We start from the raw sequence: 144,179 nt of genomic DNA, 5'->3' as shown, positions 1-144,179 counted from the left end.
GCTGCAAGGCCGCCAGGCTGAATGTTTTGCACGAGGTCACGTAGTTAGTGGGACAGCTGGCGTTCAAATCCATGTCTGCCTGTCCCTAAAACCTGGATTTTTTCCATTATTATTCTTTCTGCTGAGGGTATTTAGGCATCTCAAAGGTGACTCACACTTGCAGCCTATCGGATATCTGGTATTTTTATTGCTAATACTATTTAAAGGACAGATCCCTGTCCTACCCCATTCCTCCCAAACTCTAGTAAAAGTACGTTGCAACCAATGGGACTTCTTTTTTCTCTCTGATCCCCAAGTGAAGTCTGTGGTCTCTGATTGTCATCACATCACACTGGCTGATCAGATAGACCAAAAGGGTGCCCTTAGTCAGACCTGCGCCAGCACAGTAGGGTAGCCCAGTGAATCTGATGTGACCCTGGACCTTCCGCCTCTGTGCACTGACAGGTCCAATGGGGGAACTTGTCCAATCTCTTCTTTGGAGGATGTCCATCTCACTGTGGGGCGGATGGGCAAAATGTGCTGGGTCTTGCCAAGAAACCAAGACCCAGCAGAGACGAAGGGTCATAAACTATCAGAGCTAAATGAGTCCCAGCCAGGCGCTTGGATCGCTCAATCCACTGTACAGGTTAAAAGACTGGGGCTTGCGGAGGGGAGATGATTTCCTGTGGCCACACAGAGGTGTTGATGGAGCTGGGATTAGAACAAAGAGATGACATGTATCATAGACCTTCTTTGATTCAGCATCACTCTCTCCAGTTATTGTCTTTTAAAGATATTATCACTGAAAAGTACATAGGGTACAAATTAATTTTACTAACTTGTGAATAAAGTGCTGGGCCCCAGGTAGGTGAAATGTCCTGATCAGGGTCACTTGGCTGGTAGTGGAGCCAGAAATGGGATTCAGATCTTGTAACAGGGAGGTGTTCATTCCTGTTGCTTCTCCTGGCCGGGAGTGAAGCACTAAGAAGGTCGTTAACCTTGCAGGTGAGGCTGCTTTCCAACTCTTTCTTTGTGGAGGGAAAAGAGTGATATTTTAGTACCATTTCAAAGGAGACAAGACTTCTGGGAACAGGCTCAGCAAGAACCCACTTTCCCCACTGCCCTTACCCACTTGCCTTTGACTATAGATTGCGGCAGAGGGGGAAGGGACTCAGGGTTGGAGTCATAAAAACTGAAATGAAAATCCCGACTCTATTTCTTACCATTCGAGTGATCTTAGCCACCATTCTTCGAACCAGAGTGTCATTTCCGGTTCCCAGAAGCTAACAAATGTCTTTGTTTCTTGACCTTTGCTGCTTGATGCTAGTTGCATTGTTCACGTCTGTGTGCTGAAATTTCAGTATCTGTATCTAGGCCCGGGGTTTGTTCCGAAGCCCCAAGGGGCCTTCCTCTGGAAGCTTTGGTGTAAAGCTTTGGGCCCAGCGGGCACAGAACCCCAGTTGCCATTGTTCTGTCTGAGTTTCACTGAACATAGGAGTCTCTCAGTCCTGGTTGCCAATGAGTGGACCAGGCCTTTGTTAACTTCCAGATCAAAAGAGGCCTATTAGTTGTTCCCTGTAAGGCAACCCTTTTGGTCCAGACTTAAGATGGCTGCTCAGCAATAAAAGCTACCACCTTGTCCATGGCTGCAGTTGTTGCCATTGACCTTTGGGGCCTTCTAGACTCTGACCTACCTGGAGACTATACCCAGGTGGGGTTGAGGGCGACCACAGGTTGCTCACTCAGTGCTAGGTCACCCATCCCTCCAAACATCTTTTTTAAAATTTGTTTCGCAGACCTTCGTCAGTACAAGAGTTGAGCTTATGCATTAGCCAGAAGATAAAGAGATTTAAGGCAAATTAGAAGGAAGAACTATACTTTAGCTTGCAGAAAGTAGAGTGAACCAAAGAATCTAATGAGAACTAATGATTATTCATAAATGAACTGTATTGGACACAAGTTTTTTAACCTTGCACTTTAAGGTATCTTCAAACATGAGGCTTTCAAAATGTTATATGTAGCTAACTAAAAATATTCCACAAAGGAAAGACAAGTGTAAATTCTTTTTTTTTTTAACATCTTTATTGGAGTATAATTGCTTTAAAATGGTGTGTTAGTTTCTACTTTACAATAAAGTGAATCAGCTCTATGTATACATATATCCTCGTATCTCTTCCCTCTTGCGTCTCCCTCCCTCCCACCCTGCCTATCCCACCCCTCTAGGTGGTCACAGAGCACCAACCTGACCTCCCTGTGCTATGCAGCTGCTTCCCACTAGCTATCTATTTTACGTTTGGTAGTGTATATATGTCCACGCCACTCTCTCACTTCATCCCAGCTTACCCTTCCCCTTCCCCGTGTCCTCAAGTCCATTCTCTACATTTGTCTGCGTCTTTATTGCTGTCCTGCCCCTAGGTTCTTCAGAACCATTTTTTTTTTATTCCATATATATGTGTTAACATACGGTATTTGTTTTTCTCTTTCTGACTTACTTCTTGTTCTGATCTAAATCTCAAATTAAAGCACGAACCTTGTGGTTTATAAGGTACATCAGGCAATTAAGTTTCGTGGTTGCTTCTTTATATCGAGGCTGCAAAGATAAGCACCTAAGTTAATTACAGAAATGTCACTAGTTTGTTTATTAAACATCTTCAAATATGATTTTTTAATGGGGATGAAAGGCAGATTCAACTGTATATGAAATACACTAGACAGGGCCTGTCCCAGGCTGGGTGTCAGGAATCAGAGAAGAATACTTGGCAATTCATTTATTGAGCCTATATTCATGTTTCCTTGGGGAAGGGTCATCCTTCCTTAATTCAGGTAGAAAGTTTGATGTCTTGATCCTAGGTTGTTAGTATGACAACCTAACATACTAACTGAGCCCTGGTCCCTCTTGGGCGAGGCAGGATGTATGAGCCACAGATGGACATGTGCCCATCATCTTAGTCCCTCTATTGATTGTCCAGAAGTGAGTTTAATGAAGACAGAATGTCTCCTGTAAACACATCATTATCCCTGATCAAGGAAGTGTAAACAGAACCTGGCCTGGGAAGCAGGCTCTTGGTCTCTCCCTACCACAGACATGAAAATGCCCAGGCTCCAGGGATTTGCCAAGAGTCTGGAGTCAGTAAGGAAACTTCCTGGAGCATAGGGGGAGGACCCAGAAACCGGACATGCCGAGAGCTCCGACAGTGTCTTCAACATCAGATCTTATTCCAAAAGTTGGAAAGATGGAATTAAAACATGAATAGGTGAACCTTATCAAAAAAATTCAAATAATCTTAAATGCTTAAAATGATGATCTAGAAGGAATGGAAATATATCACAGAAGCATTTGCTATAAGAATACTTTGAATGATAGGGACTAGAGTGGGATTCTGTTTACCTGATCTTACTAAAAGCAACATTTATCTCTCAATGTCCTCAAAAAAATCATTAGAACTTCTTGATTCTTCATTTATAGTATGTAATCCATCTACTTTGTATTTGTAATATATACTCTATAAACTTTGGTTAATTTGCTTTTTTTTTTGATGAAGGTAAAGCTGCTTAGACAACTATAAAGTGTCAGGTAGATACAAGGGGTTATATTTATACAACGTCTAGCTCATCAGCCCTTAATAGGTGGTTGCTCTTATAATTGTTATTATAATTATCATGATCTCCATCATTCGCACCATTTAATTACCTCTGTATAAAGTGAAGGGTGTAAGTATGTTTTAATTAATAATGTAATAATGGATACCTCTTATTGATTGTAAACTATGTGCCAAGTCCTACACTAGGTGCTTTGCATACAAATTAACATTTTAGTTATTGCAGAGACCCGGAGACAACGACATTATGAGCATCATTTTACTGAGGCTTGGGGAAGCCAGGCATCTTGTAGACAGTCCACAGGGTCTATTTGGAGGAGCACTGGTTCAAAGCCAGATCTGTCTGACTCCACACACCTTGCTTTTCCTGCCATCTCGTGCTCCCTGTTTTGAAGAGACGGATAACGCATTTTAGAATTATTTCAGGTTGGTATGTTTTCCCCTCTAGATATATGTCAACTGTAAGACCACCTGAAAGACAGGCTGATCCTCCTTTCTGAAAGACAATGCAAGCCTAGAGAAGTCCCTTGGAAGGTGACGATCACCCTCCCCATTTCATCACCCTCGTCCTGATTGTTGCTATTCTCATAGGCACGGACTCCAGCTTCATTCCATTAGCGTCTCCTGCGCACCATCCCTGCTCCAGCTATTTGTGAGCATTTTACATTGTAAACCTGCCTTCCCACCCTAGATCAGCCCACCAATTGCCTGAAAGCGGTCCTGTGGCTCTAGTATCTCCCTGCGGTCATAATTAGCTAGGACCACAGGCGGGATAGAGCAGAGATGCTTTCTGTGTCCTGCACTTTCTCCCCAAAGCCACAGAGTGGCTGCATATCAGTTACGCTCAGCAAAGTGCTCTTTAGATACACTTGATTGCCTCCAGTAACAGGAAGCTCACTACCTTTAAAGGAAGCCCATTCAATTATTGAAAAGCTCTGGTGATTTGGAGATTGGATATAGGCATTTCTTCTTCTTTTTTAAATTGATATATAATGGACATACAACATTGTGTTAGTTTTTGGTGTGCAAGATAATGATTCGACACAGGACATAGGCATTTGTATAAAAAAATAAAGGAACACAAGTTGGTACACACTTTCTAAGTACAATTTATCAATAGGTATCAAGAACTTTAAAATTGTTCTTTCTTTTCAATCTGCTGATTCTAATTCAATCAGCTAATTTTCTTCCTCGAAATTCACGTTACCAAAAGAAACCAAGATGGTGGAAGAACTGTTGTAGTTTTAGATGTCAGCATTATATTATTTATAATAGTTTAATGAATACATGCAATAATTAAGGATCTCAGTGATCTTAACTCTTACTCAAACAGCATGGCGTGTAGATCCTGAAAGATGACTTATGAGAGGAATGGTTCTTCACCATAATTCCTCACTAGAATGTCCCAGACCAATTAAATGAGAAACTTTAGGAATAAATCCAGACATTAGTCTTTTTTTTTTTTTTTTTTTTTTTTTTTTTGCGGTATGCTGGCCTCTCACTGCTGTGTGGCCTCTCCCGTTGTGGAGCACAGGCTCCAGACTCCGCGGCAGGTGGGATCTTCCCGGACCAGGGCACGAACCCGTGTCCCCTGCATCGGCAGGCGGACTCCCAAACACTGCGCCACCAGGGAAGCCCTAGTCTTTTTTTCTTAAGTTGCCCTAGTGATTCTCATTGTGTAGCCAAGGTTAAGAGCCATTCTTCTAGAAGTTATATAGTCATCAAAATGGCTTGTTTAAGTCGCTAAAGCTCTAGTCTTCAGAAAGGGAAGCAGGTGAGAAAGCAGGCCACCCGCTTTCTACTGCTGTGGTAGGGAATCACTGTTTGGCCCTGGTACCCCAGGGGCTAAGGGGTTCAGCACTTGGACCTTCCCATTGCATCGTACTCATATCCAACCATCCAAGGGCCCTCATGAGCCCCTCATCCAGATGAGTCTGCAGCCCTGCTGGGAGGTCCAGACAATTTTGAAGAGGGAAGGCTCCGAGGTGACAGGCAGGCTGGGGTCTCTTTACTTCGAAACTCTGGGTTTCCATTTCTTTTGTAAAATGAAGATAATGACTCCTGCCTGACAGGGAGCTGTGAGGTTTGAAGCAGAGAGTGGGGATGGAGACTTTCTATGCTCTGGACCAGATGAAGTACCCACACCACCAGAAGTCAGCTTCGTGGAGGAGGAAAGAGAGCGCTTCACATGCACCCGAGTGTGGGAAGCGGACAGGACAGACTGAGCTCACCTGGGGACTGTACTGAGATCAGCTCCTCCCCGCCTACCCCTCCGCCTGTGAGACCCCTGTGCCTGTCCATTTCCTCCAGGAAACTGACCAGTGGTGGTTTTTGTGCTAGTCAGCCAGCCTTCCTGGTCCTTCACTGCCATCTGCATTCCTTAGAGGTACTGGCGTCTCTTTTAAATGCCATCCAGGAGGACCAACATTCCCACTTTTATCCCCTCTGGTGATTTCTTTTGCACAAATTGGAAAAGGCATCAAAAAAAAAGAAAGAAAAGAAAAAGAAATCCACCAGTCAAACAGCTCTTCCTTTCTCTTCAAAAATAGCGCTTCTGGGGCTTCCCTGGTGGCGCAGTGGTTGGGAGTCCACCTGCCGATGCAGGGGACACGGGTTCGTGCCCTGGTCCGGGAAGATCCCGCGTGCCGCGGAGCGGCTGGGCCCGTGAGCCATGGCCGCTGAGCCTGCGTGTCCGGAGCCTGTGCTCCGCAATGGGAGAGGCCACAACAGTGAGAGGCCCGCGTACCGCAAAAAAAAAATAAAAAATAAAAAGCTCTTCCGGTCCCATACCACAGGTAGGGGTGTAATTCACAGCTTCTGTTCTTTGAGCGTCTATGTCCCTCACAGTGGCGGGTTAAGGCCACTGTGAGATATCTGGAAGGATTTCTCTGAGAACCGGTATTTAGATCCTCCAGATCTGGTTCATTTGTTTGTTGCTTGTTTACTCATTCATTCATTTATTGAGAATAAGCAAATGTTACCATACCTTGCAGAGGGCAGCTTTCTTGGACAGACACTTGCCTGAAGTCAGAGGCCAGGCAGTTGGGAAGTAGACAGCAACATACAGCCGGAATCTGCCCATCCCTCGGCACCACCACCACACTTCCCCTGGTCCCAGCCACTGCCACCTCTTCTCTGGTTGACCGCGGTAGCCCGCTAACTCCTCTCTCCATTCTCTCCTTTCCTCCTGCCCACCTCGTGGGCCAGTCTCAAAAAAAGTCAGAGCGCCCTTTTTTTGTAACCATTTTTAAAAATTGAAGTATAGTTAACTTAAAATGTTGTTAGTTTCAGAATGCTCTTTTTGAAATGCAATTTAAAGTATGTCGCTTCCCTGCTCAGAATTCTACAGCGACTCATCATTTCGCTCAGGGTGGAAGCCCCAATCCTTATGATGACCTGGCAGGTCACTGGATCTTGCCCTGCCCCAGGACGGCTCTTAGCTCTCTGGTCACTATCCGCACGCACACCCACTCCAGCTACGTGGCCCTTCGCTCACCCTCCATCACCTCGGGTGTACGTCTGGGGGTGCTGTGCACTGCCACCCCTTCACTCTTTTCTTGCAATCCCAATTCAGTGCCCTTGATGTGCAGTCTATTTCAGAATGCTGCGTTCCCTGCAGCCTCAGCACAGGAGACAGCAGGGCGGTCTGGAGTTTGGACATGTTCAGAAACACTAGTCTCTTCATTAAGGATTTCCTCGTCTGCTTCTACCTGAAGCCAAACATCTGGATGGAATACGCAGAAGCCAGACCACATGTCTGGGGGTTCTTCACATGCTAACAGAACACAGACCATCTGGGGACTGTTGCTGTTTCACTCTTCATCCTTGTTAAGGTTCAGTTACTTTAAGTTCAACAAACGTTTGTTTACTCCAGCTTTTTGCCTTTTTTTTTTTTAATCTTTTCAATAGAGAAATGAACAAGTCCCACCACGAAGGAACTGACAGGCTAGAGGAATGGGTGACACGTCACAGGTAATTCTACCCAATTCCACCCAGTGCCACGTGAAGGTCCCAGGTCTGCATCCAGCGGCTGCTTCATGGAGGGACGCCCGAAAGACAAATCAGAGGCCATCAGTGAGCTGGAACCTCGGAAGCTGTAGTCTTTCAAGGTAATGAAACTGAGCCCAGAGCTCAGTTGTTGCCTCTGTACAATGAGGGGAACACCTTTGGGGTGTCCAAGGCTGGAGTGGACAGTAAGGAAAAGAATTTGAGGTCATGGTATAGGGGCACTGCTGTCCTTATCAGGCAACAGGGGAGAGGTGCATGCAATTTACAAATCCTCTGACTTTAAAAGTACAGTTTAACCCATGGGCTAATCAAATGGAAGGGTGTTAGCACTTTTGAAAGTAGATCCTCCCTTGCTGTATTTACCGGGTAAACATTTCCTCATCGCTTAAGACGCAGCGTAATTGCCCTCACCCTCCTGGAGAAGTCTTCTCAACTGTGAGTACACTGGCCATTTCTGTCTGTCTGCAGCCACCTTTCACCAGGCTAAGTTCTGCCATACTTTCGACCCCACCACGTTCTCACTCAGCATGGCTGAGATGGGAGATATAGGAAGACAGGGACAGTGCCCGGGGGCACACATCGTCAAGCCCTCGGGCTTTCTCTCAGCACAGAGGACGTTTTTGGACATGCACCGCTCTGCCATGGGTAGATATGGGGCATCTTGGGGGCACCTTCCTTTGTTTTCCAAGCCTTCCATGATACATGCGCTATTTTTTTAACTGTTTATTTTCTATTGGAGTATAGTTGATTAACAATGCACTATTTATGATGATAGCTTTAAAAGACACTAGGCAAAATTCTGATGCTCCCAGACACATAGATTATTGTTCTTTGGTCTTGCAGGAAACCCTTCTCCCTAGTATCTATCAGAGTCTCTGTTCCTGAGAAAGCAGTAGAATAATCAATTGCCTGCAAGGCTGCACAGGAAAAAGAACTTGATTGAAAACCAGAGCAGATGATTCCATCTCCCATCTGCTCTGAGCAGGCTTTTCTTCCCGGTCCTTTGGAATCTTTGGCCAGGATGGCTTCTTGGTAGCAAGGGTCCATCTCCACGCTGGGAATGGCGAAAGGCAAGTTCCTATGCTGATGCCAGACCTTCTCCTACCCCAAATGCTGCCACATAACATCTCAGAAAGTTGTTCCTCTTGTTCTGTCTAGATTTAGAGACTGGTTTCAGCTGCTGACATGGCGCTTCTACTGTCTGTCCAATCTGAATGTTGAGCGTGGTCAAACCCAGCTGTGTTGATGGGTCAAGTCTGCTCAGCCACAGGGAAGGGGGTGATTGGACCAATCTGTCACTTCAGTGCTTTTCCCTGAGCGCATTCTATGCACTGAGGCTTGTGCCAGGAGCCTGAGGGGAACAGAGAGGGACGCGACTGAGTCCCCCCACACGGGAGCTGGGGGTGACAGAAATAACATAACTCAGGCTGAACATGTTCAAAAGCAAGATGCATTTGTTTTGCCTACAAACTCACTCCTATTTTGTAAATGATCCCGCCCCCTGACCCAGTCACTCACTCATACCAGAAACCTGACGTTCATCCTGGATTTTTTCCTCTCTCTTCCCCCCCAAAAATGATCCTAAATTCTCTAGATTCTTTTTCTGTTCCTCCTTTTCCATCTTATGAGCTCTGCCTCCGTCCAGCCATTTCTTTGATCTCCCTGAATCTCCCATGCCATCCCTTCTACATGACAGCTCATGACAAATTTCCTTTAAAAAACTTGCCAGTGACTTTCCATATCTTTCTGGGTCAAGCATGTCCAGGCATCTGAAAACCAGGTGACCTCCATGATGCAGCCCCATGGGACATTTCCCATCTCATTTCTCCCTCTTCTCTTTTGGGCGTCAAAGCAGGTTCTTTACACCCTCCAGGATTCAGTTCGCTTTCCCAATGCCTCCCGCTTTCTTTGGTGACTTTCATCCTGTCTAGAATGTATCTCTTTTTGCCCAAATACTACCTGTCACACCTAGCTCAAATGCCACTTCCTACAGGAAGGCTTCCCTGATCTTCCAATACGAGGGCATCTTTCTCTCCTCCAAATCTCTTGAAGACTTTGAAACCGACCAGGACCCTGTGAGGCCCTCCCGGGTACGAAAGCCTTTCCGTGTCCCCTGTTTCTTAATTATACGATAAAGGCTTCAGCCTGCTAGACCTTCCCTGAGTTCCAAAGAGCAGAGTCAAACAGTTGCTAATCAGGGAAGGGAGGGAACACAGAAACAAAGGAGGGATAATTAAGAAACTATAGTGCAGCGATTAAAGCAGGATCCTGGTTTCTTCTCAGGGTATATACATAATACCTTTGAGTTCTTCTGCAGGAACTAAGGCCCCCCACCCAGGTGGAGGATGGCAACTTCAAGTTGAGCACAAGATCCTTGGAGCACAACCCTGTTACCTCACCGCCAACCAGTCAGAAGAAAGTCACACATCCTGCAGCCCTCACCCCAAATTTTGCCTACAAAAACTTCTCCCTGAAAACCTTCAGGGAGTTGGGTTTTTTTCCGAACATGAGCCACCCCTTCTCCTTGCTTGGTCCTGCAATAACCCTTTCTCTGCTCCAGACTCTGCCATTTCATTTTGTTGGCCTCACTGTGTGTCAGGTACACAAACCTATGTTTGGTGACAACTGTTTGCAGAAGCTTTGTAACTAGAGCAGAAGCTTGAGATAAAACGAGCTTGGGCTGGAAATTTGATTAAGCCACGGAATAAGCAGGTGCTCTTAGGGGGTTAACCTCTCTAAGCCTCAGTTTTTTCATCCATGAAATGGAGAAGCCTCATGCTTCCTACATTTGTTGTGAGGGTGAGAGATGACATATGCAAAACACTTAGTGCGACGTCCATTAGTAGGGGTTTGATAAAGGGTGGGTATTATTATTATTCGAGGCCATAATTATGCACTCGCTCTCTTTAAGTTATGGGGGTATTGGCCAAGGCTCCTGCCTGAGACCTGAGTGCTTCTCAAGGGGTGAGGGGTGGCTGTCCCAGGGCCCGCCTGGTGGGTGATGAACTGCTGGGGACATGGCGGGGGGGGGGGGGCGGCGGTGTCTGCTCTGGGGCTGCTGAGGGTACAGAGCCGTCGCAGAGAACAGCAGGCTCAGGGCTCACGCTATCAAAGGCCTGAGGCCCCAGAAGGACCAGCTTGTTTCATTAAAACAAAGAGAAGGGTTTCCTTGAAAATCCCACCTCTTCCCAGATTTCCCTCTCGGCTGCTTCTGTGGTCACACATGTTTCCGATGAATCCACATTCAAGTGAATTTCGGTCGACAAATAACTCGATACAGCTCTTTGGTGGGAGAGAATTCCTTCGGGATGAGGTCATGGTTTGGCTACAGTAAAATTAAAAATAACCCAGAACCCCCCGCCGCCCGGGCTGGCTTCAACCCAGGACAGTGCATTTGGGAACCATTATCGGGTTTATCGGGGTAACGTATCGCAGAAAACCTGCTTCTGTTTATAGACCATTTTATTATTCCGTTTTGACATTTCCCTTTTTTCTTCAACCTTTTTCCCCCTTAAGCAAATATCTATTAGACCGAGTTGAAACGTGAGCCATCCAAACATACTCTTTTTCAACTTCAGGCTAAAGCAGGTCTGACTAGAAGCAGAAATGCTTAAATGAAAAGTTATGATTTACTTTCTTTCTAAAGGGAAACAGTGTCAGAAAGAGAATTTTATGTGACAAGGGAACATTCGGAGCACAGAATGACAGCTGGCAGCTGACACAGGCCTTGCCTGGGAAAGGAGTGATACTTAGAAGGCTGGGCATGATCCCACCCGGCACCTCCCACCCCCAGGCGCACCGGGAACCATGCACAGGCAGAACCTCAGTTACTTCCAAAACGGCGAAGCTCCCGGATTGGATTGTAGGCATAACGATGGTCAGATCAGGAAGACAACTTCGCAATAACACAGCAGTCTTTGTGCCCATTATCTTACTGTTGGATAAACTGAGGCCCACAAGGTGGCAGTGACTTGCCCAAGGTAACTCCACTGAGGTATGGTATTAACGGGGTTGGGTCTTAGGCCAGAGCTCAGATGGCATGAGCTTGAGGGCCAGCTCTGCCCCGTGATCTTAGGCAAGAGACTTGGCTTTATTGTGCCTCCAGTCTACTGACTGACTGTAAAATGGGATAATAATTTCTGTCTGGTTTGTATCATACCGCTGAGGACGATCCAAAGAAGACCCAGCTAGTATAGCAAATATTTACCGAGTGCTTTCTACGTGCTCTGCACTGTTCTAAGCCTTCACAGAACCCACTTACCACTCACAGCAAGCCCACCAGTTAGATACCAGAATGATGCCCATCCTGGGGATGAGGGAGCTGAGTGAGACTCAGAGAAGTTCAGTTACATGAGCAAGGTTACGTCGCCGGAGGATGATAGAGGCTTGATTTGAGCCTAGAGCGTCCCACACCAGAGCCTGTGCTCTTGACTCCAACCAGTGGGTCTCTGGGACCTATTAACTCCGAGCCAAGATGCAAAGGTGAAACACCAGGATTCCTGCTTCCTGCTCCATGGCCTTTACAGGACCCTGAACTGCCCCAGCTTCTGGAGGGGGAGGTGGTCAGCCTACTTTCCTACCCTTTCTCTCAGGCCTGGGGCAACAGATTAAATGATGACATGGAAAGACGGTTTGAATTCTCTTTGCATGCATCTGAGTACAGACCTGAAAGGCATGTGTGCTGGTGAGGGCTGGGAGTTCGAGAGGCGGGCCTTTCCTGAAGGAGGGCTCCCCCCCGCCACACACACACACACACACACACACACACACACACACACACACACCGTGGTTGCCGAATCGCGCTCTGCCCTTGCGTTTGCTCCCCTCCCCTCTTCCTCTTTCATTTCGATTTATTGCTCCCAGGCCTGACTACCTCCTGGCTTGCCTCTTCACAAGCCCCTGGATTCTGGGATGATCTGATGACCTGGCCCCCAACTTCCTCTTTAATCTCCACCTTCCTCTCCCTTTCGCCCTCTGGGGGTCTGTGTGTGTGTGTGTGACCAGTTCTTGAATGCATCAAGTTCTCCCCCTACCTAGGGGCTGTTACGTCTGCCCAGAATGTCCCACACCCCACACTTCACCCTTCTGATCCTGGTCCAAACAGCTTTCCTCAGACACAACTTCCATGCCCCTCAGTCTTATCTCCCCCAGCATCTCCGTGCTGCTCTCATAGAACCATTTCTTTCCCTATGTGCCCTTCTTACCCTTTGCACTCAGACATGTATTTTTTAAATCCATCTCTTTATTTAGACCAGGGATCTACAAACTCTCTATTACTGTCATAAACTTTTAATTACAACCCACATGGCCTACGAATTAAAAAAAAGAGTTTTACATTGTAAATGGCTATGTGAGCACCTGCGGAGTATCTTTGATTTTGCTTCTTCACCTTGCAAAACCTGAAATATTTTTATTTATATTTATCTTTTAAGATGAAGTTTGCTAACCTGTTCTAGACCGTGAGCCCATTACAGCAGAGACTGGATGTCTACTCTGCATATCCAGTACCTGACCCAGTGCCTGGCGTGTAGTCGATGTTCAATAAATATCGGTGTCCTGAAGTGATCAATGGATTCTTTCTTCCTTCTAGCTCCCCCCAGGGGGAGGCAAGAAGTTTAGTAGGAAGACTTCACGCTGCATCCAAAATCTCATTTGAACTCCAAATTTGAACTCTGCTGTTTACTAGCTGTGGGACTCTGGATAAGTCATTGTCTTTGAACCTCAAACCTATTATCCTTTAAGTGAAATTAGTAATTGGAAGGATGCAATAAGGTGATAAATACAAAGATGACTTAGCAAAATGTAAAGACCGTATAAAATATTAATTACTGTCATAATAATTTACGTTATTGTGCCAAATGTCAACTTATCACCTCTCAGCTCCCAAGCACCTTTCATTGCTTGCTCTGTGATAATGGAGAAGGACTCTGTACATATTTTCTCTTTGCCAGTTCACACAGCATTTAGCGCTCTCGGTACAGGGCGCTCAGGAGACACCTCAGAAGGAAGGGGCTCCTCCTCTTGCTGCTGTGCTGCTTCTTGCTCCTGTCATTCTGCTGCCAGCATCACATTCGGGGACATTCACCAGTGCTTACTCCCGGCAAGTTTCGGTTGTACCTCTACGGACAATTTCCCTTTGATTTTCAGTGGTAGCTCCGTGGGCAGATCCCCACTGAGTCCCCCAGGCAGTCCAGTGGCCAGCTTCCCAGCCTGGCCCGCACACAGTAGGTTCCCAGCTTGCCATTCATGGCTGTGGGTCCCCACCCATCTGTCTCAACCTACCTGTTCCTAGTCGGGGTATTTCCTTTTGGCCACTTTCAGCTGAAGTTCCCTACTCACCAGCCTCAGCCTAGTGTCTGTGGACCAGCGTTGACTTGGGGTAACACAGTGAACTTCCCTGCCATCCAGCAGAGGATAAACGGCACCTTCCCCAGCGAGGTGACGCCCATCCTTGGAGAGGGCCTCTGCCTTCCAAGTTTATTTCTTCCGTAGGTGCTCTCCGTCAACCTTAGGGAATTCTTTAGAGTACTCTTTACTCCTTTATAGATTACTTATAACTGTTATAGTTAATAATTCCTTATATTTTTTTCTGTTCAAATAACTGTATGCCATCTCTCTCCTGATTCAACCTTGACTGAGACAGAATTGTTATCGGGAATGGTCTCAGGAGATAGACACACAAAGTTGGGATTCAGGGATTGGCTTGGTTGTGTCTCTGAACTCGAGTGTAGTGCTACTTTTTGCCAGTAGGAAATGAGGTGCTAGCAATCCATGGCATGCAATGGCATCGCCATTAGTCCAGCTGTCGCCTGTGGTTGAAGATGATAAAGTGCCAACGGAAGACATGCCTTGGAAGCCCGTGGCCTTTGCGGCAGTAATGATGACAATGGGACTGTGGTGTGGGAGGGGGTCTTCAAAGTGCACTTGAGCCATTACTGAAAGAAAGTGACAAACGCTAGTCCTTTCACTGTCAGCTCAAATCACAGATTGAGGAGCAGAGAGCTTCCAAGACGGTCCTAAAATATGTTCTCATTTCTTACAGCTTCAGGGCTGATATGGTGGAAAAAATCAACAAAAAATTTATTCCGCAAGTTACTGAGTTACAATAACAGTTGAATTCAGAGTCTTGCCAAGTTTCTCATGCGAAAGCGAGGACACTTATTAGGAAAGATTAGGAGATTAAAACTAGGATTGAGAACATCTGGTTGGCCACAGATGAAACTGACAATCTTAAGCTTCCAAATCACTCTGGATTTCCCTTGGCACCGAAATTAGCTTGTTCTCCTGTACACTGGAGTTAGACCCACATTCCTGTACCTGAAAACCTTATTATTTAATTTTACCTGGGGTAGATGACTTAATAGTGGACAATCAATCTCTTTAAGATCTACCACAATCGCCCTCTGTTGCCAACAGACCCACAGTTAGAGTCACATCATTTTATGCTCCAGAGATAAGTACCTATTAAGGCCCAGGTGGAAATAGCTTACACCCAGAAGAATGGAAATTGTGCTACTATATTGGCAGAAACTTGGGGAACGTGAGTAAGAATGGATTTTATGGGCGTTCAGCCAGGGAGGGTAGACTATAACAATAGATTGGACCAAATTCATTAGTATTACTAGAAGTTCCACATAACATGTTAACTCATGCATCCAGGGGTGGCTCTAACAGCTCACTTGGGAGCTGTGAGCCGGCAGGAGAGGTGGGGTTTGTACAGTGCAGAGATACAGAGAATTTCTGGTCTCATCTCCACCCTGCAAAAGTCCATGACTCTGCTTGGGAAAAAAACCACATAGATCCATGTGAAAACGAATCAAAAATAACCTCTCAGGAAGGCAGCCACCTTGAAACAGCAGGAAAATAAGCAGCATAAACAGTCAGAACTGTGGCGCTCAGGGAAGAGAAACTCTTACAGGCTGGAGGACTGTTCCGTGGAAGGAAGGAAAGGGCTTTTCTGGGAGCTGGAGATGCCTAGGTTTGAGGAACCCAGGAGAATAGTGGTAAGTGAGAGCGAGAGGCAGGTTTTTAGATCAAGACTGAAAGTGTGGCCACAGACCAGGGCTCATGAGATCTGTGGAGCTCAACAATTATCCCACAGATGCTTAGGGCAACTCAAGGCCCCAACAGGGCACTGACTCCTAATGTGTAAAGCACACCCCCTGAGCTCAGCATCTTCAACCTGTGCCCAGGGCTGTAATGCCTCCTTTCCAGATCCTAACACGTTAGGCATGAACTTTACACTTTCCTCCCGGAGCCCATACATCCAGGCATTTACTGTCATCACTGTCTGATCCAAGAGCATCCGGGCTCTGAAGAGTAGGAATCACCACAGCTGCGTGTTAACCTCCTTGTTGATTCTAGTTTCTTGTCTGAGGAATAGACCTCTTTCCTGAGGTGGCTGGATGGAAAGTCTGCTCTTTTTAGGAGAGATGCTGCTCCTACCCTAGAAGTGTGGCCGACACTCATACCAATGGCTGACAATCACAGTAACTGGATTTTGACAAGATACAGTAGACCTCTCAGAAGAGGTTACCCACGTATCATCAGCACGGAAAAAAAAAATCAGTGGACTTTCTTCGTTCTGCCTTTTGGACGTTGATGTCCACGGTATTGTCTTACTTTAGCCTTCTGACCATTTGTCATGGTTGGTTAGTCAAAAGTGCTGCTAAAGGAACTATAACCCTCCCAGGGCAAGGTGCATGGCCAAGAGGAGGATATGCATTGTATCTGGCTCCAGATTGGGGTGTGTTTAAAACCTGTTACGGTCGGATGCTGGATCTTCTCTCCGGAAGCTGAGCTGCTCTCCAGCTGGAGACAGTCGAATCAGCGCAATGGGAGAGTCACTCAGTGGGCCAGGTGGGGTCAGAAAGTCTAGCTGACCTTCCCCACAAGGAGATTCTCCTACCATTCTTGTCTGGGATGATCTGATTTATATCTTTGATATTGAAGGCAGTTCCTGATATAGGCATGTTGCGTTGGAGACAGCAGAGAGCAGGCAGGGATCTAGCCTTCACCAGTAGGTTGGTCACCATCAGAAACTGAAGGAGAAGGACCGGGAAGTGAAGGAGCTGGACAACACGGCGCATGAAGGAGAGCCGAAGAAATGGGGGGAAGAAGAGAAATGTAGATAGGGCTTAGTCAGTGTCTCCGGACCTCTGGGAACTGGGGGTAAACACACTTTGCTTGGTTTCAGTTTCTACCCATTCCCTTCCTTCCAAAGGACTGTAATGGAGAGTAAATAAATGTTTGAATAATGAAGGAAGATCCAAAAAGTAGATCCAGAATCAAGTGAATGTAAGGTAAAACCAAGATATATTTTAGTTGAATATAAAGAATGCATTAAAAATCAATGTCAAAGAGCTAATTGAGCAGTGTTCCTTTGGAGGGATAAGCTCCCCACCACTGGGGTGTGTAGGCATCAGCAGAATGGCCCATTCCTAGGAGTGCCATGAAAAGGCGTTCTGAACGGCATAGCACCCAGGGACACAGGCCAAGCTGTCGCCCTCTGGATTTATGCTGGTCAAGCTGTGAGATACACAGGTGAGGCAGTCACTTGGGATTGCCAGACTCCACAGACCACAGCAGGGAAAGGAGGGCTTCCCTTGTTCACGATCCATTGCTAAATTCATGAATGTTAACAACCCTGATTGGTCAGTATCTCAAGCTTTTCTCTTAAGTAAAGCACAGACCTGTAGAAAGAAACAAGAGAAGACACAGAGAGCTGGGTGACTGCCACAAGGCTAAATTGGATATGCCATGAGTAATAAAATAAAGATGAAATATGCCTTATTATTTGAAAATTTTCACTAAATCTATTAGAAATATTTAATTGCAGCTATAAACGTTGTCATCAAAATGGCCTACCCTAATGTGAACATAAAAAGAGTAGACAATGAAATCTTCATTAGTTAAATAAAATTTCTTAATTTAATGGAGTGTCATCCTGATAAAGTTAAATAAATATGGTTTGCTCTGTAGTTTACAAATGAAACCCTGAAAATAAAAACGGTTCAAAAGAATAACACTCTGTCTGTGTTTCGCTCATTCATTCATTCACACAACATTCATTCATTCCATGCCCTCACTATAGTTACTGCAACACACGAGCTGTCCAATGTCAGAGCCGGAAGGACCCACGGCAATACGTGAGACTCAGTAAACATTCCTACATGCACAGATGATTGTCAATGCTCAACCAGGGCTCATTCAGAGGAAGAAACACTGGGGACCAAAAGCGCTTGCACTTTATTAGGGATAAAACATTTCATCTGCAAGGATCTTGCTTTAATGGCAGCATTACAGTCATTATCTGTCCTCACTGGGGCAACTGCTCAGTGTAGATGCCAGTGACTGTGTTAAATTGAACATGGGGTGAAAGAATGAAGACGATTGGATGCCTGTCTCTCCCACGACTGCATGGCACTCATTCCTCACAGATCTCAAAGTGAGTTTAGAAACTCCATTAACTGATAAAAGTCCCAGCACAGGACTTGCTGTAGGCAAATGCAATAACATCGGCCCCGGTGAAAAGGTGGACCAACTCCAAGGACCCAGCAGGTGGCATTATTCCGACCTTAGGACATGGGCTGTGTTAACCAGCTGGTGTGTCCAGATCCACTTGGTAAAGGATTCCCTTTCCCCTCCCATCACACCTCTACTTTGATTGAGTGATAGTCATGCACACCACCTGAGCTGAAATCGATCCTGGATCTAGATCTAGTCTTCAGAGATTGACTGACATCATCATTTCTCAACCCTCCATTCATATCCCCTCACCACCTCATGAAGCTCTGTCTTCCCTAGCTCTGAAACATATCAGTCCCTAGACTGTGGAGTCCCCAAGGCCCAAGATCCAACTTTGACTTTACTTAGGGCCATAGCAACTGGCAAAAGCTAGCATGTAGAGAAGAACCCCACAAGATGATGAGAGCCACGCACGCTGATGGAGAAGCAGTGTGACCCAATCTCTCACTTCTCATCTACACCGTGGCGATTTATCACTGAGCCTGGCGTCCTGCAGGACGCTTCAACCTTTAAACCTTCACACATACTAGCTGTGCAGACATCCATGTTCAAAATATTGCCCACGTTTCCAGGCCCAGTTTATGGATCACAGGCGCTAGGGAGATGGCCCTGATAAAACTCCATCTTCACAACCTATATCCCCATTCTTTAGGGAGTCAGAACCATAGAGCTCCTGGGAAGCTTCCATAACCTCTGAACCAGCAGTTTTCAAAGTGTGAAGTTCAGTGTCTTTGTTCTATAGTGCTTCACAGAGATCAGGCAGAGATCACACCTGCTCAGGTAGGTGTCCCGACCCATCACCTCCACCGTGTCAACAAGCGCGACGTATGCTTGTTTACCGGCTGGGATTCTAGTTAAGTTTTTATTTGAACAAAGGGGTTTTTAGGCAAAAATATGGAAATCCAAAGGTCTAAATCAGTGTTTCTTAAAATAAATCACATCGATGCATATGGAAAATGAGGGTTTCTTGGCTTCTTGCAAAGAAATTCTGATTCAGTAGGTCTGAAATAGAAGCCAGAAAAGTGCTTTGCAGAAAATTGTCCAGGAGGTTTTGACACTGACGTTTCAAGGACTGGGGAGCTTGCAAGCCCTCTTCCATAGAACTTTCAGCCATGTAATTCCTCTTCAATAGAACTTTCTGCCATGATGGAAATGCTCTCTCTCTCTGTGTCACTACAGTAGTCATCATATGTGGCTACCGAGCATTTGAAATGTGGCTAGTAAGACTGAGGAACTAAATTTTAAAATTTACTTAATTTTACCTAATTTAAATTTAAGTAGTTACATGTGGTTAGTAGCTACCACATGGATGGTACAATACTGATGTTCTCCCTGTGAAAAAGTCTGCCCTGTAACATCCTTAACGGTTAGACATACATTTTTTTTTTTCAAAGACCTCTTTGCCTACGACGAAACATTTTCGGGTTGGGTTGCATTAATTAATTTGCTTATCTCCTATTTAATATGTATCTGGAATATATGGATAAACAAATTAGGGTCCCTTTCTTCAAAAAGCTCAGTATCTAGTGAGGAAGATTTTAGTCAGGGAAATCAGCAAGTCCAGTCACGTCAAAAGAAGTAAAGAGATTCCGATCTTGGCAGACTGATTTTAATTCATTCTGAGTCCTTCAGTTTCTAACATCCACGAGCGCTTTATATCAGGTAAGTTTCTGCTTCAATAGTTAGAGCCGCTATGGAACTCCAGCAATCACCTGCTGATGGGGAGGACCACGGCAATTAAAGGCACAGGCTCTGGAATGAGACAGCTTGGGTCCTAATCTTCCATCTGATCTTTATTAGCTGTGTGCCCTTGGGAAACTTATCCAACCTCCCTGTGCCTCAGTTTTCTCATCTGTAAAATGGGGATAGTACTATCACCTACCCTCAGCTATTGCTGTGAAGAGTAATTGGGATAAAGTATGCTAAGTGCTGAACCCACTGCCTATACATACACACAGTGAGAGCCCATAATCGGGCAAGTTTCTGTAGCACAGTGATTGACAGCGTGAACTCTGGAACTCGGCTGCCTGGTTTAGAATCCCAGACCTGCCACTTACAGCTCTGAGAACCTGGAGCATTTACTTTACTTCTTTGTGCCTCAATTTTCTCCTCTGTAAAAATGGGATTTATTAAATGGTAGGGATCGTGTAGAGAGGTTAATATGCATAATTAACTTACGGTCTAGCTCCTGGTACAATGCATAAGCATTTATATTTATTTGTACCCTTACTGCTAATTGCTGGTTTTCTCTCTTCAGTCTATATTTTCCAAGCCATCCTCCCACACATCAGTCAGAATAATCTCTGAAAGGCAGAAATTTGACCGTGTCATGTTTCAGTTTAAAGTCTTTCCATATCTTCCTATCACCCTCATAGCCTTTCACTTTCTTGTTTGGCCTCACCTCTCGTTGGGTTTCCATCTTTTATCTCCCACCTCCAGGAAAAACAGAACCCATATGCCCCATCCATATAAAGCCCCTGATGGTGTTATGGCCTCTTGCCTTTGCACGTGGTGCTTTTTCTATCTGAAACAGTTGCCCTCTATCCCTTGCCCCTCTGGGGGGTATCAAAGCCCTTTGAGTCTTCAAAGCTCAGCTGCCTTTGCCAAGATAACCTCCTTGACTTCCCCGCAACCAGGCTAGGTTAGGTTTCCCATGTCCTTCCTGTCACGTGACTTTCTGTTTATCTGTATCATAATACTTATCGAATTGAATCATATTTATGTCCCCCCAGTAGAATGTGAATTTTCTGACTTTCATAACCATATCATTGGCAATTAGCACATGGGTTTTATACTCAATGTAACTAAGTCAGTAAGTGAGAAATAAAAAAAAAAAGGGGGACCGAGTTCTGGGCAATAAATAAAGGATATTTTCATAGAGAACTTCCTCCCTTTTATCCCTGGGTCAATGATCTTCACTTATCACCACAAGAATTCAGAGATGCTAATTTGACACCCCTTTGAAAAAACTGTACATGTGAAACTATAATTCCACAGGTACAGTTTAGTTATCTTGAGGTTACAAAATGAGCTAATAACAGGTAGTTTAAATCAACATAGCATGCATGGCTGCTTCTCAAACAGCCCAACTCTGTCTAAGGCTAGAAGGGGACATTTATTAAAAACACTGGCAAAGTCTGTCAGAGGGAGACCTTTCATATCCATAATTCCTACCATCTGTAACATCTTATGTTACATAAGATCCCAAATTACCAGTAGCAGTGTTAATCCAGCATCTGTCCTAAATATTTTTAGATGTTCCTTATATACTCTACTTAGCTCCCCTTTCTGCTTTTATAAATGTATGTGCTTTACTTGCCACAATTAATTTTATGCTGACTTTATCATATCATGGGACAATCCAAAATCCTTTGGGATGATTTTTCAGAAGTAGTATAAGGTATAAAAACAAGTTATATTGAAACCAAAGAAAAAATTCCAAGTCTCTTAATTAAAAAGAGGCATTCAAGTTTTCTCCTCCCACCATAAAGTATTACACATATAATTTCCTACAGGGTTATTATTTCTATCTAGATAAGAAGTTACTCTATAAAATTTGTGTTATTATTTGTAATAAAAGGAAAAAATACACTTCCAGTAAACTATTAATGCTAACGATTTCAGATTGCATCTATTCTGTTCTTCATCTGCATGAGAGAGTTATTTACTCTTCAAGTTACACTTTGACATAAAGAAACTCTTAGTCAAATAAATATGAGCTATTATTTACCGTCTGATAAATAAGAAGGTTCTACACCTCTGCATCTCTGTGTCTTTTGTAATGGTAACATGATCTCATATTCCTGAATAGCATTGTCTGCCTTGTGAAGTACTGAGCTACTCTTTGATACAAATTTAGAAGCAAAGGCTGGAAATTATACCCCAAAGAGCCTTAAAAAAATAAAACCTTATCATTGGCACACTTTACAAATGGATGGAGATGATTTTGTGTGTAACGTACAAGATGGGCTCCCACACCAGACCCCCGAGGCCTATCCAAGATGCCAGGGGCGGCTTCAGTAGGCAGTTCCCATACGCACTGTCAGTGGCCTGCCGGAGGCTGGACTTTCTCTCTCCACTTGTCTGTTTCCCGGCTTTCTCTGAAATGAAGGAAGGTTGCTCAGTCCATTCACAAGTGCAGCCCAGGGGGCTGGCAAACTGTGCATGGGTGCTCCAGCATCCAGCCTTCAAGGAGATGATATTTAGGAGTTTCTGTACAGCTCCTTAGAGAGTTTTCAGAAGGACTGGGCCCTTCTTGCCCTCAGAAGTAACTTGCTTAACGGCGCATCTGTTATTAGGTCCTCCTCCTGCCCTGTCTCTTTCTCTCTGTTCTCCTGCCCCTGCTCCCTGGGTTCATCTCCTAAATAAACTACTTGTGACTAAGTCCTAGCATTAGGCTCTGCTTCTGGGGGGAATTCAAACTAAGATATCAGGCTACAAAGAAAACCTTGATTAATTCCAAAATGATAGCAATGGTATAGGTCACACATTCTGATCATGATACAATACTACTAACATAAATGACAAAAACTGGAGTACAAAGCCCAAGAAAATCCTTAACTCTTTAGATATTTAAAATTACGCCTAAATTATGCATAAATGGAAGAAAAATTACACTCAGAGTATAAAATAACCTAGTAAAAATGATAATGATGTGAAGCTAAAGGTGTTATCATAGAAAAATGCATTTCCTAAAAGAGTGTTTTCATGAACAGAGGAAAAAAAACCACTAAATATTCCACATAAGACATCATAAAAATAAGAAATAAGAAAGGTAAAAAATACAATAAGGAAATTTAACAAAGTGGGAAATAATGAAGATAAAAAATTACTACAATAGACAATAAATATGACTAACGATTGGTCACTAGGTGCAAGGCCCTTTGTCACATTTTTATAATTAACATAATTTCACAGATGATAAAATTGAGGCACAAATAAAGTTGCCCAAGATTACACATTTAGTAAGTTAGGTGACCTGAATGAAAACCTAGGCTGCTGTTTGGACTTTGAGTACCTTCCCTCTCTTAAATCATGAACTGCTCTTCGATAGCTACTTCTTACAACATACACACACATGCACGTGTGCATACGTGTATATACAAACACGAACAGATAAATTATGTTTTTGTCTGGTCAAGGTAAAAAAAAAAGAAACACAAATTCAAAAATGTTAATTCTAAGGAAGTAGATGTAACCACAGGTAAAAAGAAAATAATAAAATAATCAATAATTTCTAAAAGGTTTTGCTATTTTTAAATGTGGCTAAAATGTACCATTTTCTATGAAAATGTAAACTACTTAAATCAAAAGAAATGTATAGGGCTTCCCAGGTGGCGCAGTGGTTGAGAGTCCGCCTGCCGATGCAGGGGACACGGGCTCGTGCCCTGGTCCGGGAAGATCCCACATGCCGCAGAGCGGCTGGGCCCGTGAGCCATAGCCGCTGAGCCTGCGCGTCTGGAGCCTGTGCTCCGCAACGGGAGAGGCCACAACAGTGAGAGGCCCACATACCGAAAAAAAAAAAAAGAAAAAAGAAATGTATAGACTACATGAACAAACCTCACAAATATGGAAAAATTCAACACTACTTACTGAGAATACCTGCCTAAAAATGTCAGTTGAGATGGTTTCTTAAGTGACTAGTGTTAGATCTTCAAATGGTACATAATTATTATTTTTTAAATTACAGAGTTGATTGAAAAACAAAGATTCTTTTAAAGAAGTCTCAGATGTGGATTACTATTTCTATGACATATTTGGGCAAGAAAAAAAATGAGACCTAAGCACAGCTGTTCACCACTAATCTCTCTGGTACCACCTAAATCTGAGAATGGTATAATGGAGATGGGAACATGGTAACATGCAGGAAAGAGTAACTAACTTCGTTTGGGTAAAGCATGGAAAGAGTCAAAGAAGAAGAGCCATTTGAGCAATGTCTTAAAGGATGAACAGGATTTCACAAGACAAGTTAGGGGAAGTAGAATTTCAGGCAGAAGGAACAATGTTATTAGCAATGTTATAAATATGAAGAAAATAGATGTTATATCAGAAAACTGTGAATGTTTTTTATAGCATGGAAAAATGGGATGCACGCTTGATAGAAGGTAAGTGAGATGGGAAAATTAAGTTGTTAGGTTTGATTAAGCAGCGTTTCTGCAGAATGCTAATGTCCATGAGAAATCATAGATGTTCTGTGAAATATGAATTCTGTAGACAAATACATTTAAGAATTGCTACATATCATATGCTCTAGCCTCCTGTGGAGATTTACAATGAATAAAAAATTCTAGTAGAAAAAAGAATAAGTAAATAAAATAATCTGTTTAACCTGTTTCACAGGTACTTGAAAATTGATTTTCTTTTCATGGAACACCAATTAACATCTCCGAGACTATAGTTCAGGGAACTTGCTAAAGGCAATAGTACGGCACAACATTGTCAAACATATGTCACAGAAAGATGTGTTAGCTGTATGCAGAATGGACTAGAGGAGGGAGAAAGGAGAGGCTGAGTGACCTTCTAAAGAAGAGATGGTAAAGCTTGGAGTAAATAAAGCAAAATGAACTGAGGAGAATTTGACAGATTTTGAGAGCTCTTTAAAAAGGATATTTGTTAGGTCTTAATAATCAGCTGGAGGAATAGGGGTAAAGAAGAGGAGAGATTTATTTTTATGAGTTTGAATTTTAAAATATTGTGAATATGAAAACGCAAGATGATATATGGGCCTTTCCAAAACTACTTCCTGCCCATCTTATGTGATATTCAGAAGTCCCAATACAAAGAAAAATGCTTTTCCAGCTACCGTGAAACTTTAATTTTATAAGGAACATATTGTCTTGATAACCAGCGTTCTAGAGACAAAGTTGAACCAACGAATAGGACTTATGGATTCCAGGGTACGTGGCGGTGGACGGTCAGGGCGACAGGCCTAGATTGCTGTCCAAGGTGCTGAATTGATTGGTCAAGTTATTGGAAATTGCTTCACTTGCGTTTCTGCCTCTGCCTCAAGGTCAACTCTCTGATGGAGTAGCAGCCTAGCACCAGACCAAGCAAAACTTCATCCAGCTAGCATGTCTGCCCTTGCCGGAACTAGCTGACTCTGACTTGTGGTCAAGACAACAGCTTGATTTCTCAGTTGGACTCCTGGCAGATCTGCTGCAAGCTGCAAACTCTCTGTGTCCACAGAGGCTAAAAATACCCTGACAGGTAGGTAAACATTTCCTCCACGAATGAAGTCGACCAGTCAGAGGAGCTGGTAGTTTGTGGCTGCGGATGGCTGTGAGCTGTAGAAATTAATTATCAGGGTCTCATTTCAGCACACTCAAGTGTCAGGACCCTGAAATTTTCTCTCTGCAAGCAGCTCCTATTGGCCACTGGCCTATGTTGATCTTGACACTCTGTAGGTCACATTTTCTGCCCACAGGAACTTACAACTCTAATGGACAAACCAAACACATGACTTAAAGTACTGTGCAGTGGCCTATATTTAACATCAAATACATTAAATGCATTAGGAGGCAAAAGTAGAGGATTAGCATGGACTGGGTTAGTTAGGTAAAGCTTCATGGAGGAAGTGGATCATCAAGTTTACTTGAAGCCCAAGTAAACTTCAGATAGACAGTGAGGAAGAGGGTGTGCGTTAAAGACAGCATCACGGGAGTGGAAATGCCCATGCAACATTTTGGAGACAGTAAATACTCACCTGGTTCAGCCTAGAGCTCCCTATCCTTTCATCCTCCCCACCCGTATTCACATGTAACACCACCACCTTTATAACTTCTCCCCATAGTGATAGCATTATTTCTATCACACAAAAGGAATAAAAAAATCCTTTCAAATCTATTGAAATTTGGAGGGAGATAATTTTATAGCCTCCTCCAAGTACTTTTGATATTTTCTAGAGACAAGCTTCTTCAAGGTGTAAGAAGCCTTTTAGAACTACCAGTCCTCGAGTCACATCATTGACAACTATAGCTCTTGGGTGGCTTAGGAATGTTAATAAAATATAGCTTCTGACTTGAGAAAAAGCCTGTTATGGGGCAAACAAGGACAATTTAAAATGAACAGAAAGTGCAGGCAGAGAGAAAGAGGAATCTGGAAATATGCAATTTGATAGTGAAAACTGGAAGATCTTGGAGAGAAAAGACTATTTTGAGAGTACAAGAACTTTCAGTCTAAAAGGCACTTTCTAAACTAAATTCTGGGACATCAGGCAAGGGAAGAGCTAGAGTAATAAAAACGCAGTCCCAGGAACCTGATGTGACCAGGGCAGAAAAATTCCCTTCTTTGGAGTTTGACCTGTGAGCTGGAGCAGACAGAATGGCCAAGACCTTTCTGTTTACTGCGTAAGAGGTACGTGTAGGATGTACTCAGTCAGGGGGGAGGTTACTAGTAGCAACCAGGATTTTGGTGTTGGATAGATTAATGTGCTTAATGAATATGACTAGTTTAAATCAATTAATCAACATTATACAGTATTATTTAATTGGTCATTTACATTGTGATGACTAATTATCCTACAGACCTTTCAAAGAGCAAACATCTAGAAATTGTCTGCTTGCTGCTAACTTAAAGCACGAAATCAGGGCTGACTACAGATTGCAAATATTCACCCGGTTTCAGGAATGTGCCATCTGAGCTCCTCTTCACCATCCTTCCAAGAGAACTCTGATTACAACCAAATTTCTGGTTGGTGTGAAGGATATTCAGTTCCTCACCAGCTGTGCTCCTCTTGACACACTTATGCTTACTCATTTCTTTTTCATGTCTTTTGACTCTCATCACTTATTTAATTAGGGTCTCTCTCTCCCCTTCTTCTCTCTCTCTCCTCTCTCTCTCAAAGGCCCCATTCATTTTCTTTCTTTCCAGCTTTTGTCCGTTTATACTTTGTGTCAATTTACAGAAAATTTACCATTCCTATTCATTTCCCTTTGTGTTTTGTATATGGTCTCATGGAAGGTCTCTACCGGGGACTCTAACCCACTGAGAGCACACACAATTAGGTCTCAGGTGATTAGCTTGAAAGGTTCAGGGATTAAAAGTAATGCTCTAGAAAAGTTTCAGTGTTTAATAGTTAAGAGAATAGCTTTAGAGTTTACGTTGCCTGAAAAATGAACTTTTGTGGAATAGGCTATTGCTAATTTTGCCAAATCCATAAAGTGCTACTGTACTCACGAGAAAAAATAAAAGAGCAAATAAATGCTCTTGTATTTCTTGGCATCCTTGAATAAGTAGGTCTCATGCAACTCTAGATATCAGTCACGTATCTCCGTATTTTATGCCTTTTTAAAAAAAATAATGGGGGTCTTTGCTGAAATGAATAAATACAGCTGGTACCAAGACTAGTTCATTTTGGGTATTTCAGATTTTGGGTATATGAAATAATTGAGGTATAGAGAGGTGAAGGGCAGCTGGTGTGATTTCCTGGTCCACAGAGCAGGTGTTCAGCAAACATCTATGTTTAGTAAGTATCTGTGATCATGTGCTTCCTACCCACTTAACCTTGAACATCATATAAAAGAGATGTATTTTTAAATATATGTACCAAACTTTAATTTTCATTTCACACTCAAAACTTCTGTACAAAAAGAGGCAAAGCAGGCAAAAAAAATTACAGGGACTTCAGCAAACAATATACAACAACTTTTAAACAGCTTTGTGTATGCAGCAGCCTTTATAGATGTAGTGGGGAAATTGGGTTCCAAAGTTTTTGTTTCTTGAAGATAAAATTCCAATGTTTATTATTAACATCTAGAAAAATTTGTATCTGTCTGGGATACAAGACTGAATGAGAAGTTTCTGATGTCTACTGCACCATTAGATTCCAAGATTGAGAGAGCTTCATTTTTCTTTTGAGAAAGCATGAAATTACTGTTATTTAAACGTGATGATGTATTAAAAACCTCAGTTTACCATTAATAACTGGATACAATGGTGACGGCTAGGAGCAAACACCGATGAAGCATGATATTAACTAATAGTTAAAGGATAGTATCCAGGATTCCCTTTCTGGTTGTTAATTAATACTCCAGCCCCAATGGGCCACCACAATTCAAAACATTCATTGTCACTTTGTTTTCCTAATGCCTAGTGGCACATAAAAGGTTTCCAAGAACAAAGTTATAATGCCAAAGTAGCAGTGCATCTGAGAAATGTAATTTTCACCTTGTTGCTTGCCCCAAAATAAATATCTGAGTAATGGAAAACACTTTTATTTGAAAACGACGAGACATGAAATATGAAATATAGTTAACATGGACATGGATACTGTGGCTAGCACTTTCCCCTGAACCACTCACAGGCTGTGGACACATGTGCATGCAGCACAAAAAGCTGTGATTTTTCAAAGATGTCTGATGCCTGGTGGACGGTCTGTTAAAAGAATTTGTCTCCCACAATAGCTCCGGAGTGGACCCAAGGCCCATCACCTGTTAGTGATCACAGACATTCAGTTAACCGTCCCCCTGATAGTCAGAGGCAATAGTTCAGGTCCTGGGCGTTTGCGAATCCACGTACTAGTGAATCTTGGCTTTGAAACAAGGTAGCTTGGCTAAATCGGGGCAGACCGGCAGCCTCTCCCCTATGTTTGGTCCCATTTGATAGAAAGTCTAATTAAAAATTATAAACGTGCTCAACTATTTACTCTGCAAGTCCTTTCCCCTCTCCAAGACTTCACCTCCTTCCCTGATATGGGAGGAAAGTAAACCCAGTGACGATAAACATTGAGTGCATCTATACCTCTAGTCTTGACAGTTGTTCCCCAAAGATAACATGCGCCTGCCAAGTAAAAGAACGTTTCTTAAGCTGAATATTTAATGAATTTGTTTACCCAGTGTTATCCTAATTGCTGGCTTCCTCTAGGGTTTTAGAATGCCTAGGTTTGGAAAGGTCTTGAAAGCCATCTAGTGCATTTCTGTTCTGATGAGAGGACCCTCATCCAAGCAGCTGTACTTGTTCACCTGGAAAAGCTCCAAGGAAAAGGGCCTTTCCTCTCCTTGTTGACTGACATTTAGATACAGGCTGGGTAATCTGTTCTGTCACTTGAATGGATTTCTTTGTGAAACATAAACAAAACCAAAGTGTGTCTCTCCTCTTCTTGGAGGACTCAAGGGAATGCCAGCTGGCCACCAAAGTCAGGAAAGTAATGGTGTGACAGCTCATTCCTTGGGACATTGTGAATGACACCAAACCCTGATATAACCAGACCCAACTTTGGGAGTTACCATTCCCTGGGCAACTCTTTCCTTCCATCAGAAATAGGCAAGCAATTATATGGTTCAGGCCGAGGGGTTATTTAAAAGCGTCCAGTACCACCCCCATAGTATGTATGCATAGGCCACGTGGTGAAAAAGAAAGGGCGTGGAGTCAGGAACGAGGCATCCTGGGTTCTAGTCCTACATGGGGGTGATCCTGTTAGACTTCATCCTCTGTCTCGTTTTTCCACTTGGAGACCAGAATAGAAGATCTCCAAGATTCCATTCTAAGCTCTGTCTGCAGACACAATGACCCTTGTCATACTGCTAAGCATCAAGACAAGGTGGGGTGATGCTTACTGGACTCTACTTACAAAGGAAGGATGTGAGAGTCAGTCTTTTTAGTGGCTCATAGTCTTGTAGGACTACTGGAGATTATCTGTTTTATTTGCCCATTTTATAGAGGAGGAAAGTGAGACACAGAGACCTTAAGTGAATTTCCCAAGATCACTCTGTGAATCAACAGGGCGAGGACTTAACCCAGGTACTCAAGCCAGAGTTTATACATTGCAACAAGCTAGCAGTTGGGTCATAAAGGAGCTGCCATTTAAATATTAGATAACCAGAAAACGAAAATCTCCCCTCTAAGTTCCTCTAGTTTTCTGGTAACTAATTAAGTGTCTAGGTCTCTGCTGCCACATGGATGGTCCCCAGAGGACGGGGCTCCTATTAGGAGGGGGTGTGTACGCAGTGCTCCACAGACAACAGGAATGTTAGCAACCTTACCCACAATTTTAGCCAGAGCTCCATTTCCCTGTCCCTGGAGACAGAAGGTTGAAGCAGAGAGATGACTGTCCTGTCGCCTGGGTGCCCTTCCTCCCCACCTGTGCCCCACTTCCACGACAGCCACCAACCCATCCACAACAGCACATCTATCTATCCTTGCTTCCCTCCCATGAACTGATGCAAACACACTGATTTTTCCTCTTGCAAAATGGAAAGGGAACATTAGGGGGTATAAATCAAAACAGGAAGAGAGTATGCTGATAAATAAAATACATGCAACAAAAAAGTTGCACGTGTGCTGCGCTGTCTGAGGAAAGAGAGGGGGTGCGCTGAATTCCAAACACTTGGCTTTGTGTCTCCACGTGCATTTGTCTTTTCTGGGATCCCTCTCTCTCTGTCAGGATAACAGCTGTGTTTCTTGTAGTTGAGCTGACCCAGGAAATCAAATACTTTGTGTTTCTATAACTATACTTCCCAGAGAGATTACACATCTAGAATTAAAACATGACCACAAGCTATTAGGAATTTCTGATTGTTAAAGGTGTAAGGAACTCCAGTAGCAAAGATCAATGTCTCCAAAATTTTCCTTTTGGAGAAGCGGTTTTCCTTTCAGCCATCGAAGATAAGGCTCTCCAGTCAATTTATGCTCTGCTGGGTTGAGTCCGTCGGGATACAAATTAAGGTCCATATATTTCAGGGACAAGAAGGAAACGGTTATGTAAATACACGAGTATTAACATCAATCTGTATTAAATTATGTAAACATATACATCTTCTGAGGTCAGTTCAAAGATCCTCTTCACTGAGCAAAGCTTTACTGAAGCATGGCTCGAATCTGTTTGGAAGTCGATTCATCATTCAAGTGTTTTGTAGTGAACCTGGATGGAGAGAAAATGATGGCCGTCAGTGTGTAAACAGCACTCTGAGAAAGCTTCGATCGTGACTCTCCAGCTCATCTTTACCTTGGGAGACTTAACTGATATTTAGAAATCAAACTTGGCATTGGTTCTTTAGACAAAGAGCCACACTTCAATGCCCAGAGCAGTCTCAGATTTAATATATATATATTTTTTGCGGTATGCGGGCCTCTCACTGTTGAGACCTCTCCCGTTGCGGAGCACAGGCTCCAGACGCGCAGGCTCAGCGGCCACGGCTCAACGGGCCCAGCCGCTCCGCGGCATGTGGGATCTTCCCGGACCGGGGCACGAACCTGTATCCCCTGCATCGGCAGGCGGACTCCCAACCACTGCGCCACCAGGGAAGCCCCAGATTTAACATTTGATCCTTCCTTCCAAAGGAGTTTTATGTTATGGTTATTAAACAAGTAGATCTTCCACCTAATCAAATAATTTCACGGAGGAGACACAAGCGATCTCATTTTCCAGGGAGGCAGACTTCACGTGCTTGAGCGCAGGATCTTGGCCATCTAGGCCACCCCCGCTGAGACACAAATATTAAAATATGGGTTTGCATATAACAACATTACCCAACACTTAAACTGTTAGGGTTTTCTACTTTTATGGGAATACTTGTCCTCCTTGCCACCACAAGGGGGCACGATGGCAGGTCCATATACTGAAGAAAAGTGGTGTAGTTTGTCTCCTCACATTAACTGGTGTAGATAGTTCATGAAAAGAAAGGAAAAGAGAAGTAACGTAATAAAATCCTGACCGCGTCCCAAGCACTCCATGGAAGTTTTCCACTCACACTAACTCTTTGTAGGACAGGTTATTGCCTCCATTTTACAGATGTGCAAACTGAGATTTGGAGACGTTAAAAGACCCATTCCAGATGACAAATACAACGATGTATGATTTGTAAACAGTTTGTGATTTCTGATTTGGATCCAGGTCTGCCTGCCTCAAAAACCTGTGTTCTTTGACTTCCTCACAGTGTCTACAAGAGACACCAAATGCCGAGGTTCAGATGGAACTCACAGCCTACCGCAGTGCCCTGCTCTCGAAGCTCTGCTTGACTGAATGATGCTGGAAAGCAAAACAAACAAACAGACAACAGAAGCCAAAGTCTTCTTACTGAGTGTGGAAAGCCAGCCTTTTGTGAAATGGGCACCAATGGAGAAAACCTCGGTTTACCCACAGAATCTGGAAGGCTCTTGGGTTAAAGCTACATCTCTTCTGAAATGATGACTTAGCAACTTCATGAAAAAGGATTAGCCTCAGTGTGTAATTATGCATTTCATGTGCATCTCAGTTTCTTCATTTATTAGATGGGGTAACAGATCTTATCACTCTGACTTGTGATGATTCAATGAGAGCAGGAAACATGTGTGTTGTACGTGCATAGAGGATCACTGCTCCATCTCACTTATACTTATTGAACATTGACTACACGCATGAAGTTGAGAGGAACTGAGGGAAATCAGTTGAATGGTGATGATGAATCATTCAGATGAATGAGACAGCAGGGACCATAAACTTTCCAGATTACAATCCCGAACTGTCATGATTCAGCAAACTCCTGTGGATACGTCACAGCTAAGAAACGAGAATACCTCCCCTGAAGTGGATTAAGCGCACGTGTCCTCGGGAAGAGAGCAGGTGCGCGGGCATGACGCGTTAGCAGCGAGGAGATGTCAGGAACACTCGCCAGCTACAAGGGCATCCAGACAGGGGACAGCAGGGTTCTCAGCTTTGGAGCTGCACGTACGACTCACCCAGGGACGTTCAGAGCAAACCGACACACACAAAATGGACGCCTGAGGCCCTAGCCCAGTGATTCGAACTCATTTGGCCTGGATTGGACCCTGAGCGTCAGTGTTTTCAAAAGCTACCCACATAATTCTCCTGTGCAGCCAGGGAACCACAGGTGCAGGGGGAAGTGAGACCGGGGAAGCTTCTTCTTCTGCAAGTCCCCACCAACCACAAAGCACTGTGGCTGGGAGTTAGGCCTTTGACCTGCGGGGTCACCCAGGCCTGGGTTTAGATCCTGGCTCAGCCATCTGCTGTGTGACTTTGGCCAAGTGAGTTGACTTCTCTAAATTTCAGTTTCTTCCATCTGTAAAAAGGGGATGATAAAAATGGGGCTGGCCTCAACAGGCAGTTGGGAAGATGACATGTATTAACAGATGCAAAGGGGTTAAGCCTGGCATTCTAGCCCTCGGACCCAAACAGCACCTACATTTGCAATGGTTCGGAAGGGTTGGCTGCCCCACAGGGCTGAGGCTCACCTGAGGGCGTTCAGCAGCCCCTCCACACTGTCTGGGGCCTGTTCCTTCAACACCTTTATACAGCCTTTCATCTAGAAGAAAGCACGAGAGTTTGTTAATACCCCAGTAATTCCATCGTAGTACCTGTCCATCACAACATCTGTTCATAATAATATCACATTATTTCTTCCCATAGAAATCAAACTCAGAAATGTCCAACACACCTTCCTACCCCCTCAGGCCAGTGAGGTGTTTCTCTGGGCTTCTAGAAGGTTCTGTGCCAGTTTTCTTATGATACTGCAATCGAACATTCTATGTGTCTGACTTCTGGGGACAGCGACCTGATTTTGATTTTCTTGTCTTGGACTCCACAGCCAAGGGGAGAGCTCCTCCTCTAGCCTGTGCTCAGTTGAGACTGACTGAATGAATTGCAAACCTGATCGTTTTATGTCATCTCTCTGCCCAGAATGCTTTTCCTCCTTCAGCTGTGTGACTGGTAAACTCAAGAACAAATTTTTTTTTTCTTTTTTTTTTTTTTCGAAGGAAGAATCTGGAAAGAACACCATCACTCATTTTAAGCTCAGACGTTCATGCACTGATTTGGGTATACTGTACTAAGGGCCTCTTTTATAAAGGTCACTTATAAAAATGTTCTTGTATGTTGCAAGTTTTTTCCTAAAGCCCTGATAAACGCTGTTGGATTGATGGGGGCAGCCAGAAGCCCAGGGTTGAGAATCATTTGGGGCCATGTTTAGGCTCATCCAGAAAGAATGTCGTGGTCGATCAGAGATGCTTGTCATAGGTGCAGGATGGGGTCAAGCTCAGAATGAAGAGATTTGGTCCCTCTCCCGAAAGAGCTCATAGTCTAGTGGGAGAAGAGAGACAAACAGCTCATTATCATCCTGTGATATGTGTTCTTGTAAAAAGTGCCCAAGGAGGAACGGGGCCATAGATGAGAGAAGAGGCAGAAGAGCAGTGGATACTCTTTGGGAATTTCGAGGTCTATTTCAGGCTGATGAAAGCCTTGAGTGTGAATAACAGGATGCAGCCAGAGGTGTAGTCAGGGCCAGATTCAATGTGGGTTTAACAGCATGTTCGGGAGTTGGGGGCCTTTACCTGTGGAAAACACCCGTGATAGGTGTTAAACAATCTAGTAATGTGATTCATACTGAAAGGGATCGGAGGAAGCACGACTGGAGATGCGAGGGCCAGTGGGAGCCCCTGAGGGGGAGGGTGTGAGAGCAGCAGTGGGTCAGGGCAAGACGGGAGGATGCATCTGAGGTCCAGGTCACAGGACGCGGTGATGGAGAAGGCGTGAAGGTGAAGAGGGAAGAAGACAGTTCCTAGGTTCTGAGGGACAGTTCCAGGTTTCTGGCTTTGAGACTGAGTTGGAGGAAGGTGAAATACCTGAGACAGGAACCCGGGAGGAGGAGAAGCAGGTCTGTGGGGGAAAGGATAACCTTTGATTTGAGGCCGGCCATGCCTCAGGTGTCCAAAGGAGGGGGTGTCTGGAATTCTGGGTGAGGCTTGGGCTGGGGACCACGGTTTAGGGGTGATTCTGTATTGGATCATTCCATACAAGTTTAAGGAAATCAGTTGAAAATGTCATGTCACTCCAGCCTGCTTTCCTGACACCCACGATTAGCATCAGTTCTCTAAATGATGCATAACCCTCTGGGCCTCGATGACTTTGCGCTGATGATTCCCTCCGCCTGGAGTACTCTTCCTTCTCCCTGTCCATTTGGTAAAAATCCTCAAGACCCACCTGAAACGTCACCCTCTGCCTCTGCCTCTATGCAGAATGAGTTTCTCTCTCACCTGGGTTTCTAGAACTCAGGACCTCCATTTTGGACTATAGAACACATTCTTTGTAAGTGCAGGTAACAGGATCTATTTCAATATTTGCTTTTTCACAGTTGATGCGGATACCCTAAGGATTTATAAAACAGTGCAAGTAGCTGCTGGCTTAGAAGCAGACTGGTATCTGGAAAGAAACCCTTATGTCATCAAAGAAAAATGGCCCATCACGTACACGTTGTGCTCCGTAAACCTGAAACTTTCCTAGAGACACATACAATCTTCTACGAAAAAACCTTCTTAGTGAGACATACGTGAACAAATGGATGTCATCAAGACTGGGTAGGGATAGATCTAATATTATATAACGTTTATAGCCTCAGCAGAAAGACTTAGTAAATAACAAGCAAGGACAAGCTTTTTAAAGGCTAGGGCTACAGGACATAATGGTACCCAGTGTATTTTTAATTACTGACTCTGTGACAAGTTAACAAAAGACTGTGGTAAATGAGAATGTCCTATGAGTACTAGGTAATCAATTCAATCCATATTCAAATGATATTCACGGGTTATTAACAGAGCTATTTATACTTAATCTATAGCATAAAAACGTTAAAGCCTCACATAGAATACAGTAAAAATATTTATTGGTATGAAAAGACTTCCATAATATACTGTTATGCAAATTAAATATGTTTTAAAATAGAAATTAAGGCAGGGGGCTAATCTGTTAAGTACACACACAAACATCTATATAAGATGAAGGGACATATATATGTGACACACATATTGACGGTGGTCATCTGTCCATGGTGAGGTTACCACTGATAAATGTAATTTTCTGTGTTTTGGGTTCGTTTGTTTTTTCTGGCTGCCCCGTGCAGCGTGCGGGGTCTTAGTTCCCTGACCAGGGATCGAACCCGCTCCCCCTGCAGTAGAAGCATGGAGTCTTAACCACTGGGGCACCAGGGAAGTCCCAATTTTCTGTATTTTGATTTCCTGTATTTTCCCAATATATAAGTTATATAAGTATTTATTTTCTTGATAAATAGAAATAATTACGTTAAAAATAATGAAGACTCTCTGAAGAACCATGGCTAGCTATGCTAGGGAGCCAGAACCTCAAAATGAGTACTCCAAGTTGCATTATTAATGGATACATTTTCTTGCAATCTTTAGATTCACGGCCCCTCTGGGCACACGGACCTTTGTCTGCACAGAACTAGAGCATCAGAGATGCTGTTCTGTATGGATGAACGAGCATAGAGTGCGCACGCCCCGACTGAGCCGCGTCAGAATCAGTCGGTACCAAGAGGTCCTATTCCGTACTGAAAAGGCTTTAAATTAATACAGGGATACGCTACTGGGTGTCACTGCAGGCAAACACTGGGCTGAGAGGAGCCTGTTTTATCCCACAATCAACAGGAAATCACCTGCACACCACAATCATTTGTTTTCCAATCATATCCATTCATTCAGCAAAAGCTATATGGAGTATCTATTGAGCGCCGTGCTGTATGTACCGAGGACACCGGCATTGAAGCAGACATTAGGTATACAGATCTTGGTCTCTGCCCTTGTCAACAAACTCAGAGTCCATGAGGGAGTCAGAAAACCCAAAATGGTAGGCGCTCTGGGCCCGGAGGAGAAGCAAGGCTCTGCTCCATGCGGGGCACAGGAGATGTGCTCCAAACGAGGTGACATGTGAGGAGTGTCTTAAAAGAATCCCCCCATCAGAGAAGAGGGAGGGCACTCTGGGCAGAGAAAAGGGCTCAAGCATATTCCAAGGACAAGAAAAGGCATGGGAATCAGGCAGAGCCACCTGCAGGGATGGTGGGAGAGGAAGCTGGAACGTTGAGTGGGATTTGACCGCGGTGCCTTGTAATCTAGGATGAGACACATATAACATATAATATATGTTTCTATGGCACACTGGGTAAGCTGAAGGGGCAGCCTGCAGCTAGGGGACTGTTTGCCTCTCAGCTCCTCTACAGCCTGAGGGAATCAGCACCTCCACATTCCCCTGTGTCTCTGAGGTTGGATGTGTTTGCTGCACACATATGAACAGGACTGGACTTCTTGCTACGAGGAGAGCTGCCACGATGGGGCCTGCATCTGGGAGAGTCCACTCCCGCGGCGGGGGGTAGGGAGTGTGGAGGGGAGGGAGAGAGGGAAGCAAGGTCTGTTTGACAACATTTATGAGCTCTTATTGGGAAATCACAGTTCGTAACTATTCTTACATCGATCTTGGATGTCTTGCAGAAAGCTCCCACGGGGTGGACGTGGTCGTAGAGGATGATGACCCCCACCATCACCCTCATGCAGAACATCAGCGTTTCTTCGCTTGTAAACCTACTCCTGTACTCCCTGGAAGAGAGGACAAGTGGCAGAGATATTACCTCCGTGACAGAGCACGTTCATCTCTGGCTCCACAAATGGCTACTTCAGTCTCCTCCTATCCTCCCTGGAGAACAATTCCAGACCTGCAGAACCAGGTTAATAAGCTCTTAAAGAAACCAGCGATGGTAATTCTCCTTGAGTCTATCTGACCATTGTGAAAACAAGGTAAATTAGAGGGCAGTAAATTCTCTTCTGCCCTCAGCGAGCCAGCTCATCACGTACATAAGTCCCCCGCCCATCAATCTTGAATATTTTATAGCAGGTCTCTCTGGCTGTCCTAGATTATAGAGAATAATGGCTTCATTATGGAGAAAACGGATCAAGTTCGTTTCTATAGAGCAGCTACCGTGTCTCCAGTCTGGGTAACTTCCTTTGTAAAGATACAGGCTGCAGACTGAATTACATTGGCAAAGGTACCTACCAGAAATTACATACCATTCATTGGTCTGAGAGTATTTGTGGAGTTTGAATTTTGTTCACCTACCTTGACAGGGTCACTGATGATTCAGGTAATTCAAGCCAATTCTAGAGGCTTTCTTAACATCTACTTCATTACGGTTTGTCCCCACAGTGATGATGATTACTATTTCCATCTTGGAATAAATCTTAAATATAAGTGAACTATCTGAAATTAACACCACCTTACATTTGAACAGAGCACCAAATTTTATAAGGCACTCTTGATGCCTTTGGGCCTCCCAAACTCTCTGCATCATAGATGGTATTATGGGAACCTCATCAGATGAGGAAACCAAGGTCCAGGCAGGTCAGACCACTTGTTTATGGGCACAAAAGGGGCTACAGACATACGTGGAATAAGTGGAACCCTGACATTGGAGTGTAGGTTTTCTCATTACCATACTGCCTCAACCTCAACAAACTCAACCATTTTTTAAATCTAGCAAGTAATTTAAGTGCAAGGAAACTGTTGCATGCACGAGAGAGAGAGAGAGAGAAAGAGAGATCTTCATTCTCATTTTTGCAATAGCCTTACCACTTCCACTCTTGGTTCGACATCTTCTCTCAAATCCTTTCTCCAATATATTTATAACACACCCAGGCATTTAACCCAATCTTCCATCTGATCCTTATACAACTTCTCCTGCATCTTTGATTTGACGTTTGATTCTGCCATCTAACAAGCTATGCAATCTTTGGGAAGAAGTCAGTTAATCAATTTACGCCTCATCTTCCTCAGCTCTAAAATGGCGATACTACACCTCGCACCCAGAATTCTTTATGAAATTAATTCAGTTAATATAGAAGTAGATGTTAATATGCTGACCCACATGTGAGATGTTGTCACCACCGTCACCATCATCACAGAGACAGGTGAACTCTTGACCACGAATACACCTCTGATTTAACTTACGGAGTTTCCAGCATGACTTTACAAACGCTCGTCATCGTACTGAGGCAGTCTGTGGTATTCTCTATTGGCAGCGTTTTGTTCTAAACGGGAGACACAAATGGGTATTAGCCCTGTTAGTAGCTTTTACATGCAATCGGGCAAAAGGCACCTCGTTGCTCGACGTCGCTTACTTCGGAGACAAAGTGCATGGTGGCGTTGCTGAGGGTTTTCAGCATGGGCGTGGCTTCTGCATAGAAGAGGGACATTCGGTTGGCCATCTCATTGTTGACTTCGTTCTCAATGTCTAGCTGATGAAAAGAAGACGAGAGGATGCGGTTGATAAAGAGATGGTCAACATCTCAAAACAGTGTCCTCTGGAAATGGAATTACAGACAAAGGCTCTGTCTTCTCCCTGTGCCCCTCCCGATGCCTGGAGCATGCGTGCGTCAACCTGGGAGTTCCAGGGACTCACATGCATGTTGTTGATGCGGTTACGACTGATGGTCCTTCTGTAGTAGCTGAAGTCATTCTGAATAGCCGGGTTCCTCATCTGAAATTCAGAAGGGAGGAAAGCAGGTCATCTCTCAGCATCAGGTGCAGGACATGCATCAGAAGCCTGGACACCAGATTCCGCACAGATACCAGGACTTCTCTTTGTTACCCAAGAGTCAAAGCAACTTCCGGTTAAAAATAAATACTCGGGGCTTCCCTGGTGACGCAGTGGTTGAGAGTCCGCCTGCCGATGCAGGGGACATGGGTTCGTGCCCCGGTCCGGGAAGATCCCACATGCCGCGGAGTGGCTGGGCCCGTGAGCCATGGCCACTGAGCCTGCGCGTCCGGAGCCCGTGCTCCGCAACGGGAGAGGCCACAATAGTGAGAGGCCCGCGTACCGCAAAAAAAAAAAAAAAAATAATAATAATAATAATAAAAAAATATGCCCTGGTTTTACCCTAGGCTAGATTTCAGGGAAAGTATACTTGTTCCCAAAGAGGAAGAGACATTTGAAATGGTTTTTTCTGGTTGCATTGGGCAGATTTTGAATTTCCATGTAGAAACCACCATCTTCAATCACTTTGACCACAAGGAGTTCAAATTCTCACCACATGACACGCCTCTCTAGGGAAGGAGCTACAGCTCACTCATCTCTCTTGCCCCACAGCACTGCAGGGCACCTGGACACCTAGGTGCTCAGAAAGAATTTGTTAAATTGTCCAAGCGCACGCGGCCTAACCTTCAGTTCATCAAATCGAAGGGTGAAATGCAGAATTTCCGCAAACTCCTTTGCCAGGGCCTGCTGCCGCTCCAGGTGTTGCGTTGGTGTGTAGGGTGGACAGGTCAGAGATTCCAATAAACTCTGAAGAGCTTTTTCTGGAAGTCAAAGGGATACAGACATATTTGAGGTGGCCCGCAGAGATCTTTTCAAAAAGCACAATTTGAAGCCCCAGTTGACATTCTCAGAGATAACCTGCTTGAGTCTTTCCACTCCACCTTTCCCCCCAGAACTGTGTGAGATGTGACATGGGTAGGTAAGGAGGAAAAGGAACCCCCCATGCTCCGCCTCCACTGGAGAAGAGCCCCGGGGCCACACAGTCTTGTAAATGTCTCCCAGAGCTCAGCCGGACCCTCACATGTTCTGTCATCCCAATTCCTCACACTGTTAGAAAACCACAAAGAGGTGACTTTGGAGCATGTGCACGAGATAGCCATTCAGAAGCCAGGATGAGATGAGGTGGCCCTGATTGCGTGGGGTAAATAACCTGCTTTGCAGGGAGAGGCTTCTGGGTCATTCCAGCTCTTCTCTGCATTTACACTCTCATCAAATCCCAGGAATATTTTTCTACAAACCCACTGCCATATCTACCTCGATTACTGTCCTGAAAAGAGTCTCATTGCTCCCACTTCTCTGTTTCTAAAACTTCCTTCCAGTTTTTCCTTCCACGTATTTCTCCTAGTACCAAGTCACTTAACCAATCCTCTAGAGCAGGGGTAGGAAAACTATGGCCCACAGGCTAAATCTGGCCCACAGTCAATTTTTGCAAATAAAGTTTTATCAAAACACAGCCATGCTTTATTTTCATTCCCCTAGGGATTGACTGTGGCTACTTTTGTGCTGCAATGGCAGGGTTGAGTGGTTGCAAATAACATAGGATGGCCCACAAGCCTAAAATATTTATTAGCTGGCTCTTTACAGAAGAGTTCACTGCACCTGCTCTATCATCCCTAGAGTCCTTTTACAGTTTCTTTCCAAGGACACCACTAGCATTTTCTGTCTGTGGGAACAAACTGTCTTCTGAGGCAGCTCGCTTGACCTTGGAATGCTCTGATGGGTGGATTTTTCCTGTCTGCTGAGCTGAGTGTTGGCTCCTTAGGATTTCAGTTCATTGGGTCTAGACACACACTTGGAAGAAACAGAGAAATCGATTCCTCTTCAACCTGAGTGTCTTCAGAAGCTCCCTCTTCTTGAAAAACTGGTTCAGTTCATTGAACTATTTCCTTTGAGTCTTAGCTTCAAGTTCTCTCAACATCATGGCTATTATTCCCCCAGCGTACTTCAGTTTCTCTGTTTAACTCTTAAAATGTGGCGCTCACTTATGGCAGAAGTAGAGTAAAACATGACCACACGCTTCCTCGTTCTAGATGTATTATATTAACCAGGGAAACCTCAGACAGCTTTACTGTTCGGGGAGGGGTTGTATCATATCGGTGGTCACGTAGAGCCTACTGTCAACCAGACTTGATTTTCTTCTTGCTCCTGCAAAGCCATCCTGTGCCTGCACAGATTCTTTTAAGCTTAAGGATAGAATGTTATGTTTGTCTTTCTTGTATTTTACTATATTAAACTTAACACATGATTCCAGCCAACCAACTTCTTTTTGGGTTAGCAGGTAACCTGTATTTTCTCTGTCCTTCGGAAATGTGATCAGACATGGTAAACTTGTTAAGAGTCAGACGTAGCTGAGAACAAAACCAAAGGGACACCCACTAGTAAAGACACTCTAAATGCACCAATAAATGCAGGGGAAGAAACTCTGAAGTGGATTGACAGAAATAGACATGGCAGGTGTTTTTGTACAAGTGGCCTCTGACGATGCACAGTGACGGACCTGGGGTAGTTTCCAACGCCCGGAACCTTTCCTGCTGCTTTCTCAAACGCCGTAACAGAATTTCACATGTAAGACATGAAAACCGTAAACGCATACTCACCTAGCCTGATAGAAAACTCATAAAATCTCTTTAGCCTCACGACCAAAGGACACACTGCATTCCACGCTTTTTCTTGAAGCTGAATGTCATTGGGATTTTGAATGGCCTGCCAAAACATTATGGAATTGTCTGTTTAAAAACAAGCAGTAAGCTCCCCATCAAAACGACTTAAGATTGAGAAAGAATTTGAGTTTAAAAGATACGATTCCTGCTGTACTTTGCTAATGTGTATTTCCTCAATGGACATCAGTTCATCGGAGTGTCGTCCAAGATGCTCAATTAGGATGGCGATCTTAGCCCTTGAACATAATGTAAATGGCTCGGCAATTAGACACCACGTCATCTTGTTTCTCTTATCTTCAATGCAAAACAAATGCATGTTTAATTGGAAGCAATTCAGTCCTCCTCCATCACCGTTTGATTCTTTTAAAGTAGAGCTAGTGCTCATTGGGAAATGCAGATTCTGCGGTACTTTCCTTTCTTTATAATATGTATTACATTCCTGCCGGTCTGTGATGGTACCTAAATTACCTAAATTAAACGGTGACCCCTAAGTAGAAAAATAACCTCTTAATAGGCTAGTTTCTTCGAAATGCTGTTTTGTCTGGGTTTCAGCAGCTGGAGGATTATGACGCTAGCAGTGTTTTTGTTGTTTTTGTCGTCATGGTTTGTTTTGTTTTTAGAAAATGGTGGTGGCAGTATGTGTGTGTGTGCTGATACTTCCACAAAATTAATTATTTCAAACAAAAGGAGTGTGAAGTTTCTTGCCTTGAAGGCATTATGGAGTCTCAGAAGTCACACTGACAATTTTCCTTTTTTGTTTTGTTTGTTGTTTTGTTTTCCCTGCATTTATTTTTAAAATCTCACATGTCATTCCAAGATGACAGACGAGCAGACTACTTCAAACGAGATCTTTTATGACTCTTGTTTATGATACTAGCAGAACCTGCCAAAATTATTACAAATTTTTGTAAAGTTCATATAAACCCAGACTACGAATCCTATTTCAATTGTTGTTCGTAGATTTCATATGTATGTTTCCCTTACATGAAGTAACACAGGGACAAATTATTGTTTAAATGTGAGTCCTGCAATATCAAATGTATGCTGGAGAAGAGAATGGCTGACACTTTACACAGTCTACAGCACTGTGTGCTCAGATCAGCGTACTAGAATCAAAAGGACCATTCATACATTTTTTAAGGACACATTAACCTCCTTGTTCTTCCTAGTACGCTAGGAAACACTAGGGCTATTACTTAATCTTGCTGTGTGTGTGCGTGCATGGGTTTCCTTTCTCCACCAAGGGTGCTGTCAGCTCAGTATTATTATTGGCATACGTCTCGGATCTCTGGCCCCGCGCCCTTGTAAGCCTGCAGGTCTGCGAGGATGCTCTCGGAATCCTGGAGGACGGCGCTGATCTGGTTCCATATTTCCCTCTCTCCTTCTGTGGGCTGGGCATCTAAGCAGATGGGAAACCAAAAGACACAGAGGGCTTGTGTTTATAAACAGCCCGAGAAGAGGCTCGGCATTCAGTTCTACCTGCTAGACAATCCTATTTTAACTCCTGCAGGCTTAGTATTTACTCTTTAACATAACAAGGTGCTAAGAAAGGAAAACGAACAGAAATTCTGCCCATTACTCAGTTCAAAATAGTCATCAACATTTCACACACATTAAGCAAAGCGTGTTGGAATCATTGCAGGCACTCCTTTATTTGTATGGGTCACGTTTTTTGCATACCTACTACGTGCCAAGCGGTACAGTGGGTGATAGGAAGAATCAACATTATCTTTTGGGATCCACTTTTAACAGAAGCTATTGAATATTTCTGTTATGATTGAAAGTCTGTGAATCTGAGTATAGATAGGAAAATAGTCTCCCTTATATTTCCATACTACAAAAGCTTAAAATATTAGATAATGAATCCTTCAGAGCCATGACAGAGATGTATCTTTCTGGAACACAATGATCTGTAGAAAGCTTTGGGGTTTCTCTTTGAACATGAACTCAAGGAGTGCCAGGAGTTTTAAAGGCTCCTGTACTGTTCATCTTTGGTATTAACCGTGAAATTTATCCACAAAAATAAGTAGCACATTTAAGCTTAAATAATGAAGAACGCATTCAAACAGCCACAGAAACGTCCCCTTAGCCCCTCAGTGAATTCCTACTTGCTTACATTCCTGGAGCCAGTGTTTGCTCTTGTCTGCAGGAGTATTTTGTGGGGGGCTAGTGGGTGGAAGTTGAATGGTGGTAAAGATTGGGTGTTATTTATCTCACGATGCCTACAAAATAGGTTTCTTGCCCAGGCTAGTTAGGAAGTTAATCTGCATCTAAAACGAAGGCACTGCTAACAGAGAAAGGGGATAGATGTCATCTCCTAAAAATCTGTTTTCAAAAATCCAAGTCCTAAGGCTCTGAATTCTCCCAGCGGACCTCACTAATGAAAGGTGGGATGGAGTCATACCTGGTCGAACATTGCCCAGATCAAATCCCAGTTTTGACTAATCTTGGTGGGGGTCAGAAAAAACAGAATTCATAAAATAGGTAATTTTTAAGTGAGGCATTGACCATGCCAACTGGGTCTTCAGAAAGGCTGAGTATCAGAGTAGACGTGGGCCAGATGTGGTTGCTCCTGCTTCAGTCACCATCTGCTGGACCTATACTAATGCAAGGCCAGACCTCCGAGAAGTGATGCCCATGGAGATTTTTAGATCATTTTATTTCTCAGGTCCTGTTAAGGCCTAAGAAATTGGTGGAGTTACCTGGGAAATGAAGGGTGAAATTCACCAGTGCATAGTAATTCTCTTTAAAAGAAAAGAAATCATAGGCCCTCAGAGATTACTCAGAAACCCTGCAACCTGTTCCTTCTACAAATGAGACGGATTTCAACTAGCGGATGAGGAGGGCCTAAAGTACACGTGCACCGGGGTGCAGAGAAGGGAGAGATGAGTGTGGTCTGGGAGAAGCGGAAACTGCTCCATGTAAGGGCTGGGACTGGAGCTGGCTGGCTGGAAGCCCCAAGGGAGGGCGCCCATGAAAAGCAGGAGGAAGACTTGGCAGGTGGCCCAAGAATGGCTGGACTTGAAAGAGGAAAGGGACCTGCCAGGTTACATTGTTGAATCCAGCCTGGGAAGCAGAGGAGAGAAAGAAACATGTTTCCCCTTTATCCTTTGCTATCCTTCTCCTGCTTCCCCCAAACACCTGGTAAGTTGTCTCAGGTAAAATGTTTGTCACAATATACTATATATTTCATCTTTTCCTGTTTTCCCAAACTTTTCTAAAAGCAATATGGCGTCTTAAACAGAAACCTAAAACCCACAAGCTAGGAAGCCTGTAACTGAGGGACACATTTCAATGAACAGAATTCCAGGGTAAGGCTGGCAATTCCCAAGTAAGAAGAAAGTCAGGGAAGAAAACATATGACAAAAATGCAAAGATCCTAGAGAACAAAAAATCAAATACTCTTGACTCAAATCCTTTCGCCTTTGGATGAAAGTATCGAAAACTCACAAGCTAAACACAAAGACAATTTCCTATAGAGATTTATATTTGAGAAGGAAAAGGAAAAGAGAGTCTGGGACCAAGATTCTGAGAGGTAAGTCTATTTGAATATCAATACAAAGAAGTATGGGAGAGGAAGGCACTTGGAGAACAGAAAAGGCTCCTAATCTTGGCTGTCATATGACTCCGTCTTAGCAAGTCACCACTTGATCAGTTTTAAACAAAACAGAATTAAAGCCAAGTGGTCTAGAAGAGGAGCATTGGAAAAACAAAAACAAAAAGCCCCCATTCTTTTGATGCTTACTGAAACACCAAAGGAGAAAGATTTCAAACTCAGTTTTTAAAAACAGAGGCCTTTCTTAAGTGCTTCAAAAGTAAGACAGTTTCCAGGAGAGTGGCCTAAAAGTGGTACTGGCCACAGACAGGCAAGCATCTCTCCATCCCAGGCGAAGTGACACTTTCTAATACAAATTCACATTGACGTTGATGTGACCACAAAGAGCTGGACGAGTGACATGGAGGACGACACCACTTCTCTCCCAGAGGTGGCAGAGTTGGGGGCTATGGTGAATCACTTCCGGCCTGCAGTAACTCCCTCCTGCTAGCCAGAGTGATCTGTGAAACAGGACCCTCAGTCCCCAGCCTCCCTCTCTGGGAAAACATTTCTTTTGGCAGATATCCTAGTGTCCTATTGGAAATGTTTCTCATGTGGACCTGTTCGACAGGGATGGGGTAGGGAGGGGTGGGAGAAATCCAAGCCATCATTCCTTCTTTGGGAATGATTCTGACTTAGAAATGCACTGGCTCATTTTCTTCCATAATTTGCTAGGCTTATTGCAAGCCCTAGTTTTTTCCGCTCTCCTCTGTCAAGGAACTTAAGTCACCTTTTCTTCCAGCTAATAATTAAGCCCTTGGGGCCAGCAGCACAGTCCCTGTCTTCTGGGCCAGGCAGCTCTAAGAGTCTCAGGGGACTCAAATCACAAGTGGCATCAACTTCTGAGGCAGAGAGTCCCAACTGGAAGAAGCCCTAATCTGTCTGTCTTCTTCTTTTTTCAAATGGGAAAAGGACTGTGTAACCCTAAGTGACATTTGGTATTGGCCCAAATCCCTAAGTTCATGATTCATCCCACTTTGATCCCCCAGCTACATGATCAGACACTTAGGACTCATTAGTGAGAATCTGATCTCTGAGCCTGTAAGACTCAGGCCTTATTTGTTCCATTTGATATCGTATCTCCAGGACCTAACACAGTGCCTGGCACGCAGTAGATGCTGGTAGAAAAATGTGCTGAATAGTTGAAACATATGATTTAAATATACTTCTCACATTGTTTTGTGATGGTTTTTCTGCTTGGCTTTGAATTCTGAGATCTCTGGAGACAGGGTCTGTATTCTTGTCCTTAGTGCTCCCATATGCCCTACCCACTGGAGACACTCACTAAACATGTCATGACTCAATGAATAAATGAGGAAATTGACCAGGTGACAGAGAACGTGGGCTGTGGGAAGCAGCAAAAGAAATGAAGATCCTATTACTTCCAGATCCTCTCTTCTGTCTTGTCTAACAGTGCTGCCTGTCTCTCTATTACCATGAAGATAATATGCACTCACCTACAATCAGATTGGCTGTTCACATCTTCATTAACATTGTGTTTTTAAATCTTCCATCATTTATTTACAGCGTCAACGTTTCCTCAGTGTGGTTAACACATTAATAGAATATTTGATGAGTGAAAAACTGCGTTTAATGTTTGTTCTCCCAATTCTAAGGCTGTTATCATTTTGGAGTAGTCCTTTGAGAGGCTCTGGGGTCTATACTTTTGGCATTCTCCAGATTCAGATTCAGTTGGTCACCATGTTTTTAAAATGTACTGTCTCTTCGGATGTCAAGGAGAGACATCTTGGAAAAGACCTTGAAGAATTAGTGATTGAAAAGGTTACTATATTTAACCTGTCAGCAACCTCCTAAAGCATTTGCTGAGTGAACAGGAACTCTGAATTATGGGTTTTGTTTTTCTATTTTTAACACAGAGATTGACCTTTAGTCAAAGGTATACACACACACAGGCACACACAAATGCCCCCCAATAATATTAATGATGGAAATGGGTCATTATTCCCAGTTGCAGTCAGTGAATTATTTGGTGATATTTTTTCTAAGAATCACATTCTAAATTTCTAATCATCAGTTATTTCATCAAAATTAAGGAGGATGGTTACAGAAAGCTGGGCTGTTCCTGTCTCACGATGAAGCTGTTAAAAACCCCTGTGATTTACACAGGCAATTTCAGAAACCAACAATTCTAGGAGCCCTGGAACGAGCCTATCCAGGCTTTTCCCCGGGTTAAACCCCCTCTTCCGGACGTGCTATTGTAGAAAGTATGAAAATGTATCATGTGCACTGTGACCTTGAACACATATATTTATTGTTAAGAACTTGCTGAATTCCAAGTGCCTAGAATTTTTAATGGAAAAGTACCATCTTATCAATTAAGAAAGTTAAACAGTATTCATTCTGTTTACAGGGGATCTATTTATCCTCCTTTAGCTCAATTTGCTAGTGACAGTGGATATTCCCTGCCAGCATTTTGGAGTCACCAGGGTCAGGTAGAGGTTTCACAGTGGAGGATTGTGGTATTTACTGAAAGCAGAATGCTTGGCATTCCACTGTGCTGATGGAGAGGAAGGTGGCCATGGGCTTTGTTTGTCAGGAATGGACATCTTTGGCGAACATACCCCAGGGCAAGGCAGCAGGGTTCAACCCAGAGCAGGGCTGTCAAATCAAAGGGTTCTTATCTCTGCAAATCAGCCAAGGACGCGCCCTGTCTCTACAAGCACCGGGAACCCACACACCTTTTCCCAACAACCTATTCAGTACTGTGTGGAAAAGCTGACAGAGAATCAAACAAATTAACCAAAGATAATGTGAGAAGAAGACACCATTTATTTGGAGATGTCTTTGGCTTGGAAGGAAGCCCTGGTATTTCATCAATAGGATACATCCCTATCTCTGTACCCCACTGGTTGTTGTATAAACACAGAAGAAAGGTACAGCAGAAAGAATCTGCCAAAGCCATAAATTAAATCTATGGCCCTTCCTCCCCACCCACTTCCTCACTTCTCCACACCTCGCCCCTTCAGGATAAACTAAGAAACATAACTATCTAATATTAAAATTTGGGCATGCAAAATGGAAATGATTTATAGCACAATACTAACCGCTTACAGAAACAACGTAAAATGGTGAAGGTCCATTGGAAGATGTAAGTAAGTGTGACTGGTTGACGTATTTATTTGTACAGGAGCATTAGCCATCACATGCCAGAGCCCCTTCCCAAGGAACAATCAGATGAGGGACTGCAAAGAACAGGGAGGGTTAAGATACTCGAGGGCCTGTTTATTTCATTCACGTGCTGTGAGATCCCTGTGATGTCATGGGGGAAGGGGGAGTTCCAAGGATGTAGTTTTGGAGACCCAGATCCTACCATCAGTTTTACCACTCACTAAACATGAGACCTCAGGGAAACCCTATTAATCTCTCTGGGTCTCATATTAATTCTCGGTAAAGGGAGGGAAGCTAACAAGAGCCCCGTCTCCTCCCTGTATGTTCCTGTGGGGTCTATGACATGTAGGAGCGTAATGAGGATGTTGACAGATGAAAAGCGCTTAAAAAGCAAAAGTGCTAGAAACTGCAAGAATCTTTGTGAATGAATCCCTACGATGGCATAAACAAATTCCTTCCCCAGTCTGTTCTGTTCCTTTGCTCTTTGTTTGTGTTGTTTCATTTGTAAAGTGACCAAAAACATTCTTTATTTTCCTCCTTTACTCTTCTAAGATTATCTAGCCTCCTGTGAACAACCTCAGCAGATGTGAGGGTACCGGAGAGGGAGAGATGAAAGAAGAGATCAGTAGCAGCAGGAAGTGGCCTGAGTCAACAAAGAAAGCCCAGATGATCGCCTACTCTGACAGCGCCCCCTCCCTTGCTTTAAAGAGTAGGAGACTGTAGTCCTAACAGGTCAAAATATTCAGACCCTTCCTGAGAGGACAGTGGTTTGGAAGCTTTAGAATTTCCCTCTTAACCCCACCTCCTTCCCCATCAACTACCATTATTGTTTTTGGCATTCCTATTATGCTCATAAAGGTTGGTTTTTCTTATAAGAAAATCATTTTTCAGTTGCTATGTTCTAAGAAACACATCTTCGGCCCAGCCTAGAACCTGTACTTCTTTTGGCCAGCCCATCACTTGCTCTCTCTATTACAGACTTCTCTGCTACCTGCCCTACTGTCTCTTCAATGTGTTTGCATCTGATCTCCCCAATAAAGTTATATACTCCTTGAAAAAAAGTTCATGTTCTTCTAATGTTCCTATATTTATGTGCTCTATGTCTTTCCCCCCATGCTTCTCTGCTCCACTAAGACACCACCCCCACTTCTGCTGGTCCTTCCTAATGCTAGGATGCAGGAGATGTTCTGCAGATAGTTACTGAATTAGCATCAGTGAAGAAATCAAAATTCCTAAGCTTATACTTCATGCCCAGGTCTATGCCAGATACTGAATAAGTCATGTACGATATAAGCACAAGATGCCATCCAAATCCTTTCCACAGGGAAGTGGAATAATACCAAAGAGACCTACTTATGTCAGAAGGAATGGAGAACACTGGAATAAGAAAATGTGTGAGAAAATATAAAAGATCTATTAAGATTACAAATACAAACATATACACGTTTAAGAGACTATTGCAAGTTTAAAGTTAAAAAAAGATATTGTAATGAGGAGTTTATAACATATGTACATAGAAGCAAAACATATAGCAAGAGCACAAAGGGTGGAAGGGTGGTGATTGGATGTGTACCGTGATAAGTTTCTTAAATTCTTCATGACGTAAAGAATACATTTTGAAGACAGATGGCAATAAGTTAAAGATGTATATAATAATCTCTAAAGTAAGCACCAAGAAGCATAACTAAAACGTCAACATAAAAGACAAAAGAGAATACTAAAAATTATTTGATTTAATCGAAAGGCAGGAAAACATTGAGACACCAAGAGCAGAAATGGAACAAATGGAAACAACACCAAGATACACTCAAATACGAACAGTAATTAAATGTACATGGGCTGAACATGCCAATAAAAAGGTAGATATTATCAGCTTGGATGAAAAAAATTGGGCCAACTATGTGTTGTTTATGAGAAACATGCTATAAAGATAAAGGCAGACAGAATGGGGAAATATATACCATTGCAAACAGTAAGCACAAGAAAGCTGTTATGGTCAAAATATGGCAGGCTTGAAGGTACATTTAACAGAAGTTATGTGGGACCTCGAAAAACTATAAAACACTGCTGAATGAAATTAAAGAATATCTAAACAAATGAAAACATAGACCATATTCATAGGTGGGAGGAATCAATACTACCTAGATGTCAATTCTCTCCAAATCGATCCCTAGATTTTATGTAATTATAATCAATATCCCAGCAAGATTTTCTGTAGACATTAAAGGCTTATAAAAGATAAATAAAATTATTTAGAAAAGTAAAGGAGCTAGAATACTCAAAACATCTTGAGAAAGAACAAAGTTGAAGGACTTACTCTTCCTGACTTTAAGATTTATTAGTTGTTACGTTTTGGTATTCATTGGTGAAAGGGATCAATCAAGCAATGAGAGAGAATAAAAGGTCCAGAAGTAGCCCGATACATATTATAGTTGACTAAATTATGATAAGGGCACTAAAGCAATCTCCCTGCGCTAGAATAATTTTATATCACATGAAAAAAAAATAAACCCAACACCTCTCTCATAACACACACAAAAATTAGTTAAGGATTGACCATTGACCTAATGTAAAGCTTAAGATTCTAAAACTTTCATAAGGAAATGTAGTAGGATATCTTTATGACCGTGGAATAGGCATGATTTCTTAAAGAAGATACAGCATGAACTTAGTAAAAAAGGAAAAAAATAACACTTCATCAAAATGTAAAACTTCTGTTCATGAAAAGAAAACAGTAGTGGGATGAAAAAACAACAATAAAAAGACGTTAAGTGATCGTGTAGAAATGTGACCATAAACTGTAAAACCCTCTGCAAAGGGCAAAAAATTTAAATCAGATCCACACAACTGGAAAACCTAAGGACAGATGTGTCTAATTTTGTATTATATTTTGACCCAACCTAATTATATCTATTTGACCCAGTTCAATTATATTCCATCAGTGACTTCAAAAAGAATATTCAACACTCAAAGTAGAGGTGCCAAAGGCCTTTGAGTTGTTGCTGTATATTGTTCAGCCTTCCTTCCTCCTTCTACTTCTTCCTCCTTAACTCTTTTGTAATCCAGCCTCTGTACTCAAAGTGATAAATCCTGAATCTGTTGGGCAGTTAACTGCCCAATCTGTCATCCCCTTTTCAAGCTTTTTCCTTCTTGACCACTCTTAGCATTTGAATCCATTTACACTCCCTCCTACTTGAATGTCCGTGTCTCCTGGCTGCCTGATCTAGCCTGTTCTATTCTGTTTCTTCACATGGCCAGCATCTGTTACTCAGGCTCATTCACTGTCCAACAGTCCAGGCTCAATGCGGGCTGAGTGCTGGGTCGCCAAACTGGGTGGGGTCCAAGCCCTGCCATCAGGAATCTCAACTGAGTAAGATGAGGTTCCTCCTCAGTGTGGCCTTTCTCTCCTGGATCCTCTAACTACTCAACCTCCCTTTAAGTATAAGCACACCTGAAGTTCCCATCCCCTCAAGCTCTTGCCTGCTCTAGTTTTCCTTTAGGGATTTCAACTATTCTCTTTGGAAAAGTCTTCTAGATCTGTAGAAAAAACACTCATTGTTTTAAGTCCATTCCAAATGCCACCTTTGCAAGAAGACTTCCCCAATCCCTTCTGTAGTCATCCATTTCCTGAAACTTGATGTATGCTTTCTCCCTCTACTCCCAGGCCACACCGTGCCTCTCCTAAGCCCCTTACTTTACTTTGTCTTGAACTGTGTGCCTGTATTGTCCTCCACACCTGCCTGGGGCTTCATTAGGCAAAGGCTGCTCTTGTCTAGCTCTGTCTCCCTGATGGCACTGTGGCTTACACGAAGGCTCATAACCATTCTCAGTATACTGCTACTGTACTGAGCTGAAATCTATATACTCAAGGAAAAATCATGACCACAGCCCATCTTCCCCACCCTTCCAGTCCATCACCCTTTTTTCTTGAAAGCCAACTTTAGGAAATACGATTTGCAGGATCAAGAAACCAATTTTTTTTTTTCATGAGACATCTTAGTTTGTAGATGATTAAGACTTCTCTCTCTAATCAGGAACAGAATGATGGCTGTAGCACTTCCTGGAAGCTGTCTGTGATGAGCACTTAAGGGAATCAAAGCAGAGGGAGGAAGAAAGCCAAAGACATCTGTGTTCCCATCTCAGTTCCCCAATCATTCCCTGTGAGACTTCAGCCCAGTGATTTATCTTCTCAGTCTCAGTGAAATAATGTTACTCTTCTTGGTCTTGAGGGGGAAATAAACAAGATTTTATATATTTCTATAAATTTATAGTTTTATATTTTCCTTAAATACTATAGTTCTAGTCCTAGTAGTGAGCCACCAGACATGGAAATCCATTCCACACTTCCCCCTCTTAGAGAAATTATAGTATATCTACAAATGGAATTTTGGGACCATAAGCTGTTATCAAAATTCAAGATATTTAAATGTTCTCTTCAGCCACCATGACCTTCCCGTAAATAACATATTAAGAAAATGTCCAAGGTACAAGACTGAGCAGATCAGAGTCCTTGGGTTGTAGCAGAGAGGAAGTGAAGCCCCTTTGCTATGGTGGTGGGGAAGGGGATCCCCTGAGATGTCGCCTCAGAACACTGCTGCTCCAGAGAACATCAGTTGAAAACTACTGCTTTAAATTCCTATAGATTTTACTTTTATCACTTTAAAGGATTTTGATATTAGACTTGACAAAGGACTCAACCCTATTCTATGTGGAAGCATGGAAAGCCAAAATTCAAGAACAGCGAAATAGGCAAATGGGGTCACTCTGGTAGTCGTTGTGAGAAGCACACACACATGCATGTGGAATTTAGGGCTTCCAAAAAAGAACAGGCATGTAACTCCCCTAGGTGTTTATATGTCCCTGAAGTTGTGAGTGAATGGGGTGTTTTACCCCCATTTGGGCCTCTGTGCATGCTGAATGAAACAGTGTAAAGTGCATTTGACAAGAAGTGGAAGGGGTCAATTAAAAATGCAAGTAGTAAAATTAGGGTGTTGGAATAATGGGTAATTTATTTTGTAACAATTCTTTAAAGTTATTAATAAATCTTCCTGTAACAACAACAACAAAGATATATGTATATTACAGAAGAGTAGCAAAAGTCACACAAGTAAAAAAAGCCCATTCTTTTTGAAGTATCAAATCAATCTGGCTCTTGAGTTCCCAGCTGTACTTCTTACCAAACCCAACCAAACCCAGCCAAACCCAACCAAATCCAACCAAACCCAGCCAAACCCAACCAAACCCAACCAAACCCAACCAATCCCAACTAAAATCCTACCAAACCCAACCAAGCCCAACCAAAACCCTACCAAACCCAACCAAGCCCAACCAAAACCAACCACACCCAATCAAATCCAGTCAAGCCCAGTCAAATATCAAGAAAAACAGCAAACCGAGTTAAATCAGAAGTGAGATCTCTTTCGTTGAATATAATCTACAGTAAAAATCTTTTTCAGAATGCAAGAGCTTTGGGGACACTTTTCCTTTTCAAGTAGGTATTTTAGACATAGCAAAGATTTTAAAAAGATACATCCAAGGAGCTTTCATCATTTGGTTTGCTTATCTTAAAAGGGTCTTCTAGCATTTACTTAGAAAATCTCTGTTAGAAGGTTTAATGTATACGCAAGGAAGTTCCAACTTATTTTTAATATAAATAAAATACTTGAAATATTACAGTTTAAAGCAGATTAAAGTTTGGAACAGATGACTACTGGACAAAGGACATTTAACTATGCTTAGCATTGCGGAACTGCAATTCAAAAAGAGGAGAACACAAGAGTGAGTGTAGAAATGTGAGGCTAGTTGATTAAACATGAATGTGTCTTTCATTTATAAATATAGTCAATCAAAAAATAACAAGGTAAGAAAGAATCTCTGTATGTATTTAGTCATGATTCATAAGCCATTTTGCCTTAGGAAAAAATTTAAAGTTTTTGACAAAAGAAAAATAAACTTTCAAATGAAAGTTATATCTTAAACTCCTGAAACAGTTTTGAATTATCAAATAATATAAAAGAATAGAGATGACTCAAAAATACAAAATCTGTAAGCCTCATTTCTTGTATATATCACTTTTTCTTTCACGTCTAGTGATATTTGTTCTATATTAATCTGTGTCAATTACTATGTATACTATTTTTCTTTGGAATATGACATAAAAAACCTTGAAAATTATTAGGAAAATACATGTTGATGATTTATGTTAGGCCTACAATAACTGTTTGCTTCTAAAATCAAAGAAAAGCCTGGGCGTATTAAAAAGATATTCTTTGGGGGTGTTTTGAAAATGTATGAAAAGGAAGAAGGAAATGATCTTTGAAGACTCAGAGAAATGCAGAGTGACATTTGGATGTGGTTTAAGTATCACACACAATCTTTATCTTATAGCTTCCCTATCAACAAGCTATAAAGAAAGTGAAAAGTTTTCATCATAATCTTTTAAGTTTTGGAACTTACTTTCAAAATCCAGGAAAAAATGTGGGTAGTTTTCAATTTCCCTGGTAAGGACTTTGAGCAGGTTTCCCATCCCAGCAAACCTAGGAGAGGCAACACAAAACCAAATACCATTAGCAGTATAAAAAACAAGCTTCTTAAAAGATTGGACATTTTTTAATAACTTGCATAAATACCACTGAACCCCTATAACTACATCAGAAGGCCCAATAGAAAGTATCTTTATACCAGGTGATGAGTGATAACTTAGCAACTATTTTTTATTCAAAGAATTAGGTATTTTAGTCATAGGAGGCAGAGTTTACGTATATTCTACAAATTTCTTCCCTTTCCCCTTCACTAATCCCCTGAATCCTTACGGTTAATATTTCAGCTTCGCTTTGTTTCTGTTCCATTGATGTGGGAACATACCATGTCAATGGACAAGCAGAACAGAGAGGGCATTATTAAAATACCTATCCAAAAAGGTAAGTTTCTTAAAGTTCCTGAGGAAAAGAGTTTAGAAAACAGATTTATACTCCCAGGAACCCCTCTTAGCCTGTACGGGAGGTCATGTTTCCCAGGCAAGTCAGAGGCTCTTGCAATTTGACATTTCAATGGTAACGAAATTAGGTACTTCATGAAGTGTAGAAATGGAAAGGTATAATAACCAAAAAGTTTTCTCAATGAAACTGCAGCCTGAGGCATTTGCAAGGGTGAATCAAGTCTATAGAGAAATACAAATTTGTTACATATCTGCAATCCCAACCTGAAAAAATAGGGGAAATGTAGTTATTATTTAAGTAAATAGCACAATTTCTACTGCTCTCAGCTCTAGACATTAAACCGTCTTCTTCAGGAGGCCGTTGTCCATTCATTTATTCTACACATATTTACGGAGCCGTGATTTGATGCTGGGTACTGTGCTCTTTGGAAGGCATTTTTCTAACTCATGATTCAGACACCTCAGCTTGTGAAGGATCAACTTGAAAAATCACTGGTCCAGTAAAAGGGAACTGCAGGGATGTAATTTTCTATCCACATGGCTTCTGACAGTATTTATGTTGCTACAGGCATTTAAAAAGATAAGCCACTCTAAGAAAGATGTGGTGAAAGAGGAATATACGAAAAGGATGATGTTGTGCATGAAAATACATAGCAAGCAGTTCCCTTAAGTGCAGAAAGTGGTATAATCTAGGCTCCATAACACCCCCTTCTGAGAAAATAACTCATACACTTGCAGACATCATTCATGGTATAAGTCACTAACGTGAAGGTAGAAAAGAGTCTGCTTAGGGAGGGCTGTTTGCAATCCTAGCTCTGTTTCCTGTTAGCTCTGTTATCCGAGGCAAGGTCCTTTACTCTCTAAGCCTCAGTTTTCTCATCTGTAAAAAGAATTTTTGAAATGTATCTATTTCATCCATCACAAATATTAATAAAAATAGAAAGTGTTTAGCACCGTACTTATAGGAAGTGCTCAAGGCACATTACATGATAATTACCACCATCATCATCATGATAATTATCTTAACAGCCTTCAAATACTTACTTAGAATTCTCTTATGGAAAACGAATGAGGTCGGTTATATGTGGCTCTAGGGAAGAGAACCAGAACCAATGAGGAAATAATGAGGAAGACCTTCATTCAGTGCTGTGAAAAAATTTCTAACCATTAGGGTTGTCCGCATATTGGGTGATTTGCCCTGTGAAATAGTGTTTCCTGTCACTGGTGGTGTTTAAGTGGAAATATGGTATATTACTCCTGAAAAATATTATAAAAATGAGTTGGGCAGAAGGTTGGAATAGATACCTCTTAGACCTTGCCTATCTTGGAATATATGAATGTGTGGGCATGTATGACATGTACACACACACAGACACACACACACACACACAACAGGAGGCAAACACCATGCTTCTCTCTTCCAAAAGGATCGTCCCTATTCTTTCTGTCATTTTCTTCCTCCCTTGCCTTTATGCACATTTTCTTTTACGGTATTTTTGAGCAAAGCCCTGCATAAGACAGGTTCTGCCAGATTAACACTCAGAACTGGTCTAGCCCATCCCTGCCACTGGGCAACATTCGCAAATCCTCCTGGGTCTCTAGGAAATAACCTGTTTCCAATTTAATGAACAATTCCAACTCAGACCCCGAGGCACTTCGTGTAGGAAGATGATTCTACTGTTTAGTAGCAGCCCTGACTTTCATATAAAATGCCTTAATGGAAGTTAAATATTCTTAATTTCCCTAGCTTTGTGCTATTAACATGTCACAAGAGACCTGAATGGATTTAGCTTCCTGCTAAAAGTCTGACTTGTGTAGGATTTTACTGTCAGAGTGCCTGGGTGGGAAATACATTAAGCTTTTAAAATTAGTAACAGACTGAAATAAACACACGTGGAAATACATCCAGATACTAGCTGGCTGCAGAGTTCTGTTCAAAACGTGACTTAAGCTGGTTGGCTGATGCAGCCCAATATTTTGAAGCATGATTCTAACAACAACCCAGGTCAACTAACTGGAAATATTCTAGATGTACTCTAGATGTCTCACATCCCAAACAGGAACTGTCTGCAACAATAATTGATAATTATGGGATATTATGTAGTATTAGGGGTCAAGTCCAGTCCCATGGAACCTAGAAGACATGCATTTCAATACAAGCTCCTTGAATAAACACAGAAATAGTTCATCTCCTTCATGGAAAAAAAAAATGATGCTTATTGCTCCCCTCCAATGGGACAAGAATTCATGGAAGTATATTCTGGTTCAAGGTCTGCAATGTGAGTTAGCATTACACAGATGAGCACTGGGTAGAGACCATGGTTGTTTTTTATTAGACCTCGGGCTCCACTTGGGAAGACCCTCACCCAAAGAGCTTTTACTACACCCCCAGCTACATTCTTCACGACAGAGCCTCTCCAATCTTTTCAAACAGCTCCTAAGTGCGTACAAAACACATTTCTATGAACCATGTTACTAATGAGATGGCTTAGTTAATCACTGTGAGGATTATTTTTTAATATTTGATCTTGTTCAATAAAAGAATTTAAGATAGGGCTTCCCTGGTGGCGCAGTGGTTGGGAGTCCGACTGCCGATGCAGGGGACACGGGTTCGTGCCCCGGTCCGGGAGGATCCCACATGCCACGGAATGGCTGGGCCCATGAGCCATGGCCACTAAGCCTGCGCGTCCGGAGCCTGTGCTCCACAGCGAGACAGGCCACAACAGTGAGAGGCCCACGTACAGCAAAAAAAAAAAAAAAAAAAAGAATTTCCGGTAAGTTATTATACACTATCAGAAAATGCAAATGCTTACATAATGAAAGTGAGGGGAAGAGGAAAATAAAAGGAGAATCGTAAGATGAAGGTAGAGAGGCAGGTAGTACATGAACTATAGGTCGTCCAGGCAATAAGATCTTCACATCTGCTGGAGATCAATTAGGATCTAAGCTTCTGAGTGCCAAAGCAAAGGGAAAAAAAGTCTCTTTCAAGATTTGGTGTTCAGAAAATAAAGACAAACTGGTGACACTGGAGAAGTACAGCTTTTTTTTTTTTTTAAATGAAATAGTGATCTGGCTAAGAGAGAGTTGAGACAAAGAGAAATCTCCTCTTAGAGCTCCCATGGGCACAGCAGTGTTTTCACAGCTAAAAGGCGGGGAGAGAAGCCTGGCTGGCAGTCCAGGACTGTATTTAGGGAAGCCGGGGACTCTGGTTTCCATGTTCTGTCTGGTAACTCCATGCCTACACTCCTAATGTGACCTGCTGCTGGGTCAGCCCCAAGGAACTTGCCAGATCCTTGCCACTCTCCACTATGGATTGGGAGCTCATATCAGAGAGAATACGGCAATCCAGCAGGTGATGATTCTAGGCAGTTTCTACAGGTAAAGAAGCTGCTTATTAAGTTCAAGGGATAGGAAAGGTCTCCCCAATAATAAAGGAGGAGATGGAGAACCAATGTGAAGGAAGAGGGAAGTACAGCAAAAAATACAGATGTGAAAGTACTAAAATACTAGGAATAGAATTCATAAAGGAGGGTGCTAAGAAGGATTCCAGGCCTAAGGGAGCTCCAGCAATAATTTACAAAGCATGTTTATTATTTAAAACTAGTATGCTGTCTATATTATAAAGTTTAGGCTTATTTTAACACTCACACACACACACAAACACACAATGTCTCCCTTGACAACTTCAGAGATCATCTCAAAGTGAAACCTCCCCGGGACACGTGATAGTTTGCAGTGGTGCCTGTGAGTGTTGTGAGATCTGAATTCACCCCCTCCAGGAGGGTCTGGTAGGGGCAGAGCAAGGGAAGATTACAAGATTTGGTCTCTCAGATGAAGACAGAGGGGAGATGCCAGTTGGATAAGTACTCATGAGGCGATGGGCCTTGCAAACTTTCTTTCTGGCTCTTACTTGGGATGTTTCCTGCATTGGAGACTGGCATTGGAAGGTGGTCCTCTTTCCGTCTGTGGCCACTCTGGATGGCCTTTTGCTCTTAGAGACACCTGTCTTCCTCCATGACGGGGTTCTCCAGGACCGTCTCTTCTCTACCAAAGTGAAGGTGTGTGGGCGTCTGCCACCACGGCTTTGGCTATGTGCTGGGGTTGTTCTCCCAGAGCATTGCAGGTTGGGACTTACTGATAAAGATTAAGACACAGTCTGGAGGATCTGTAGCACAGAGGAGGCTAAGATAAAAATGTGGCCTACTGATATTATCAGAAGATGCACAGTGTAAGTGGTAAATGATGAGCTCCTAGAGAAGAGTTTGAAAGAGCTGCACAAATATGAAGCCCTGTCTCACTCCCCCATTATGCTAGAGCAAGTAATCGTAGCTCTGAGTCTCGGTTCTTCACCTACAACAACAATAGTATAATAATCTCTCCTACATGAGATTCTCGCAAAGACTATTGAAATGAGTGTAAAACTGCTGCGTAAAATACTATAAAACACTGCGCAAATATTAGCTGTAATTACTCAGCATTACAACTCGTTTCATGGTTTAAGTTATTCACGGAATCAAAGAAGTATTACATCCTCAGAATCATATAAGTTGCGTGTTTCTTGATATTTCAGGTTTGGTCTCCCAAAATCCATGACTCTTTATGTAAACTGCTTTAATGTCAAGCTATAATCAGGTAAATATTTAAAGGTATTAATAGCTAGCACCGCAAGAGATTTTCCTACATGCCAAAGACTGTATTTTAGATACCTTTTCTTACTTTATCTTCAAAATATATCTAAGAGGAAGATATGTTGTTTAGGAATGAGAAAACTTAAAGGTATTAAAATTAAATACAGAAGCTAATTTTAAAAATATAAATCTTTATGAAAGAAAACTAAATTTTCAAGAGAACAATATTTATATAAGTGTGTGACAGTTAGAGGCTGGGGTCTTCAGATAACTCTATGTAAGTTAATTCCCATTTCCAACACGAAAATCCCAAGCAGAAACAAATGCTTTGGAAAATAGCAGTAAGGAGATCACCCTTTTAATAAATACTCAAAAAAAATCATCAAAAACTTCAATTTTTAACCAAATGGTTGTGTCTATGTTTACCCCTTTTCATAAATATAGCATATAGCACAAATATCTAATGAAGAAAATCCCGCCAAAGGGACTCATGAAATATCTCTACTGAAAAGGAATGAAATGCTAAAGGGCAAAGGGGCAACACAGATTTTCCAACAGTCAAAAGAGGGGGTCGGTCAGGATCACTGCCCACTCAGGTCCCAGGAGACCTGGTTTATCTTCCTCAACACTGACTCTCCTGGTGACAGTGATCTATCTAAATAAAAGGAAAAATCAAACTCCTATCCTCCCTAAAGGGAATCTGGTAACAGTTTGATGGGAAGTTTCTTCTTTTCCCTTTGGTTTTCTAATAAAAACACCACCTTGGATAATTGCCCCGAGGGAAGTAGTCAATCACTGGTTGAACACCCTGAATACCTGCGGCCTGTGGGAGTGGGGTTTTCAATGACAGAAGCCATGGCTGCAGTGCTCAAGTGATACACATGCTATTTAGGGAGACAGCACAAGTTCAAATTAAGAATGTAATCGACCTGGAAGCACATAACAAGCTTCTGGTAAGTGGTGGGGGCTCAAAAACGTTAACTGAATGTGAAAGTAGTAGTATGTACCGGATACACAGTAAGTACCAACCAGAGTGATGATGATGATGATGTTGAAGATGATGATGATATATGAGAGGGACAAGAAAATGCACATTTTATTGAGGGTCCACTGTGTGCCAGGCACTGTGCTTGGAGCTTTCACACACTTAAGTTCACTCAAACCTTACAGCAATCCTTCAGGTAGTTATAATTCTCGTCATGTATTGGAAGAAGAGGAAATTTAGTTGGTTAAGCATCTTTCTGAAGACTACAGGAAAATAAAAGATATAGCTTGAGCATCTAGGAACTCAAAGTCCATGCTCTTTTCCCCACAGGAGGAGACCTGGGATTCCAGACCCCTAGGAGGCCCCTGTGTGGGGACTCTGAGAGTCCGTGGTCTGTGGAAAGTGCATGCTAAATAATGTATTATTGTACATATATGCTCCTTTCTCTGGGGAGAGAGTCTATAGTTTCTGTTAGATTCCAAAGCAGCCTGCTCTACACTAGTAGCCCCCCAAGGCATGGACAGTGAAAGACATATTTCTCTAGGAATTTAGAGAAGACAGAAAACCACGTGGGGTGGAATCTTCCAGAAAAATTAGCGTCATAGAAGAAGTGAACTCCACCCAGGCATGAAGGACCCTGGGAATCTGTATTGGCAGAAAGGACGCCTCCAGCTGGGGGATCTAGAGTGAGAAGGGAACAAAAGACACTAGTTATGTGACTGGTGAAGTCTTCCCAATACAGAAGGCTTATTCCTCAAGGTTCATGTACAGCAATACAATTTTGAAATGGATTCTTTCACATGTTTTTCCAAATTGTCTAGAAAGAGGGCGTTTCTCTAGTCACTGTAGGAGTGTTAATAGTGCCTTTAAAGACTGCCCGCACGTCCCTGCCAAGGGAGGCTTTCATCTCCCAGGGGTGACTATTTGGGATGTATGCATGGTATTTTCTATGACTACTTTCTTGGCTCTGAGCTCAAAACCACTTCCATGGGAGCTGGCTCTAAGGCTGCTCAGTAGAAAACGATGACCCTCCTAAAGAAATAGTCCTCTGCTAACATTTCAGTTCCAAAAAAGAGAAGGGGATAAAAGTGCGCTGAACACACACACACACACACACACACACACACACACACACACACACACACAGACATGCACATGCCCATTTTTTTTTTTCCTATTTAGAACTCGGTTCTTGTTTGGAAGAAAAAAAATAATAAGATTAGTTGTATTCCCAGAGTGTAAAACCAAATAAAATCAACTAGAAGTGACTTTGAAAAGATGTGGCCATAGTTGGTGAGGAAATTTATTTGTTTACTATAAGTAAGACATAACAAAGGACTCAGGCCCAGGGTGTGGGCATTGTGAATTCTGACCTTTGCCTGTGTACAACAAGATTTCCATGCCCAATTCTCATGATTAGAGAACAAGCACTTAGAAAATTTCTTTTGTAGCTATAACTATCGGAAAGGAGACTTTCTAAGCCAATACCACCTTTTATCAATACAGAGCAGAAAGTGAGAAAAAAAAGAACAGCAGCCCCACATGGTTCTATTGCTAATATTTTTCTTAAGGTCTAAGATGATAAATACTCAATGCCTTTACCAGAAGGGATGGGTTTTCTTAGCACTCTGAATGAGACAATACCTTTCAGAATCTAAAATGTCTAGCATCCCTGTACAAAGACTTTAGAAATCAAAGACTTAGATTTTTTAATCTATAACTCCATATTTTGGAGATTAAGACGTCCTGGTTGAGCCTAATATTTTTCTGCCACATAGTTAGCATATAAGCCCCAGACCAATCACGAATACAACAATGATGTATATTTATATAACATCACATCTTTGTCAAAGATGTGTCTGGCCTCATTCATCCTCAACATGAGCATGTGTCAAAGGTAGGGAAGGTGATATTGGACCCATTTTACAGATCAGAACATGTGGGTCAGATATAGTCAGTGTCCTTCCCAGGGTCTTCCAGATGGAAGTCCCAAATATCCTCAGAATACATTCCATATTAGAACTGGGGTCATCTTTTTAAAGCTCTTATTTACAAAAAAGCACTTGCCCAAGGACCCAAAATACATTAGGGCCAAAGAAGGAGCCAGAAGGAAGGTGTCCTGGCTGTCAATCTCTTGCTCTGTCCATTAACACAAAAAGTAAATGAGACAAATTCATTTTTTAAAAGACATTAAAACATAAGGTTGGGGCTTCCCTGTGGCACAGTGGTTGAGAATCTGCCTGCCGATGCAAGGGACATGGGTTTGAGCCCTGGTCCGGGAAGATCCCATGTGCCGCTGAGCAACTAAGCCCATGTGCCACAACTACAGAGCCTGCACTCTAGAGCCTGTGAGCCACAACTACCGAGCCCACGTGCCACACTACTGAAGCCCGCGTGCCTAGAGCCCATGCTCTGCAACAACAGAAGCCACCACAATGAGAAGCCTGTGCACCACAACGAAGAGTACCCCCGCCTGCCGCAGCTAGAGAAAGCCCGCGCGCAGCAATGAAGACCCAACACAGCCAAAAATAAATAAATAAAATACGTAAATTTTTTAAAAAAACATGAGATGCATATGGTAGTTCTATTTTTAGTTTTTTAAGGACCCTCCATACTGTTCTCCATAGTGGCTGTATCAATTTACATTCCCACCAACAGTGCAAGAGGGTTCCCTTTTCTCTACACCCTCTCCAGCATTTGTTGTTTGTAGATTTTCTGATGATGGCTATTCTGACCTGTGTGAGGTGATACCTCATTGTAGCTTTGATTTGCGTTTCTCTAATAATTAGTGATGTTGAGCATCTTTTCATGTGCCTCTTGGCCACCTGTATGTCTTTCTTGGTGAAATGTCTATTTAGGTCTTCCACCCATTTTTTAACTGGATTGTTTGGTTTTTTGATATTGAGCTCCATAAGCCATTTATATATTTTGGAGATTAATCCTTTGTCTGTTGTTTCATTTGCAAATATTTTCTCCCATTCTGAGGGTCATTTTTTTGTCTTGTTTATGGTTTACTTTGCTGTGCAGAAGCGTTTAAGTTTAATTAAGTCCCATTTGTTTATTTTTGTTTTTATTTCTGTTACTCTAGGAGGTGGGTCAAAAAAGATCTTGCTGTGGTTTATGTCAAAGAGTGTTTTTCCTATGTTTTCCTCTAAAAGTTTTATAGTGTCTGATCTTACATTTAAGTCTTTAATCCATTTGGAGTTTATTTTTGTGTGTGGTGTTAGGTAGGGCTCTGATTTCCTTCCTTTACATGTAGCTGTCCAGTTTTCCTAGCAATCCCACTACTGGGCATATACCCTGAGAAAACCATAGTTCAGAAAGAGACATGCACCACAATGTTCATTGCAGCACTATTTATAACAGCCAGGACATGGAACCAACCTAAATGTCCATCGACAGATGAATGGATAAAGAAGATGTGGCACATATATACAATGGAATATTACTCAGCCATAAAAAGAAACGAAATTGCGATATTTGTAGTGAGGTGCATGGACTTAGAGTCTGTCATACAGAATGAAGTAGGTCAGAAAGAGAAAAACAAATACCGTATGCTAACGCATATATATGGAATCTAAGAAAAGAAAAATGGTACTGATGAACCTAGCTGCAGGGCAATAATAAAGAGGTAGACATAGAGAATGGACTTGATGACATGGGGCGGGAGGGTGAAGGTGGGGCGAAGTGAGAGTAGCATCGACATATACACACTGCCGAATGTAAAATAGTTGGCTGGTGGGAAGCAGCAGCACAGCACAGGGAGATCGGCTAGGAGCTTTGCGATGACCTAGAGGGATGGGATAGGGAGGGTGGGAGGGAGGCTCAAGAGGCAGGGGACGTGGGGACATAGGTATGCATATGGCTGATTTGCTTTGTTGTGCAACAGAAACTAACACGGTATTGTGAAGCAATTATACTCCAATAAAGATTAAGTAATAATAATAAAAAAAAACATAAGGTGCGATGTATCACTGCCAGTGGAGGGTTTCTGCTCCATGGTAGTAGGGTCTCCCTAGAACAAGCTAAACAGCGTGTTAAACAGGACATCCCCACTGGTGGTTCGTAACACTGTGTGCACTTCTCTCCTTCCCTACCATGATTATCCTAATTCAGACCCTCAGCAGAGCTTCCGGCACCCTGCAAAGAGCCCCCAAACTGACCCTCCTGATTCCAGTTTTGTCTCCTGCCCATTCGTTTCCAGTTTTCCAAACACAAATCATTGTTACAAAAGTAACAATGTGACTTCCTTGCTTAATATGCTTCCACGGCTCTCCCGGGCCCACAGGATGTAGCACATACCAGTGTGTGCACTGGATCCAGAAAACCTGGCCTGCAGCCCCTGGCCGTCTCCTCTGTCCCCTCTCTTCCTCTGCACCCCTGGGCCCTCCGCTCATCACACCCTACACTTCTCTAAAGCAGCCTGCTCTTCGTTGCCTCAGGGCCCTTGCACATGTTGCTCCTTCTGTTTACAATTAAAATGACAGCTAACATTTTGTAATGATCTGCAGGCCATAGGGATGAGAGCTTTTCATGTATTATCATATTTTAATTTTCACAACCGCCTTATGAGGTAGGAACTCTTATCATCCCAACTTTAGAGATAAAGAAATAATCTTAGAGGTTTTAAAAGTTTCTCAAGCCCACAAGTGGCAGAGCTGGGTCTGGAAGTCAATTCCATCTGAACTCTAAGCACTGGCTCTCGGCCGTTGTCTCCCCAGAACCTCCTTTCAAGTATGAGTTTGGAAATCAGGACCTTCAGAAGAACCCCCCTAAATCTCCCCTCCTCTTTGACTCTACCTCAAATAAAACAAAACCCACTCCCTTGGGTAAGCTCGGCTTCTCTTTGCTCACCTAACTTGCTGTGTTTACTGTGTGTTCGTGCCTACAGTGTGGACCATAATTACACACTTTCCCCCCATCTCTGAATATAAGGTCTTCTTGGGCAGGGCTGTTTTTACACCTCCTTGTATTCCCAGCACTTAGCACAGGGCCTGGTACCCAGTTAGCACTGGCAAAGAAATCCTTAAGATTGTTCTGTCCAGTGGTACCAAAGCATCAGCCAGTCCAAGGCAAAATGAGAAACTAAGGCTATGGCATGAGCCCTGCATTTCTGCTAGAGTTATGCAAACATCTCTATGCCACAGTGTCTTTTATTTATTTTACAAAATGATAGTGATAGCTGCATCCTAAGTCCCCGAAGTTTATTTTGATATTTTACCGTTTTATGAAATGCCAAAGTCTAGGAGTCACTACCCTGGTCAGTTACTAGGCCCAGCTTGGGAGCAGAGCTGCTGGCCTCTGCTCTGAAGCTGGCGCCTCCAGCTGCACACTGTGGCCTGTGTCTCATTTAGTTTTATGATAAGTCTGATCTCCTAACTACAATGGAGCCCTGAGATTTCCCCAACAGAGTGGAGGAAAGAAGTCCAGTTCTGGCTTCAGGAGTGTTTCTGGCGACTGGATGTGATTGTAGGAGGGCTATTCAGACAATCTGCCCTTCAACCTGATCAACAAGGTTCAGATTTGGAGAAATCCTGATGGCAGCCAGGTTGGCCGCTGCTGTCAGCGACGAAAGAGGCTTGCAGGCTCCCCACACCGTCCCCCAAAAGCAAGTGACCCCTCTGGCTTGCCTCCCATGAACCAACCAGGGAGCTGTCCGAGCAGGGAGAGTACAACCCTGATACGTCTGGTATTCACACTACCCAGAGACACTTTCTCCTAGTAACCATACAACCCATCGTACCTCATTTATACTCCTTGTTTGTTTACAATGATAAGCAAAACCGGTTGACCGTCAGCCTGTAATATATCAGATACAAAATAGGTGGCTTAAAAAACTACTTCTCAACAAAAGGAAGGGTACGTTCCTTAAATGACAGAAGCACCTGCTTTTCTTTGGCGGTGGGGGGGGTGCGGGAAATTCATGGATGGAATGAAGTAGCTCAGCCTATAAATTCCGGGAGCAAAACCAGGTGAGCGATTTTAGATAGTTGGGCTGGGCTGGAATTCCCTGCCCCAGCTGCCGCTTCTGCAATGAAGTCATAGGGTTCTCTGTTCCGTTGCCGAAAGTCGTGCCAAGAATCCAACAGATGATTTCATTCCAAGACGAAGGAGGGAAACTAGAGTGAGTCTATTAAGCACTTTCATCTGACAATAAAAATGAGTTAATGGCTAAAATGTGTTTTCAAAACGTTTTAACACTACAAGTAATGGCACTCAAATGGGAAAATGCCTTGAATACCCTCATCCATCATTAATACCACGGTGCCCCTCAAAAGGGCTGGGTGTTCCCGGTGGAATACAAGCTGCTAGAGTCGAGTTGTAAGACAGTCCATGGGAATTCTCAAAAAAATACCGAGAGACCATTACAGAGCTGAACGATTAAGTGCAGGTTTAAAATAGTCCTTTCAATATCTGAGTTCAGTTTTCTAAAATAGACTATTACCTCATCACAGCTAATTTCCCCATAAACATCAATATTACAGCAGCAAAAAGTCTCCACAAGAAATGAGAGTGAAATTAGATTCTTTTTTAGGGAATGAAAGTCAATGTGCCCCCCGCCCCAATTTCCAATACCAGTGAATATGGAAACCATCAAACTGGGACTTTGTTCTGGACCAGCCCACCGCTGGGAAATCATTAGTGAATTTGTTCCCTTCCACTTGTGACATCAAGAACACGGTGAGGAGGAAACTGCTTGATAAGCTTGCCCCTTCCCTAGAAGGAGGGCTGACCGTCACAGCCCACCCAGGCCACTTCTGCCCGATTTCAAAGGGAGAGTGACCCCTGCAGGGCAGCAGTCTTGGAAGTGCCTTCCGCTTACGGAGCAGTGTTGGGAAAGCTGTTTATTCCACCTGTCTCCGATGGCTTCGCTTCAGTCTAGAACCTGAAAGGGAACACGGAGAAGTCGCCCAAAGTTTGGGCTGTTCTGACCATCAGTGATTTAGATTAGACAGACTCTCGTTTCTCTTGGATTACAGATCTCCTTCTTCCAGAATTGATTCTCGGGTATTTCAACCGACAGAAGCCGGGGTCCTCTTTGCTCTGAGTGAGGGGCTGCAGAGGAATCTTGCCCTGCGTGCTGCTGGCCAAGCCCTCCCCCGCCGAGATGCTGGAGCGCCTCCTTACTGCCCCCTCATCTCTCTGAACGGTCCTTCTTAAGTCTCCGCTTCCTCCATCTAACCTTTAAGTGTCTGTCTCCAATGCTCGTTCTTCACACCTTGTCTCCCCGTCCCGCTCTAGCCCCAAACTGGACCTCCCTCCTCAACTCCTGGCCGGTAACTCTAAGTGAATTTCCTGCAAGCATAGCAATTTGGGGAAGATCTTAATGGCCTTAAGTTCCGCCCTTCCCAAATGTCCTCCTCCTTCTTTGTTCACAGAAAGGCATCATCGTCCATTGAATTATGAGCCAGAAACCTGTGTCCCCCGAGATTTCTGCACCTGCTGCCCCCTCTTAGACCTGGTGTCTCACCAAACTCTATCCAGGTACCTTCCACGTCTCCCCTGGCCGTGACTTCTCTCTAAGCCCTTCTCCTGGCTGCAGTCTCCAGCCATTATCTTGGGCTCTCTCTCGCCTCCCCCAATCCAACACCAGATACCCCGAGCACCTCGGATCACACAGGAGACTCTGAGCGCACGTTACAGGAAATGTCCTGTGTAAAGTGAATGCTGGTGAATTAAATCTCTTCTATATGTTATCTCACAATATAACCTAAAAAAAAAAGAGAGAGGAAAAAAAAGAAAAAGGCTCCCCCGCCCCCCGTCCCTGCCTGGCTCTCGGTCCCCGGCAGCTGTTCCACACATCTGTGCCTGAGGTCTCTCTGCCTCCAGAGGTCACTGTCAAGTGGTGAAATATGACCTCACAGGTCAAGGCACCGGGAGGCACAGTGCCCGCAGATGCAGTACTTCTGGGAAGCGAAAGCCCCCTGAAGAACCCCACCTGCCCCAGTGCCAGGGACTGACTTGATTTGTAAGTCTAGGTTTCCAGACACTGAGTTTTCTTAAACGGAGGTCCACCTGTGCAACAAAGGAGGCTTTGGAATTGATGGAGGTGTCAAAGCATTAGGTATATTACTTCCCAGTTCAAAGTTATTTGGGGGGGGGAATGTCAAAATTACAGAAGTACCAAAAAGACCACCAAAAGCCATTTCACATACGGAAAACCTAAAGAATTTGAAGCCAAGGGAGGTTGGCGCGGTCCATTACATCTCAAGTGTCAAGGTCGGCCAAAGGGCGGAAAACATCCCTTGAAATCTCAGAGGCAGGAGGGGCTTTGCTTTGGTCTCCAGTTTCTGAAAGGAGCAAATGCCTTGATTTCAAAGTACGCTTAATCGCAAACCAAAGGAACGCTTTAAAATAAAACCCCTAGCGTGAACCCCAAGCAAGCACTGAAGACCGTCACTGTAAGCTGGGACAGGAAAGGCGGGGGGGGGGGGGGGGGGGGGTGTTGGGGGGGGGAGTGTGCTGAGTGCCTGGGAGGCCGGCTCTCCTGCCTTTCTGAGGCAACTCCCCCGCCCAGCGCGATGTGGAGCTGCTGGGTGGAAGGAAAAAGGCATGTTTCAGTGTAAACGCTCCCCAAGCTGGCTGTCAAATTAAGATGGGTGCAATTTTTCACATGGTCCTAGAACCTGACCCGAAGCTCTCTTTCAAATTTCAGCTCCTGTGAACACTCTGTGCTTTGGTCACACCAGCGTATGGACCGTGCCAACAGCTCTGGCCTGGTTCTTGCTTCTGTTTTTGTGCTCATATGCTGCTCCCTTTGCGTGGAATGCCCTCCCCCTCTCCTCTGCCTCTGGATGGCCTATCTTTCAGGGCCCAAATCAGATTGCACTTCCTTCCAGAAACCTCCTCCCTGAGCCCCAGGCTGAATGAACAACCTTTCTTCCTTACTGTGGATTCTTTAAAGGGCTATGTCTTCTTCATTTCCAGAAGGTTACCCATTTCAACTACCCCCCACCCCTCCCCAGCCAAGCTCCAAGCACAGGTCCAGCACGCAGTCCAGTCCAGCACTGATGGCCACTGAAACGGAATGGAAGATTCGGTAAGCAGTCACTGCATAGCAATGACAGGAAGATTGTCAACTGCAAACAAGCCGAACAGAGGAAGGGTCGTTGGGAAGAGAAATAGGTTGGAGAAAATAAACATTTCCCAAAATAGAGATATTCTTGTTGTTTTATGATCATAGATGACCTTGAGAATCCGATGAATATCGGCCTTCTTAGAAAAACGCACCCATGAACAGACCCACATGTTTTTGCATATAATTCCAGGAGGTACAACACACACACTGACACCCAAGAATGGAAATCCCTCATTTATTTTAAAATCGCTAATTGAGTGTATGGACAGCCAGGCAGGATGAGGGAGGCATTTCCAAGTGTGTGGACCGTGGACCACGCTGAAGGAGAAAAGGAGTTCTTTAGTGGCAACAGCACAGGCTGAGGAGACCTTGGGTAAGTCTACTCTTCTGAATTTGGGTTTTCCTCGTCTGTGAAATGCGAATCATAATACTTCCTTAGCAGTGTCGTTAGTGAGTAAATAAAATAATGCAGGGAAAGCACCTAGTATAATATCTGGCACGCAGTCAGCCTCCAGCAACGAATGCTAGTTTTCTGCACCTCCTGTCTCGCAACCACAATGCAAACAAGTCATTTCCCTTTCAGCAATAAATTCTGCACGGCCGCTTTGGAGCGAGGGAGGAAAGCGACTGAGACCACCGCCTCGGCGAAGAGGTGAAGCCGGTGCCGCGCGGCTACTGCGGGCGCGTTCGCGTGGCTATTAATCATACAAGAGCCCATTTATGACAAACACAGGTCACTCCCTTTGCATGACAAGCCCTATGGGTCCACAGAGGCCCATTATCCAAAAAAAACAGAGCATTGTGGGCGACGCGGGCGAAGCCGAGTGCACACACACAAGCGGACATTGTGAGGCTGTTTGCACAACCCCGCGGTGCTCCTCGCGGATTTCCTGCCAGGGAGACATTTCCATCTCGCGGAGGCGGCTGCAGACATTTGCTCATTCAACATGGCTTCGGGCCGCGGGCTGCGAGAGCCAGGGGCGCGGCGCCCTCTGCCGGCCGTCTCCAGACCGCAGGCGGGGATGGGCGGAGGATAACGGCAGCCGCTCTCAGCATCCCAGCCTCCTCTCTCCTTCCCCTTCTAAAGGAAAGCGGTGCAACAGGCTTGAGCTCTGGGGTCTGGAAAGCCTGTAACATGTGTTGGCCGCAGGTCCTTGGACGAGCCATGTCACCCCTCAGGTCTTACTTTCCTAGGTGGAACCCCCAGCACTCATTTGTTTGCGGCAAGCCCTGAAGGAGATGACAGCTACACCGCCCAGGGCCTGCCCCTCGGCCAGCGTGGAATCAATCCCTGTATTCCCCTTCTCCACCTGTCTCCCGTAGGGTGGGGTTTGTCATCTGCCCTCTGAAACTAGGAAAGGAAATCAACCAGCACCTATGGGTAATGTCTTGGCTTCAACTGTAGCCAGTGTTCAGAGCGCATGTATGACTTTATCTTCCTGTGTCATCTCCTTTTTTCAAATTGTTCTCTCTTGCTTTACAGTGCGTGTTCTGTGTCGGCAAGGGCAGCCCCGACATGCAGTATTCCACCCAGCATCTGAAACGCCCGACCTTCAGGACAGGCTCAGCTGAAGGTGGAGGGTGAGCTCGCAAACATTCTCAGCTAAGCTGTCTTTCTCAGAGATAAAAGAAAGACCACCCTATTGAACTTCTTAAACTGAGCTGTGATGTTTAGCATAGCAACAAGAACATGAACTTGGGTTTGGATCACAGCTTAGCTATTTATTAGCTGGGTGGTCTCAATCAACGTATTTAACAACATTTACTTAACCTCCCAGAGTCCGAGTTTCAATATGAGTAAAACAGAGATGAATTCAACCTCTTCAAGGCTGGTTTGTAGAGACAACAACACCACACATGTAAGGAGCCAGAGGCATAAATGGTAGTGGCCATGGTCACGATCACTGCTCTCATTTTCTTGTTCCACTCACTGGTCTTAGTTCTGTCCTCCTGGCCATGAAGAAGGTGGAGGTGCTCTGTGGCATTCCGGAAGCAACTGAGAAGCCGCCGCAGTCCCAGCCCTCCCTTTCTTTTTTTTGAAAATTAACTTTTTATTTCTAACATGGCCAAGAAGATACATGAAACTCAAAACCATCAACAAGAGATGCACACAGAAATATACAGACATGACTTGAGTGCAGGCAGTATTTTTTTTTAATGGCTTTATTGGAGTATAATTGCTTTACAATGGTGTGTTAGTCTCTGCTGTGTAACAAAGTGAATCAGCTATACATACACATGTATCCCCATATCCCCTCCCTCTCGCGTCTCCCTCCCTCCCACCCTCCCTATCCCAGCCCTCTAGGTGGTCACAAAGCTATGCGCCTGCTTCCCACTAGCTATCTATTTTACGTTTGGTAGTGTATATATGTCCATGCCACTCTCTCACTTTGTCCCAGCTTATCCTTCCCCCTCCCCGAGTCCCCTTTCTGACACAACTATTAATATCTATTAAATACCATCTTAGAGGATGTATGCTGATGACTTCCAAATTTATAACTGTCTCCTTGTTCCCCTCACTTGAACGCCAGACTCATTTATCCCACTGACTGCTTGACTTCTAACAGACACCTCACACTTCACATATCCAAAATTCAAGTTTTGTTCTTTTTTCCTAGAAATCTGCCCCTTCTTCAGTCTTTCTTCTCTCTGTAAATGGCAATTCCATGTTTCCAGACACTCCGACTAAAAACGTCAGTGTCATCCTCGGCTTTCCTTTCTCTCACACCCCATATCTAAGCTAACAAACCTTCAGCTCTCCTTTCAGGACGCAGCTTGAATTTGATCGTTTCTCGGACATGGAGGCCTATATACCCACAAGGCATCTCATCTCTTGCCAACACTATCATACTCACTTCCTAAACAGATTCCCCAGTTCCCAATCACTCAGTCAATTACCTATCTGGCAGCTCTAATGATGTTTCAAAAGTTTCAGCATGTCACTCCTCTGGTTAAATCCCTTCAATGGTTTCCTGTGTCACTTAGAGTAAAATACAAGATTCTTATCACAGTCAACAAGGCCCGAGGTGATGTTACCCCAAGGTAGTTCATCTCGTACAACTCCCCTCCATCGCTGGGCTACTCACGGCTTCTGGCCTCTCCCCCTTCTTCGTTCTTGAACTTATCACATGTGTTTCTGCCACAGGACCGTTGCTAGTCCTTAGTCCTAGAATGCTTTCCCCCAATATATCTGCATGGTTTTTCTTTAGGCCTCTGTCCAGGGTTTACTTTTCAGCGGAGCCCAACCTAACCACCCTCTCCAACATCACACTTCACCCTACTCCTCACTCACTGTCTTTATTTTTCTTTTGAATCTCTATCGCCATTAACATATATACCCCCAGATCCCAGACTAGGGCCTGACACACAGTAGGAATTCCATAAATACAGGTGGAATGAATGAAGTCATCTGTTCGTAAACATGACTCCCATGATCCCCTGGAGCTTCTCTTCCATCCAAACATGAGATTCTTCCTCCAGGCCCGTGGGAGGAGAGGCTCTCAGGCCATCTGTTATTTTGGTCAGACACTCTTATTTGGGTAAGAAAAGGGGAGAAGTAGTCCTTTCACGGGATGGGAAAGTGCATGGTCAGTGAGCCTGGTCCTAATGAGGTACAGCACGAACCTCTAAAATAGAAAGTGCGTTTTGGGGGGAAAGTAGAGGGAGAGACGGTCAGGAGAATCTACTGAAGACTGATTATATAGGAACTTTGAATTCAGAAAGCAGAAGCAAGGAAACTCCAGGGCAGAAATGCAGCTCGGTGCCTGGGGCGGGTCAGGCAGTTGTTATGTAACCCTGGGGCCTGAAGGTCATGGAAGCTACCGCGACTGCAAGGCCTCTGCAATGCCACCAAACGCACGGGAGTCACTGTCTCTTGTCCCCATCTGTTTTTAGCCACTTGTTTGCTACAAGACCTTGGAGAAGGTCACTCCCTCCATCTGAGTCTCATCCTTATCACATCTGTAACCCACCAGGACTGGCTAGATGACCTGGGAAACTCCTCTTCGTTCCAACATCCTGAGGTTTTAATGCAATGAGAATGTCCAACAATTTCCAGAAATGTATTCAGGCAACCTAAGGCCACAGCAGGAGCTAAGGTAATTAGAAATGGGATGAGATTTCCATTTAAGAAACAGAACTGCGCCTTGACAGCACTTGCACAGAGCATCCCTGGCTTGTTCCTTGAAGCCCTGTGGATTTCCAGCTATTTGGGAAGGACGGTGGTGATAGATTCCCAGCACCATGCTATCTCAAAATTGGCCACTGCTGCACTCAGGGAGTACTCCAGAGTTTACCTCCGTGAAAAAGCAGTAATTCAGAAATCAGGTAGAACACTTAAACTACTAAAGAGAAACTGTTCTCGAGCCCTTTTGTACTTCCGAAGCAGCAAACATCATGAAATACGCAGACAGGCTAACTACAACTAATTTTCATATATTTGATAAAGCGGGTCCCGAAGCACCTGTATTAGGCAACGCTTGGGCGGCCAGCTTTCATCTATCCCGTGTATTCAGAGGTCTAATATGACGTTCTCTAATTCAGACTCTTTTCCTCTGGAATTCCAGAAGCAATTGAAGAGCCGCCACAGTCCCAGCCCTCAGAGCCCAAATCAGATCTCACTGCAGTTACGATAATAATATAATTGTAACATTAAGGCACTAGGTTAGGGATAATTGGCAAACACCAAAGCTACGTCCACTGGCTTTCAAAACAATTCCAAGAGATGGTGAAATGATGCTGTTAACTCCCAAGGCTTTGGAAGTCTACTTACTTTGCCCAGGAAATGGCAGCATTCAGCTGAAATAAGTCATAAATTCTTTCAACATTTCTAGAAATTACCAGTAACACTGAAGATTCTGTTTAGTTGGCAAAACTCTGTTGGCTCTGCCAGGTGATCTATCCACCTACATTTCCTTTTATGTGTGATTTGATTCAGTTGATCCCCACTTCCACCCAAATCCAACACCCCTCCTCTCCCTTGCCACTAGCTCCCAAGTTAGAACTGGCCTCTTCCTTCTTATGGCCCTAATATATACACCCCATGTATCCTGTATATTTCTAACAAAAATATAATATTCATATGTGTCTGCTCAGCTTCCTCAACGCAGGTCTTAATCGTTGGTCCAGCCTCCACACCCAGCACAGTCCTTGACAGAGTCCAGGAAAGTGGGTGCGTGGTCAAAGGGGCAACTGCGTGAACATTTGCTCTTTTTAGAAACTAGAGCTACGGTCCCTGCACCATCCAGTGAGGGTGAGAGGCTATGTTTAAAGCCAGCTGTAACGAGTGGAAGATTCTAGTGAGGACTGGTATCTGGGAAGAGGGTGGAAGAGAGGAGAGGAATCCTCCGGCCGGAAGGATCTGGGAGGGTTTCATGCAGGAGGGGGCTGTGGAGTGGGAAGGAGGCCAGGGAGAAACTGTCAGTGAGGCCTGGGGCTGGGACGAAGGGAACCCCAGGTCCCCCACAGCTGAGATCACACTCTCGGTGGCTGGAGTTGAGAGGCCTTTGGAGGGACAGCTGTCACAGGCCTGGCCCTGAGACCTGTCGGCAGATCCCAGTCTCCTGGTTATGATGAAGTGGTGGGACCCGGTTTTCCTAGGTGGCTTTTTTTTTTTTTTTGGCGGTACGCGGGCCTCTCACTGTTGTGGCCTCTCCCGTTGCGGAGCACAGGCTCCACGCGCAGGCTCAGCGGCCATGGCTCACGGGCCCAGCCGCTCCGCGGCATGTGGGATCCTCCCAGACCGGGGCACGAACCCATGTCCCTTGCATCGGCAGGCGGACTCTCAACCACTACGCCACCAGGGAAGCCCCTCCTAGGTGGCTTTTAAACCCACTATAAAGGTGGTTCTCTGCCAGGCAAACTTACATCCACCACCAGCCTGGGGCCTGCCGTGCTCCCGGTGCCAGTCCTGGGGGGACGCGCTGCCCTCCGCTCCTCTCCCCACGGCCCCGGGAGCCCTCTCTCAGCACCTCCCCATGGTCCTGTCACCCCTGCTTACCTGCCTGCCTCTCCTCTTAAAGGATGAATACCCCTAGCACCGGAACTGGGACTGGATTGTTTGAATCCAGAGTAGGCTGTTCAGGGAATATGTTTCTGAATAAATGAAAAAGTGAGTGGACCAGAGATGGCGTGGATGCCAAAATCTAGACCCAAGGACCTCTTGTCCATCATCCACTTAGAGCAAGAGGGAAGGAAAGAGGAGGGGCTGGTGGGAGAGGAGGAAAAAGTGAGAGAGAAGGAGGAATGAAAGGAAGGAAGAAAGGGATGAAGGAAGAAAGAAAGGAGAGAGAGAAGACAAATCGTTTCCCCACTTTCACATCTCGTTTGATAAAGATGTAACAAGCTTCAGGCGCATGAAGAAACAGTCTCATCCTATGCTTGCCAATTAAAAGAAAGAAAACTTGAGTCATCAGAAAGGCAAAATACGGCCTCAACGATGCCCACGTTAACTTCCGAAAAAGACATCTCCCGCCGCTAGGAGTCATTTTCACAAAGGGTGGCCTGTGGAGACTTCTGAGCGTCTGGAGGCTGAGCCGGGAGAAGTCCAAGGTCAGGGACAGGCGTGGCAAAGGAACAGTGCCTCCCCGTCAGGTGCAGGTGGAATCGCATTGCGTGGAAGCTCTTTTCAATCCAAATCCCCGCACGGTGGGGAGGCCTGTATTCTGAAGTGGCCGGCACTGCTCTCCGCCGCGGGGCAGTGGGTCCTGCCCCGGGTAAATCCTGTCCACTACTCTTCACTCACCTTTCCTACTACGTAACAGTGTGGGCACAGAGGGCGCTGAAGCTGAAATCCTGAAGACTCCAAAAATGACGTCCCTCAACCCCCTGCTTCCCAAATCCTCATTCTCAGATAAGCGTGATAATAGCAGTTGCTGACTGTCATTCCTGCACTCAGTGCCATTTTAAGTGCTGCCCACAAATTATCTCATTTAATTCTCACGATAACCCTCCAACGTAGACAAGTAGTTTGGCTTTAAGAGTTACTAAAGCGATATATTTCTGTAAAAACCGAGAGCTTTTCTTTGGGCAAATGTTAAGAGCTTGCAGTTAAGTACTTTCTCCACTAAGGGGCGTGCTCATCTCACGTTAAAAATGCCAGACCTGGTCAGGGTAGGTACTTAGTACAAAAGCAGAAGTTTGGAAAAGGGACAAAGCAGGGGGATCAATTTCAATGCCCTGAATATATTTATTCTTAGTAGTAAAAAGGGTTCAGATTCACAGCTGTGGTACCCAGTGCTTACTTAACACACTAACTCACTTCATTCCTGTTCAAGGTCATTTCAAAAGCATTGATCTTGACCACTTTGCTGGAAACGGAGCCATGACATTTGGGAAAGAAAAATTAATAGATTCAGCCAGTTGGCTTAGTAATCATCTTCCCCTGCCTCTTCCCCTAATGTCTTAAATCATGTGTTCCAACCAGGGAAACATCTGTCTGGTGGCTGAATCAACCTGACTTCAGTTGCAAAATGTAAAGAATAAAAGAAAGAAAGAAAATGCTGAAATCTTATCCAAGCTCATCAAAATGAATTACGACAGCTCATTTTGGTGAAATGTCCACTTAAAATTATATTTTGGATCTGGAAAACACTCTGGAAGTGTAAATTAGGAGAGCGGGAGATCCTCCATCAGCGATCGGTAACCCCACCCTGTATTTATAGACAGAGAGGCGTGCAGAAGTACAGCACTGCTTTCGCAGAGGATGCCCCTGCAGGAAACTCAACATACACAGAGAAGGCAGCAGAGTCACAGTGGAACTTCCCTGTTTGGATGGATCCAGCAAGACCACAGTTAAACCAAACAAACAACCTTCCCAAGTTTATCTCCAGACTGATGTTCAAACCCGGCCGTGCTCTTGATGACTCAACCGTGCACTACCCTGGTTTAAACTTTACCCTGCAGCCGGGGTTCCCCGGCTGGTGTCTGTGGCCACAAATGACTAAATTTGAAAGCTGTGCCCTGCATCTGCTAGAGGGCTCTCAGTCCTCACAGACAGATCAAGTACTGTTCAGGCTACTTCTAACTTCCACTTGAAGACAGCACATTGTTACTCAAGCACCAGGTCTGGGACTGCTCCGCAGTTCCTACCAGCTGAGAACCCAGCTAAAGAAAGCAATCCCAGGTCATTTGATGAAGTGGAGTATGGAGTGTGGGAAACACACTGAAGAGACAGTGGAGACACGGGCTCCCCTTTCACTTACTAGCCTATGGCCCTGGCCACGAGCTTGAGAACCACTGCACTGGACTAAGGATGTGAAGTTCCGGTGTCAAATCCCCTTTTCTTCCTGTATCTCACAAGTAAACGGTTGTTTTAGGATTGATTATTTTAAGATAAATGAAACTAGCGGTTCCCCTTGGACTGGTTTCATATTCATTTTGTTTTACGAGTGAGTTCCTTTATTGACCCCATCTGGCACAAGTCAAAGCTCAAAAAGTAAGCAGGGATAGCAGAGTAAGCCCTCACTAGGGGTCTTATGCTGAGTACTTGTCACACAGGGTCCGAATCCTGGGTGCCTATAAAAGCTTTACTCCTGTCTCCCATTCTCCCGGGTTCCGTTCACTCATCTGAAAAGAGGGTCAGACAGACTCAAGAGCAGGTGATCTCACAGATCCCGCTAAACAGTAAGCTTTTATGAAACTTCCAAGGCAGAACTCACTATAAATCTTTGTTAAAATAGAAAACCCAGGTGTTTAAATGCAATACTTACTTAAGCTAAAACACACACACACACACACACACACACACACACAGAAAACAATCCACCCATTGTATGCAGCAATTAAGTAATGTGACTCACTAATATTTTGTCCGTCACTGACCAGGCAGCTAGCATCTCTCGGAACCAATACAAGCAGCTCCCGTTCGGCTCCAACCAGAACGCCCGCAGCTCAGGGCTGTCCCTGCCGGGGTGTGACCTGGAAGATGCGCAGGGCACACGCGGCAGGCGCCCTCTTCCTACCCTCAGCCAGGGGAGCGGGTTGGCATGGTGACGCCTGAGACAGCTTTCACTTGATTCCTCCCTCTTCCCGTTCACTCTATTATCACTGTGTGAGATCTTGCCCCAGAAGAACAGAGAAATCCTGAGGGCGAGGTCTGATGTCAGGGGAGAACAAGCCAGTCTTTGTCAGGCCCTTCAAGGAGGAGGCCCGGCCAGGGCTCTCGGGCCGCACACAGAGGGGCCTGTGCTCGCTCTGCCGGGAGCAGAGGGGCCCTGCTCCATCCTGTGCGATGGGGGCCCTTTGCTGGCGTATCCTGAGCCCTCTTCCTCAACTGACACCGAAGCTGGGCAAAGGGGATGGATCTCCACCTGGGGGCCCCAGGCATTTCACACCAGAAAGGCTTCAAGCAGAGCCTACCGCCCACACCAACACCAGAAAACCACTCTCAAGAATTCCACCCTCCTTAGCTCTTCCCCCAGTCTCCCACTCAGAATGGACCCCCTCCCTAATCATCCTTAGTCAACTCCTCCCTCCTTCTGTCAACCCACTGTCCAGCCCTCGGCTCAGGCCTCCATCCCCCCCACTTCACTCCAGGCCCCCAGCTCCTCTGAGAAGCCGCCTGGCTCAGGGAACTCTCCAGCCTCTGGTCTCCTACAAGGCTTCACTTGTCCCAATGGCAAAGAAGGAGTGATGTCTCACTGTGTTTATCATGTTGCCGACTCCGGCTTTGAAATGCCATCATCTAGGACGAGTTCTGCACCCAGGAGATGCTTAATAAACAGCCAGTAAACGATTGAACCCACAGCACAGCCCAGAAACGGAATAGAATATTCGATTCTAGAGGCTTTAGATCAAAATAAAATGGGCGAACACTCACTGAGCCCTGACTATAGGCCAGGTACCACTCTGCACCCTTAACGTGCATGAACTCACATCCCTGATCACACCAGCCTCGTGTGGCAGGTCCTGTGGGCTCTCGTTCTGCAGATGAGGACAAGCTGGATGAGACGTCCGGTCAGCCCGAGCTCACCAGCTGGAAGCAGCAGAGGAGGGTCCCAGCCCGGGCTGTCCAGCTGCAGTCTGTGCTACTAACCACGGCAGGACACAGCATCTCACGACAACCCCAGTGAAAGCAAATCTCACCCAAAGCCCACTCTGATGTACACCATGCCATGTGGCCTCCCTTAGAACTAGGGACATGGGCCTTTGCAAATGTCATCACATGTCCAGCTCCTTGTATCCACGTTATGGTAACTGAAGAAAATTGGTAGATTGCCGTTGCCCTCCTTGCTTGGCTAGCAGCCGGGTCAGGGCGGAAAGAGCTGACACGTGGGGAAAGGGGTCCTGCGGGGCACTGATGGCCAAGCCTGCGGTCACATGAACGATTCTGCAGGACTCTTCTCTCTGCCAGTGTGCAGCGTGCTCCTGACCCCCGGCTTCCTTCCTGCTCTCCAGGTCAGGGGCAGTCTCCCTCCTGGGACTCCTGGACTGGCAGCTCACAGGTCCCCAAGAGAGAAAGGAAGCTTGCCATCAGGGCGGAGCCCAACACTCCAAGCTGATTCTCCTCTTTTCCAACCCTTCTCTGGGTTGGAAGACAGAGCTGCAAGGAGGCCGGAGGGCTGGAAGAGGGGATTGAACAAGGGCAGCAGCTACACCGGGGGCTCCCAGCAGAAGGCTGGGAGGATGAGGTACCGCCGAGCCATCCTTTTACTCTGTACTGGCTCAGCTGTTCTGTTTCCAGGGCTGGTGGAGGCCCGGCCGTCCATGAGGAGGTGAGGGCCTTGGTTTCTCACCTTTGAGAGCTTCCTGGTGGTGATGATGCAAATTCGAGTCCTACACTGGGGTCCCCCGGCACGACGTGGGGAGTCAGCAGGATTCAAGGACTCTCCTTGGGGACGAGTTCAGAAATGGAAGTTGGACAATCAAGCCCAACACCCTCCTAGCGATGACGGGAAGGGAAGGGGTGTCCAAGGTCAAAGGTGAGTCAGTGCCAGGCCTGGACTAGAACCCAGGTTAACCCTGATGCCTGTCATTCCATCCCTCCCTCCCTGCCTTCCTTCTTTCCTCCCTTCTCCCTCCCCTGCAGGCCGAGCTATAGAGTGCTTGCCAGCGCTGGAGGGATCCACAGAGCGTTTCCGGACACGTGCATCCCTGACTCTGGTGAGTTGCCACTGGCCCTCCCAGCTCTGCAGTTTGAAGCCCTAGTTGAGGGACCCTTCCAAGGGCAAGTCTTAGTTGTAGAATCTCCTCCTTGGTTTACTGGAAGCTTCACCCATTTATAGATAGGGTGACGCATGGCATATACAGTGGAAGAGGGACAGTTAGAAGAGGGTTTGAATCCTGACCACCTAATAGCTGTGGGCCTTGGGCAAGCTGCTTCGTCATTCTGAGCTGCAGGCTCCTCTTCTGTAGCTGACACCAAGACTCCCTTCTGCTGTGCCTGTGAGCATCCAATGCCATGACCTTTAGAGACTCTGGCACATCTGGGGATGTGTGCAGGTCAGCAAGGTCAGTTCTAAACCACACATCCATCTCCAACCAGCAAGTGTGACTGGAGGTCATGGGCACCAGGCTCTGTGCTAGGTTAGAATAAATTCTATATAATATAAATGGGCATATACATGTATAGACGCACTTACATATATATCATGCCATATACACATGAGAACGTGCATATACATCACACACACACACACACACACACACACACATATATATATACACACCTATATATTTTTTTTCTAAGAGAAAGGTAGAAGGACAGATACAGTTTTAAAAATCTCTTGTAGTTTCCACTGCGAAGAAGCAGACCCAGGTCTCTGTAAAGTTGAATTTTGCCACCAGACAGCTATGCTGTTCAATCAGTGTTTCTGGATGATGGAAATGGATTCCTCCTTCTCCTCTTTCTACTTCTTTTCTGCCCCCCCACCCCTTATCCTATTCTGCTCACTAACACCTCCATAGCGTCGGAGAAGAGATGAACTCAAATTAGTCAATTTCATTATTTTCAGTCACCGCTGGGAACGAGGTGGGAGGATGGCGACTGGCAGAGTTTTAAAAGCAGAGCTGAGGCATTATCTGTGCATGACGGTGCCTCTGGCTATTTCCTCCCCACCACCATCACAGAGAACTGAGTTGATGACAGTGTTGTTCTGTACTCTCTCCCAGATCCCAACTCCTACTCATCCTTTAGTGCCCAGCTCACATGGCCCCTGTTGGAAGCCTTCCCTGACTTGCCTGGGCAGAGGGCAGGCTCCCTCTCTGCACCCACGTCACTTTGTTCATGCCGGGGCTCTTGCCCACCACCTGCTCCCATGACTGTTGGCTCCTCTGTCTTCGTCATGAGCTTATGAACTCCTCGAGGGGCTGACTGGGCTTGATTTGTCTTGATGCTTCCAGGCCTAGCACAGTGTCTGGGGCACGGTGAGGGCTCAGGTATTATCTGTTTAATGAATGTGCACATTTTAAAGAGAACACTCTTATTTTAGTGTTCAGCAGAGAGAGGGTTTCAGAAATGGGTATCTGTTTTCTGACCAGAAAAAAACAGATCAAGATCTAAATGCCATCATTTCTACTAGAATAGCATGGACTGTTGCCAGCCACTTTCTCTCATCAGAAAAAAGGCTCCTGTTCTAACCATTCACCAGTAATTTGTGCAACAAGTTGCACGTGAAGTGCTGTCAGCACTTACCACTCCCCAGGGCCCTGGGGGGAGGGGAAAGGCCACGTATCTACCCTCACAACCTCCCATCCGGCTGATCTGTGTGAACCCATTTTACAGCTGAGGAAACTGTTATCTTATAATATTACAGGGAGTAGATATAAAATATGCACTTTAGAGAACAGGGGGTCAAATAAAATTCGGCCCTTCGCTTTGTAAGACTGCAAGTGCCATCCATCTTTGCTTAAAGCTCTGTTACCAGCTCTGAGCTGTCCTCAGAATGGACTCAACTCTCTCAGCTCGACACTCAAGGTCCCTGGTTAATCCTCCCAGCTTCCGTCTCTGAGTGAGTCCCTCTCTGACTCACCTCACCTCACCTGCACAGCCACAGCGAGTCCCTCCAAGAGGCAGCCCTCGTGTATGCTTCTCCTCTACCTGGAGACCTTCCCTGAAGTTTCTCACCCTCCCCGATATTCACCTAGCAGACCACCCCTCATCTCTAGGATGGAGTGGAGACAGCGTGTCCCCAGGAAGCTTCCCCGGCTCTGCCCCTCACTCTGCTCACATGCTTCCAAGGACGGGGAGCTCACTACCTCAAGCGCCCCACCTCTTGGTCCCTCACACCCACTCTGATCAGAACACTGATAACTGGGGTGCTGTCTAGTCACTAGCAGGCCTCCTAGTGAAACCATAAACAACTTGAGGGCAGGAGCTGAATCTCAGCATCCTTTTCCCTGGTGTCTAGCACTGGCGCTGATACAGAATAGGCACTCACATGTTTGTTGAATGGATTGGTCCTCCCTCTACCCAGAAGGCCAGACTTGGCAATAGTCTAGGTGGATGAATTCCAAGAGAACTCGTACCAGTGACCTGTGGGAGGTCCCAGGGGAAATTCCTACTCTAGCAAATTGGTATCACAATGACCAAATTAGGACAACTGCTCACTGGGACCTGATTTATCCATGCATCTTCTCCAAGCAGCCTTGAACCAGTGCCGGGCCACGGGCTCCTAGGACAGGGCGGCCAAGTCTCATTTACCTCCAGAGTGTCGGTACCCAGTATCCAATACGGGTTTTGGAATGAATGGCAAATACTCTACTGGTCAAGAACATCCATCTTTATTTCTATTTCAGGATGTTTTAGGGATGAAGCCTTTGAGACTCTCTGGGGAAGAGGGAGGAAGGGTACAGGATTCTCTGGAAAAGCCAACCAGAACACACAAGCCCAAGTCTTCACGGTGGCTCATGAGGCCTGCACCATCTGACCACTTCTCTCTGTCCTCACCTCCTTCCACTGTCCCTCGTTCCTTCCGCTCCAATCCTCTTGCAGTTCCTTGAAGCCCAAGAACATTCCCACCTGAAAGCCTTTGTTCCCTTTTTCCTTCAAGCCTCCCTCCCTCGCTTTGTTCGGGTCCTGCTCCAATGACACCCAATCAGGGGGGCCTTCCCTGGTATCCTGCCTAAAACAGCAATGCCTGTTCCCCCGACTTCCTCTCACTCTGACTTGGCTTTATTATCATTATTTCTGCTTTATTTTTTCCATAACACTTAATACTACCTGGTATAATATACGCTTATTTATTTATTGACACTCCCCTGATCCCACTAGAATGCAAGCTTGAAGAGAACAGGAATTTTGTTTGTTTTTTGCTTTGTTTTGTTTCGTGTGGACCCCTAACACCAAGAATACCCCTGCTGCGTAGGACATGCTCCATACAGATTTGTGGAATGCACGGATGGCTGGATAAATGAATGCCCCACAAGAGCTAACAGTCCACAGTCAAGGAAGACAGCCAGTGCTGTGGGCCTGGACGAACACATGCTCGAAACCTAACTGTCTCGCTGAGGGGCCAGGACACCTGCTCCCGAATCAGCTGGCCCCAGCTGTGAGGACATTCCTCTGGGTCTTGGAAGTACACTGGTTTGAAGTGAAAAGGCTGCTGGGGGTGAGTTAGTTTTCAGCTACTATCCGATGGGACAAAGGATGGACTCAACAGGCCGGGAGGGTGGTGAGACCTGAGGTTGGATGTAACAGGGCAAACCTTCAAATGGCCGAACCACAGAGGGCGATCTGGCCAAGGCGAGGTGAGGGCGGGCTGCTATTGAAGAGGAACTCTGAAATCAAGATTAACAGCTCTGGGCTTCCCTGGTGGCGCAGTGGTTGAGAGTCCGCCTGCCGATGCAGGGGACGCAGGTTCGTGCCCCGGTCCGGGAAGATCCCACATGCCGCGGAGCGGCTGGGCCCGTGAGCCATGGCCGCTGAGCCTGCGCGTCCGGAGCCTGTGCTCCGCAACGGGAGAGGCCACAACGGTGAGAGGCCCGCGTACCACCAAAAAAAAAAAAAAAAAGCTCTTCTCCTTCCTCTGACGTATGCTACAGCTCAGGGACCCCTCTGGAGAAAGAAACCATAAGAGGAAGAAAGGAAGGGAGCACAAGATAAATCTGTTCCCCTCAAGAACGAGAATCTGGTCTAAGGACCAGGTCTGGATAAAATAATCCCAGGAAATGAGAATTGGAAAATACCTGAGAAATCACCTGGTCTTACCTTCTCAGCTTTATGAAATGCTTCTGGTTTTAGTTTTGAGGGAAAATCAGGATATCTAAATGCAAAAGAAGAGCTTTAGGAGAGGAGAGCAGGTCACAGCAGCAACCGCTGAAAGAGTAACAGGTGTGAGATCATCTCAGTGTACTGTCACTTCCTTCGTGACTCCTGACCTTGGATGTGTGGGTGCCCTGGACCAGCTTAGAGGAGATGTGCTAATACAACAAAGTCCAAGGAGCTGAAATCAGCAGACCTTGAGTCACTGGAGAGGGATGTCAGCCCATGTCAGGTCCAAGTTCAATGATGAAGTTCAAGTAGGTGTGGCCCTCTCCTTCCAGATAAGAAGAAAAGTGCCCATAACTGGGAGAAGGTGAAAGAGGGAGAGAACCAACGTGCTGGCGGTGAGGGAAGAGGGCAAGGGGCGTGGTGATCTGAGGCTGGTGCACCGCAGTGCCGAATTTACCTCTAAATCCAGCTGCATTTACCTCTAAAAACGTTACAGTGAGATGCCAGCCAGACTTCCGGCATGAGACCTAAATTCCACGCCAGGTGGGCTACTTCTCTCCCTGCTGGTCTCAGTCTGGATGGCCAGAAAGAAGCCCTCAGATGCATTCTGCAGGGACAAAGCGACCTCCAGCAACAACTCTAATCTGCTCTCCCCCTGCATGTAGTTCCAAGCGACTGTTTCCTGCCTAAACACTAAGAAGACTCAAGATAGCAACAGCTCCCACTCAGAAGGCAGTTATAGAACCCAGGGACATTTAAGCACTTCAAAATTACAGCTACTTTGAAGTGCACATCAATTCTTCATTATGTCCTTGTTTTTTTTTTTTGCTTTTTGGTTTTTTTCCTTATACATGTATGTGGTGTTAGGAAGCATGGCTTCCAATCAGAGATGACAAATCTGGTGGAAAGACCATCCTCAATACTTGCAGGTATCCTGTAAGCCTGCATACCGCAGATTCTCTGCACTACAATGTCGGTCATCACCGTGCTGCTGGCCATAAGCAGAGACAGTTGATTCTTACCTGGAGATCTCCCTTGTGACTCAGATTCACCAATCCAGGCTGATGGAACGAACCAGATGAGCAGCTGTTTGGCCAAGACAAGTCTGGCTCCCTAAATCAGGGCTGTGGTCCTCCAGAGTCCTGTGGTTTCTCTGTCCTTGGTGAGTGATAACCTGCAGAAAGGGAATGCAAGTGACGTTACTAAGGAGAGGCCGTTTCCTCTTCTCCTCTCATCATAATACATTCTTTTAAGGAGAGCAGAGAGAGTCCCAGAATCACAGATTCCTAGGGCTGGAAGAAATGCAATAACCTTGTCTAATGCTTCTGTAGTTGAGGAAACTGAGGCTAAGAGAAGAAAAGAGCTTCACTCAGCCGCTTGGGATGAGATTCCAGATTAGAATGTGTCTCTGACTCTCTGGTCTCTGGAATTTTTTAAAAAAGCAGCCAATGATCGGGCTGGCTTCTCAAACAAGTGGTCACTGACCCTGAATAGAAGTCTTTTCTTTTATTTAACGGACTTTCAAGACGAGAGGTGGCACTTTTCTCCACATTGCTGTTTCTGTAGTTTTACTCCTGGGAGCTAACTGAGTAAAACTGTCCACCTCAGGCATGGGGTTGGGAGGATTCTCCCTTTTTCTCATTAGAAAAATATTGTTATGGAATAGTGGGACCTGTGGGCACAGCAGTGGGTGGACTTGGTTCTTTAATGATAGATGTATGTGCACCCAGCCTCTAGGTCTCCTGGTCTCTCTCTGTCTCTGTCTCTATCTCTCTGTCTCTTTCTGTCTGTCTGTCTCTCCATGTTTCATGAAAACACAGGAACAGACATGGATTTTCCTCCCATGAGTATCATTTATTATGTGATTTTTCTTGTTTTTTTTTATTAAAGTCTAGTTGATTTACAATGTTGTATTACTTTCTGGTGTACAGCAAAGTGATTCAGTTATACATGCACACACACACACATATATGTTCTTTTTCAGATTCTTTTCCATTATGGTTTATTACAGGATATTGAATATAGTTCCCTGTGCTACACGGTAGGACCTTGTTGTTTTATTATGTGATTTTTCTGAACACCAAACATTTGAACAGCCACACCTCTGGGCCGAAAACCAAAACCAAAGAAGGGATCTCACATTTGTTAAGCAAATAATATCTAACAGGCACATCAGGTGAACCTTACATTTTCCTAATTTGTCCTCAAAAATTCTGCTAAAGGTACCAGGAACTCCATTTTTCCAAAGGGTTAGGGAACCGAGCTAGAGAGAACTAGAGTGCCCTGAAGAGTCATAAAGAGAGTTCGGTGCAGAACCAGGCATGAACTCATATCTAACTCCCAAATCGATGTTTTGTCCATCTAAACTGGACTAGAGCTATTAGGCCAAAACACTAGTTGTCTTATTTTTCCAGTGTGTTAGCTGGAAGGCAGGAGAAAGTTCTTTGGCAGGTGTTAACATTGCAAGGACTGTGAAGGGTTATTCTCGTTAGATTCTCATTCAGACAGGAGGCTCTAAAGGCCCTGGCTTCCTGTATGCTGCCAGCCAGGGCTCATGTGCCCCAGAGAAGCCAGGCCAGCCCTGGCTCTGAGCAACCAGAGGGCCCATCAGGAAATCGTGATGATCAATGCTCGGTCTCTGTTCCTGTTCTGGGACAGGGCTGGAGAGATGGGGTGGGGATGGAGAAAAAAGGAAGAGAAAACAGGAAGTTGGGGGGAAGGGAAGGAAATGACAGAGAAAACACAGCGACTTTAGCCTGATGAGAAAGTGATTTCTGAGCCCTGCATTTTGGGAAACCAGGTCACAGTGGTAGTGGCAGAGAGGAGTTTGTTTCCTCTGAATTTGGGGTTGTGCCTGTGAATTCCCATCAGAGCACAGCCTGAGGAAAAGGGTGCCTGCCACAGGTGCTGTTTCCCAGGGGCACCTGAGTGTAGATACTGGAGAAGGTGAATTTCTAAAAAAGAATCCCCAGGTGAGACCACCTCTCTGACCTCTTGGCTGTAGCTGAGGCCAGATGAGTCATAGAAGGGCCTGGAAAAAGAAAAGCTTTCGAGGTGATCAGGCATCAGGGGCGCTATCCCATCCCCACCACTTTCCTTCTCAAATGCCCTCAAAATTATAACCCATTTTCAGTGTATTTGATTAGGACTTGATTCCCCCAGTGGGCCAGGAAGAATCCCGCTTTCTTCTACCGCAAAACTAAGAGGGTCAGGCCAGCAGAACGATGAGCCTCCTCCAGACCGTGACTCTTATAAGATACTTCCAGAATCTTTCCCTACCATTCTGTCCACTCTACTTAATTATAGACACTACAAAAGTTCCCCAGCTCCCCATGCTCATCACGAAGGCTGGCAGTCACCTGGTAAGCTGAACAACCACACAAATAGACAACCCTAAAAATAATCCAATCACACTGTAACACAAATACTAATAATACTGTACAGTTTCCCGATGTGTACTAGCAGGTGGGCAGGGGACACAGAGCCCCCTAACAGGCAAGCCCTCAGATACCAATTCCACCCACTCCAGTGGTTCCCCAAACTGGCTGTGCAACTGGAGAAGCTAAAAAGCAAAAAGTACCATCCCAACCTGGAGTAGGGGCCAAGCTTCTGGAGAGTTTTATGTCACCAACTGGCTCTGGTCCACGGACCAGCATTTAGATACTTTGGATCCTAACCCAGCCCTCACCAGGTCCCACCTCTTGCCATCTTACTGATTCAATCACGGAGACCCTACCATGGAGGAGCTCGCTCCAGGGATCTGTCCTTGACTCTCTAAACTACTCCCCCCATCATCCAAATAAACACAGAGCAATAAAAAGTAAGCCTATCCTTGAGAGGATTCCAAGCTTTTTGAAGAGATGGCTGGTGGTTTCCTGTGTGAGTCACTCACAGGCCAGAGGTCCCTCAGGGAGGACAGAGATCGAGTAGGGAAAGACACTTACATCCCCCGTCTAGGTCCCCACCAGAAGCCCAACCTCACACAACATCCACAAGTCCGCTTCCATTGCCAGTGGTTATGAATGACCAGAGATGCTGCCAGCGTCCCTCTGCTTCATGAAGGAGACTGACACCACCTGGGACCGTCAGGAGGTGCACACCTGGCAGCCAGAAACACTTTTCAGCTTCTTCTCTTCTTGGGTCATTTTAAGAGAGGGACAAAGCATGGGGTCATTAGCACATTTTAAAAATGGGGAAGCTGAAATCTAGACATAAAATGACTTCTCCCAGGTCACACAACAGAACCGAAACTAGAACAGCCATCTGCTGACCTCCAGTCCAGTGACCTGTGACCTTACCACTACCTCCTGTGCTCCCCTTACCCCCCACGCCCCCATTCACAGCTGACAACAGCTGTGTGTCTTCTGCTTTTGCATGGTTCTGGAAGTGGCAGGGCTGGGCGAGGGGCAAACTGAGAGAAGGCGATGCAAACAGATGGTGAGGGGACTGGAGGGCCTGGAAGACCACCCTCCTGCCCTCCAGGTTGAGCAGACACGGAATCTAAAGCCCGGGTGGGAGCCTGCTTGTTCAAGCCCCAAGTTAACCAGCAGCGGAGCCTATCCCGAGTCAGGGAACCTCATTATGGCCTCTCCCACAGCACCAGGAGTCCTGGCCAATGAGAAGAATTACAAACGGGTAGGTTTTTTGTTTGTTTGTTTGTTTTTTAATATCTTTATTGGAGTATAATTGCTTTACAATGGTGTGTTAGTTTCTGCTTCATAACAAAGTGAATCGGCTATACATATATCCCCATATCTCCTCCCTCTTGCGTCTCCCTCCCACCCTCCCTATCCCACCCCTCTAGGTGGTCACAGAGCACCGAGCTGATTTCCCAGTACTATGCAGCTGCTTCCCACTAGCTATCTATTTTACATTTGGTAGTGTATACATGTCCATGCCACTCTCTCACTTCTTCCCAGCTTACCCTTCCCCCTCCCCACGTCCTCAAGTCCATTCTCTATGTCTGCGTCTTTATTCCTGCCCTGCCCCAAGGCTCTTCAGAACCATCTTTTTTTTTTTTAGATTCCATATATATGTGTTAGCATATGGTATTTGTTTTTCTCTTTCTGACTTACTTCACTCTGTATGACAGACTCTAGTTCCATCCACCTCAGTACAAATAACTCAATTTCGTTTCTTTTTATGGCTGAGTAATATTCCATTGTATATATGTGCCACATCTTCTTTATCTATTCCTCTGTCAATAGACACTTAGGTTGCTTCCATGTCCTGGCTATTGTAAATAGAGCCGCAGTGAACATTGTGGTACATGACTCTTCTTGAATTATGGTTTTCTCAGGGTATATGCCCAGTAGTGGGATTGCTGGGTTGTATGGTAGTTCTATTTTTATTTTTTTAAGGACCCTCCATACTGCTCTCCATAGTGGCTGTATCAATTTACATTCCCACCAACAGTGCAAGAAGGTTCCCTTCTCTCCACACGCTCTCCAGCATTTATTGTTTGTATATTTTTTGATGATGGCCTTTCTGACCAGTGTGAAGTGATACCTCACTGTAGTTTTGATTTGCATTTCTCTAATGATTAGTGATGTTGAGCAGCCTTTCATGTGTTGGCAATCTGTGTACCTTCTTTGGAGAAATGTCTATTTAGGTCTTCTGCCCAGTTTTGGATTGGGTTGTTTGTTTTCTTGATATTGAGCTGCATGAGTTGCTTGTAAATTTTGGAGATTAATCCTTTGTCAGTTGCTTCACTTGCAAATATTTTCTCCCATTCTTTTTATGGTTTCCTTTGCTGTGGAAAGCCTTTTAAGTTTCATTAGGTCCAATTTGTTTATTTTTTTATTTCCATTTCTCTAGGAGGTGGGTCAAAAAGGATCTTGCTGTGATTTATGTCATAGACTGTTCTGCCTATGTTCTCTCCTTTAAGAGTTTTATAGTGTTTGGCCTTACATTTAGGTCTTTAATCCATTTTAGTTTATTTTTGTGTATGGTGTCAGGGAGTGTTCTAATTTCATTCTTTTACATGTAGTTGTCCAGTTTTGCCAAAACAACTTATTGAAGAGGCTGTCTTTTCTCCATTGTATATTCTTGCCTCCTTAATCAAAAATAAGATGGCCATATGTGCGTGGATTTATCTCTGGGCTTTCTATCCTGTTCCATTGATCTATATTTCTGTTCTTGTGCCAGTACCATACTGTCTTGATTACTGTAGGTTTGTAGTATAGTCTGGTAGGCTGATCCCTCCAGCTCTGTTTTTCTTTCTCAAGACTGATTTGGCTATTCGGGGTCTTTTGTGTTTCCATACAAGTTGTGAAATTTTTTGTTCTAGTTCTGTGAAAAATGCCATTGGTAGTTTAAAAGGGATTGCATTGAATCTGTAGATTGCTTTGGGTAGTATAGTCATTTTCACAATGTTGACTCTTCCAATCCAAGAACATGGTATATCTCACCATCTGTTTGTAACATCTTTAATTTCTTTCATCAGTATCTTACAGTTTTCTGCATACAGGTCTTTTTTCTCCTTAGGTAGGCTTATTCCTAGGTATTTTATTCTTTTGGTTGCAGTGGTAAATGGGAGTGTTTCCTTAATTTCTCTTTCAGATATTTCATCATTAGTGTATAGGAATGCAAGAGATTACTGTGCATTAATTTTGTATCCTGCTACTTTACCAACTTCATTGATTAGCTCTAGTAGTTTTCTGGTAGCATCTTTAGGATTCTCTATGTATAGTATCATGTCATCTGCAAACAGTGACAGCTTTACTTCTTTTCTGATTCAGATTCCTTTTATTTCTTTATCTTTTATGATTGCTGTGGCTAAAACTTCCAAAACTATGTTGAGTAATAATGGTGAGAGTGGACAACCTTGTCTTGTTCCTGATCTTAGAGGAAACGGTTTCAGTTTTTCACCACTGAGAATGATGTTGGCTGTGGGTTTGTCATATATGGCCATCATTATGTTGAGGTAAGTTCCCTCTATGCCTACTTTCTGGAGGGTTTTTTACCATAAATGGGTGTTGAATTTTGTGGAAAGTTTTTCTGCATCTATTGAGATGATCATATGGTTTTATCTTTCAATTTGTTAATATGGTGTATCACATTGATTGATCTGCATATATTGAAGAATCCTTCCATTTCAGGGAAAAACTCCACTTGATCATGGTGTACGATCCTTTTAATGTGCTGTTGGATTCTGTTTGCTAGTATTTTGTTGAGGATTTTTGCATCTATGTTCATCAGTGATATTGGCCTGTAGTTTTCGTTCTTTGTGACATCTTTGTCTGGTTTTGGTATCAGGGCGATGGTGGCCTCATAGAATGAGTTTGGGAGTGTTCCTCCCTCTGCTATAGTTTGGAAGAGTTTGAGAAGGATAGGTGTTAGCTCTTCTCTAAATGTTTGATAGGATTTGCCTGTGAAACCATCTGGTCCTGGGCTTTTGTTTGCGGAAGACTTTTAATCACAGTCTCAATTTCAGTGCTTGTGACTGGTTTGTTTATATTTTCTATTTCTTCCTGGTTCAGTCTCTGAAGGTTGTGGTTTTCTAAGAATTTGTCCATTTCTTCCTGGTTGTCCATTTTATTTGCATATAGTTGCTTGTAATAATCTCTCATGATCCTTTGTATTTCTGCATGTCAGTTGCTACTTCTCCTTTTTCATTTCTAATTCTATTGATTTGAGTCTTTTCTCTTTTTTTCTTGATGAGTCTGGCTAATAGTTTATCAATTTTGTTTATCTTCTCAAAGAACCACCTTATACTTTTATTGATCTTTGCTATCGTTTCCTTCATTTCTTTTTCATTTACTTCTGATCTGATCTTTATGATTTCTTTCCTTCTGCTAACTTTGGCATTTTTTTGTTCTTCTTTCTCTAATTGCTTTAGGTGTAAGGTTAGGTTGTTTATTTGAGATGTTTCTTGTTTCTTGAGGTAGGATTGTATTGCTATAATCTTCCCTCTTAGAACTGCTTTTCCTGCATCCCATAGGTTTTGGGTCGTCGTGTTTTCATTGTCATTTGTTTCTAGGTATTTTTTGATTTCCCCTTTGATTTCTTCAGTGATCTCTTGGTTACTTAGTAGTGTATTGTTTAGCCTCCATGTGTTTGTATTTTTTACAGATCTTTTCCTGTAACTGATATCTAGTCTCATAGCGTCGTGGTCAGAAAAGATACTTGATACAATTTCAATTTTCTTAAATTTATCAAGGCTTGATTTGTGACCCAAGATATGATCTCTCCTGGAGAATGTTCCATGAGCACTTAAGAAGAAAGTGTATTCTGTTGATTTTGAATGGAATTTCCTATAAATATCAATTAAGTCCATCTTGTTTAATGTATCATTTAAAGTCTGTGTTTCCAGGGCTTCCATGGTGGCACAGTGGTTGAGAGTCCACCTGCTGATGCAGGGGACAGGGGTTCGTGCCCCGGTCCGGGAGGATCTCACATGCCACAGAGCAGCTGGGCCCGTGAGCCATGGCCGCGGAGCCCGAGCGTCCGGAGCCTGTGCTCTGCAACAGGAGAGGCCACAACAGTGAGAGGCCCACGTACTGCAAAAAAAAAAAAAAAAAAAAAAAAGCCTGTGTTTCCTTATTTACTTTCATTTTGGATGATCTATCCATTGGTGAAAGTGGGGTGTTAAAAATCCCCTATGATGATTGTGTTACTGTTGATTTCCCTTTTTTTTTTTTTTTTTTGCGGTACGCGGGCCTCTCACTGTTGTGGCCTCTCCCGTTGCGGAGCACAGGTTCCGGACGCGCAGGCTCAGTGGCCATGGCTCACAGGCCCAGCCGCTCCGCGGCATGTGGGATCTTCCCGGACCGGGGCACGAACCCGTGTCCCCTGCATCGGCAGGCGGACTCTCAACCACTGCGCCACCAGGGAAGCCCGATTTCCCTTTTTATGGCTGTTAGCATTTGCGTTATGTATTGAGGTGCTCCTCTGGGTGCATAAATATTTACAATTGTTACATCTTTTTCTTGGATTGATCCCTTGATCATTATGTAGTGTCCTTGTCTCTTGTAATAGTCTTTATTTTAAAGTCTATTTTGTCTGATATGAGAATTGCTACTCCAGCTTTCTTCTGATTTCCATTTGCATGGAATATCTTTTTCCATCCCCTCTCTTTCAGTCTGTATGTGTCCCTAGGTCTGAAGTGGGTCTCTTGTAAACAGCATATTCATGGGTCTTCTTTTTGTATCCATTCAGCCAGTCTGTCTTTTGGTTGGAGCATTTAATCCTACCTTAAGGTAGTTATTGATCTGTATGTTCCTATTACCATTTTCTTAATTGTTTTGAGTTTGTTATTGTAGGCCTTTTCCTTCTCTTGTGTTTCCTTTAGCTGTTGTTGTAAAGCTGGTTTGGTGGTGCTGAATTTTGTTAACTCTTGCTTGTCTGTAAAGGTTTTAATTTCTCCGTAGAATCTGAATGAGATCCTTGCTGGGTAAAGTAATATTGGCTGTAGGTTTTTTCCCTTTCATTACTTTAAATATGTCCTGCCACTCCCTTCTGTCTTGCAGAATTTCTGCTGAAAGATCAGCAGTTAACATTATGGGGATTCCATTGTATGTTATTTGTTTTTTTTCCCTTGCTGCTTTTAATATTTTTTCTTTGTGTTTAAATTTTGATAGCTTGATTAATATATGTCTTGGTGTGTTTCTCCTTGGATTTATCCTGTATGGGACTCTCTGTGCTATCTAGACTTGATTGACTATTTCCTTTCCCATATTAGGGAAGTTTTCAACTATAATCTCTTCAAATATTTTCTCAGTCCCTTTCTTTTTCTATTCTTCTTCTGGGACCCTTATAATTCGAATGTTGGTGCATTTAATGTTGTTCCAGAGGTCTATAAGACTGTCCTCAGTTCTTTTCATTCTTTTTTCTTTATTCTGCTCTGCAGTAGTTATTTCCACTATTTTATCTTCCAGGTCACTTATCTGTTCTTCTGCTATTGATTCCTTATAGAGAACTTTTAATTTCATTTATTGTGTTGTTCATCATTGTTTGTTTGCTCTTTATTTCTTCTAGGTCCTTGTTAAACGTTTCTTGTATTTTCTCTATTCTATTTCCAAGATTTTGGATCATCTTTACTATCATTACTCTGAATTCTTTTTCAGGTAGACTGCCTATTTCCTCTTCATTTGTTTGGTCTAGCGGGTTTTTACCTTGCTCCTTCATCTGCTGTGTACTTCTCTGTCTTCTCATTTTGCTTTACTTACTGTGTTTGGGGTCTTCTTTTTGCAGGCTGCAGGTTCGTAGTTCCTGTTGTTTTTGGTGTCTGCCCCCAGTGGCTAAGGTTGGTTCAGTGGGTTGTGTAGGCTTCCTGGTGGAGGGGACTGGTGCCTGTGTTCTGGTGGATGAAGCTGGATCTTGTCTTTCTGGTGGGCAGGGCCACGTCCGATGGTGTGTTTTGGGGTGTCTTTGACATTATTATGATTTTGGGCAGCCTCTCTGCTAATGGGTGGGGTTGTGTTCCTGTCTTGCTAGTTGTTTGGCATAGGGTGTCCAGCACTGTAGCTTGCTGGTTGTTGAGTGGAGCTGGGTCTTAGCATTGAGATGGAGAGCTCTGGGAGAGCTTTCGCCATTTGAATATTACATGGGGCCAGGAGGTCTCTGGTGGACCAATGTCCTAACTTCGGCTCTCCCACCTCAGAGGCACAGGCCTGACACCTGGCTGGAGCACCAAGATCCCATCAGCCACATGGCTCAGAAGAAAAGGGAGAAGAAAAGAAAGAACAAACAAATGAAAGAAAGATAGTAAGAGAGAGAGAGAGAAAGAGAGAGAGAGAGAAAGAAAGAAAATTTAAAAGTTGTTAAAATAAAAATTTTTTTTAAATTATTAAAAATAAAAAAATTCAAAAGTAATAAAAAAAAAAGAAAGAAAGAAGAGAACAACCAAACCAAAAAACAAATCCACCAATGATAACAAGCGCTAAAAACTATACTAAAAAAAACCAAAAAGGGATAGACAGACCCTAGGACAAATGGTAAAAGCAAAGCTATACAGACAAAACCACACAAAGAAGCATACCCATTCACTCACAAAAAGAGAAAAAGGAAAAATATATATATATCTTTTGGGAAGTCTGAAGTCTTCTGCCAGCACTTAATAGGTGTTCTGTAGGAGTTGTTCCACATATAGATGTATTTCTGATGTATTTGTGGGGAGGAAGGTGATCTCCACGTCTCAGTCCTCTACCATCTTGAAGGTCTCTCCCAAACAGGTAGGTTTTTAGATAACAAATATGACTCCTGTTCTTTAGGGACCTGTGGTGCATCAGGCATCATTTAATGCTGGACACCTGGTGACTCCCTGAAACCTCTCAGCAGCCACACTAGACAGACAGGCGTTATTCTTGCCCACTTTTACAGACGAGGAAACTGAGGCACTTGCCCAAGGGATCTGGCTTTTGAGTGGCAGAGCCAAGATTTGAATTCCTGCAGTCTGGCTCCAGGTTCCTGCTCTTAACTGCTATGTGCTTAACACTCCATCTCAAAGCAGTTACATTAAAAAAAAAGAAAGAAGGAAAGAAAGGGAGAGTCATGCACAACAGTCAATCAGTGGAAAGAAACAGGGATAAAGGAAGGGCACTAGGAACAGATAACACCTTCATTCCAAAGGCAGAGGAAAGGAGGAAAGTCTCCAGGCGGGAAATATTGATTGAAAGGTGCTGAACAGGCAGGACCAGGATTCTGTTCCCCAGCCCTTTTTGGGTGGCAGCCCCCCCAGTGTCAGCCAGCACCAGTAAATGACTTCCTGGCCTTGTTGCTGACACAGCATCACCCATGGGAGGGGTAAGTAGAGTGGGCGGGGGAGGGGATGGAGGGAGGGCCCAAGATGGGAGAGTCATCAGGGTGGGTGGAAGGGATGATGTTTTGGGAACCCAGCTCCCATGTCACAGAGGGCGGGACCCACTGGGCAGGCTGGCTAGCAAGATCCTGCCGAGAGTCCCCACCTCAAACGGTGAGTGCACACACACTCCCAGGGCCACCCGGTTCTGGGGATTTTGGGTGAGTTCAGCCTCACAGAGGCCCAGAGAGCAGGGCAGGACAGGGATCACCCCTCAGCATTTCACAGACGGGGAGACTAGAGCCGCGATAATAACAGTCATGACATCATCGGCGTCAGCATCATCATCACCAGCGTCATCGTCATGGCAACCACCATTTGTTGGAGCCTGTCATGCATCAGGAAATGAACTAGATGCTTTCCATGGGTTACTCAGTAAACATCAACTCTGTGAGGGCCGTAACATTATTCCTAATTTATAGTTGAGATACGCTAAATAATATCCTAAAGGTCAAAAAGCTAGTTGGCTAGGAGGAAGGATTTGAACTGCTGTCTGACATTTTGGCCCACGGTGTCACCTCTAAGCCACATGTGCCGTGAAATGGTGACAGGCTCTGCCCATGACTGATGGTCTAACCCACAGCCACTTCTGAGCTGTTAAAGCACATAGGTACAGGTCTTTAAACTTAAATATATCATCCACACTCCAACTACACTAAGTGCACACACACGGTTACACACAATTAAGGTGACCGTGTGATTTACCATCCAAACCTGGGTACTCCTGAGAGTGAAAAGGGTCTATTACTAATGCTGCCGGGACAAGGCATAAACCAGGCCTGTCCCAGGCACACGAGGACATAGGGTCATCCTGCTATAACCCACAGTCCCAGGCTGAGTTCTTTTACGTCTCGCTGTGTTGGAGGGAAAATCTCCTGAACGATCCCCTGCTTTTCAATCCACCCAAACACTCCCTGGCAACAATTCACTCTCCCTCTGCTCGCCAGAACGTCTTCTGAGTCCATTGGACTGGCGGGCCTTATGCGAGCTGATCTTAAGGCAGGCATGCTATGGTTCGGGAAGCAAGGGTGTGACTAGTTTGGCGATATATTTTGAAAGGACTGCTGGGTGTCCTGTGCCCTTGCGCCCAGAACCTGAACGTGCAGCTGTTCTGATCATCAGCCAGTCCCCCAACCCTGAGGGCCTGGTGGCTCCCCCATCTCCTGTGGCCTAAGGTAATGACGGGCAACCAGTGGGAGCTGGGCTGCCCGGCCCTCTGGAGAAACTGTCGTCCACTGACAGGACGCAAGACCCCGCTTCCTCGGGGGGCAGCACGCGGCTGGGACAGGTGGCCTGTCTCCATTCCCAGCAGGCACTGACCTCCCCCAGCCCCGGAGGGTGTGGGGCTGTAGCCCTCTGGCCAGGGATCTCCCCTTTGATCCCACAGGCCTGGGGAGGATGGAGGCTGCACTTAAAGCTTGCTTTTTGTTTCTTAAGAATCTGCCTTTTTAAGAATCTCTGGTAGAGAGGAAAAAGAATCTGCTCTTCTTTTGAAACCAGGAAATCAGTCTTGAATCAAACTCACACATGAATACAAGTAAAGTGAAATGCTAACAAGAAAGCAACAGGCATTAGTCCACTCTCTGAAGAGGTGTTTCCTGCATTTATTTAATCAGTGGCGTCCCAGGACTTCTGGTCCTGCGATTTTCTGACAGCTCAGGGAAGCTTCGTGATGCTGGGGAGCCCAGACACCCCTGAAGGGGCTCAGGGCTCTGACCCTGCAAGAACACAGCCAGCCACCCTCTTTACTTCTTTTGCATAGAAGATTTTGCCAGTGATAGTTTTTGGTAATGAGGAAGACCTTTTTTTTTTTCCAAATTAGGCCACATTCACAGGTTGTTGGGGGTTAGGGCATGGACTCATCTTTTGGGGGACCACTATTCAACCCACTACTGCTGTCATTATTATTGTTATTACTATTAATAATATTATTACGAATGCTATTCGGGGGACACCTGAAACCTGGGGGTGGTAAGGCACCGCCACCCAGCAAGTAGGTGGAAAAGCCAGGACTAGAACATACTTCTCCCAACTGACTCCTGTGTCTTCTTCCTCAGCATGTGGCCTCTCAGGCTAGCGGCCCAGGGTGCGAAGCCAAGAACGGAGCAGGAAGCAGCCTACAGACAGACAGTGAGTGAGCCTGGGCTCAGGCAATCCTAGACTGTCAGGGGGCAACAGAGGATGAGGGTGATGGGACCATCACAACTACAGGAGTGTCGCTTTTCTGGAGGGAAAAGGGCACCACTTGACAGGTTTGCGTGCGTGACCATCACAGGTGACACAAGCCTGGACGCCTTGATGTAGCACGAATGCTTTATGGTGGGTCAAGGAAACCGTGGTGTACGCTGAACTTGGCCTTGGCTGGGCTGTGTGACGTTTAGCCCCTCACTACTTCTCTCTGATCTTCAGATGCAAAGTCCGCTCAATGCAGACTTACAGCCCTATGCACCAGCAAGCCTCTTTGGGCTACTCTGAAGATCAAACGAGCCTTTGCTTCTACAGTACCATAGCTATTTATGTTCATGCACTATCTCTGCCATTGGATGGAAAGGTCCTTAAGAGGAGGGGCCCACCTCTTACTGATTTTCACAAGCTATTGTAATAGGCCCGAAGCCCTGCACAAATGACAAATACTGGCGGTTGAATTGGTACCAGTCAGCTTCCCTGAGGGCAGCGAACGGCTCAGTGTGGCTGGGGAGGGAGGAAGAGGCAGCAGAGATACAGCAGAAATAGGCTGGTGTCAGGCTATGGTGGACTTTCCCTGCGTCCATGCTTTTCGTGACGTCAGACAGCAAGCTAGTCTATCAGATGCTTTTGTAAGTGTCAGTAGGAGGATGGGGCTGTGGAAAGAGCCTGGGGTCTCGCACCCAACAGTCGTGAACTGTAACTTCTTGGAGCCTTGGCTGCCCTGTCTCTACGATGGGAACAATCACTCCCTTGCAGGCATCTGGGTCACCCAAGATTAAAAGTGACCAGTGCAGTACCTGGCACCTAACTGAACTTCAGCAAATACAACTGGCCCCCTAAATAAGTGGGACAAAACTGACTTGGGCTGTCAGAGTCAATGATTGTTATGGAAGTTCAAGGTCAGTGCTGCCTGGAAGTAACTAAGGAATGGTGCCATGGCCATACTGCACTGAGCATAGCCCGAGAGGCAGTCTGGCTGGAGGGATTTGTTGTCCAAGTTCCCAACGACTCTGGTGCACTCCAGCACCTCGTGCAAATAGTGGTGGCACTCATGCACCCCAAAGCCATGAGGGTCTCACACGGCAAATACCACCCAAGGGCCACAAACCACCTGTGAACTCCCAGCAGCCCCTGGCCATCGGCTTGTGCTGGGTGTTAAGTGGCTTGTGTTGGGTGTCCTAGAGACCCTGCTCACGCCACAAGGCTCGGTGGGAGGCGAGGCACTGGAGGTCAAGAAGCAGGAGATCTGGGCTCCAGTTTCTGCTCTGACCCTAAATCTCTCTCAGACCCGGGGCACATCACTCACCGCCCCCTGTATCATGAATGAAATGGTCTTTGGAACTTAGGGCTCTCAACGTCTAGAACAGCCCTTCAGTGGAGCGTTTCTGGAAGAGCTCAGCCTGTGATATATACTGCCCTTTGAGAGAGTGATTTTCCGACAAGCCAGGCCTCTGCTAAAAGCACCGTGCAAGTGGAGGCCCTCCTGCAGACACCCCAGGTCAAATCCAGCAGGTTCTAGTTTTCACCCCACCGATTCCTGCTGTGCAACCTTGGGTGAGTCACTTTACCCCTCTGAGCCTCAATTTCTTCATGTGAGCCTCAGAGATAATGATATTTAGCTCATGCCACTTCCCAGCAAACTCTGTTTTCTAAAACATCACAGAAAGTACAAATCTCATTTCTCTCGACGCGACAAGGCTAGTCAGCCTTTACCTTCCAGGACAGAGCCAGACACACCTTCACAAAGCAGCGATGGGAGAAAACAAGCGCCTTCCATTATTCGCAGTAAGAGGAGAGGGACCCAGTCAACGTGGGGAAGAGCGACTGAGAACTACCTGTGGTGACAGCTGGCAGCCGGCTTATCTGCACTGATGACAAGACGAGGGTCACTCTGGCCCAGGCAGACAAACACTGGGGATCCTCAGACAATAGCACAGCTGCTCCGGTTCCTGGGCCCCCTGCTGCCAGGCAAATTAGGAGTCATTTGATCAACATTCATCGTCAAGATGCAAAGGGATTCTGCCTTTTCCAGTGGCACAGGGATGCAGGGGGCGAATGCACACGCACACCCCCATCAGGGTCCTGGGGTCCCTATACCTTGCGATGGGGAAAAGAGAAGTGGGAACTGCGGACAGAAAAATGCCTGGGATGAGATGCTCATAGAAACCGACTACAGGAAAATGCACTTTCTCTGCGAGACCCACTAATATCCAACAAAACCCATATTCCTTAGTGTTCAGGTCTCTCCACAAACACGTCCACACTGATTGAGAACCATCCTTATATAAGCTCTCAATTTAAGCCCAGTGTGATTTACTGCAGCTTTGTGTTTTCTTGCCCTGTTCCGCAGCCTAGACTTACCCCTTCATATACCTCCATCCTTTCTACGATCCATCCAGGCAGCAGTGGCCTCACCTCCTCCATGAAGTCTTCTCTGATACTCTTCTGATACCCAGTCCACACTGATACCCAGTCCACACTGACCTCTCTTTTGTCTGAACGCTCATAGCACTTTCTGTCTGCACCACTCAGTGTTTAGTGCCAGTGGGTTGCTTCATCACTTTTTGACTGGACTCTTCCATCAACCTCCTAACTGGCTTCATCCTGCCTGGACTCTGTCCCCATGCTCTGCAGGAAGAGCTCTCTAAAGCACATCTGATGATGTGTCTTCCCTGCTTAAAACTCTGCAAGCACTTCCCACCACTTCTAAGGTCAAATTCAAATGCCACAGCGTACTCCCACCCCTCCCCTGAGGCTGCCCACACTCCAGTCACACCGAAGTACTCCTGAGGTTATAGAATGAGGTGGTACCAAAAGCGGGACAAGAACTCAGCTGAGGCTCTTCCCACAGTCCCAGGTTCTCCCGGGTCTAATGCTGGACCACAGAGAAGATGGCTAGGAGCAAATGGCATTGAACCATGGCCAAGGTGAAAGAAATCAAGACCAACGAAGTCCTTAGTCTTGATAAGCTTACAATATTATGGCAGTCAGCCAATCCACCCACCAACCAAGTGGGAGAGTAGGCATCTGAGACTCAGACATAAGATAGTTCATTTGTTCTTTACAACAACAGGGATGACGACATTTTCAAAGCTGTGGAAACTGAGGCTAACAGAAGTCACAGCTCATATCTGGACTAAAACGCCAGCCAAGATCCGACTTTGATGTTCCAGAATGGTATATCCCATAGCCCAGTGGCCATTACTACATTGTACCTCGAAGCACCTTACACTCAACATGTCTGGTGCCGAACAGTAGCACTTAGCTCCAAAGAGTTCATTCTGTCCAGGCGACCCTACTGATGAGCTCCTGCAACTCCTTAGATGGAAAGACTGTGAAAACTGGATGTTCCTTTAACAGAAGAGGGAGAAAATTCCACTCTAACTGTTCTATACTTATCCAAAGACGTGATCAAAAACCCTAACCAGGCTAATGCTTCCTCCATCACACTTCCTAGTAATAATTGTGTGTGTTTATGGGGGAAAGGGTAGAAGAACAAGGTCCAGAAGAGAGCAAGACTAATATTTGGACAGAAGCACGCATGGAACCAATGGGAGCCTGGAGCCAGCTGGCACCAGCCCACCAGAGCCAATTATACGTATGTCTTCCCAACTTCATATTCAGTGAGGTCTTGTAATTAGAAACCAGCCACGTGGGAATGTTTACACCATGGAAATTGGCAAACACTCCTAGTCAGGTTTGTTTTGTTTTCGTTTTTCCCAGAGAATCAGTTATTAAACATTTACCAGCCACCACTCAATGGATCCGTGAGAAGCCAGAGTTGGGATGATGGGGGATTTAAACTGTAGCCATAGCTGTACCCCCGACTCACTGTCTGACCTGGGCAAGTATCTTCCCTTCCTGGCCCTCAATGACCTTAACTGTAAAAGGGGAGCAAAAAATCCTTGCTTTCCTGACGTACGATTTGATAAAGCAGGACAGTGGACGTAAAGGCATTTTGGTAAATGTAAAGCTATGAGGACATATTTGGCAATGTCTGCGGACATTTTTGGTTGTCACAACTGGAGTGTGTGTGCTGCCACTAGCACCTCATGTGTAGAGGCCAGGGATGCTGCTAAACATCCTACATCGCACAGGAGAAGCCCCACAACAAAGACTTATTCTGCCCCAAATGTCAGCAGTGCCAAGGTTGAGAAGCCCTGATCCAAAGATATTGCAACACGGTGGCCCGTTCAAGTTCCCTGAACACAACAGCATCCAGGAGAGAACTAAAGGCAACTTGGGTCAATTCGCAGGAACCCTGGACGGTCAGTGGGTGCAGAACACTGTGATATGTGCTGCAGGGCGACAGCACAAGGATGCAACAGAGTTCCTGCACTAACACGGTGCCTGGCACAGAGCAGGTGCTCAGTAATGGTTTGCGGGAAAAGCAATGAGTCTAGCTGGAACCACAGTGTACTCTCTCTAGCAGATCCACACTCCGGTGTGGGCACACTCCCCCTCACAGTGACTCCAGGTAGAAGAAACTGACAAGAGGGATTTCACCTCCTCTGGGAGGGAGATGTGAAGAAATGGTGTGAAATCCCAGCCCTGGGGACTCGGGTCAGACAAATAATCACTGGCCTGGCAATCACAGCAGCAGCGGTCAGAGAGCAATTTTATTTAAGTCACTTTCTAATATGAGTTGAAAAATCTTGAAAGGTGAGGTTTTCAAACCCTCTCTGGGGAGTCAATTGTTAAAAACACACAGCAGGCAGTCTTGCTTTCCACACATTCAGAAACCACTTTTTTTTTAGACAATCCTTTTCTCCCTGTACCACTTGGGACTGCAAATGCATTTAGCACAAACCACCCGAAGTGGAAATGGTGTTGGTTAAGAAACACTCCAGGCACTGCGGCAACCACAGGGAACCAGGTTGGCACGGCCCAGACACGAGGAAAAAGCGATGACACGCCACCCACCGACTGTCCCACGCCTCTGGGGCCTGGAGTCAGCAGGGCTGTGGGGCGAAGCTTCGCCACAAGCCTTTCCTGGAAGACCCCCCGTGAGACTCTCAGCCCCCCGGCCCTGCACTGGACTGGGAGAGGCAGTCCATTTCTCAGGGAGTAGATGACAGGACAGGACCTCCCTCCGTGTCTCCCTGACCGTAAACCATCTGACTCACAAAGCCCTTTAGTTAAAAGCCCAAGGGTTCAGAGCTAATTCTAGATGTAGCAGAAGCCAGCAGCTTCTCTGGCACCAGACCTGTGAGCAGACTAATGAGGGTAATTTTGCCCCTCCTGGTCTATGAATGATGACAACTCACTCAACTACAAATTAGACTCACAGGATGCCGGAGCTGGAGGCCACCTGAGCGCCTGCCTCTCCTCCCCTACTCTGCTTCAGGGATGTGGGCCCCTGGGCCAGGGGAAGGGGCACACTGCCCAGACCTGCTGTGGAGTTTCTTACTGACTCTTAGTCGAGTGTAGTTTTCTGAGCGCTCAGTGACTCTTTTTTGTTCAGGTCTCTGAACTCTAAACCTTAAAGCTCATTTGGAGCTCAGGAATAAGCTAGTTACAATCCAGGTAGGACCTGGGGCCACAGGATGGATGTAAGACAGCTTCAGGGGAAGAAATTTCTAAAGTAACTACTTGGTGAGAACCTGGCTCCATCATTGGATGAACTTGGCCCCTTCGATCCTCACCTCTCATTCATTCTTCATGTCCATGACCCGAAAACACGGGTCTTATTCTGCCCACAATGGAGGTAAGGGGACCCAGGCTAAGAGGAGTAAAGAAAGTGCTGACGCCCAAGCAGCTAGTGAATCCCTTTGATTCTGATGCTCTTGCCTTAAACAAATTCTTTTCTTTTTCATTATCAAGTCCTAATATTGAAAGCAACAATACGATAACTTCTTCAGGAATGGCAAAATCATTTTGCTACATTACTTACATATATTATTATGTTTTAATAATAATAATACATAATATAAATATATTTTATTTAATAATAATAATAATTACTAATAATCTCCAGAATTATTGGATGGCAAGCTTGACTTTTTCTCATACTAAAATGGTCAATATTTCTAGATGTGGTGTCAAGGGCCTGGGTCAGTGGAGGTGGTAAGTAAGATGGCCATCGTGACCTCATCTTGGGGTCTGAATGCAGCCACACACCTGAATGACACACAGAATAAAACCCTACCTGGCGGGTTGAACCCTTGTTTGGGGTGCATCCAGACAGACGGACAGCAATAAGGAGGAAGGATCCCACTGAGGCCCACCCTGCAGCCTATCACTAGCTTCCTGTATTTCTTCCATTTCGGGGACGAAGATTCTGAGAATACAGTGCGGCACCTCCCTTGTGTTTTCTGGTAGCTCATGAGCTACCAGAAAAGATAAACACATGAAACAACAATTAGAATACAGTCTGGCTGTTGCCGTAACGGGAAGCACAGGCTGAGGTGGAAGCACCAACGATGGGCATCTAACTCCACCCACGTGGTGGGGATCTGGTCGGTTAAGGCTTCGTGGAGGGGTCAGTGCCTGAGCTAAGTCTGGAATCCACACAGGACTTAGCCAGGCTAATGGGGGATATGAGAAGGAGAGTGTGGGGAAGGAGGGCAGAGGTCACAAGGCAGTAAAAATGGACAGGAGTGATGGCATTCCTGATGTAAGGAACTATGTTAGCTGGGTATGGCCGGACTGTGAGAAAATGATGGGTCAGGTGGGAGGGAAGCCTGGACTGAACCTGGAGGCCAAGGCTGAGCTGGACCACAGGCGGCCAGCAAAGCCTCGTAAACGAATCCATCCTCCAAATGGGAGCTGGATCACAGTGTTCCCCTTTCACTACTTGGCAGGGACAGGGTGCTGTTGTCAGGTTTATATCTTATGTCGTATCTGTGTGTGTGTGTGTGTGTGTGTGTGTGTGTGTGTGTGTGTGTGAGCATACATATTATTCCATCCTGGCTGTCAATTATTTTATCTCTAAAATGGGGAAAACATGATGTGCTCCACATCCCAGAAGTGTTATATGAATGAGATATTTAATAAAAGGTCTATTAAAGATTAAAAAAAGATGAGAAGCCTATATGAAGAATGATCGCTGGCTTCTCTCAAGGCACTCTAATATGAAAACATGCACCCCAGAAGAATGACCTGGGAGGAGATCACGGCACACAGAGCAGAGGAGATCACTTCCTGCAGCCGCAGGTATTCTCGTCTGGAAGGCCCTGCCCCACGCCGCATCCAGGCAGCAGCTTGCACTGGGCGCCCGTGTTCAGGACTCACTTTCCGATTCGCAGGACAGATATAAGGAGGCAAAAAACTAAACACCAAACACCCACCTGTCTTATTTATCCAGTTAATGTTCCCATTTTGAGATAAAATAATTATTTTCACAAAGCCCTGCTTGAATCCTAGAGAATACATAGGTGGGTAGAGCATATTTGCTATTCAGATGAGATGGCAAGTCCTTGCCATAAAAGGTGGGCAGAGAACCGCCCAGTTGATTTGTTTCTCCTCTCCATCAGCCCTGGCTCTTGGGATGTCTGACTGCTGCTGAAATCAGGCAAGACAAAGACAAAGCAGACTGCCCGCCCCAGTACCTGGAGCCAGGGCCGGTGCGTAGGGGGAGAAAAGCTTCCTTCAGAGGGGAGTCGTTTCCAACCGGTCCACGATTACCTTTATTAGCATAACGTCGTGTCCTGCGTTTTGTAAAACACTTGCTTTTTCCATCTCAGGAGGAATGCAGCAAGAGAAATCGCTGCTACTGGGGGAAAAAAGTCTATAAAATTTAAACCATGGGGCATTTGTTCAAGACTCCTGGGTAATGATGTCTCTTGATATATAATTCATGATAGCCTTAAAGCTTGGCCTACTTCTGACACAGAGATCATATATTTTGGATCCGTCAGGTGGAGGGCAGGGAGAAAGAGAAAAATCACTTTTAAATGGTTCAGCTGTGCTTCGCCTTTTGAGTAAAGCCAGACCATATTTTGGACGACTCTTTTCTACCATAAGGGCTTCCCTTAAAGAGCTTTTTTTTTTTTTTCTCTCTCTTAAATAGAAGAGGCAGCATATCATCCAGTTTCAGTTTTATCTTCTGTAACACTAGATAAAGATGAGGCTGAATCCATCTGTTAACACATACAGACAGGCTGCAAACTGTGTGAAAGAGCGCGCGCGCACACACACACACACACACACACACACACACAATCCTTGCAAAAAGGGAGAAAAAATCCACACTTTAAAAAAATTTATCATCAGCAATGCTACCCAATGCCGACTAGATAGCAGCACTTTTATCCTTTTATGGGCAGATTCAGGAGGAAGCCAGCCTTGCCACAAAGGCTGCTCCCCCTACGCCGCCACATGAATTGGGATCCTGCGACTGGCTGCGGGCCAGGCCCTTCCCCTATAGCCTGGGGTTCCAACCTCATCAAACTCAGCGACGATCCCCCTGGGCACCATTACCTGCCATGTCTCAGCGCACTCGAGCTGATGCTAAAAGAGTCGCAGGGCAGAGGGAGGGTTTCCACCCTCTGGTGCAAAGGCCATGCTCCCGTGGCTGGATTTTCCGGGGAAAAGGAGCAGGCAGGCTGCCTGGACCCCATCTGGTCGCTTGGCATTTCCTAGGGCACTGCTGGTGAGGGTGGCACTGTGGATTACCTTCTCTAGGCTTTTCTTTTTTAATCTTTCTTTATTTTTTGGTTGTGCCGCACTGTATGTGGGGATCTTAGTTCCCAGACCGGGGATCGAACCCTCGCCTGTCCCCTGCAGTGGGAGCGCAGAGTGCTTAACCACTGGACTGCCAGGGAAGCCCCATCCTCTTGAGGCTTTGGAAACTGCTTCTGCTCGACAATTCCTGAAAACGCTGTATGCATCTGATCAGATCAGATGCAATAGATCAAAGATTGGAGGCTGGAGGTGACCTGGATGGGCCCTCGCCAGAGCTCGCACTGCTCATACGTCCACAGTGACCTCTTTCAAGTGGGCACCGTGCAGTGGAGAGTCCTGAAATGCACAGAGTTCTTTTGTCTCTTCAGAAACCGTGTGAATCACAGAGTTCCAAAAATAAGTGAGCTTCATCTCATTAATGAGGCGGAGCTCGAGCACCGCACAGCTCGGAAGAGGATGGGGGTGGAGGTGATAAGCACAGTGATCGCCGAGGCCACTGCACTTGCAGAGGCTTAGCGGTCTCTAGGGAGGGCCCAGAGTCCATGCACCCTGCAGTCTCCAACACTAGGTCCTGGGGATTCCACGTCTGTGGTGTCTCACGTCGCCCCCTGCCCCCTCTTCCCACTGCTGCTGCCCTGATTTAGGTGCTTATTATCTTTCTGCTGGATGGTTTTGCACATGCAGCCAGATGACTCTTCCTGAAGCAGCACAGCTATCATTGCGTCACTCCATGGCTCAGAAACCTTTAACGATTTCTCCATTGACTAAGAAACAAAGCCCAGCTTCTAATTTTTGAGGCCTTCTTCAGTAGGTCCCGGCCAAAATTCTAGCCTCACCTGCTTTTTCTCCTTCCCATACCCTACCCTCCAGCTCAGTGTCACCTTTCCAGCTGTCCCACCTGCATGCCCTTGCTCCTACATTTCCCTCTGTCTAAAATAGTTTTCTCGCTATTCCATCTCCTGAATCCTATTCATCCTTCAAGACCAAATTCAAAGGCTACTTTCACCGTGGTCTCCAACTTGACCCCCAGGGAAATTTTCTCTGTCCTCTGACCTCCCATCATTTTACCATGTCAATCGCATTCTTTTGCGAAGAAAACAGATTCTGTAAGTGTTGCTTCACTCCTTAGGCTGTAAGACGAGGGCAGAGGACTGCTCGATTGACTTAGCAGGTTTATCCTATCTCGATCGGTCCTGGCACATAGGAGATGCTCATTTATGTTAAATAAGTGACTCACATGTGGTGAGGAAGGCTGCAGGATTGCAGACGTCTGGCTCTTTTGTGGGAGCACAGCTATCTAAAGAGATCAAATGAGTGCAGTGTAGACACGCATCATTGAAGGACCCTAAGGTATGCAGGGGAGGCAAGCTGGGTGGGCCGGGGTCAGAGGTGGATGATGTTAATGACCTCCATCATGATAAATCCAATGGTCAATTCTCAGTCTCCGTCTTTATAGACCATCAGCAATTGTGCAGAATTGAGTCCTCATCCCTTCTAGAGAGTCTTAGGAGAGCACAGTCTCTGATTTTTCCTCCTAGTTAATGTCTGCTCCCTCCCAGTCTCCTTAGCTGGTTCCTTTTCTTTTTCTCCAAAACTCTTGGCATCGGCATTCCTTAGGGCTCAGATCTTCCGTCTCTCTCTCCCCTATCAGGACTTACACCTTCGGTGATCTCACCCGGGTTCACGGCTGTAATATCACCTATGTTTTCATAAATCTCAAATGCCTATTTCCAGCTTTGAACTCTCCCTTGCTTGCGCTAATCACAGCCTGCTCAAAACCCACACTTGGATGCCGAACTCAAACTTCAAGTGGCCCCAAACTGAACTCCTCCCTCGTCTCTGCTGCCAATCCTACTTCATCCACAGTGTTTCTCATCTCAGCTAATGACAATTCCAGCCTTCCAGTTTCTTAGCACAAAATATTGAGTCGTCTTAGCCTCCTCTTTATTTCATATCCCACATCAAATCCCTCAGGAAATTCTTTTGGCCTTACCCTTAAAATATATCCAGCACACATCCCAATGTACCCCCTTACTCTGCTTCATTTTGTCCCATGCTCTTTTGACCTCCTAGTAAACTAGAAAGCAATCAACATTATTTTATTACCTTTGCCTGAGTTATAATAACTTTATCATCTGCTTTTTCTAACGTCTCCCGTGCCCGGTGCCTAGAGCAATGCATGGAACAAAGTAGGCATTCAACAAGTATTCGTCCAATGCATGAACGAGTGGCTTTAGCTGATGACCTCTGAACGGTAGCTTAAACAATAAGTAGCCTTTAGCCTCAAAGAAAGGCAACCGCAGCTGAAAGGCATCTGGAGGTAGGGCGACTGGAGGAGCAAGGCCCTAGACATAGAGAGAACCTTCTTCAACCTCTTCAGACGCAACGGTGTCGCGAAAGCCTGCCTGCGGGATGCAAAACCATGAAAGAAGCCGGACTTGAGCAGTTTTCAGCTTGTCTGTACCAGCCAAGAACGTTTTCAAGGGACTTCAATGGACAGCTATGTTTTCTTTGTGAAAAAGACATACAATCAAAATGGAAATGGAAGACACGAAAGTTGGTAAATAATTGTGTAGAGACACCCCCTGTACAATTTTATTTACATTACACGTTATTTCTCACTTTTTTTCCCGCTAAAATATTACAAAGACATTAGCCCTGGTTCTATCCATTTTCACCCATAATTAGACATCCTGTAAGTACACGTTCAGGGCCAGGCCCATGTCAATTCTGCTCCCTGTCATACCCTCTGTGCCCACCCAGGCATAGTAAGTGTTTTAAAATTATTTGTTCAATGAATGAAGACATGAATAAATGCCTTCTGACTGTCTCCTGCCAGGACCAGTTCCACGATGTAAGAATATATTCTGAGAAAGAATGGAATGCGCCTTGAGACTTGTCCTCAAGGCAGAAAATACACCAGCCCTCACTTCCACCCAGCGCCTTACCCAGGGCCTGGTTTCCAGCAGACATTCAAGAAGGATTCAGTGCCTAGAAGTCAAGTTCATCTACAGTAAGTCCTCTACATATGAACCTTCCAGTTTTAAACTTTCAAAGATGCGAATGTGTGTTCACATGTCCAATCACGTAAGTACATCCTCTACAAGTGGTTGTGTTTTTGTGTACTTTACTGTACAGTACTGTATAGAGTACAGTAGTACAGTGTCTTTATTTCAAGCCCAGGATGTCTGGAAACAAGCATAATAGCATGATGTAGCTGGTACTACTGTACTTTTCAAGGTATGTACTGTAAGATTAAAACTGTTTTATTTTTTGTGTTTGTTTGTTTTTATGTATTATTTGTGTGAAAAGTGTTATAAACCTATTAGAGTACGGTACTCTATAGCCGATTGTGTGAGTTGGGTACCTAGGCTAACTCTGTTGGACTTACGGACAAATTGGACTTACGAAAGTGTTCTCAGAACGGAATTCCTTTGCATGTAGGGGACTTACTGTACATGCAGACCTGGAAGTGGGAAAGGGCGCTAATGTACATCCATCTTCTTGACCCTGTGCTAGTATCTCAGCATCTCTACTCTGTTGCTGGGATTTGATCCAGGGTAGAGAGCTGGTGTGAAGCACTTGGGCGTGGTGTCCACTCTGTCATCCAGGGAGGTTATGGCTGGAATCAGAAAGGCTCTACTCTACAAGGAGTCCTTTTAGTGGATGGGCTGAGTCACAGAAGCCTCAGTGTTTGCATCTGTAAAAAGGGAATTACCACACCAGCAGGTCACGTGAGGACTGGTAAGCCCCTTGGAAGACTGACCTCACTGAGTTGTAGCCTTGAATGACCATTTCTTCTCCGGGGGCTCCCTGCCATGTCCCCCAGGGAGATGGGGCTTTTCCTGCTATTCAAGATGCCTCTGTCCAGCAGATGCTGTGGCTTAACTACTGTTGTCCAACAGAAGCTTCCTCGAGGCATGTTTTCTTCGCAGATGTTTGTGAAGACACTTGCCATTACCAAACTCAGAAGCATGATTAGGGGCTTCTGGGCTCTGAATAGAGTCAGGAATTATCGGGGCTGAAGAAGTGACTTCCTTGGAGACCACACTTAGATAATCACATGGAAGATGAATCTGGCATTGCTGTGCAAGCTTTCTTCTACCTTTGGGGGGGTCTTTAACATGGAAGGGGGTCAATGATTGCCATGGGAAATAAGGGGAGAGTAGAGCAGAAAAATTAAGGCAGGATGTTCACAGCCCTGCTACCCATACACACACACACACACACACACACACACACACAGCCACTAAGCCTCCTGGAGGTCGCAGCTGACCAGATTCACCTCATCTACCAAAGAAACTGATTATCAAGGAAGCTGATTAACAGCAAAATGAAAAAGTATCAATTCCCATTTTCACTGTGGTAGAAATCAAGGGAGGAAGACCTGGGTCAGAACATTCTTTCATCTGAAAGTCATATTTCAACTGAACTTGCAAATGTTCTGGGGGCCACTGGCAGGAGAGTGGAACACATTCATGAGAACCAACATTCCTTTCATTTGTTTTCCAAGACGAGGGTACTCTCATGGCCACTAAGAAAAATCACACAAGCCTTATGCCCGGCATTTATGAGCCTCTAAACTAATGAACTTCCCTCTTCTTGGCTTGTATATCTATTCAACAAACATTAGCTGAGGTGAGCAAGGACATGTTCTGGGTGGTGCAAAGCGTGTGGGATTTGGAGCCCGGGCCCTTGGCTTCAACTTAAACAGTCTTAAAACAGGCACCTCCTCTCTTGGAGTCTCAGTTTCTTCATATAGTAAAATGAAGCTAAGCGCCACCCCCATGTCACATGGCTGCTGAAATTTACACGAGCTCCTGTCTTACAGACCTAGCACAGCATCTGATACGTCACAGGCCCTGGAGCAACACTGAATCTGAATTGAATGCCTGTTAAGTAAATGCTACTCTGTTACTTGAACCACATGTACTTCTGACTTCAAAGTGGTCTATATTATTGGAAAGGGAGATTGGAATACATGCACCAACAACTCTAACGGGAGAGAGAAACTAGTGAAAGCTCTAAGACGTCACAAAGAAAATGCTCTGGAGGGTCAGAGAAGGCAGACATTATTTACAGCCAGGGACATTCGGAAATGCTTTCTGGAAGAATGGATACTCAACGGAACAGGATGTCACAGTTTATTTTAAAGGATAAGGATGGAGGACGGTTTATTTATACTTTAATACATAGAAAAGTCCAAGCCATTATGCTTGGTTATTTGGAGGGTATAAGAAAAGAAAGAGAACATGACAAAAACCCTGTCTCTAGATAATTAATAACCCAGTTGGGAAGAAGTCGTCTATATACACATACACAAGTCAGCTGTCCCTGACAATTTGTAACAAATGGTTGATGGATAATTCAGAAATCTGGAGTGACTGAAATGGCAAGGAAGGCCATGGAGTGCAGTCACTAGTGTGCAAGAAGGTCTCAAGTAGTAACCGGGGAGCTCTGGTTTCTCCCTTCCTGGGTGCCAGTATTCCCATCTGTAAAACAGATCCAACCATGTGGCAAACACGTGCTAATTTACGTCCTTAGTCTAGGGGGACAGCTGATGGGCTTAGGGTGGCCAGGCCACACCCCTGGGGCCACAAGCAGCTTCATCCATTTCCTCTGTGTGCTGTACAAATATTACCATTTCCCATGTGGCTATGAAACAGAACATTTTGAAAATCCCTAGTCTAGATGATGTCAAAGAATCCTGCTTGTCTGGTCAACCTATCACGCAGAGCTTGAGTATGGCCCTGAAAATGGAGAGGTTTTGAAATGGCTAAAAGCGGAAGCCAAACTGGTCTATGCAAGGGGAGCTAGGGCTCTGGGCATAGCCCTGGCAGGTGAGCTCTGGCCTTCCTTCAAGACCAAGTAAGGCACATAAAGTGCTGAAGCCTCCTCATTGTAATGTTCCGTTTTCTTTCATTGGTTTTATATTTTTCAAAATGGTCTCTGTGATGGTTAATATTGTGTGTCAACGTGCTGGATGACAGAGTGCCCAAATATTTGGTTAAACATTATCCTGGGTGTGTCTTTGAGGACGTTTCTGGCTGAGGTGCGCATCTGAATCTGTGGGCTGAGTAAAGCAGACTGCCCTCTCCAGTGTGGGTGCGCCTCATCCAATCCATTAAAGGCCTGGATGGAGCAGGAGACTGAGCGGAGGAGAATCCACTCTCTGTCTCTGAGCTGTGCACTGCTTTCCTCCTGCCTCCTGACTTGCATCATCAACTCCCCTGGTTCTCAGGCCTTTGGACTCAGACTAAAACTATACCATTGGCTCTTCTGGGTCTCCAGCCTTTAGACTGCAGGTCTCGGACTTCTTGGAGATATATATTATACATTTATATATAATATACATCGATTGGTCCTGTTTTTCTGGAGAACTCACACTAACACATACCAGGTAACATGGCATGCTAATTTGCTCAAGAAATGAAATTACATCTGGTACAATTTCCCTTCCAAACAGATGTTTTATAGTTATTAAATGTATTAACGTCAATAAGTGACTAGACATTGAGCCTTCCTGTGTCATCACAGTTGATATGAAGCAGAGAAATGAACACATATATTCGAATACATTCACGAATGTCTAAATAAATGTCAAATGTCATAAATCATTAACAAATGTCTAAATCTGAAGTAGGTCTGGGATGTGCTCTGAAATCCGAAAGGCCTTGTCTAAACGCTGGTTCTGACATTTGTGAGCTGCCTGACTGCAGGTAAGTAAGCATCTCAGTTTTCTCACCTGTAACACCAGTACCAGATACTCTTGTCACGTTATCATAAAGCTTAGAGGCAGCTCAGAGGTTAGTGCACAATGGGTGTCAGTAACTGTCAGCTTTCTGCCTCCCGTTAAAAACCCATCATCCTACAAGGCCCTACGGATGCAGTCTGGCCTCCACCTCACCCCTCCCCGCTGCCCGCTTCACTTATTCTCCCAGACAGACCGCAGGCTCTTTTCTCTGATGAGGCAAAGCACACTCTCACCTCGGGGTGGCCCCCCTTTCCCTTTCTTCTGCCTGTACGATCCACGCTCTTCCTGCAGGTGTGGATGTGCCTCCCCTCCCACTTCTCTCAGGCGTCTGCTAATCAGACTGCCTTCTCTGAACCACCCATATCAACATGAACCTCTTCACTCTCTACCCGCTTTACCCGGATTTACTTCTCCTCGTAACTCTCACCACCGCCTAACAGTGTGTGTGTGTGTATGCATGCATGAAAGCTAACAGCAGGGCCTTTGTACTGTTCAGTCCAGCAACATAGTAGGTGCTCAATAAATGTCTGTTGACAGAATGGAATGAGGGAATGAAGGAGTCAGGCTCAGTCATCACAGCCCGCTGCCACCGCACATGTGCAGAAGTACAAAAGCAAGGTGTTCAGTCTTGGATAGAAGCTGATGACAGGGTATGGATGGGAGGAACTCACCCACCGGGGAGCCCCAGCTGGCTTAATTAACCCTGAGCTCTCCTTGCTCTCCACGGCTGGGTGGAGAGGGTCTCTGTACGGGGGACCACCTCTCCTGACCTCGAGGATCACCCTCACACAAGCACTTGGAGCCACACTGGAAAGGTTTTCATAAACACACATCCTCACCCTCCTTGGCCTAAGCAGCTAGGGAGATAATGTGTCCTCAGAAAGCTTGGTCCAGTCATCACACAACTGACCACTATCCTATGTGGTGCCGAAAACATACGCTCTGAGTCAGACACACCTGGGTTCAAGTCCTGGCCGCTCCATTTACCAGTTATCATAACCTGAGCCAAGTGCTCCTATGAGGCCCTGAGTCTTAGTTTCCTCTTCCATAAAATGGGCATAAGTAATAAGGTGTGCTTTCTAGGAAGAGTAAGGGAGACCATGCAGGTGGGAAACCGAAAATCCATGTCCTTTAACTTGAATGACACATATCGGAGCTGCACACAGAACGTCTTCCCCCACTAACGCCCAGAAAGGAAAATGATTAAGATGTCAATAAGGCCTATATTTTCCCCATTATTACTAGAACACAGCATTCTAAATGAGCTGTTTTGTCTTGCGAAAACCTGTTAATGCTGGTGACGAAAGGGTTAGATGCTGAAGTGGATTTTGAAATTCCTGGACACTCAGGATGAAATTATTTACATTAAAGGCATTAGAGAAAAGGTAACTTTCAATTACAGAATAAAAAGCAAAACGACGTTTCATTATTTGCAAGTTAAAAATGCAGTTTACACTGGCCTCTCAGAAGGTGCCTTCTCGAGGTCTGAGGGGAAAATAGACGATGATGGTTTGCCAGGACCCCCAGAGGATGTTATACACGTGAGAAGCGCTGCCTGCTGTGTGGGCGCTCACCTGTGTTTTAACCGCCCCCTGGGGTCCGGTGGGTCCCCTCTTGCCTGCGATTGGCTTGCAGTGTGTTTCCTGAGCTGCATTTCATGCATAGAGACCCCATGCCTTCGACAGGCTGGCCCGGCACGGCGTCAGCAAGATACGATCAGGGGCCCCGGACAAACGTCCCTATGAATGTCCCTTGTGTCTCCAGTGAGCATTGCTTTGGGAAGTTCCTGCCTGAGTCAGCACCGCAGGTTGAGGCCCCTGACTGGAACTGACGAGAAGTCCTGCCCACCAGGAAGCCCAGTGGGCCCCTGACCACCCAGGCTCAGGTACAGCAGGGGCGAGGGCCCTGAAGACTTTTCCACTCTCTGCACCACGTCAGGACAGGAGCGCAGCCATGTCCCTTCCTTCTCACCATCCCTGGAGTCCCACACCCCGGCCTCAATCCAAGGCCTCCCCGCTACCTGTGCTCTCCCTTCTCAAAGACCAGCGACACAGAGGACGGTGCCCGAGGAGCAGACGGCTGCTCTTTGCTTGCCGCTCTCCCTCCTGTGCCCAGAGCTAACAACGAAGACGGATCCTGAGCCCCCACTGTGTGCCAAGCGTGGCTCCGAACACTCCACAGGCATCACCCCATTAAATTGTCACAGCACCTCCAGGAGGAAGATGGAGTTATTACCATCCGTATTTTGCAGATGTGAACGAGGCACAGAGAGGCTGAGTAACAAGCTCAAGGTCACACAGCTGTGGAGGGGAGGAGTGGTGGTCCACGCCTCCTGCTTGGCCTCTGGCCCTGCCCTCACATCTTCGTGCCTTGGTTTTTGTTTCTTTAAATTTAAGAGACTACCATTGCTCCCAGCAAGACAGGAAGGTACAATAACAACAACAAAATAAATGTTTTGGAAAGCTCCAAAGAGAGACACAACAGTCAAAAGTGCGGTTATTACTGTCCCTCACAAGTACAGTGATCATCAACAATACTGGGGACCCTGAGTTACGTTTGCACCCTGAGAGTTCTTTGATGTCATGATATGAGTTCCAGTGTGAGGGGCAAAAAGGCTTCAGAAATGTAATTATATTTGAATTTAAGAACTAAATTGATAAACCTGTTTATCTAGCATACAGTTAAAATACATGCTTTGTCAAATGTTCCCATCTTAAACAGACTGGAAACCTTAATTCTATTTGACTCTTGGGCTCCCAGAGCACTGGAGCAGCTGTGACCTCATGGAGTTACTCAGAACAGCCAGCATGGATCCAACACCTACTATTTGCCAGGTACACTGCTAGGTTTTACCCCTAGCGTAGGCAAATGACCCCAAATTTCTTCCATCCTGGAGAAGCTACGTTCGAATGTAATTGAATGTTGGCTGGTGCAGTGTAGTCTAGTTGACTTAAATATCAACATCAGATATGAGCTCAGTTCCTACTAGGCCATCAAATATTATTTTACTAAGAACATTCACATCCTGTTTAACATGTTTACAGTATATGGGTTGTAACAAGAATATATTTCTGGCTGCCATGTGACTTGTATGTACCTCCTCCCCTCCTGTGGCAGGCGGTCACAATTGATATAGGACTTGGCCATTGGCCCTGTTTAGCAAATGGAATGTGAGTAGAATAAAGCAGAAGTTTCAAGAAGCAGCTCAAGTTTCTGCCACCTCGGTCACTCTCTTCCCTGTCATGAGGAGGACACTTTCCAAGAAGCAGCTGCCCCTTCAGCCCAGGTCTCAGAATAAGAAATGTGGGGGGCTTCCCTGGTGGCGCAGTGGTTGAGAGTCTGCCTGAAGATGCAGGGGACACGGGTTCATGCCCCGGTCCGGGAAGATCCCACATGCTGTGGAGTGGCTGGGCCCGTGAGCCATGGCTGCTGAGCCTGCACATCCGGAGCCTGTGCTCCGCAACCAGAGAGGCCACAACAGCTAGAGGCCCGCGTACCGCAAAAAAAAAAAAAAAAAAAGAAATGTGGGGCAGTACCATGAAGCCAACCAGTAGCCCCTGACATGTGACATAAGTGAGAGACTTATTGCTACCAACCACTGAAATTTGGGGGTTATTTCTTACTGCGGCAAAACTGACTAATACACCACCTGATGCCATATTAAGTCATTTCATATTCACAGATATTATGTTGAGGTCAGCAAAGAAGGAATCACATCCATTCCATGACTAAGGTCCCGAAGACCTAAGGGCGGTTAAGTGATGGTCCAGAATCAAACAGCAAAGAGATGAAAGCCATGGAAACAAAACTATATACTTTATCATACCTGATTATAATTAAAAACAGGACTGGCTCATCTTTAGTGTAAAAAATCTCTCTTTTTTTTTTTTTTTTTGCAAACTACAGATCAATTCAAACACTAGCCAATCATAAAGATTTCATCGGTCTCTGGGTCAGTTCCTGGTATCAGGGATGATGTAGCAAAAGTACTTGAGACACTTAATAAAATAAATGCAGAACTGAAGGGCAGGGCTTCCATCTCCGTTGAACTGACAGGGATCCTAGCCTCAGACCTTCTGCCAGTGGCTGAGAGGCTGTTCCCTGGCTGTAGGAAGGCTTCCTGAGCTGGACAGTGTAGCTCTGCAGCAGCTACGTGACAAATATCCCCAGAATGCCCATCACAGGCCTGGAACCTGCCCAGGGAATGGTGTGTTATTTCACCAGGAAATTCGAACATAAAGAGACCCTGACCTTAAAACCTTTATGGGGAGGTATTCATTCAGGACAGAGGCTCACAGGATCTGACATAAGTGACTAATTCCATTTTCTCGTTCCTATTGTTTTAAATTCAAATCCTATTGTTCTTTGCCTCTGCTTTAGTCCCTTCTTTCCCTCTTACTTTCACTTTTTAAAAAAGCTCCTTTCAATGCGAATGAGTGAGTCACCTTAATCATTTATTTAGACACATTTCAGGCTGGCTCAAAGCTCTGTCCCAGCTTGTTGACATATAAGGAAAGCATTCTACATTCTGCAGCAGCTGATCTTTTCACGAGACAGCTCAATTTTCAACAGCTATTTTTTGTGGGGTGGGGGGGGTCTGACAGAGCTGGCACCCTGCATGCTTTTTCATGGTAATTCACACTGCCGGTTTCCTACCCTGACCCATGCAAGGCCAACTTCTGACACCCTCCTCCTATCTTACCCACAGATGCTGTTTTCATACAGCACCCAAGGCCTTTCATATCCTGAGCAACTATCCTGGCCTTTTTCTTCCATTAGTGTAATATCAGCCAAAGAAAACCATCGGCCCCATAGTGTTTAGGTAAACACGTACACGTATACATTTTTAAAGCACTGCACTGAACTGCAGAAACCAGACACTAATAAAAAAATCAGGAAAAACAATTCTGAAAGCTGGAAGAAAGCCCAAACAGGCAGTCAGAGACATACCAGGAGAAGCAAAGTTTAGAAAAATTAAGTTGTGAATGAATGTTAGACTTCATCCAGACCTCTCACCGGTAGGTACCACATTGCTAACAGAAACCCTCACGGCCATGTAAGCAACACCTTGCAATTCGTACAGAGCTTTTTACGTGTTGGCAAAGCTTGCTGTGTTCTAATATCCCTGGGAGGGTTGAAGATCAAGTCCATTGGTGGGTGAGGAGACGAAGGTCCAGAGAGACTGTCACTTGCTTTACACAGATCATTGGCAGGTACAGAAGTAACTCGCCATCCTTTAAAAATCAGGTACTGTGACTTTTTATTTCCCCACCTTTAAATCTTTGCAACATGCATTTGCAGCCAGGTCATTCAAGGGATCTTATCCCATGTGCTCTGAAGTATGGTTTTTCATAAGGGCTGTGTTGATCTGCTGTGTCTATACAAGCATCCAGCTCGGTACCTGTGCACAGCCCATCGTCAAGAGAGTTGTTCAATAATGGCAAGACAAATCTTTGCTTTTTCTTTTTTTTTTAATTTTTAAACCAACCCATCACCTGACACACCAGTGGAAAAGGAATCGCTTCCCTCCCCATCTCTCCATGACGGACACTCCATCATTTTATAACTATGTCAGACACACTCTGACACACACATACCTCTGGCTGGGAACCCAGTTTCATCACTGCCTCGTTGAAATGCCCTAATGGCTTCCCAAGGACTTCAGAATGTTTTCCAGCCTCAGTATCCACTAATCGCTACCCCTTCCCCCAGGGCTCCGACCCTACTGAGCTACTTGGACCAACTGCTCTGAGTTGGCACAGAAGGTGTGAGCCTCCATTTGTCCTGAGGATGCAGGATTGGGACTGGGAGCAGATGTGAAGGTGGGAGCTGACAGCCAGAGGAGGTCCCTGACCTTGACGAGTCACACGGAGGTCAAGTGTGTCTGCTCAGCCCTCTTCTCACCCCCGTTTTAGCTGATCTGCATTTCCTAGGTTCTTTCCCTGCCTCAGAAGAAGCCCAGTCCTCTGAGACCAGTATTCAGCTCTGTGAGGGAAACTCCCCAGCAGGGAGAATGCTCTTTTCTTTCCTGAAAGGTCTCTAGAGACAAGGCCTTCCAGGTCCCTCTGAGTCAGCAAAGTGGTGAGTGGAAAGTCCTGGCTGGACTCCCGACACACTCTGAGGGTTTCCCGAGAGCTCCTTGCTCCAGCCTTGGCCACTCTTTGTAAACACTGGTCCCCAGCAGGGGTCCTGGCAGCCCCCCTAATCCCAGGCTTTCTGGTGAAGCCCTCTTCCTCCACTTAACACCCTCCTCGCCACAGCTTCCACTTCCAGCTTTTTCCTGGCCCGTCATTCTTTCCCTAGCAACCCTTTGAAGGTTGTCCAAAAAGGAACTTGCTAATTGGAGTTTAGAAGTGGCATGCCTTCAAACTCCCCATGTTATCAAAAGAATCACAAATAAACTTTCATTAACATTCTTTTTTTTTTTTTTTTGCGGTACGCGGGCCTCTCACTGCCGCGGCCTCTCCCGTTGCGGAGCACAGGCTCCGGACATGCAGGCCCAGCAGCCACGGCTCACGGGCCCAGCCACTCCGCGGCATGTGGGATCCTCCCCAGCCGGGGCACGAACCCGCGTCCCCTGCATCGGCAGGCGGACTCTCAACCACTGCGCCACCAGGGAAGCCCCTCATTAACATTCTTGGCTTAAAAAAAAAAAAGAAAATGGAAAAGAATATATTAAAAAAAGAATGTATATATGTATAATTGAATCACTTTGCTGTAGAGCAGAAAATAACATAACATTGCAAATCAACTATACTTCAATAAAAGAAGTTTTAAACTTAAATAAAAAGAAAAAAATAAGGAGCAGAGTTATCATAAATGCTGCACTCTCCTGCTACTCCAGGCCTGGCGCGAGGTGCTGGGGATGTGAAAACTAAGGGTATGTGAGGCCTTCCCTCCAGGGTGCACAGGCCAGTGTGAGGACAGACCAGTGGAAAAGGAGGCTGCAGACATACAGCAAAGGTTCTCAGTCAGAAGGGGCAGCAGGAGAGCACTGAAGTCCCTGGCCAGCCCTTGGCTGTGTCCCCGACCTCCCCACCTGCCACCTGTCCACTCAGCCACAGCCCTGGCCTCCGTGCTGCTCTCCCCGGGCCAGGTTTTGAGGTTTTGCACTTGCCGACTCTCCGCCTGGAACACGTTTCCCCCAGCGAGCTGTGTGGTTCACCCTCTCACTCCCTGCAGGCCTTTCCCCCACTGTCATCCTCTCTGAGGACTTCCCTGACCACCCAACCTAAAGGAGCAACTCTTTCCCCCCAGACCCTGTCCCCACACCCCTCACTCTGTACACCCATCTCTGCCTCATCTTCCTTCATCAACATGTGATGTCTAACATCATCTCCATTTTACTTGCTTATAAGTCTATGGTCCATCTTTCCCTGATAGATTATAACCTCCACGGGGGCAGGGAGTTTGTCTGTTTGGTTCACTGCTGACTCTCCAGATACTGACCCAGAGAAGTGACTCATTGTGGGTGCTCCATAAATATTTGTTGAATAAGTGGCTGGATGATGGATGGATGGACCAAAGAATGGACGGATGGATGAATCTGATGGGGAGTTGGGGGAGGTTTCCAGGAGAATGTAACACCAGAAGTAAATCTCAGAGAATCTGTCTTGGTAAGGAAAGAGCATCTTGGAAAGAGCATGCATAGCTCGTGTGTGATCCTGGGTAAATCGCATTACCGCGGTCTCTTCTGTAATATTAAGCTAATGAATAACATTGGTAAGTCTGTGATGAGCCGTGGAACTAGAACAGGAGCTGGGGCCAGCTCAAATAAGCCAAGGATGGTACAGGCTGATGCAAGATGGGAAAATACAAGAGGAACCATGCCTTTCTCCACAACCACCAGATCGGGCTCTGACCGCAGCAGAGACAATGAGGCTGAGAGCTGGGTGGGTCAGTTGGACTCCATTTCATGATTCAACAAGGGGTGCTTCGGTCCTCAGCCAGAGGTGAAATCCCAAGCCCCCGGAAGAACCATATTCTGAATCGTTAATTCACAAAGCAAGCCACAACCTTCCATGTGCTGTCTTCAGGTAAAAAATTACATCTCTCTGAGACCTGTTTTTTTTTTTTTTTTCGGTACGCGGGCTTCTCACTGCTGTGGCCTCTCCCGTTGCGGAGCACAGGCTCCGGACGCGCAGGCTCAGCGGCCATGGCTCACGGGCCCAGCCGCTCCGCGGCATGTGGGATCTTCCCGGACCGGGGCACGAACCCGCGTCCCCTGCATCGGCAGGCGGACTCTCAACCACTGCGCCACCAGGGAAGCCCTGAGACTTAGTTTTGACCTCTATAAAATAAAGTCCACAACATCTCCCATTCAATGAAACATGAAAGTTTCTAGAACAGTGTGTGGCACTTGAGGAGTGCATGGCAAAAGTGTGTTATGTGGAATATATTATTTGCATGAAGTTTACATTATGGGAGGGAGAACCATGGGACTCCACTCTGCAAGGAGGCGAAGAACTCCAGCTATGATTGCATTTTCTGAGGCTTAAGTAGAACCATGGCAGGAAAAAAAAAAAGATTTGATTTTCCTAAAAAAAATAAAACTGGGGGCTGGAAGCAGTGGGACTATGTGGTGTGGGAAACTGTAGGGCTTTGAGAGCCAGACAGACTTGACTCAAAATCCTGGTGCCCCATTTGCAATCCTATGTCCTTAAAGCAAGTTTTTAAAACTGTCTTAGCTTCAGTCTTTATCTGCGAAAGAGAGAGAAATATATCTACCTTGCAAGGTTGTCTGTAGGGTGAGGGATGTGTACAAACAGACTAGCAAAAGAGAACTGACAGGTATTAAAAGCATGCTGCAGATCACAATTCAGTGTCACGAACACAACTGAAAATGTGGTACACTTTGAAAAATCAGGGGCCGTGTCGGTATTGGGTAACCTGGAAATAACTATGTAGAAAAAAACAACTCAAGCGCACATACTACGAAATCGCGAGCACACTGTTGCTATTTTAGCTGATAGGAGCTACTCAAATCATTTCCTGAATTTGAGGTGGAACAGATATATCTGTACAACCCACAGCCTTACTAGCAGATTACTGAGTGGACAGCGTGCAAGGGGACTTCACACACAGGTGGTTTAAAAGGAGGAAACAATAGGGGAGATGCACAGAGCATTTCACCCCCACCAGCAGGAACTTGCACGCTCGCCCCCAGTTACGTGGGAGGAAGCCCCCGATTTGCACACACGGACAAGAGAGTTCTCGGCCACAGCAACTGCAGGCCAAGAAACTGAGGCGCAGAGAGGGACAGGATTACAGAAGGTTAGGTGGGTCAGTGAGAGACCTCAGCTCCCAGGGGACTCCCTGGACAGGGTGCTGTCCACCACCCCGAGAGGTCTTCTTGATCTCGGAAGCTTAGTAAGCAAACTGTGCAAGGATCCTCAGCCCCCTTCTTCTATCCATCCACTTCCCTCCCCTCCAGCCTCGCGACTCTGCTAAGCCCGGCCTGGGTTTGGCCTGGAAGAGTCCGGACGAGGAGACAGGCCTGGCGCCTGTCACAGGGCGAAGGCAGCTCAAACGGTTTCTCTTCTGTGTTTCTCTTTCTCCTTCCATTCCTTTTCGCTTTCATAATCCTTTCCTACCTTCCTCCACCCGGCTGTCAAATGAAACTGACCGTATCCCTAGTCCTTTATTTTTTAAAACCCATATTAGGCTTTTCTCTTGTTTATCTTTACTTTTAAAGTCTCATGCTCAAATGACTTGTGTCTTTTCAAATATGTATAAAATCAGCTTTGACAGGGTTCTGGGTTTCCAAAGCAGAAGGATTAGATATTTCTCCCTAAGAAAACATAATTTAGTTGTTTCCTGCCAGTTAACCTCCGAATTGCCTTTGTCGGTGGTCACTGGTCTCTGAAAGATTAAAGGTCCTTCAGGCCCTAGGGAGCCGCTAGGTGGTCAGTTCCATTTGGAGCCACACAGAGGCCGCGGGTCGGGCTGCAGGGAGCCGCGACCGGACAACGCCAGGCCCCGGCCTTGGTAGCGCCTCCCAGGATCTGTAAGGACCCGGGAATCCACGCACTCACACCTGCTCACACATACACAACCTATGCCGCGCACACACCACACATCGTGCACGCTCACGCACCCCCATAGCAGGCATACACTCACACTCACACGCGCACACACAGGAGTCCAGGCCTCGCTAACTTATAAGGACGAGCCACCCCCAGAGGTGCCCTCCTCTCAGTGTGCCCTGGCGTCAACCAGATTTACAGCTGCCCGGTGGATCCCACAGTCTGTGCGAACTGAAGGGTTTCAGGACCCTAAAAGTCAAGGTCATTTCTCCATCGTGCAAACCCCCATCCAAGGTCAGGGGCCCGGTTCCTATCACGGGTTACTGCTAAGTGAGCATCTCCTGGGTGGGCAGGGCAGGGGCTCTGAGACAGACAGAATCACCAACTTTTTAAACCTCGTTAGATTCTCCAGAAACTTTCAACCCGGCAAAAGTCAGAATTATGATAGGTTAAGAGTAAATTCCAAAGAGAAAGAAAGAAAGGGGGTGGGGGAGGGCAGGAGGAAGGAACGAAGGAAGGAAGGAAGGAAGGGAGGGAGGGAGGGAGAAAATGAGAGGGAGGTAGATGGGTCCCCAACGCCCTTTACCTCAATGCGCTACATGCCAACCCCTCGCCCACACAGGCCATTGCGGGGACCTATTCCATCTCCATGGGCAGAACTTGCACTGGTCCTGTGCTCTGCAACTGGGAACTGCCACTCTCCTTCCCAACACCCCCTCAGCAGTGCCTAGCATGGCCTTGACCATAGCCCCAGTGCAACCCTCGGCGCTGGCCATCACCAGCGGGGCAGTTTCACCTGCAGTGCTCGGTTAAACATCCCGCGAGCCCTCCCTGGGCATCAGGGGAGGTGCTGGGGACAAAGTGAATCCCACACAAACCAGCCTACAGTGTCAGAGGGTCGTGCTGTGAGAGCAGGAGAAAGGAAAGACCTGGGGGAGACCAACGAAGAGCACGAGGAAGCTGTTCACCTCCCTCCAGTCTGGCTGGAGGCCAGATGGATGGAAGCTGCGAGAATGCAGCCAGGGGGGCAGCTCAGTGCTTTTCACTCGCTTTGGGGGCCCCAGCCTCTACTCCTAGACTCTGAGAGACAGAGAGAGACAGAAAGAATTAAATGACTTCAAAACGGAGTTCCTAGAGCCCAGAGAAGGGAGGCAACATGCCCAAATCACTCAACAAGTCAAGAACAGACCCAAGATAAGAACCAAGACCTTCTCACTCCTACTCGGGCCTTTTTACTTCCTCCTGCTCGCTCTCCAAGCCCTGCTTCCTCCTCCCAAGGCTAAAATGATGAGTAGGATTTAAAAATTCCCTTCTATCTTCCCCCCAAAGGCCAGTTGTGAAACTCGATTATAAGCCACGCTAGATCAAAAATTCCCAGCTTATTTTAGTTCTATGGAATTTTTTAAAAACTACTTTGTCCCAATGAAACTTTGGAACCCACGCTTTTAAAAGGTTTTGTTATTGTTGTTTTTGTTTTGTTTTTGTGCCAAGCTTGCTCATTTATTTCCTATTATTTAAATTGAGGAAATAGAAAACTGGCCATGAAGGGTTCTGATGAGTACACGATGAATCATGTCACCACAGCATTTGGTATCAGGTAGACATTGGAGGGTCCCTCTGGTGCCTCCCCAACGCCCCAATCCCAGGGGTGCTGTGAGTTCCTTTGGGCTTTTAGAAAGGCAGATTCACAAATGCTTCTTTGAAACTCCTTGCTCAGATGTGTTTCCAAATTCAGAATTTTTCAGATTTTAGAAAGGTAATAGAGTACAGATAATAGCATGTTATATGTACCCCCAGTCTGGAGCACTCATCCTTCTGATGAAAAACTTGTTCATCCTGAGTGGGATAAATACAAACTAAAAATAGTCTCAGGTACCATCAGGCCAGCTTTTGCCTCCAGATGAGATATGAAAAAAAAACAACCACTGCATTTTCAGAGCATTTTGGATTTTGGAACGGCAAATAAGGGAATGTCAGAAAATAGCTTACGGCTCCATTGATTACTTCTGAAAGTACTCAAGGGCGCAGATTTCAAACCTCAACAGTTCAGGGGAAAAAAAAACATACACGTGCATTTACAAAATATAGGAAAGACAGGATGGGAGACGGATCATACAGTAGGTGCAATGCTGGATGCCGACTGGAATTCTTATCCTTATTACACTCCAGTAAGCAACACGGCCAGGTTCATTTCAAGTTTAAAATGAAGGCTTACGAGCTAGAAGTATAGGTCCAGAAGAGTGGATTTGGGGGGCTTTGTCGGGGCAATTCCGGAATGCGTCTGTCAGAGAAAGAAGTTCCCTGTTGTTTCCAACTTAAAACAACAAATAAAAAGGAGCCTCAAGGAAGTAGATCGAGAACTTTTCAAACACGTTTTCTTAAAAGATCAGGCAAAAAGGGAGACTGACAATGTTTAATTCATTTACAGGCACACCTCGGAGATCACGTGGGTTCGTTTTCAGATCACCGCAATAAAGCGAGTCACATGAATTGGTTTCCCAGTGCATATAAAAGTTATGTTTACACTAAACTGTAGACTATTAAGTGTGCAAGAGCACTGTGTCTAAAAATGTACACACCTTATTTTTTAAAATTTAAATTTTATTGCTAAAAAATGCTAACCATCATCTGAGCCTTCAGCAAGTTCTAGCAGTCACATCAAAGATCATTGATCACAGATGACCAAAACAAATCTAATAAAAATGAAAGAGCTTGAAATATTGCCAGAATTACCAACATGTGACACGGAGACATGAAGTGAGCAAATTCTGTTGGAAAAATGGCTCAGACTTGATTGACTGAGGCTTGCCACAAACTTTCAATTTGTAAAAAAAACGCAATATCTGTGAAGTGCAGTAAAATGAGGTATGCCTGTATTCTTTGCAATATTCCTGGGTCACAAATATTATTAACTTCAGTTTCAAAATTAGAAAACTCAGTAAGCCTAAGACATCTGCCCAAGGGAAAAGCCAGGGTTCCAGCCAGGTCTGTGGGCTTCAGATGCACTCACCCTGCAGCCCTGGGATGGTCTCACGGAACTTCTAGGTGCACATGTCACCTCTCTGGATCTCAAAGCGTTGGCATCCTCTCCTTCCTAGGGTGGGTGGTAAGGAGAGACCACGCTTTGAAAGCACACAGACATGGTTTCAGGTGCCAGCTGTGCAACCTTCCTCATGATGTGACATTATGCAAGTTTCTTAACACCTGTGGACCTCAGTTTCCCCATCCACAGAATGGGGATATCTGTTTTTTAAAGCTCTTTAGGGGATTGCTAAAAGTGGATATTAAATGCTCATTATTCAGAAGGTTTTGCTGCCACCCACATTTTACACAAGGAAACACAAGACTCAGAGATGGCATAACTTGCGAAAGCCCAGGCTGCCTCGAGTGGGTTTTCTCTGTCTCTCTACTCCAGGTGCCAGGCATCCGGCCTCACCGTTGCTACTGGAAGAGCCTGAGTTTGGATGCCACTGGGAATGACACAGCTTGACGGTGTGTTGAGATAGTTGTGTGTCTGGCACTGTTCCTCACGGTCCTAAAACGATTATGCATTTTAATTTATTCTAAAACCCGGAAATCATCAAACCAAATGATTTTTTAAAACAGACATTAACTTAAAACAGAAGGGCATTCTGCAGTGACCAAAGCATCTCTGAGGTCAACCCTCCACATCCCAGGCAGTGGAGTCCTGGAACGTGGGAGTGAGCTGGTGACGGTCCTTCCCATCGCTGCTGAGCTCCTGCATCCCTCCTGGCTCTCCCTTTTGTCAATAGCCTTGACTTTCAACTATTTATTCGGATGCTCAATCAGACTTGGCTCCCTTTCTACGAGGGGGCGCAAGGTTTCTCTGTTTTTTGAAAACACCCTCGGCTCTCCCCATCCCAGCTCTGTCTCTGAAACCTTGCTGACTAAGGCTGACAGGTTTTGCTTCTTCACCTGTCACTTTGGGACAGAAGCCCAAGGGTTTATTAGAATCATCGGCTAGGTGTTGGAAGCACCCTTCTAAGTTACCAAATCCAACCTTCCCATATTACCTACAGTGAAAGTGAAGTACAGTGGTCTCCTCTTATCCTCAGGGAATATGTTCCAAGACCGCCAGTGGAAACTACAGATAGTGCTGAACCTTACATATACTATGGTTTTTCCCATACACACATGCCTATGATGAAGTTTACTAGGCACAGAGATAACACCAGCAACTAATAAAAAATAGACCCATTATAACAATATGCTGTAATAAAAGTTATGTAAATGTGGCCTCTCTCTCAAAGTATCTTATTATATAAATTTAATGTCTTTTCCATCTTCACTAAACACTCCTTATGTAGCCGTGACTTTTGCCGTATGAGGTGTGATAGCAAAACCAGTATGAATTTCTTACTCTAGATCTTACCAACCTCAGCAAAGATTTTTTTCTTTCTTTATTATGTTGAGAATTCTCACCTTTTCACTGAAAGGAAGCACTTTACTGCTTCTCTTCGGCGCATCCGAATTGCCAGCATCACTACTCTTGCCCATTATTAAGTAAAACAACGGTTCCTTGAACCCAAGCAACGTGATACGGCCACAGTCTATCTGATAACCAAGATGGGTACTAAGTGACTCACAGGAGGGGTGCGCTGGACAAAGGGATGATTCACATCCCAGGGGGGACGGAGCGGGAAGGTGCTCCATTTCATCACGCTCCTCAGAACGGTGCACAATTTAAAACGGATGAGTTGGGCTTCCCTGGTGGTGCAGTGGTTGAGAGTCCGCCTGCCGATGAAGGGGACGCGGGTTCGTGCCCCGGTCCGGGAGGATCCCACATGCTGCGGAGCGGCTGGGCCCGTGAGCCGCGGCCGCTGAGCCTGCGCTCCGCAACGGGAGAAGCCACAACAGTGAGAGGCCCGCGTACCGCAAAAAACAGAGAAAGAACTGTTGAGTTGTTTATTTTTGGAATTTTCCACTTAATATTTTCAGACCGAAGTTGACCGTGGGTACCTAAAACCGGGGCGGTGGGGGGACCACCGTGCCTGCCCCTCCTCCTCCACGCAGGCAGCGAGGACAGGGCTGAGAGCAGAGCCTGCTTTTCGCCGTCCAGGCTTGTACTTTTCTCTTTCAGGCTTCCTCTCCCTGCAACGTGTCAGGTGCGATTCAGGTGCACCACAGACAACACCCATGGGGAGGGAGGGGGCGGTGTTGCCGTAAGAGGTGAAACAATGACTTCCCCCTTCCTCCCCGCTCTCTCCGACACTCTCCAAGCTCCATTTTAGGTGTGTGTTTCCTGCCTGGAGTGAGAGCTATCTGAGGCCAGGGACAAAGCCATCTCGATCACTGCGTTCCATCTAGCTCAGCACAAGGCAGGGGCCTGTCCCGTACACATTTGCTAAGCAAATGAGTGAATGATCTTATTTTTATGCTTGATCCATCATAAAACTGCAATTCAGCTCTTTGGGGGCATCCCATTTCCCCAGTTTGTTTATTTTTTTAACATCTTTAGTGGAGTATAATTGCTTTACAGTGGTGTGTTAGTTTCTGCTGTATAACAAAGTGAATCAGCTATACGTATACATATATCCCCATATCCCCAGTTTCATTCAATGAAGTCATTAAATAAGCGGACACCAGACTCAGGCCCTGAGATAACTGCCAATAGAAACGGATCTGTCTGCAGAGCTAAGCTGGACCAGGTAAGCGTGTTGCTGGCAAACATGGCACTGTTTTCAGGACAATGGGTTCTCAGACCAGGGAAATTCGGCTTCTAAATTACCCAGGAAAGGCTAGGAGTGAGCCATTCTGTAATCGCTTTTCTACCTCCATCTTCCTAGACATGACTTACACTGACAGACGGAATCCCAACCACCCCTGCATCTGTAGGGCCACTGACCCACATTTTCTGACCTTCTTGCTTCTGTTCCTAGATCCCTGGGGTGCACCTGTCATGCTTTCCGTTCATACGTTCAGTTCTAAGATCAACTGAATTTATTTCAGCGACAAACTAGCAACCCATTCTTGGGCAAAGGAAGCTACTTTGAGCATCACCAAACATGTTTTCTGAACTAGGACACGCCAAACTCCTCTTCTCTTCACCACTTCTAGGAACCAAGCCTCAGTCAACTGCCGAAAGCCTCGTTCATGCTGTGCTGAGAACAAAACCCTAATAAAGTCTCTAAATATTTACTGTGGGTCCGAGTCACAGCCCTGACCGGTTCCACCGCCGTTAGAATCTGCTTGCATACTCCGAACGCAATTATTTTAAATCACTGACGTGCCAGCCAAGGAGACGACAAGGCTGTGTACGCCAGTATGAAGAGCAAGTCGGGCCCAGTTTTAAATTCTGGCCCTGCCACTTGCTAGCCGCCAGACTCTGTGCAAGGGACCTTTCCCGGTTTCCTTTACTGTCAAAAGGGCATGATAATACCAGTGTCACAGAGTTGCAGTGATGGTTTGAGAAAATGTCTATCCATAGATAGGGTAACTTAAAAAAAGAACAGGAAGCTAAACATGCCCAGAATAAAAAATGTGAAGCATTCATGTTAAAGTATTGTCTGACAGAGGAGCCAGAACATGCAATGGGGAAAGGTCAGTCTCTTCAATAAATGGTGTTGGGAAAACAACAGCCACGTGCAAAAGAACCAAACTGGGCCACTATCTTACACCATACACAAAAAGTAACTCAAAACATAGACTGAATGCAAGACCTAAAACCATAAAACTTCTAGAAGAAGACGCAGGTGGTAATCTCCTTGATGTAGGTCTTGGCAATGATTTTTTTGGATTTGACACCAAAAGCAAAGAAAACAAAAGTAAAAATAAGCAAGTGGGATTACATCAAATTAAAGTATTCTCAGAGTAACATGTTTTTGAAACTCAGCCTGTTTGTTGCCATTTCAAATTTGTTCCCCTTTGAGGAAATCAAAGTGTTGCTGATTTGCAGTATCGCCATGTTGTAGAACACTGTTTTATCTGGTGAGAGATAACTCAAAGATTAACCAGCAGTGCTTAGAACCTGAGCGTGGGCAATCTTTAACCTTCCCAGATAATGAATGGATCTCTGAAGGCCAGAATTAGTCCAAAGAGCGCCCCACCATGGTTCTAAGAGGACCCAGAGGCCCAGTAACTGAGAACTCTTTCCTAATCAGTATAACTAAATAACAGCAAGTATGAAGTGGGCCCCATGCCAGACCCTATAAATACATAAGATCATTCACTTCCTAGAAGGCAAGTCTCATTATTGCCATTTTACAGGTACAAGAACTGAGGCTCAGACAGGTTAGATACTCCCTCAGGATCCCACACTTAGGACACAGTAGTAGTACAGTTTGAGCTCATGGCTGGTTCCCAAAGTCCGCTTTCTTCCCAAACACCATGTTGCCTTGTCAGGTAATTCATGTAGCCTTTGCGAAAGGATTTTGACCAAGATGAAATAGGAGCCAGAGGCTACTATGAGTGGATGAATGAAGACTCAGCAAGGGGGCTTCCCTGGTGGCGCAGTGGATGGGAACCCACATGCCAATGCAGGGGTCATGGGTACGAGCTCTGGTCCGGGAAGATCCCACGTGCTGCGGAGCAACTAAGCCCGCGCACCACAACTACTGAGCCTGTGCTCTAGAGCCCGCACGCCACAACTACTGAAGCCCCTGCGCCTAGAGCCTGTGCTCTGCAACCAGAGAAGCCACTTCAATGAGAAGCCCGCGCACTGCAATGAAGAGCAGCCCCTGCTTGCTGCAACTAGAGAAAGCCCGTGAGCAGCAACGAAGACCCGACGCAGCCAATAAATTAAAAAAAAAAAAAAAAAAAGACTCAGCAAGGAAGGCAGGGCTGGCTCCTGCCACATGCCTCTCTCCCCCGACACTGCTCACAGAACTGAGGGGCTCGGGAGTCATCACCCATCCATCGCTGCGAGGGCCTGACCGAGGGCTTGCCAGGTGGGCGGTGCTAAGAGAGCTGTATTTCAGCCGCAAAGTACAGGCTGCCTGATTCAACCATAAAGGGGTGGGTGGCTAGTCAAGTCACCATCTCTGGGCTTCACATCTCCCTGCCTTTTTCCCGATCACACCACTTCTTCGAAGGTGTCATAAGGATCTCTTTTCATGACTGTCTTTACCCCCAGACTACATTCTTTGAAAGCAGGAATAGTGTTCATGTTTTTTAAATCCCCAGTTCCCCAAAGTGTATTTGGTACAGAGTAGATGCTCAGTTAATGGAAGGTGCATAAAGAAAGAAATGGATTGATTCAGCATCAACTCTGGACAAGATGACTAGAGCATGCCTCCACTCCTGAGATTTTACAGCTTAATTATTCCTAAATCAGTTCTTGATCTCTGGGCGGTGGTCTGGGGTCTCTTTAACACTGACACCTCCCAACAGGAGAAGAACATTATGCGCCCTTCAGGCTTTCAACTTTGTAAAGCAATCCCTGTAAACTACTCCATTCAATCCTACAAAAACAAGCAAATGTAACCATTCAGACAGATGCTATCAACCCCATTTGAAAGGTTGAAACTGAGGCCCATGTGAGTGAACTGACTGCCCCAGGGCTGGAATTTGACAATGAGGCTGCTGACTCCCTGGTTTTTTCATGCTACCACGGTGCTTTTCCAGCTCATTACTAACAGGCCTAGAGCACTGGCAATGTGAAGGGAGAAAGGGGAGGGATGGGAAAGAAAAGAGTGTGTAGTGAAGGGAAAAATAAAAGGGAAAAGGGGGGCAGCTTCTCTGGAGGGTGTCGCTGACAGCTGACCGCCGGTGACCCAGGGCCGGACAGCTCTGAACTCCTCGCCCAGGGCTGACTTGGGAAGGTCTCCTGGGTTCTCAGTGTCCCCGGCTCACCCGGCTGCATCTAAGCCCTGAGAGTAAAAGCAAACTGAACGCTTCTGGGTGCTGAGCAAAAACAGGAAGTCACAAGTGCCTTGACTCTCCTCCCAACTTGAGTCCCCAACAGTGGGGTCAAAGGTGCGCGAGGGACCTGACAGGCCGCTCTCTGGCAGTGGCCTCCATGGGAGTCCAGTGGGGAAACGGGGGAAAACCCTTCAATGAGTCTCCCAGCACATGGGTTTGGGGGAGCTCTGTTGGTCCTCTGGGAGCAGGACCTGGAAGCCCTCGGGGTGGCCAGGCAGCGAGCTGGGCTTTTGCACGCCAGCTCCATCACTTTTCCATCCATTCAACAAAATCTCAGCACGGACGATGTGCTAAAAGGAGAGTGACCTGAGGGAAATAGCTCACTTTGAGCTTAGTTTTGTCATCTGCAGAGTGGGGATGGCCCCTACCTCACAGAGCTGCCTTGAAGATGAAAGGAAATCAACATTAGCGGGCTTCTGCATCACACTTGGGTCTATTATTAGCACCGAGGCAGTGGGCTACCCACTGTGTGCCTGAGACTGTGATGCCTCTGCCGCCCTCCCAGAGCTGGGGGCAGGAGGGAGTGTGGCCAGGTCTGTCCCCACCTCTTTCCCCGACTCTCCTCTCACAGGAGCCTGGGGCCAGGAAGAGGTGAAGTTCTGCCAGCCCCCAGCCTGGGCCCAGCGCCCATGTTTATGACTGTTTATTTCAGAGCAAATAGAAAGGAGAAATTAGAGCCATAAAAGACAGAACAACAGACCAATAAAAACCAGCTCCCAGAAGAGTCAGAAGAAGGAAGAGAGGCAAAACTGTCACCATAGCAACACAAGACAGAAGCAGGCAGGAAAAACAGCCCCTGCTCTGCCCTCTCTCTTCACAGCAAAGCAAGCCCTCGGACCCCCTTTGGGGCTCAGTGAAAGCCAACGACCCACCCTAAAGCTCTGGCCCCCGGGCCCAGACGCCCAGCCCGACCTGGCTAGCAGCCACCCTCCTCGTGCTGGCCCAGCACACGTCCCAGCCCTCCGTGGTCCCAGCCCAGCTTTCTGTGCCCTGGGGACACAGCACTGTGCAGATGGCCCAGGCCCAACCGGAGTGATGGTGACCAGCAAAAGAGGGGAAAAGTTTCTAACAGGGAAAGGAAGGAAGGCCAGAGGGCTGGGGGGGAGACCGAGGCCCTGAATCCCAGCTCCACTACTCTGCCCTGGGTTCCCCCGGGAGCAGGCAGCCGGGAAACAAGGGCATGGGAGGGGAGGCCAGGGCCAGGATGGTGGACCCTGCACTCCCACCAGCAGGGGCGGAATTCTGGGGAACTGGGGGTGGGGTCAGCAAAGAGACCTGGAGGTCTTAAATGACAAAGCTCTTGGTCCTGGTCTCTGGGGTCACTCGTCAGCAAGTCAGGACAGCTTGGAGGAGGACCCAGGGACCCGCTGGCCCGTCTTGCCAGAGACCGGTCGGTCCTTCGGCTGGCAGGCAAGACAGGTGTCTCCACCAAACAGCCGGGCTGGCCCGGAATCAGCCTTTTGGGAAGTGGGTCAAATTGTTCCCAAAGCTCAGGATCCGTCAAGTCCCCCTTCTTCAGACTGGGATTCTGAGATGGAGGAGAGTGATGGCAAGGAGGCCTGGGTGCGGTGCACAGCAGCTGGCTGGCTGGCTAGGAAGAGTCCCTGGCAGGTGGCAGCATTAGAGTCCAGGTGTGCAGGCCCTAGGGACGGGGGTCATCTCTGCCTCTGGGGCTGTAGAGAGTGCTGGGGCGCCGGGCCTCTGGTGGTGGGCATGGGGAAGCAAAATCGGGGGTCTCCTGGAAGAATGGCTTTGGAGCTGAAGATACCTGGCGTTGGGGGTTGGGGGAGGAGGTTGAGTGGCTGAGGGGCGAGGGAGGTGACCTGGAACACAAGCAGGAGGCTGTCCTCGGGAGAAGGGGCAGTGGGGCGCCTAGTCGGACATCTGGACGGCGATCTCTGGAGAAGGTCTAAGGGACTGGGTCCTCGGCTCTCCCTCCCGCCCTCCCCCGAAGGCTGCGTCCGGAGCTGGGGAAGGATGGCAGTGCTCGCCGGGTGCCTCCCGAGCCCGCTTCCCTGCAGGCCCCCGGCCGCGCTCCCCGCCGCGTCCCCGCCGGGCCCGCGCCCCGCTCACCCCGTGCCGCCGCCGCCCTGCTCGGCCGCCGGTCTGCCGCTGCCCCAGCCGCCACCGCTGTGGACGCCTCTCCCGCGGCCGCCGCAGCCTGCGAGACGGCCCCGCAGCCCCGCCCCGCCCCGCCTCGCCCCGCCCCGCCTCCAGCCCCGCCTCCAGCCCCGCCGGCTGCGGCCGCCCCGCCCCGGCCCCCGGGGAGCCCCACCCCCGCCGTCTCCAGGCAGGGTCCGCAGACCCGCGCCAGATCCCTTGCGCAAACCGTCTCCGCACGCAGAAACCCCTGCCCTTTTCTAGGCCTTGGCCGCTGGCTTTGCCCTCCAGGAGGAAGCCCGGATGTGCCCCTGCTGCTTCTACACACGGAATCCCTCCGTACTCACTCTTCCTCTAAAAAAAAAAAAAAGACGGGAGAAAGGCCCTTTGATCCACCCCTGGACGCACACCCGCCCTCACATTACTGCTCATGCACCCAGTCAAGCCGTCCCAAACTCCACCCCACTCCCTAATTAGTCTGACTCCTGATCCCAGCTTTCTGCCCTGTCCTCCCCGCACGTACTATTAACAGATTCCCAGCCCTGGGGGCCGCCGTTATCTGATGGGACCACCAAAAAAAGTTTTTGCAAATACTTAGTCCAAAAAATGTAATTACCCTTAAGAGCAAGTCTGCAAAAACACTTGAAAAAATTCTATGAGGCAAGGGAAAGTAGGGGATTACAGTGTCATTGTCATGATCATTGTTTTAAAACATCTGCCATTAGAGAGAGAGATTCAGGAAACCAGAGAGGGCTGCGCAGTGCCAAACAGGTTGTGAGTCAGAGCTCCTGTTGAGGGGGCCCTTCTGCAGGCCCAGGCCTCTCCTGCTTCCTTTCCCAGTCAATCATGAAACTTTATCAAACCCCTACAATGGGCCAAGCCATATGCTGGGGGCTGTGTCAGTTGCTGCAGGAATGTGCGGGTTGCAACATAAGGCGCCCAGGTCCTGGAGTGCAGAAAGCTTCAGGAGACCTTGGCCAAGTCCTTTTACTTTCTGAGTTCCAGGGTCCCCTGCAGGACTTGATGTGCCAACCCAGCCTCCTCCAGACTCTGACAATCAGTCTGAAGAGCTTCCATGAGCTGCTCAGCACAGCTCATGCTCTGAGTTTTGGCAAGAATTCAGACAAGGGCCAGGAGGGCATGGTCTAGTTAGAATGAAACAGTCTCCCAATGGGTAGGGGTCTTTCGGGTCAGAATGAACACGTCCCCATTTTTTATTTGTGTCAATCAAGGTGCCGGTACCTGGACCAGACCCTGTTGTGAATCCCCGCAAAGACGATCCATTTTTACTTTGGGTGGCTCTGTGGAAAAATCCTTCTTGCTACACCACCATACATGATAAAGATGACAGTGAAATTAAACTGTCAATGAGGGGGCAAGTAGGTTGAGACTAAATTTCAGTGGTTTTTATTCACAATATACATTTTTTAAAATGAACCTTAATGTCTTAATTAAACTAAATTTAAACCCAACTGTTCTAATTTCAAGGACATCCTTGTCATGTATTTATTGTTTTAAAGAGATGTCTTGAGCTTGGACAAAGTGTCAGGCACAGTGCTAAACGATGGAATCAGGACACATGTCCCTGGCCTGAGGAGTAGACAGACTGGTTGCCAGCCCAGTTTATGACAAGGCAGAATAGGAAACAGGCTAAGATAGAGGTATTTGCTCTGTGGGCTCAGGACAAGAAGGAGTTCATTGTGATTGGGGAAAATTGGATTCAGATCCTTTTAAGCTGAACCTTGAGGGATGATAAGACTTCAGTAGGCAGGAAATGGGGTCAACGGCACTCCAGGGGGAGGGACAAAGGAGGCGCTCAGGTGGGAAGAGGTCCGGTGTGGTCACGGTACCAAGGGCTGGACAAAGTGAGGCTGAGAGTAGAGCCCCTGAACAGCAGCCTGAGAAGGCTGCACTTGACCCTGGGAGCTCTCGGGGCCCAGACAGCCTCCAGACAGCCTTGACTGGAGCCACAGGTAAACAGACTGGTAGGGGGCTGGAGGAAGAAAAGGAGGCAGCAGTGAGAATGATCAGGAGAGAACTACCATCATGAACCAGGGGCTGAGCGCCGCTCTCCATGCACGGCCTTCTCCATGTGAAGGTTCTGCTCCTTCACATTTGGAAACGCATTCTCTGAAGCATCTGCAGTGCTGAGAATGATACTTGGCACAAACTGGTACACAATAATATTTACTGAATGAACAATAAGGTTGCAAATGATGGGCATCCCCTCTGGAGACAAAACAACAGGGCTGATCCCATCCAGGGCTCCTCTCCATCCACTGAGATCCTAGGACAGGTGGAACATTCCTTCTAAATCCCTGGACAAATTAGATTTCCCTTTCGCAGCATAGCTCCTCTTCTTCCTTCGAAAGACATTTCTGCTTCTGAACCTTTGCTCATGTGTATAAATATAAACGTACCTCGGATGTCTCCCTCCTCCATCTCCAGCTACTAAAGACCACTGGTTCCAATGCTAATGATGCCTTCAGGACAGTGGTGGAGTACAGGCTCACACTTCTTTCTTCTGAATTCCTATAAAGTTGACAATCTGAGCCACTTACTCCTCAATTCATCACATATGCAAGTTTCTTGAGGACAAGGACCTTATCTGAGACACAGATAAAACCCCCATTTTATTTGGAGTCAAAGCTGAGCATAAATTCTGATTCTGTCACTCACTAGCTGTGTGAACCCAAGTTACTTAGGCCTTTAGAGTTTCAGTTTTCTCATCTCTAAAATTATACTAATAAAACTTACCTCAGAAGGTTGATGTGAGGGCTGATGTCAACTCTTTGTAGCTGTGAAAGAAAGAATAGTTGTGTGCGTGTGTGCGTGTGTGTGTGTGTGTTGCCTCCTAGTGCCTTGAATAATGCTGGCCATACAGTAAGTGCTCATTTCAGACTTGGTGGTTGGTGGGTTGATTCATAGATGAGGACTTCGAGTGGAGGCTGAACCCCTACAGTTCTCTCTGCTTGCTACTCCACAGGAAGGAGTCTTATTTTGCCCTTCCACTTCACTTGGTTCCCCAGGAATTCTATAGTGCTTGCCCTTTGGCATTACTATAATGGCTTCCAAAGCTGGTGGGTTTTCTTGCCAATTACAGGCCAGGGTTCCTTTATGTAACTAAAGGTTTCTACAGAAACGTGGCCTAGACTTCAGAGGGAGCATAGTAGATTTGATGATGAATATTGGGCCAATTTTCATGGCTGACACACTGCACACTTCCTTGTTGCAAAACGTCACAGCCCAAACTACGTAGAGAAACTTGGTAATGGCTGAAAATCCTTGCCTGTGGCTGAATTGGAGCCTATGACTTAACACAGTTGAATTCATCACTTTTTAAATCACTGAGTGTGTTAGGCTCTTTCAGACCTCCCTTTCTTTGCACATGGTTCTCCTCTGCCTTAAATGACCTTCCATCCTGGTTCATTCACTGAGCTTCCATTCAGTTTTACAATCCTGGCTCTAAAGCAACCCCTCTATAATGCCTCCTTCAACTCTCCAAGGCCAAGTCAAATGTTCTTTCTTGCTGGCTCTCATGGTATTGCATTCATACCTTTATCATATCACTCATAAAGCTGTGTGGATCTGATAAATTTATATGTGGTTGATTTCTGTTATTCCCAGTAACTATGTTCTATGAAGTCACCACAAACTCTGACCTAGCAAATACTGAACCATTGCTCCTAGGGGAAATTCAAGGTTAGGTTCCTGTGAGCTTCTGGTGATAACATTTTCATCAACTCATCGGTATATAACCTTGTTTTATGTGTGTTTCTGCTTAAAAACATCTATTTAATATATACTGTAGATTCATTCACTGAACTCACAGCCAACAGCACTGTAACTCATGCTTGAATGAAGCTTGTCTAACACACATATTTTCTCTGTAAGGCACATCACAGCCTCACACTTAGGAACACTAGACAGCACTTGAGCGCTCTGCTTGGGGACCATTTTAGACCATGAAATTACCAACAAAAAGCACAAAAATGTGAAAAACATGGTACTACACAGACCACAAAAAGAGCACTTGTTTACAGTATGAGAGCTGAAATAAGAAGGCAGAACTTTGCCTTAGTCAACCTCAGCTAGGAACACGCTCCTTGGTGACTCAAACTTTCGCTGCTTCGTGCATGTTGACAAATGACACAGAAGTACCAAGAGTAGTGATTTTGAGATCAGCAAGTCGGGAAATTCACAAATACAGAATCCACAAATAATGAACGTAGGCTGTATGTGTCTCCAGGCTAGACTATAAACTCTGCATCCAGAATCTCTGTCTTATTGGTCTTTGTATCTTTCCAGCACCTCAAAGAGCTCCTGATACATAAAAAAGTCGATGCATAATAAATGCCAGTTGAAGGAATGAAACATTCAGTCCATTTCTTTAGAGATTTTCCCAACCATTTATAAACTTCTATTAACAAAGCAGCAAAACGTCTCGAGTCTTCTCCCATATGAATGTCAAGGACCTGATTAGGTTCCTGTCAGTTACTTGAGAATAGTCCTGCTTTCAAATGCAAGGAACATTCCAAATGAAGCGGAGCCCTCACGTGTGGCATATCTGGATGATACAGATACTGACTTCTAAGATGCGTAAAATGTTATAAACAACACCATCCACCCATCCCCCACAAAATGAGGAGGAACAATAAATTCTCAGGGTCTGGAAAAATAGTGTCAAATGATGGTCAAGAATGGAGAAAAATTACACAGTTCAGAAACTGAAAGGGAGCACAGAGGTGAAATACAGAGTGATAATAGGGAAAGAAAATGGACACCTGGAGGCAGGGAGGCACGAGGGCCATGCAGGAGTTTTGCAGTGAGGTCAGGTTTAAATCTGCTCTCTTCTCCTCCACTTATGGCACCATGACTTTGGGCAGAACTTCCCTCTTCCTTGTTTCTCACGTATATAACATGGGGCGGGGGGATGGCAGGACTTACCGTAAAGGATTGTTTATGCAACTGATACTTACTGAGTGTCTACTGGGTGCCAGATAGACACATGAATGAGACAATGAATGTGCAGACAATGAATGAGTACCTAGCACAGTGCCTGGTTAACCCAGCTAGCAAATTTTAAAAGTGATTTTAATTATTTGCATTATAAACTTATTTCGGCTTTCATTCTCTTTTACTTCTCTGATTTGCAAGGATATATGACTTCCATTCTCTTCTAAGTCCAAACCCTTTGATACTCTTCCATAGGTCAGTTGATCTCTATCTTTAACTGACCAGGTAAATCCAGAAATTGCTGATTGCATCAACTTTTGGCACCTTTGACCAAATGAGTCAGCCCGTCTAGGGGACTCAACCTCACCCTGCAAAGCTCACACCATCTCCAAAATCACCACAAACAAAGTAATGACACGTGTAAGAGGGCCTTTGAGCAAAGGCTGAGAGCATTTTATAGGCATAGCCGAGTCATCTGTGCAGCATCACAAACAGTTAAGTAGGGGTCACTTCTGACTATACACATTTTATAGCCGGGGAAATGAAAGCTTGGGGGAACTTGTTCAAGGCATCAGCTGAGTCCTGGCCACAGCCATGAAAATAAAACATAGGTGTCATGGATTACAGTTTAGGACCCAGCCTTGAATTCCTTGGACAACCAGATTTCCCTTTTCTTTACAAATAGCTTCTTTTCTCTGCAGGAAATATATCAGTGAGCAAGCAGACAGGTTGATTCAGACATAGACCAGGATTCTCTCTCTTGCTATCAGAGATTGTGTCAAAGGCAGGGAGCTAAAAACACAGCTGGGTACCAGGACCATGTTAAAATCCCCACCAAACAGAATGGTTGACCCTACAGAGTTTCTTTACAAGCCCTGATAGCAATATATGAATGTTTTATGTTTAAATGCCCATTATGACAATCACATAAATGGCCATTTTAATGGTTTTCATCCTATTGTGTTTGCCTTTTGACTCTCTAATCACTTGAGAAATGGCATAGAATAGTGATGCTAGCAGGAACCTTGATATATTTAGATCTCATACTTATCTTCTTTTTTTATCCTCCCTTGAACCATTGCCCAGATCAACTCCTTATCAGCTCTTGCCTGAGTTATTTTGACAGCATTCTGATTGGTCCCTCTGCTTTCGTATTCAGCTCATCCAGTTCACCGTCCAGCGATCTTCTTAAGAGACATATATGATCACGGCAGCCCCCTTATTCACACCCCCCGGTGGTTCCCCATCACCCCAGGACAAAGTCTTACATTCTTTGGAGAACTCATATGGTCACTTATAATCTGTCCTTGCTTGTTCTTTCTGCCACATTTCTTTCCACTCTTAAAGTATTAGATTGCTCCTCTCTTCCTCCGTATTGATATTTCCTCTTCCTGGAACGTCCCACTCTCCTTTGTCAAATGGATGAGCTCCAAATTACCCTTCCAGGTGGGAGAAATATCACCTTGTAATGAAGTCTTTTCTGGACTCTGATCCTCAGCGTACCCAGGCCCTCTAACTCACTTTATCTCACAGCATTTCAATTCTGCTTCCTGGAATTTATGAATTATATATATAATAGATCTCATATATTAATATATATGTATGTGTATAAATTACATATATAATAAAATGTCTGTGTTTTCAGTGCTTGAAATTTAATGTACACTTAATAATAAGTATCTCTTGAGTTGATCTGAGTTAAACTGAATCCCTTAAGATCCAGAGATTAGAAAAACTGCCCTTTCAAGTTACTTCTGGAAAAGTAAAGCATAAAAGTGTACTCAAGATAGGAAGAGGTCCAACAACACAGGACCCTTTTCATAGAAAGATCAATTTTAGGGTGCTTTTTTGTGAATAAATCAAAACCCCTACAATCTGCTATTCTAGTTGTGGGATCTTAAAATCCACATTAGTGATTGTTGATCAAATCCAAAAAATTGTTCTCAGCTTCTGATGTTAAAACACTTCCTTTCCTCCTATGCCAACACCTCTATATTTTCTTTGTTTTCATTATACCAAGCATCTTTTTTGTTCTTCCCTGGACATTTGCCTGGGAGGCTGGGGCAAGCTATAAATAATAGTCATCATCATTATAAGACATTATGTACACAGTCTATTTTAGAGCTGAGGACTGACTCACAAGCATGGCCCATTATGACCCTGAGAGAGACGCAGCGATTTCTTGGGGAGAGTCTTGGGCTCTTGAATATTTTACCTGCCTCAGTAGCGTCACTCATGTGACGTGACTGATCAGATGGTAGCCGCTTCATCCGATAAACTCCATCAACCTGCTTCGCATCTGTTAATGGGAGAGGAAATGGAAGAGTTTCTAAAATATGGTCATTTTTATGTCGTTACACATGAATGCAATTGGTATTCTGATTTCCACATTTCATGTATATCCAGGCATTCATGAATCTATTTAATTCGTTTTTTAGTTTTAGAATAAAAGGAACTTTACCTTTTATAACATTTAGACATTTTAGGATCTTCAAAGAATCTCAGAGCAGAAGGGGCCTTAGAGAAAAGGAGGCCCAGGAAGGAAAGGTGACTTCCCAAGTTCATATGGGAAATGAATGGAAGAAGTATGAGTTAAAACATGGTGTGCTGGTTCCAGTCTGGTTTCTCTCCCTGATGCTGAACAAATCTTCACCCAAATTCTGATTAAGCACTAAAGTTTTCACCGTGTCGTATATCTAGGATGCTAGGCTTCTGTATAAGGGGCATCCAGTTTCTCATAAATCCCAAAACGATTTCACTGGCCTGCATTGGATCTTGTCCCTATTAGGGATGAGTCTATCTAGTGAAAGACCCAGGCCGATTCTGGAGACAAGACCCTGAAACTGCCATTGTAAACAGGCAGAGTGATCTGGTAGAAAGAGCTTCATGTCCTAAATCCTAGGTTCTAAGAACAGTTCTACTTTATTTGTTGTATGATTTGGGGCAGGTGAGTAAACTTCTCTTGTTTCAATGTTTTTATTTGTTCACCATGGATAATAAATGCCTGCCCTGCCTACCCGGGAGGAATTTTGAGAGAATCAAATGAAATGACAGATTTGAAAAGACTGTGCAGAAAGCTACAGGAAACATCATTATCTCATGCAGCCACAGCACAGCAGGGTATTTTGCTTTTGTTTATTGCCAAAGGGGCCTGCGTGGTAATCTGATGCTGATTGCCTGCAGGTCGTCAGGTTTTCTTTGGCCCTTATTTTTATCCTACCAAACATCATTGAAGTTTGGAACCAGTTTTATATTTTCACATATTTAAGGATTTATTTA

General features: G+C 45.4%; 1 protein-coding gene across 1 annotated transcript; it reads right to left on the bottom strand.

Annotated features, from left to right (window-relative positions):
* Positions 1–27,640: 27,640 nt before the first annotated feature.
* CYRIA (CYFIP related Rac1 interactor A) lies at positions 27,641–136,031 on the bottom strand. The gene is made up of 12 exons (XM_030858359.2): positions 135,918–136,031; positions 86,596–86,747; positions 55,253–55,332; positions 43,350–43,471; positions 42,010–42,115; positions 40,037–40,173; positions 39,278–39,355; positions 38,997–39,113; positions 38,827–38,906; positions 37,295–37,421; positions 33,279–33,349; positions 27,641–30,969 (listed from the first exon to the last, which is right to left on the bottom strand). Exons 3-12 carry the CDS (start codon positions 55,320–55,322, stop codon positions 30,906–30,908), a joined length of 972 nt encoding a protein of 323 aa, XP_030714219.1. The 5' UTR covers positions 55,323–55,332; positions 86,596–86,747; positions 135,918–136,031; the 3' UTR covers positions 27,641–30,905.
* Between the last annotated feature and the right edge of the window lie 8,148 nt (positions 136,032–144,179).

This window comes from Globicephala melas, chromosome 12 (assembly GCF_963455315.2).
Source record: "Globicephala melas chromosome 12, mGloMel1.2, whole genome shotgun sequence".
NCBI classification, from domain to species: Eukaryota; Metazoa; Chordata; class Mammalia; order Artiodactyla; family Delphinidae; genus Globicephala; species Globicephala melas.
Note: the sequence above shows the minus strand (reverse complement) of the source record. Positions and strands in the feature narration are given on the sequence as shown.

What these genes read in the sequence shown, in the direction of transcription:
- CYRIA (XM_030858359.2), bottom strand. Translation starts at nt 55,322, where the DNA reads ATGGGAAACCTGCTCAAAGTCCTTACCAGGGAAATTGAAAACTACCCA. An exon ending in TGAGTTTTCTATCAGGCTAG is followed by an intron (nt 40,174 to 42,009) that starts GTGAGTATGCGT and finishes TTTGACTTCCAG; the next exon opens with AAAAAGCTCTTCAGAGTTTA. An exon ending in ACCGCATCAACAACATGCAT is followed by an intron (nt 39,114 to 39,277) that starts GTGAGTCCCTGG and finishes TCTTTTCATCAG; the next exon opens with CTAGACATTGAGAACGAAGT.